This window comes from Oryx dammah, unplaced genomic scaffold, assembly GCF_014754425.2.
Source record: "Oryx dammah isolate SB20612 unplaced genomic scaffold, SCBI_Odam_1.1 HiC_scaffold_3, whole genome shotgun sequence".
Taxonomy (NCBI): Eukaryota; Metazoa; Chordata; class Mammalia; order Artiodactyla; family Bovidae; genus Oryx; species Oryx dammah.
In genome coordinates, this window is record NW_024070187.1 from 80,104,308 (window position 1) to 80,248,486 (window position 144,179).

The 144,179-nt window shown below is 36.1% G+C and overlaps 1 protein-coding gene across 1 annotated transcript; it reads right to left on the reverse strand.

The window, feature by feature from the left end:
• Positions 1–24,749: 24,749 nt before the first annotated feature.
• Positions 24,750–82,838, reverse strand: LOC120861595 (ephrin type-A receptor 5). The gene is made up of 10 exons (XM_040237319.1): positions 82,815–82,838; positions 81,417–81,576; positions 80,024–80,149; positions 79,125–79,310; positions 62,153–62,214; positions 60,141–60,350; positions 56,424–56,573; positions 42,574–42,767; positions 38,449–38,604; positions 24,750–30,427 (listed from the first exon to the last, which is right to left on the reverse strand). The coding sequence occupies exons 1-10, from the start codon at positions 82,836–82,838 to the stop codon at positions 30,322–30,324; spliced, it is 1,374 nt and encodes a 457-aa protein (XP_040093253.1). The 3' UTR covers positions 24,750–30,321.
• Between the last annotated feature and the right edge of the window lie 61,341 nt (positions 82,839–144,179).

Here is a 144,179-nt window from a genome sequence, read left to right on the forward strand (position 1 = left end):
ACTTTCAAATAATAAAAAATTTCAAGGCAAAAGCAATAACTTTCCTATAAAATATTAACTATGTTTTAATACTGAACACATTCAAACTACTAGCAGTTCTGAACTACTATAAGTACTCAGATAGAAAAACAAGTAAGATATGGTATAGTACACAAAATTTATCAGACAATTGTCTGTGCTCTAAGCATGCTAGTTTCAATATTTAAGAAATTATGATTTGAACAATGCTTTTAGGTTTTTTTTTTCCAATTTTGCAAACACTGTTATTTAACCCAGTGTATTTTTATGGTTACTTATTTGTAACAATAAGAAACCACAAACAACATTTGATGAAATAAATCCTTTTCTAGTCAATACTACCTGTTACTAATTACATGGTATGGGATAGTATTGTACAAGAGAACAAGGAGACCAGAGAGTGGAAAAGGGAAAGTGAAAGAGACAAGATGCAGGGCACAGAGGTGAAGGGAAAGAAATGAAAGAGCAGATACAAAAAACTAATGCTGAGAGAAAAAGAAAATGAAGAAGTGATGTCAGTGTTAAGTATTCTGGTACAAAGCCAGAGATCTACAGAATAAATTATGAAATGGTGTTGCTTCATTTGACTATTCACTGACTGCCAAAATAACAGATGTTGCTGAACTTCAGTCCAGTCTTGAGCATTAGAGAGTTGGGGAAATGATTATTCAGGTAGACGGAGGACAGAAAAATAAAGCTGTTTCAGATTTTTGTATTCTGTAAATATTTTGTCTCTCTCCTCCCCCTGCCACATTCTCTTTCTTCTTATGGTGAACATGTACACTCTTAATTTCAAACTTCTGACTGCATTGCTGGAAACACTTATTTCTAATAGGAAAAGTCTGTTACATTTGCTCAAAGACATAAACATCCAAAACAGCATCAATCAATTTTTATTGCTGTGCTAATCAGGTACTTGCAGTATTGAGTTATGGAGGGAGCATTTATCTCAGTACGTCAGTGGATGTTTATGAAACAGACTTTATCCTTTTGTCCATTATCATTTCTGTTATAATAAAAGCATTTAAAACTATGTTGCTGGCATTTATCAGATTAAGGCAAAGTTCCTTACACCCATCACCTCACTTTTTTTTTTCTTAGTTCTCTGAGAGACTTGCAAATAGGTTCATATTCATTATAGTGATAATGTATGGGAAATGGCATAATTTTCACCAAATAAGTTTAATTCTCCAGAAGCATTCATTTTCCTCAGGCAAAATAAATGTTCTAAAGCAGACTACTGTGTAAATGACATTTTTATTTCCCTAGGTTTATCCTAATGACTGTTCTCACCTCCTAAACTGGTTGAGTCCAAGACCTTTTGTTAAGCCATTCATTCAATAGGTTTTTACAGAGCAGTTGGTTTCTCCTTCAGGCACAGAGTTCTGTAGTTGAGATGAATGCTAAGCATAAATACCATTCAGTGCACTCTAAACATTAAATTTTAGGCAGATACATAGAGATCAAAGTACATGATTACAATAAAATATGACAAATGTGGTAAATACTGTCATTCTTCTTACCTAATTGTTTTCTCATTGATTAATAAAAATTAAATGTTTCTTTTTTGTGTATAATTCAACACTATCTAAATCACCCTTCTCCTTCTTAAATGATGTCTTATCAATCTATCTCTTCTCTCTTTGAAAACTTGTGTATCAGGTATTTGGACTTTCCAGGTGGTTCAGTGGTAAAATATCTGCTTTGCCAACGCAAGAGACAAAGATTTGATCTTTGGGTTGAGAAGATCCCCTGGAGGAAGAAATGGCAACCCACTCCAGTAATCTTGGGTGGAAAATCCTATGGACAGAGGAGCGTGGCAGGTTGCAGTCTATGGAGTCACAAAGAATCAGACACAGTTGAGTGACTGAGCATACACCCATGTGTCAGGTAGATATGGAGATCATAGCAATAAGCAAAGCAGATACAATCTAGCTTTGCATCTAGTAGCTGAAACAGGCAATAGGCACAAAAATACATACATATCTGAATTTAGGTAGTAAAGAATTCTGTTATGGTAAATCAAGTAGAGTAAAAAAGATTCATGTGGAGTGGGGACATGAGAGGGAATGTCTGAGCAGAAACATGAGGAAGAAAGAGAATCCTGGATATAACTGTGGGGAAGAGTAGTCCAGCAGAGAGAACAAAAAGCCATTCAAGAAAATTAAGATGCTTAAAGTATGACAGTAAGAACAGGCCAGTGTGACTAGGATTAAGTGAATGAGATAAAAAGCAAAACACACACAAATGTAAGAGATAGAATCAGAGAATTATTTAAGCTATACTCTTATAAGAGAAAGGGAAAGATATACCCAACCGAATGCAGAGCTCCAGGAAATAGCTAAGAGAGATAACGAAATAGAGTAAAGCAATAGAATGTGTAAAACTAAAGATCTCTTCAAGAAAATTGGAGATATCAAAGTAACTTTCATGCAAGGATGGGCACAATAAAGGAAAGAATTTGTAAGGACCTCAAAGAAGCAGAGGACACTAAGATGTGGCAAGAATACACAGAAGAATGACACAAAAAAGGTCTTAATGACCCAGATAACCATGATGATGTGTTCACTCACCTAGAGCCAGACATCCTGGAGTATGAAGTCAAGTGGGCCTTAGGAAGCATTATTATAAACAAAGCTAGTGGAGATGATGGAACTCCAGCTGAGCTGTTTCAAATTCTAAAAGATTACATTGTTAAAATGTTGCACTCAATATGCCAGCATATTTGGAAAACTCAGCAGTGGCCACAAGACTGGAGAATGTTAGTTTTCATTCCAATCCCAAAGAAGGGCAGTGCCAAGGAATGTTCAAACTGCCACACAATTATACTCATTTCACATACTAGCAAAGTCATGCTCAAAATCCTTCAAACTAGCCTTCAACAGTACATGAACTTACAACTTCCAGATATACAACCTAGGTATCAAAGATGCGGAGGAACCAGATTTCAAATTGCCAACATATATTGGATCATGGAGAAAGCAAGGGAGTTCCAGAAAAGCAACTACTTTGGCTTCATATACTATGCTAAAGCCTTTGTGCGGATCACAACAAACTGTAGAAAATTCTTGAAGAGATGAGAGTACCAGATCATCTTTCCTGTCTCCTGAGAAACCTGTATGCTGGTCAAGAAGCAACAGTTAAAACCAGACATGGAACAACAGACTGGTTCAAAATTGAAGAAAGGAGTATGACAAGGCTGTGTACTGTCACCTGTTTATTTAACTAATATGCAGAGCATATCATGTGAAATGCTGGGCTGAATGAATCACAAGTCAAACAACATTGCTGGGAGAAATATCAGCAGCCATAGATATGCTGATAATACCACTCTAATGGCAGAAAGTGAAGAGGAACTACAGAGCCTCTTGATGAGGGTGAAAGAAGAGAGTAAAAAAGCTAAAATGTTGAAATGTTGAAACACAACATTAAAAGAATGAAGATCATTGCATCTGGTCCCATCACTTCATGGCAAATAGGTTGGTGAAAAGTGGAAACAGTGACAGATTTTATTTTCTTGGACTCCAAAATCACTGCAGACAGTGACTACAACCATGAAATTAAAACACACTCTCTCCTTGGAAGCAACACTATGACAAACCTAGAAAGTGTATTAAAAAGCAGAGATATCACTTTGCCAACAAAGGTCTGTATAGTCAAAGCTATGGTTTTTCCAGTAGTCAGGTGCAGATGTGAGAGTTGGACCATAATGAATGCTGAGCACCAAAGAATTGATGTTTTGAATTGTGGTGCTTGAGAAGATTTTTGAGAGTCCCTTGGACTGCAAGGAGATCCAACCAGTCAATCCGAAAGGAAATCAACCCTGAATATTCACTGAAAGGACTGATGCTGAAGCTCAAAAGTTTGGCCACCAATGTGCAGAGCTTGCTCATTGGAAAAGACCCTGATGCTGGAAAAGATTGAGGGCAAAGGAGAAGGGGGTGACAGAGAGTGAGATGGCTAGATAGATCACTGAATCAATGGACATGAATTTGAGCAAGCTGGGAGATAGTGGAGGACAGAGGAGCCTGGTGTCCTGCAGTCTGTGGGGTTGCATAGAGTTGGACATGACTTAGCAACTGAACAACAATGATAACAACTAATTAGAGTTCTGTCACACATGTTTAAAAGTTGGATTTTGGAACAGAGAACTATTGTAGAGTTTGAGCAGCAGGCTAACATGATACAATTTATTTTTTTAATGGGCAGGTGTTATCATTTTAAGATTTTACTTAGGGGAGAAAGAAGAGAAGCAAGAAGATCAGGTAGGTGGTATTTTTATCTTATATAGTAGAAATAGAAGTGATGAGAGGTGGTCAAATTTGGAATCTATTTTTAATGTGGAGCAAGAAGAAAGAAGAGAAGCAGGCTTTGGAGCACAAGGATGAAAATTTGTTTTCAACATGTCAAAATTACAATACTTTTTAGACATCCAGGAAATATCATGAAGACGGTTGAGTACATATGTATGTAACCAAGACTTTAGGTGTGAAAGAATATACTTTAGAGATAGTGGCATAGGAATATAGAAATCATTTATTGTTATCAACTGGGGTGTGGATTTAGGCTTCCCTGGTAGCTCAGCTGGTAAAGAATCCACCTGCAATGCAGGAGACCCCAGTTCAATTCCTGGGTTGTGAAGATCTGCTCAAGAAGGGAATGGCTATCCACTCCAGTATTCTGGTGTAGATTGGGCATGGATAAAGAACTATCAGAAGACCAATACAGTATACTAACACATATATATGGAATTTAGAAAGATGGTAATGATAACCCTCTATGCGAGACAACAAAAGAGACACAGATGTATAGAACGGACTTTTGGACTCTGAGGGAGAGGGAGAAGGTGGGATGATTTGGGAGAATGGCACTGAAACATGTATACTATCATGTAAGAAACGAATCACCGGTCTATGTTCTATACAGGATACAGAATGTTTGGGGCTGGTGCACAGGGATGATCCAGAGAGATGATATGGGGTGGGAGGTGGGACGGGGGTTCAGGATTGGGAACTCATATACACCCATGGCTGATTCATGTCAATGTATGGCAAAACCAATACAGTATTGTAAAGTAAAATAAAGTAAAAACAAAAATTAAGAAAAAAAAGAACTATGAATCTACTTTAGAAGCTAAGGGAATAGGTGTTTCAGGAAGAAGATTTTGGTATCTCAGAGGCTAAGAGGAAGATTAAAATTGACCATTGCATTTTGTCAATATGGAGCTCAATATTATTAATGAAACTGGCAGAATCAGCATAATTGGAGTGGCTAAAAGAGTGCATGTGTGTTGGGAAAATAGGGCAGTTATTGTGCAAAATCACTTTTAAAATTTTTGCTGCATAAAGATATAGAGAAATGGAGCAGTAAAGAAATGGAAAGTTTAGAAATCAATGGTCATTTATGGAGGACATTACAGCTTGTTTGATCTTTATGAAAATGGCATAATAGAATGACAGAATTGATGATGTTGTAGAGATAGGAGCTTATTTCTGGTGAAAACTAATCTTTAAATAGGTAAAGGAAAGAGAGTGAATTAATTGGACAAATGCAATAAGATTGCTAGGCATCCGCTTGAAATTTGTGATACTAAATGTAAAGTGATTCCATCAACAGTGGCCTAATATTCCCTAGTCTCATATTACAGGCAATTAAAAGACACAGTAAAATTAAGTAGGTTTCAGTTTTGTTGATTGAGGAATACAGAGGGAGTTGGGGCAAACTACAAATGTGATTATATGATTATAATGATAGATTATGGCATCTAAGTTGTAAAAAGAAATCTGGGGATGGTAACTGAAAGTGAAAATGAGACCATTAAAGAATTGAAAGTTGAAAAGTTATGACAATGGGCAAGGAAAGTGATTTGGAAATATTAGAGATGGTAGTCAGAGAAGGGGCTGATTTTGGTAGCCTTCTGAATGCCATGCCATTATGCATAATAGTATTCATGGTATGAGTCTGGGAGTTGGTGGTAGAGGTAGGGTGGAGGTAAAATCAAGGACACTTATGAAAGTATGAAATTTAAAAGAAATTGAAATTGAGAAATCATTTGCTTGGGACAGTCTTGTACTAAACCTTTGGCAGGCTGAACTCTAGTCTGGACTGTACTTCTAGGCCTGGGCTCTGGATGGAGGCTGATCTCAGACTGAAGGAAAAGACTCCTATTTAAATTGATCTGCCTGAAGATTAATTTAAAGAGTAGCCTCTATTAAAATTCATACAGAGATGAGACCTTTTTTAAGTAATTTGAACAAAAATACTCTGTGCTACCAAGCTCTAATTTGAAATCACCAAAGTGTAATAAGGAGTTATAGTGTTAGAATTGTCAAGCAATGAGAACTGATAGGAAGGCTTGCATGGACCACAACCAGGAAGGGGAGTAGATAGTATGATCTGTTGTCATTGGCTTCAAGTGGAGTAAGATTTTAGCTTAAAGAGCAGGGGACCAGAGTGGTCTGGAAGAGCTATGAGAAGAAAGGAAGATGTCTTGATGTTTACAGGTCCTGTACATGTAAAATCACCTACCATTTGATATGGCTGCAAGGTAAGTCATGCCTTGAAGTAACAGCATATCTCAGATTGAGAAGATGAAGAAAAAGTTTCCCAGAATAATTTCATGACTCTACCACTTAATATGTGTTGTTTCCTAGTTAAATTCTTTGTGTTTTGGTTTCCCCAAAGCATTATATCTGAAATGCAAGAATGATATAAATTTTCAAATTACTGAGAAAGAAAATATACACTAAGCACATAAAAGGTTTCCTAACACAGAGAAAACACTTAAATATGACTTATTATTCTTTATTAAGCAGTCCTAAGAATGTTGTTGTTGTCAAAATGTGTACATGAGAGAGAGAAAATGAGTGTGGGTGTGATATGAGGGAGGGCTTAGGTAATGATAGTGTTACCATGAGAGTTCCTAGCTGAGGAGGTTTCTTTGAGAGTGCACTACTGATCTTTATTCTATCCTTTGAGTGTAAAATCCCTTCTGTCTTGTGAATGTATGATTCAAATGTAGTATTCATTATCCAACACAATTTTCAGCCACTACTCTTTAACCTTTGAATGGATTTGTAAGATTTTTTACCCCATATTATTTTCTTTTCACTCGTTTGTTTATCATTTCAACTTGAATGCTGTGGGATGGTGGCTCAGCCAAAACCTGGCCTCTTTATTCCCTGAACTTTCAGCCTGAAATTCTTCACTTTGAAAATCACTAAATCAAATATTTCTACTCCTGATAATATTTATGTCGGGTGGCTTGGGATGCCTATGGGGATTCGAGAGGAGCTAACTTTCCTCAGTTCAGTTCAGTTGCTCAGTCGTGTCCAACTCTTTGCAACCCCATGAACCGCAGCACTCCGGCCTCCCTGTCCATCACCAACTCCCAGAATCTACCCACTCCCATGTCCATTGAGCCGGTGATGCCATCCAACCATCACATCCTCTGTCGTTCCCTTCTCCTCCCACCTTCAATCTTTCCCAGCATCAGGATCTTTTCAAATAAGTCAGTTCTTTGCATCTGGTGGCCAAATTACTGGAGTTTCAGCTTCAACATAACTTTCCTACTCACTACCATTTGGGAATAAAATCTGGAAGGCTGGGGAGAAGAGCAGATTATTTTAACTACCAGTGTGACGTATCCTGGATTGACCTCTTGTTTCAACCCCTTGGGTTAGACAATTCCATCTTACTGTAATAGTTTCCCATCTCATGGATCTAGCAGTTTATCTTCACCCTTCCGCCATGGAGGGTGGACTGGCCCTAGTGGAGGCAGGAGAGAGAGCAGGAATCATGCCCTGATATGTAGCATTTGCTAATTTCCCTGGTATAAATATTCCCACCATGGACAATTTCAAGCTCCAGCATGAGCTACTGAATGCACTTCTGGGAAGAGATATGCAGTAGCACTCCATTATATTAGTATTCTACTATACAGATAATAGATAAATAATCACAAGAGGGTAGGTAATAGACAATAATTAGGACAAGATGGATTTTGAGTATTAATTACTTCATTTTTAATATAACTTAATTATAAATTTATGGATTTTAATGATGACTGTGTTTTACAACACACTCTCAAAATTCCTGGAATATTTCTACATAGGACCATCTCTAAGGCCATGGCCTTCTTCAGAGCCGTCATTGACTGCTCTATCTGCACACCCATGCAGCCTAAGAGGAGGAAGTTATTAACACCCCCAAGGGCAATCCTTGACAAATATCAGCATGACTGAACAGATGTCCCAACAATGGCAATTTTTGACACTTCTCAGTGATTGCATGGAAACCTCAATAATGTACCCACCCTGATGTTTAGTATTCTTTTCCTGTTTCATTTTCCCTGCTAACTGGCTGCTGATTTCTATGAGTCTCATAAATAAATGACCTGCAGCTATGACTTTGACCCAAGCTATACTTTGGAGAAAACCCCACAAACCAAGAAGCTAAAAGCAGAGCATTCCTAGTCAGCAACCATTCAGAATGAGGTTCTGGAACTAGGTCACTCTAAGATAAAGTTATCTTGAAGCTAAACTGCTTATCTGCCTTGTTTTGGGGGATGCCTGGAAATCTGATACTGACTCTAGTCCACAGTAAGGAGGAGATAGGCAGGCTAGTCATTTATAATTACCCATTTAATATGAGGCTCCCCCAGCAGCCTGAGCCACCTTTTTCATGTTATTTAGGGATGTGTAGATTTATGACTTGGTGCAAGCAGTTAGCAACTGACTTGTGCATGTGTGCATGCTAAGTTGTTTCAGTTATGTCCAACTCTATCCATGAGATTCTCCAGGCAAGACTATGGGAGTGCATTGCCATACCCTCCTCCAGAGGATCTTCCCAACCCAGGGATAGTGCCACATGGGAAGGCCAGCAGCTAATTTGTATACATGTCCAGTGGGGCATAAAAGACCCTCTTGGGAACGTTTGCTCTAGCTCTTCTGAATAGAGCTCTCTGTGGTAGCTCTCCCTCATATATGTCTTGGTAGTCTACAGTCCAGAGTGGTGGTCCCCAGTCTTTTTGGCACCAGGCACTGGTTTTGTGGAAGAGTTTTTCCATGGATGGAAATGAGGGAATGGGGAGGGGAATGGATGGTTTGGGCAGTAATGCCAGCTATGGGGAGTGGAAAATGAAGTTTTTCTGAGCTACCCACTGCTCACCTTCAGCTGTGCATCTCAGTTCAGTCCCCAGCCCTGATCCTGAGCTGAAGAGTATCTGTGTGACTGAAAAGGATTTTGGAGAGCTGTGCCTAGAAGTTTCTTGGGCTCCATATGCTTACTTGAATTTTATTTCTACTGCTCTATACAAAATCTTTCAGCTTCATTAAAGCCTTTCATGAATATGGAAGTTTGGTGAGTTCTTCAATGATCAGACACATGTAACCACTGCAGTTTCTCATCATCAGAATGTAACACAGATCCCATTGCTAGTGGGAAATGGCCTGCAGCAACACCACAATTAAGAAGATTCTCTTCTGAGCTGAATTGGGGTAAAATACAGGCAAAGTGAAAACACTGGGTTGTGCAGTCATTCTAATTTGATTGGTGCATTTGTGCCTTTGATTGGTGTGATATACCACTGGGCAGGAGTAGAGACTGATAATAAGTGACTTCATGACTTAATAGAGCATCCTGGTGTTATTAGTTCTATACATTCATTAGGTCCAGTGGGTATTCCATTGTGGCTCAGATGGTAAAGAATCCGCCTGCAATGCGGGAGACCTGGGTTTGATCTCTGGGTTTGACCCCTGGGTTGGGAAGATCTCCTGGAGAAGGAAAAGGCTACACACCCCAGTATTATGGCCTGTAGAATTCCATGGAGTAGTCCATGGGGTAGCAAAGAGTCAGACATGACTGAGCAACTTTCACTTTCAGTGGATATAGTAACAACCAAAAGTACAATAGAAAAGGAATATCTTGGAACAAGTACCAGCATACCCAGAGGACCTAAGCCAGTTTCATGAAGTGATGGCATAGTCCCCCCCCCCAATAGCCCATGTGGGGTACACTAATGTCCCTCTTTCAGCTCACAGTTATGACTCAAGGAGTTGGATCCCCATGACTAGTTGGTAACTGAGGAGAATTGGGAGTCTGTCTTTTCACAATTGCTAAACTTGTTGTGTCAGCATTAGCTAAAATTTGCTACTGCATTAACTATAGCTATATTACACTAATACTGTGAGGAGAAAACTTGCCTGTATATTTTGAAAGATGGAAAAGTGGCTTGGTAACAATATACATAGACACGAGGTAGTGGAACAGAGACCTGGAAGGGCAATTTGGAAAGTTAGAGGCAAGTACATCTAAAGAAGTCTAATGTAGATTTGGGAGTATATGAGGATGAGCACATGGTCAGAGAATCTTTGTGTTTTGTACTAATACCTACAGAGCATCTGATGCAGAAGATAGATTCAAAACCCAGGTTCACATGATGACATACCTGGTAGAGGTCAGCTAGCCTAATCGGTGGCTTTTCCAGTGCTCACTCAATGGGCTCATGAGTGGAGTAGTCATGGTGACAGGGCCCAAGAGCATCATCCTCTCTACAAGGCCAAGTGCGCTGTTGCTTTTATAGCAGTTAATGCTTGATATCAGACCAACTACTTGATAAAAAGTTAATTCTTTCAGACAGCTTTTCCCCTTTCAAAGTTACACCAAATATGGGTTCACTTACCCTGATTATTCCTGATAATTCAGTTGGTAAAGAATCCGCCTGCAATGTGGGAGACCTGGGTTCAATCCCTGGGTTGAGAAGATCCCCTGGAGAAGGGAAAGGCTACCTACTCCAGTATTCTGGCTGGCAGCCCTAGCAAACTATTAATACAGTGACCAACATACAGAATGTACATTTTCTGTTTGTTTCTTAGGCTCCGCTGTGTTGAACGTATTGGTTTGGGTCTGAAAGGAAAATGTTCCTCTACTGAACCTGAGCTTTGGTTACTGAACCAATAGACAAATGAATTATCACATTGATGGGTATAACTGACCCTCATTATCATGAGGAGCTATGATTGCTCTTACATAATGGGGACAAAGAGAAATTGTGTCAGACTTAAGAAGTCACTAGGGATTTTTCTCAGGCTTCTGTCTTTTGAGCAAGCTAGAATGTGAATAGACCAAGGCAATCAAGAATCCAGACCCACTCAGGCTGGCAGTGTATACTCTCATCAGGTGAGCCAGACTTGACTGTTGTCCTGCTGGTGAAGAGTGGAGGAAAACTAGAGTTGGTGGTTGAGGAGGATGAAAATGATTATCCTTTATGGCTTCAGGTGTAGTTGCCACAACTTTTTTCTTATGCATTTTATATATATATATATATATATTTAAGAAATTATTATTTGCTGCTTCCCTGCAACAGAGCTGGTTACATTTGTGGGGCCAAATGAAAATGCAAAACCCCTTCTTCAAAAACCAGAAAGAACATGTTGTTAAAGACACTAAAATATATTAAAATAATTTTTCATGTATGGTGCAGAGAACTCAAAACTCTATATTGAGTGGATAGATATATCAGTTCAATTCAGTCGTTCAGTCATGTCTGACTCTTTGTGACCCTGTGAACCGCAGCACACCAGGCATACCTGTCCATCACCAACCCCTGGAGTCCACCCAAACCCAAGTCCATTGAGTCGGTGATGCCATCCAACCACCTCATCCTCTGTCGTTCCCTTCTCCTCCTGCCCTCAATCTTTCCCAGCATCAGGGTGTTTTCAAATGAGTCAGCTCTTCGCATCAGGTGGGCAAAGTATTGATGTTTCAGCTTCAACATCAGTCCTACCAATGAACACCCAGGACTGATCTCCTTTAGGATGGACTTGTTGGAATTCCCTGCAGTCCAAGGGACTCTCAAGAGTCTTCTCCAACACCACAGTTCAAAAGCATCAATTCTTCAGTGTTCGGCTTTCTTCACAGTCTAACTCTCACGTCCATACATGATCACTGGAAAAACCATATCCTTGATTAGATGGACCTTTGTTGGCAAAGTAACGTCTCTGCTTTTGAATATGCTATCTAGGTTGGTCATAACTTTCCTTCGAAGAAGTGTCTTTTAATTTCATGGCTGCAATCACCATCTGCAGTGATTTTGGAGCCCAGAAAAATAAAGTCAGCCACTGTTTACACATCTATTTGCCATGATACCCACTCTTTTTTTAGCTTCCCTCCTCATGTAGGTCATGTACATATATGGGACTTCCCAGGTCGTGCTTGTGGTAAAAAATTAATCTCCTAATTCAGAAGACCCAAAAGACTTGGACTGGATCCTTGGGTCAGGAAGATTCCTTGGAGAAGGAAATGACACCCCACTCCAGTATTGTTGCCTGGGAAATCCCATAGACAGAGGAACTTATGATTGGGGTCACAAAGAGTTGGACACTACTGAACAACTAAAAAACAAACCCATTGTAAATAAACTGTGTTCCCACAAAGATACTAAAATATTCTTAAAAAAATTTTTTCCTTCCTCTTTCTAGTCTCTTTCTTGACCAGTCAGGGGTTTTAAAATTAGCTACTAAATGTCATGTTCCTTCCAGTAAGGAGGTCCCCCCTCCCCCCAGGGAGACTGTAGATCTTCACAGGTGCCCAGGATGTCCCCTCAACTCAACACAAAAGGTCTTTAGGTTGTCAGACTTGTCCTTCCTCCAGCTACAGGACCAACACACTATGGAGGACAGGTAGAGAATGTGGGTGGGGGAGTCAATTTCTCTTTTCCAAAGACTCACAACCCCAATCCATGATGAATGAGTGAACTTCAAGAGACTGCACCCTCCATGTTGGAAAACACAGAGTATCAAGGTTATACATGGGCTAGAGGCTTATCTCCGTCTAGTCACCTGCCACGCTGCTGCTGGCCAGGACCAGGACTGCAACTGTCATGATCAAGTCTGAGACATGGTGGGGACTGCAGCCCAGTACCAATCCTGCCTGCACCTGTGCCCAGGCTGCTCCCAGGGTCAAACAGGGATGTAGAATATAGGCCTTCCCCCACATTGGTGTGTGACCTAGTTGCTATGGGAAAAGGAGGGCTGGTAGCAGTGGTCTAAGGCCAGAGTGGGTCATGGAAACTGGGCACTTGTGGGGCTAGTGGAAGAGGAGTAGCAGCCTAGGACCCTTCCCAGGGAGGTGTTCAGAGGTAGGACAGTGCAGGAGCCGAGGATCCAAATACTCTCCTTGCCATCAGCCCATCCCAACACCCTCACCCCCATGCTTCATTGTTCTGTCAGCTTTCATTTATAAAACACAAGGACAAAGCTAACATTTTCAAGAATTTTAAGATGACAACTGCAAAGCATTAAACTTCAAGTACCAAGCCTTAGTGAGCATGGGCTTTACAGGACTGCACTGGTCACGAGCCAGGAAAGCTGGCTCTGTCTTGAGGTGTAGGATTACTATGAAGCTTGAGTAGATCTGAGCAGTGAAAGAGCCTGGACTGCATGAAGTAAACGCTCATGGTGTCCTGTCATGTTCCTTAGTCTGACTCTGATTTTTATCTATAGCTGAAGTAAATAGTCTTGATATGTGGAAAAACACCTACCTGGTGTGTGTTGAATAGCTCTCCTTTTCTGCTTCAGGGCCATTGCTGAAGCCAGAGGAACTCACAAAGCCTATGCTCAAGTGTAGCATGAAAGCTCCTGGATGTTGAAGCACCTAAAGGTGACTTTAATCATCGTGAGCAAATCGGCAGCCTTTCCGCTAGAGGCTCATTTTTAAGAGGCATTGTCAAAGCTTCCCAGAGGTCCTGGTGGAAATGGAGTCTTTGGTTTCTACAGCATTATTATTTTGTCTTTTCCTCCTTTCCCTTTCCTCACTCTTGCTTTGCAGTGCCATCTCACAAATGAATCTAGTAAAATGTTACCTCAGGAACTTCTTTCAGGGAATGTATATTAAGATAGGGTCAGAGATGAACAGCTAGAACACCTACTGTACCCTTCAGTCATTCTTCAGTGCTTTAGCAGTAACTCCTAGTAATTTGACGGGCTTCCCACATGGCTCAGTGGTAAGGAAACTGCCTACTATTGCAGGAGAGGTAAGAAACATGGGTTCGATCCCTGGGTTGGGAAGATCCCCTGGAGGAGAAAATGGCAATCCACTCCAGTATTCTTGCCTGGAAAATTCCATGGATGGAGTAGCCTGGAAAGGCTACAGTCCATGGGGTCACAAGAGTTGGACAAGACTGAGCGACTGAGCACACAAGCATCTCTCTCCTAGCAATTTGATTATAGGAGTTGCAAAATCTTGAATGGAATTCCCAAGATATTAATGGGAATTCTAGAAGCTGGGGAAATGAAAGTATGATTTCAAAACTGTGGTTCCAAATAAAGGAGAACATAATCCCTCCAACCACCTACGCTTTATTGAAATTTTTTTTTTTTTTAAGAAAATTGTAAGGGTATTTCAGTTTATTTCTTTTTTTTTTTTCATTTCAATTTTTTTTGAGTTTCTTTTTTTTTAATTTTACTTTACAATACTGTATTGGTTTTGCCATACATCAACATGAATCTGCCACGGGTGTACACGTGTTCCCAATCCTGAACCCCTCTCCCACCTCCCTCCCCATACCATCTCTCTGGGTCATCCCAGTGCACCAGCCCCAAGCATCCTGTATCCTGCATTGAACCTAGACTGGCCATTTGTTTCTTATATGATATTATACATGTTTCAATGCCATTCTCCCAAATCATTCCACCTTCTCCCTCTCCCACAGAGTCCAAAAGTCTGTTCTATACATCTGTGTCTCTTTTGCTGTCTCACATACAGGGTTATCATTACCATCTTTCTAAATTCCATATATATGTGTTAGTATACTGTATTGGTGTTTTTCTTTCTGGCTTACTTCACTCTGTATAATCAGCTCCAGTTTCATCCACTTCATTAGAACTGATTCAAATGTATTCTTTTTAATGGCTGAGTAATACTCCATTGTGTATATGTACCACAGCTTTCAGAGGTACATAGAAAACAAACCAACTGTGAGATGAAATCTTTGAGGTAATCATGGGTTTTGGCACTTCTAAGCCTAGTGTTCTTTTGATAATGTAGATTGACGTCCATGCCTCTCTGAGTCAGCACTTTGTCAATAAAAATTTTGTCGCTATTTTTCAGAGAAATGGTTCTTTTCCAGATATAGACTGTCACTGCCCTGCATGGCAAGGTGATACATAGTTGTGTGGACATGAGTGTTTTCATATTTGAACAGTCACTGAGCTCAGAGCTGAGATCCAGGGGCCTGCAGACAAGAAGTGAAAGTTGGTCTCTGTTTTTGGTCAGAGAAATAACCAAGAATAGAACAAGACTAGATTTGTTGAAGCTCACCCTGATCCATAGGATGAAACATGATATATTCATTTTCATCATGGGAAGTAGCACTTAGCTACGCAAGCCAAAAATTTTGGACTCATTCTTCTCTTTTCCTAAACAAATGACGTCAATCCATCCATGTGTCCTATCAATTCTATCTCTTTAATGTTTTTAAAATTAAGTCTTTCCTGGAACTTCTCTGGTGGTTCATTGATAAGGACTCTTTGCTCCCAATACAGGGAGTCTGGGGTTCAATCCTGGTCAGGGAACTATATCCCACATGCTGCAACTAAGAGCTGGTACAGACAGGTGCTTTCTATTAGCACCCACAACTACCACTATGCCCTTGGTTTAAGCATTTCTCATCTACTTCACTTACTACATCTCTATCCTAACTGGTTTTCTTGACTGTCTACTCTTGCCCTCTCTAAGGCACTCGATTCCCAGAATAACACATGAGACTGTCTGTTATCCAGATTAGTGTTGTTGAATAGAACTTTCTGCAATGATAGGCTTATTCCATATCTGCAATATCTCTTAGGATGACTACTAGCTGCTTGAAATATGGCTAGTGAGATTGAAGAATTAAATTTTTAATTTTAATTAATTCAAATTTAAAGTTAAATAGCCATACTTGGGTGGGGCCACCCTACCAGACAATACATCTCTAGGATATAAACTCCATAAAGAAGCCTTTTCTTCATCATCAGAAATTGATTATTTTTTATTTGTTCCTAAAACCTCACATGCACATTATGCTTTAATGTACTTAATTTCTTTACTGCTATGTCTCACTCGATAGGTTGTAGCTTCTTGATGTCATGAATCTTATCCATGAAATAAAAGCAAAAATAACAATAACCTCAACAGCAACAGTTGAATACAATTACCACTTACCTCCTTTCCCTATGTTCCTGCTTTAGTCTCTGAAAAGATTCCACAATTATTCCATTTTCTTGAAAACACCATTGGAAAAACATCCTTTCCATTACTCTACCATTTAACTTGCACTTCTTTGTTGAGGAAAGATTATTATTACTGTAAAAAGCCTAACATTCATTGGACTACATCATGTGTAGCAATATGAGGGCTTAGTTTGCTTCAAAAGTTGGTAAGAAATAAACACATCTTGACCAGGCTTTGGGGCAGCCTTCTAGAGGAAGGGTTGATGACTCAGGCTGTGTCAATGATGTTCTAAGAACCGTGCTGGATGGTAGGGATACAGCAGTCTCCAAAAGAGACCAGATTTCTACTTTTATTGAGCTTATGTTCCAGGGGGAAAGAAAAATAATAAAGAAACAATGAAATAAGCAACCAAAATAAATACATATTTACAAGGTTTTTTGAAAAAGATGGGGCATGGTGAGATACTTTTAGACAAGCTGAGTAACTCAGCAGACATTTAGTCAGAGCCCTTAAGAATATGAATAATAAGCCATGCAAAGTTTTGGGGAAGGAGTGTTTCTGGTGTAGGAATTAGCATGTATTAATATAAATATCCTGGGGTAGACAGTAACTTGCAGATCTATGTGACAAGAACACAGTGTGAGATGAGTGAAATACTCAAATTAAATTTATTATTGTCTATATGGCTCAGTGATACAGAATCTGCCTGTCAATGCAGGAGACACAAGTTCAATCCCTGGATTGGGAAGATCCCCTGGAAAAGGAAATGGCAACCCACTCTAGTATTCTTGCCTGGGAAATCCCATGTACAGAGGGGCCTGGCAAGCTACAGTCCATATGGTGTCAGAGATGGACACGACTTAGTGTCTACACAACAACAACAGCAAGTATTTACTACAGATGAAGAGGCTGAGGCAAAGATGTACACACCAACTTTCCCAAGGTCATACAGCTAGCAAGTGAGGAAGCCAGATTTTACACTATGTCTATATAACCCCAGAGCCCATGTTCTGGATCATGAGTGCCTAACATAAAATGTGCTTAAATAAATGAGAAGATGAATAAATGAGTTTGGGAAATGGGATTTCTATAGATAATTAAAACTTACCTGATCAGCCAAAATATTAATGCTAGTCTAAAAATAGGAATGACACTTAAGGTAAATGATCATGTGAATGATAGCCATGATAGTAATCCAGGCATATGATGCCAGCAGCTAGGGACAAGCTTGAGTTTAGGTTTAAGATGATAAACTTGTGCTAAAAATCCTGTTGTGAAAGCAAGCTTATTACATTTCACATGCATATAATTTATTAGTTGGATGACTCCTTACTATTTTTTTAAAGCTGTTCTCTATGATAATACCATTGTTTTAGATACATAGTACAATTTTTCTATTGCTTAGTTTTCCATTTAGTTCATAACAAAATAGAAATCAATTGATGTTATCTTTAGATTCCACTACATTATGAAGCTATCACCATCAATATATTTTATCTACTGACCATGAGATACAAGAAGTTAATCTCCTAAAGTAATATCTGCTTTGGAAAAATAATGAAAATAGTAGGAAAGCCCTTCATGAATTGCTTGCTTACCAATACAAGATGTCACTGACTAGAGGATATTCCATGGCTGAGTCATGATTTTAAATATTTTATGGTAGTAGCTCCTTAAGAATTTAGTGATGATTGTGAGTTCTCCTTTCCAAGTTCCAAGTTATGCAATTTTTCCAACTTCCCTGAGGCTATCATTCATAAGTATTAAACAATATTAAAAAGGTCAGTAATATCTCTTTTAAGAACTTTGGTTCTAGGTCTTTTTTTTTTCAGAAATATCTATGCAAAATTACCATATGTTTTTTCTTCATTTCATGTATTCTTTACTTTTCTAAGTCCTGTACATATGCACTTCTATCTTTATAGTTCTCTTTTCCATCTACAAGATAGTATTCTTAGAGGTTAGCAAAATGTGTGTGTGTAGTGGGGAGGGCAGGGCATGCACACGTAGAGTGTTTTCTGGATTTTCAGTCTTATTTTCTGGCCTTGGCCTTTTCCCCTCAGTTCCTCAGGGTTGATGCATTGTGCTGATGGGCTTATTTCTAATAAGATGCTCACTCCATCAATAGCTACTTGTTACATGTTTCTTTTTCTCAGAATATCATTGCCTTCCTTGGCTAAGAATATTTGAAGAACTCTAACTTTAAATACTGGATGACACATTTGCCAGGGTAATAACTTTTGTTTTAACATCTTATTCAGCAACTTCTTATTTTAGGGCCATATCTTAAGTATCAGAAAATAATAACATATGATATGTATTTCAAAGAGAATGGATTTGAGTAATTCATTCTTATCTGTCTTAGGGACCATCTGACTGCATGAAGCTGCATTGTAATTGTACTATTGCATTGGTTCCCAGAAAAAGTAAGCATGCATATAGATGGATCATTATTCAGATACAATGCACTGAGGCAGTGTAAACCCAGAGTGGATATGGTCTTGTCATTGCTTGCCTATAGTAACAATGGTTGAGAAAATATAGCATTCTTATGGTTAACTTGAGACATGTTCTCACAGATGACAATACAGTCTTGCAATTACCATGTAGTAGTAGTAATAATTACTACCAGCTAAAAGGATTCCATGCTCACATATTCAGGAGTGTATTTAATTTTCTAGGCTATATTTCCTACTCATTGTTATCTTTGACTTTTTTCTTATTTTTCTATATTTGCTGGTAATATATATGAGAAACATATTTAATGTGAAACTAATAAAATTTTACAAGTTTTAGACGGAAGTGAGGGTAAAGAAAATTTAAAACAAATTTTAGATATCTACTTTGTTAACTGTATATTAGGAGGTTATCTTCTAGTGTGAGTATGGAATAAGATATAAGGTGTGTTGAAGGTAAGGAAGTCAGTTTGGGATATGCTGATTTTAAAGGCACACATTGCAGTCAACAGGATTTAGTAAAAATTTATCTACATGGAGCTATATTTTTGGAGAAATACTGGTACTGGAGATTTAGAATGGAAAGCTATTCTCATATATATTAAAACTGAAGACTTGTGGGTTGATATAACTTTGAAGGGAAAGCACACTGCATGAGATGGGAAGAGTACTCATAATTTCAGTAATTATTAATAAAAGGAAGGTAGAATAATAAAATGTAGTGGAAAGGATTGAAAATAATTGGCTAGAAATGTAAACAAACAAGAAATACTGAGATCTTAGATGCCAAAAAAGAGAGGGTACTTAAGTTGGACATGAAATCAAAAAGGTCTTAATATTTTTGTGACATTACTCAAGATAAGAATAGAAGGGTTGAGGAAAGAATGTCAATAAAATATCACATCAGGCCCAAGGGCCATAGGGGGGATGTTTGAGCACTTGATCACTTTTAAGTAATGACAGGAAAAAAAACACTAATACACTATTCTGCTTTATCTATGTTAACTCTAGCTCAGAAGAATCAAATATTAATGAAGGAAAATTAATCTGTATAAAGGTAGTGAGCAATTACATGAAGAAAGAATGATGAAAATAATCTGACTCTTTGTAACCCCATGGACTACAGCACATTGGGCTTCCCTGTCCTTCACTATCTGTTGGAGTTTGCTCAAACTCATGTCCATTCAGTTGATAATGCCATCCAACAATGGCATCCCTTGTCACCCCCTTCTCCTCCTGCCCTCCATCTTTCCCAGCATCAGAGTATTTTCTAAGGAGTTGACTCTTCACATCAAGTGGCCAAAATATTGTAGCTTTAGCGACAGTCCTTCCAGTAAATATTCACGGTTGATTTCCTTTAGGATTGATTGCTTTGATCTCCTTGCAATCCAAGGGACTCTTAAGAGTCTTCTCTAGCACCACAATTCAAAAGCATCAATTTTTCAGTGCTGAAACTTTTTTTGGTTCAACTCTCACATCTGTACATGACTACTGGAGAAACTATAACTTTGACTATATGGACCTTTGTTGGCAAAGTGATGTTTTTGTTTTTTAATATGCTGTCTAGGTTTGTCATAGTTTTCCTCCCAAGGAACAAGTGTTTTTTAATTTCATGACTGCAGTCATCATTCACAGGGACAGTGATTTTTAAGCCCAATGGGAAAAAAAAAGTCTGTCACTCTTTCCATTTTTTCCCTCTTCTGTTTGCCAAGAAGTGATCGGGCTGAATGGAGTAGAAAATAGCAACCTAGTCCAGTATTCTGGCCGGGAGAATCCCATGAATAGAGGAGCCTGGTGGGCTACAGTCCATCAGTCACAGAGTAAGAAACAACTGACGTTACTTAGCATGCACATACAATGGGACTGAATGCTATGATCTTAGTTTTTTGAATGTTGTTTCAAGCCAGCTTTTTCATTCTCCTCCTTCACTCTCATGAAGAGGCTCTTTAGTTCCTTTTCACTTTCTGCCATTAGAGTGGTATCATCTGCATATCTGAGGTTTTTTATATTTCTCCCTGAAATCTTGATTCCAGCTTGTGATTCATCCAGGCCTGCTTTCCCCATGATATACTCTGCATGTAAATTAAATAAGCAGGTTGAAAATATATAGCCTTTCCCAATTTTGAACCAGTCCATTATTACATGTTCTGTTTGAACTGTTGCTTCTTGACCTTCATACAGGTTTCTCAGGAGATAGGTAAGGTGGTCTGGTACTCCCATCTCTAAAAATGTTCCACAGTTTGTTGTGATCCACACAGTCAAATGCTTTAATGTTATCAATGAAGCAGAAGTAGTTGTTTTACTGGAACTCCTTTGATTTCTCCATGATTCAACAAATTTTGAAAATTTGACCTCTGGTTCTTCTGCCTCTTCTAAACCTAGCTCACATATCTGGAAGTTGTTCATGTACTGCTGAAGCTTAGGTTGAGTGTTTTGAGCATAACCTTGCTAGCTTGTGAAATGAGCTCAATTGTACAGTAGTTTGCATATTCTTTGGCATTGCTCTTCATTGGGATTGGAATTAAAACTGACCTTTTCCAGTCCTGTGGCCACTGTTGCATTTTCCAAATTTGCTGACATACTGAGTGCAGCACTTTAATTGCATCATCTTTTAGGATTTGAAATAGCTCAGCTGGAACTCCATCACCTCCACTACCTTTGTTCATAGTAAAAGTTCCTAAGGCCAATTAACTTCACACTCCAGGATGTCTGGCTCTAAGTTAGTGACCACACCATCATGGTTCTGCATTATTAAGTCCTTTTTTTGTACAGTTCTTCTGCATATTCTTGCCATCTCTTCTTAATATCTTCTGCTTCTGTTAGATCCTTACCATTTCTGTTCTTTAGTCTGCCCACCCCTGCATGAAATGCTCTCTTGATATCTCCAATTTTCTTGAAGAGACATCTAGTTTTTTCCATTCTACTGTGTAGGGAACAAGGTATAAGGAAGGTTGGGAAGTGCTTGCAAACAAGACTCTCAACCAGGGCTGAACATTCTTGCAAATGAGATATTCTGCCCAGTGTAGGGAACAAGGTATAAGGAAGGTTGGGAAGTGCTTGCAAACAAGACTCTCAACCAGGGCTGAACATTCTTGCAAACAAGATGTTCTGTCCTGAATCCTCTGTTTGTTCCCGTGGGAAAAGAACATTTCTTGCACACAAGGGTGTTTCTCTGATTCCTCAAAAGGAACAGACCCGGGGACAAAACGGATTCTAAGTTGATAAGGAAGTTCCCAAAACAAAGTCTTAGCTGCAGTAAATAAGTTAAGGTAAAGGTTATCTCGCCCTGCGCCTGCACACTGCATAGTCACTGAATTATGGTGTTTGGCAACTTGCCCCGCAGATTGTAGTGCAAAAGATATAAAATAAAGCAGCTGCAAGAAGCGGCAGAAAGATTCAAACCACTCTGCAGTGTTGGTGTTTCATTCCATGGCCAGCACTACTGTTTTCCTCTATCTCTTTGCATTGTTCATTGAAGAAGGCTTTTTTGTCTCTCCTTGCTATTCTCTGGAATTCTGCAGTTAGTTGGGTGTTCTTTTCCCTTTCCTTCTTGTTTTTCACTTCTCTTCTCTCCTCAGCTATTTGTAAAGTCTCCTCAGGCAAGTACTTTCCCTTCTTGCATTTCTTTTTCTTGGGGATGGTTTTGGTCACTGCCTTCTGTACAATGTTGCAAGCCTCCATCCATAGTTCTTCAGGCACTCTGTCTACCAGATCTATTCCCTTGAAGCTATTCCTCGCTTCCACTGTATAATCACAAGGGATTTGATTTAGGTCATACCTCAATGGCCTACTGGTTTCCCTACCTTCTTCAGTTTAAGCCTGATTTGGAATAAGGAGTTGATTATCTGAGCCATAATCAGCTCCAGGTCATGTTTTTGCTGACATGTAGTACTTCCCCAACTTTGGGTGCAAAGAACACAATAATCTGATTTTGATATTGACCGTCTGGTGATGCCCATGTATAGAGAGTCATCTCTTGTGTTGGAAAAGGGTGTTTGCAATAAGAAGCATGTTTTCTTGACAAAACTCTGCTAGCCTTTGACCTGCTTTATATTGTATTCCAAGATCAAATTTGCCTGTTATTCCATGTCTCTCTTGACTTCCTACTTTTGCATTCCAGTCCCTTATGATGAGGAGGACCACTTTTTTAGTGTTAGTTCTAGGAAGTCTGGTAGGTCTTCATAGAATCAGCCAACTTCACCTTCTTCAGCAACATTGGTTGGGGTATAGACTTCGATTACTATGATGTTGAAGTCTGTTATTTTTGAGTTTGTACCCAAGTACTGTGTTTCGGACTCTTATTGACAATGAAGAGTTCTGACAAAATTTGGTCCGCTGGAGGAGGAAATGGCAACCTACTCCATTATTCTTGCCTGAAGACCCTCATGAATGGTATGAAAATGCAAAAAAGTGTAGTAATGCAAGCACATGAAATCTATGATGCATTCTTTAAAAAAAATCAAATCTGAGTTTGATTCTCGTCAATCTGTTAAGTCCAACTGCCAATTTACAGGAAATAAAGGGAACATTTGGATACTGACTTACAGTTAAGGAAACTGTAAGTAAAAGGTATGAAAAAATGGGAATACTGATTGGATAGTTGAAAATGTTATGAAACTTTAGGTATGATTATAGTATTATGATTATATATTTAAAATAATCTCTCTATTGTGGACCTGCACACTGAAATATTTATTTATGAAATGATACAACTTCCATGCTTCCTTTTTTTAATATAGGAGAGAGATAGCGAAGTTACATACAAAACAAGATAGACATTGAGTTTATAATAAGTGAAACTAGTTTACATGGCAAGTGAATTTATTAAACTTTTATCAAATTTTATATGCTGAAAGTTTTGATAATATTAGGTTAAAACAAATATTGAATGAAAGGAACAATTACAGTGAAATTAGAGGAAGAGATAAGAAAGTTAAGGTTATTCTTATATGTCTTGATAGTGAAGGGATGATAGGGTAGGATATATAAAGATGCATAATATTTACTGAAGCATTATTGTGTAACAGATACTACATTCACTATTTCAATATTCTTAGGTTATTTTAAGTTATTTCCTCATTAATAGTTGAGATACCTGAAGGCAGGGAGATGAAATGATTTGCCTGAGTTCACACAATTATTAAGTGACAGATCAGGTTATAACATGCTGGCTCCAGACAGCCACAGTGTTATGTACTCCCTAACAATGATGTAGAAGATGAAGTAAAAGGAGTCAGCGAGACTGGCAGCTAAGGATATTCAAGAGCAGGATCAATGGATGGAACAGATTCAAAAATGGGCAGGACAGCATCATCTGAAATTCAGGGGCAAAGAGGTTAACTTTAAAAGAGAGAAGGGATATATTATGTGATCTGGATTAAAATCACTTAACCTTGCAAAGGCTCCATTTCTGCCTTTGATCAAAAGTGAAACAGAATAAATGTCTCAAAGAAGTGTTGTGAGCATTGAATGAAGAGTTTTACTTTCTGGAAATTTAGGATTACTAAGAAACCTCAAATTGAAATTAATAATCCCAACATATTTGTATTTGTCATAGCTATTAAGAATTGGAGGGATGGCTTAAAAACTATTGCTATGAAAACTGTCATCTATATTTTAGCATTTCTGCCAACTTTATCCAAATTTATTAATTTTAGGTGCTAAGTTCAAGCAAATGCATTTAACATTTTATATAAAACTCTTCTAAATTTGGCTATTGTGGATTTTCAGAAATATCAACTTATTTTACTTTTGGTAGTAACAATTTGGCAGTAAATCACCCGTAGACTTCAACATTTTATAGGGAAGTTCAGATATCATAGATGGAATTTAGTATAATATAGTTATTACAAATTCCTAAGCTTGTAGGTGAAAAAAACATATATTAGAAAAATACACTAAATTAGATTGTTACTACTCAGTGGAAGAATCACAAATAAGGAAAAACAAGATGTTTTTTGACTCCCAAGGTCTAGCTTATTCTAAAAACTGAGTATGTTAGAAATGTAATCCATCAGATTCTGGTTTCCAGCCAAGGTTTACATTTTGCTTTGAAAAGTGTGAACATTATTTTTTATCACTAACCTTTAGTTCTGGCATCAGTTAAATTAGCAGGTTGGTGTAAATTAATCCATTATGTACATGGCACAATGTGGAATCAGAATAGTGTGGTAGAAAGTATCAGTACATGGGTTTGGTCTCAAATAAATGTGGGTTCCATCCTGTCTTTGAAGAGAAGTCATACCTTGGGTTATTTCTTAACTGGTTTGAGTCATTGTTTCCTTATCAGTAAAGCAGAGACAATAACATGTACCTTAAAGGTAAGTGTAAAAAATTTTAATACAAAATAGTGCATTCTTATTATATGCTAATTAGCCTTTCCATCACCTCCCCATCACTTCAACCTGATGAAGAGCGTCTATTTGAGGGAAAATTTCTTTTATCACAAGATCTTTATACCTCTGTAGCACAGCAAGAACAAGACTAGACTACTTGCTGAGAAAGTACTCATAGTCTTCACATGAGAGTAAAGCAAATATCAAATGTTATCCCTTATCATAGTGATTTTTTTTTTTTTTTGGACAGGCAAAAGGGTTAGGGATTATTTCCACAGGCATGGTGATGTTACCTTTTATGAATGTAAATGCAAACGAAATACAAATATGATTCATTCCCTTGAATACAGTAGATTGTTTGCTATGCTCTTTGCAGAGGGAGACCAGTATGATACAATACACAGAGAAGAAGAGAGCATTTGCATTTAATGACAGTCCTGTAAGAATGCAACCCCTCCACCCTATGCCATAAGCACATGCTTGTTGATGAGAAAGGCATCAGAAAGTCTTTTTTCAGATAGTACACAGTTTTCTGCCTTTTTTTTTTTAGTACAGTTGTATAACACTGTCACAAACTTCTAATTAGGTTTCACATAATTATGTTCATGTACAATAATCTCAGTGTCAAACTCTAGTTGCAAAATATATTTGAATGCAAAGATTCATGAATATGTCTTTGAGGGAATGGATGCTGATTGCATTTTAATATTTAGCATAAGAAATCCCAACATGTTTATCAGAAGGAACTGAAATCATTATACAAAGACTGCAAGTTTAAAGTCTTTTGGGGGAGGGTTAAGCATGACAATTGGAATTAACTGTATTCAAAGGGTTTTTTATTTTCTGAAAAAATATAAAATTTTGTATCTTACACTACAAAAAACATGTACACAAACCAAATGCACAGAGAACTTCAAATGGAGAAAAAAAATACAAACGCTAGTTCTTCCTTGAATTAATGCTGAGGCATGGATTCGAGCAATCCCAGTGCCTAACACAGAATAAAATAACTCTATACAGTTGCTTATAACCTGCCTGAAACTAAAACATTAAAATAAACATATTAACAAATGACTGAGTCTAAGTTTTATTTCTCAGACTATTATAAATTAAATTTACACACTTTTTAAAAATAATTAATTGTAAAGCTAATAGCAGTCTAAAGAAGAACAAATATGTTGACCACTGAGATTTCTACTGTTAAGTCAGCCCAGCCTGAATAAACATGATGTATTTTGCCACCATCAACTTTTTTCATTTACATTTAGAAGAAACAAATGACATTTGATTCTGATTATTATAAAAGACTCTTTTTAAAAAAGAATTGGTGTCTTTTCCTAAGCAATAATTATGTGGTCATTCTGAACAAGAACATTCAATCATCTATGTGTAAAAAGACTTTTTCATAAATCAACAAGAAATGAAAAGAAAGTTCTTATCTATTTCTTCTTTGATACATTACTATATAATTAACAGCATAATAGAGAAAATATTCAATGTAACCAGCTGTGCTACAGAGTTGAAAAAATGATGACTTATTCTAGTTATTAATTCCAAATAAAACTAGCACTTTGTTTATTCATTATCATCATCATCTTATTGTACCTACTTTTATTTTGAGGTTACACATCTGGCAGGACATAAGCAAAGACAGTTTGCTATCATACTTAGCCTTTTTTTTTTCTTATTTTTAGAAAGAACAAAATGAGAAGAGAGTCTTATTCTACTATGGAACATCATAATCTAGTAAATTTCTAACATCTGATTCAACTGGCATTTGCCATCCAATGCACGATTACAGTAAAAAAAATGTCTTCCATAGGTAAGTATCTCTACTTGTGCTTCTGAGAGCCCATTTTACATGGGAGTTGTGTTTTTAAAAAAAAAATCTTTTAACTTTCACGTGGAGATTAAATAGCAGACATGCAAACAAATTAAGTGCTCAATGATATTAATTTTCCATTTAAACTTGAGATAGGAAACTATTTCTTCACCATTGTGCACTGGTTAGAACTCTTACAAACTGAGTTAAGGTTGTTCTGTATTGTTTTGGCAACTCTAAAACTAAGAATACTGATCACATGTAAGTTTAGATAGAATGTTAGAATATAATTTTAACAGTAGTTCTACAACTTCAGGATACTGACTTGGTGATTAAAACACAAGAAATAAAACACAGGCACATTAATTTTTTTTTAAATGGGACAATCAAAATTTTTACCTTTTAACATACAATGCATACATTTTCAACGGTCAAGTAGAGAAACTGAGTATGTCATTTTTACATGCAAGCAAATGGCAAGATTAGAAAACAAATTATGACTGATAAAAGTAGTCATTGAGTGACTTCAACAGATATCAGTAAGTTGAAAATTATTTTCTGCTTGTACACCTTTTTCAAAGTTAAAATACTGAGAAAGACTTATGGTCTAAAGGTATTGCTATTGTTAAAATAACATTATGTTTAATTTGACAAATCTATCTCATGTACTAAAATCATTGAATCTGTGTTTTACTTTTGGTTGTCTGCTGGGTGACAATATTAACCAAAAGGATAAGAAATCACACAATCAAGATTTGTCAAACCTTGCCCTGGGTTACTGCCTCACTGTATTTCACAAAAGCTGCTTCTCTCCTTGTTCCACTTCTCACATTTATAGATGAGATTGGCACTTCCCAATTGGTGACATATCCAGTGGTGAACAAATATTTTAGAAATAAATTATTTCCTCTTTTTTAAGGAGGAGTATATCATATAAAATCATATTGACATTCCTTAGAAAATCTCAACCAAAGTGAGATAGGGATGAAAGCTATGTGTTTATTTAACTTTCATCTCAATTTACTTTTGAAAATATACATCAAGGTGGCAAAAGAAGCAAACAAATTTAATTAAAGTTAATTTAAAATATTATCTTATGAAAAAGAGAAAACCTTCATTAAAATGTCAAATTCCAATCACTTAGATACACTCCATCCTGACCTTGCAATCATCTTTGAACACATAAAGCTGTAACAATTTAAATATATTTGTTATGTATAAGTAACTGTGGCCAGTCCATCAAATTTAATTTTATGGTAGTTTACCTTTTAAATAAACAAATCTATTCTTACTTGAAGTCTCTCAATTGTTACTTTATCACTTAGATTAGGTTGGTTTTACAAAATTCAATAAATGCAACATAATCTCTGATTATTTTGTACAAAAGGAATTAGTTTACTATTTTTCCTGAAATGAACAAATGCATCTGTCATAAAAGTGATGCCTGCTTACTTGTGATTTCATCAAGACAAAGTTGTATCCATCTCTAGTTTCTTTAGAAATTTCACTAAACTAAAATAATTAAGCATAGTCTGTGTGGACCCATGGTACAGTATATACCTATAAAGTATTATAGCTCTATTTGACAGGACTCAATAAATCATTTGAAATTGTTTAAAACTCTTTCCCTTTTTCTCCGTATATTTTTTAGCAAAGAGCTACTTAAGTGAAGGTGGGTAGGGTAAAAGGAAGAATTTATTCCTATACATGCTAACGTTTGACTGAATCAGGTGTTTGGGAAACAGAGAGGGAATACTGACAATATAATGCAAGTATGTTCCTTATGGATGTCACAAATCCAGGCTACTCCAATACACTATTGCTTTTGACAATCTGAAGTAGGCTGTATTTTGTTTAAATGCTGTGCTTCTTGAATAATCATGTCATTTCATGATTTATAAAGTATAATAATACAAAAGAACGGTTATTTCACCAAGGAGCTCAGTTTTGTTCAGGTTCTAATAAATGGTTTAATTTGTATTACAGCACAAATATCACTCTTCACCAAGTTTGGTACATAGCATGTACATAGGACATTTTATATTTCTTAATAAGGCCAATTGAATAGCACATTAGATTGGCTCCTCAAGATCAATTCAATGTAACTGAATACAAGATAAAATTACCAAAGGATAAAGCAGCCATCAACAAATAAAACTGGTCAAGTCTTGCCATAGAGAAAATTCTAAAAGGAAAAAAAATATGGATGTATTTGACATCATTCCATTTCTGCTTTAGTATCAAAATTTCTAGAGCCGAGCCACAAAGGAAATGGTTATAAAGGATTAACACTTGGGAGTAATGCTTGGTGCTATGTGCTGGATTTAACAATATTAACAGAAGTCTGCACAGTTAAATCCTTCTACATCCTGCTGAAAATGTGCCCTTTGGTGTCAACTTTGCTTGACAAGATATTTTCTGGGACTCAGAAAGGTGAAATTTCTTACAGGGGTGCAAGATTAATGGCTAGAAGAATTGCATTGTCACAGATATCACAAAATGTTTTTAAAACACCAAAGGGGATTTGGTCTATAGACATTTCCTGTTACTGAATAGAGAGATTTAGTAGCTTTTGGACACATGAGAGGAAAAAAGACACAAGCTTGTGTTAGATTTTGTTTTACTGCTTCCCTATTTCTCCTATTTCTAATATACCCTGGAATGCTTGTTCCTGAATGTTGCTAAAATTAAAATATTATTAACAATGAAAGCTGAATGGTAATACACACATGTGCAAGCCACACACACACAAAGCTCCAACTTAAATTGATTCCTGGGTATACAGCAAATTATACAGTATATACACATTTATTACCTAGTAGTATCTAGAAGAGCAACTAAAAGTAAACTTTATAACACAGAAAAATAAATATACACCCTGTATTGTACTTGTCCTTGATCAAGCAACATGTTTATACACTAGTTTCTATAACTTAACGCTGTGTAACAGCATTTAAAATTACAAAAGAAGAGATCTATTTAGAAATTATCTAACCATATTGCTCTTCAATACATTTATGTAGACAATTAAGACTTGAAGTAAACGTCAGTAAATTGAAGCTATTGTTAGCCTACAGATGGCTATCAAACTTTCCTTTCAAGTAGATTCCTGGAAGTTTTGAAAGGGGCTGCCTTCATTCAGTCTAAAAAGGTGCTATATATAGTTATATATTTCATGTATAAAATTTTGTATTAAGTAGGGAGAAGGATTTTGTTGTTGTAATACAAGATAGTGTTTAAACTTCATGTTCTTATTCCATGCAGGTTATATTTGCTTCATAAAAAATGAAGACACCAAGAGGAAGAGAAAGAGATTTTAGTAAAACACTGATTACAAATTCTGTGGCTGAAACAAATGCTCTCTTAATGTTTAGAAATCATTGAGTTTTCCCTTTTTCCCCTTTGTTTTTTGTTAAAATAAATCTCAGAGCTTTTCTACAAAGTGCAGAGTCATTCACTTGACGAAGTGACAAAACTGAAGTTACAATGGCACCATCCCGTTGACCAGCTGCACCTTCATTTCTTGAAGGCTGTTCATAATCTTCTTCTGGTGACCAACAAGAGTCACTCCAAGCCGTCTCAAATCCCTGCATGAAGAAAGCACACATTGGATGTATGTATTGACTCAGTTTGTAGCACAGCACAATACCTCATGTTGGCAAAGAGACAAACCTTTCGCAGAAGCTAATTAGATACAGTCCCAATTTAAATATATGGGGTCCAATTTTCAAACGCAGGCTCTAAAATTGTACCTTAAAATATATTTGCAGTCAAAAAGTATTTACAACAAGAAGTGATATATATATATATATTTGCCCTCCCATTTTGGATGATTTTTCAGATGGCACAGAGCAGGGAAAAAACAAATTTGCACGTTTCCAATAAATATTTAAATTAAAGGGTACAATTTCATTGCATGGTTTTGAAAACATAGACCTACAACATGAACAAGCACTTTTTATTTTACTAAAAGAAGTAAGAATAAAATATACTTTTAAAAATTTCATAGCTAAGCAGTCGAAGACCAAACTATTCAAATGACTCAAGTCAGCACAATCATTTTATATATCGGGTATCTTCAGGGGATCATCATCACTACATTGCTCTGATAATGCTTAAAATATTTTATTTTTTACTTGGAATCCATAGTAGCACAGGTTTCTTCCTTTATCAAATATATCTTGGTTCTATTGGCGTTTAGAGCATTCTGAAGATTACACGCTATCAAGACATCTTTTCAAAAGACATTTTTATATTATTTCTTTTTAACAAGCTTATTATTCAAAATAAACTTACAAATGTTTAGATTCCCAAACTAATAGCATATTATGGCATTCAAAGCCAGAGCTTATGGTTTTAAAATATTATTTCACAGGATATCCAGGAGTTCTATTTTCCCAAAATATGCATTTGACAAATATAATAATTCAGATATGTTTGACAAATAACAATGTTAATAATTAAAAAACTGAGCATTAGCGATTCAAGATTTTTCAATGACAAGATTTTAAAATGTTTGCCATGTTAGATTTCTTTAGATAATTACTCTGCTTTACACATTATGCTAAAAGGAGAATATTTTTTGCATTTGGTAAAGGTACTAGTTTCAGACTGTCTTAGAATTCTTTATAATTGGATTCAATTGCACTGGAATTATAGGTAAAACTGAATAGTTTTGAACACTCAAAAAATCTCTTAATTATCAGAAGGTAGAAATTGAGTAAATGGGTACTTAAGCTCTATGTGTATTAGTATTGGAAATATTATTTATCTAAGAGATATGGATTTGATCCCTGGGTCAGGAAGATACTCTGGAAGAGGGAAGTCCACTCCAGTAGTCTTGTCTGGAGAATCCCATGGACAGAGGAGCCTGGTGGGCTACAGTTGGTCCATGGGGTCACAAAGAGCTGGACACAACTGGGCAGCAGAGTTGAAGCGACTTAGTAGCACCAGCAAGTAACACATTAGGTGTCTTTTTCTTTTTATGTTTTGTTGATTTCTTACGAGAGTTTAAGCAAATGGCAAATAGCTAAAGAAAAATCAATGAACACTTACGGTGGAAATATTTCTTTCTTTGAATGTAAATGTGAAACATTTAATTTAGAAACTATTATAGCTACAAGACACCAGAGTATAATAAAATTAAGAATAATGAGGCAAGGAAGACAATCATCAACAAAACTTAAAAACTAGTAAAATTTCAGTTTAAACAAAATCACTATTGTTAATTATGAATGGGCTTCTTTGGTGGCTCAGCTGGTAAAGAATCTGCCTGCAATGAGGGAGACCTGGGTTTGATTCCTGGGTTGGGAAGATTCCCTGGAGAAGAGAATGGCTACCCACTCGAGTATTCTGGCTTGGAGAATCCCATGGACTGTACAGACCATGGGGTTGCAAAGAGTCAGACATGACTGAATGACTTTCACTAGTCATGAATAGATTGTAAAGCAGCTAATGGCAGACTAACATAGGAACAAAAGAGATTTGAGTTTAATCTTGTCTTTTTTCAATTAAATCAGGGTTTCTGAGCCTTGCCCCACCCCTATTAACATTGCAGGCTGAATAATTCTTTGTTTGTAGGGGCTACCTTGTGCACTGAAGGACATCTACCAGCATGCCTTACCTGGTCCCACTAAATACCAGAAATACTGGATGGCCACTGGCCCTTTGTCATAACAAGACAAAATGTCCCCAGACATTGCAAAGTGTCCCTTGAGTGGAAAAATCTCCCCTGGTTAAGAAGCATTGCAATAAATATAATAAAATATGTAACAAGATGTCCTCTTCCTATACGCTAGAAAAATATATAAGCAACATGATATAGATTTTTGTTAATTTCCTTTTATGGATGAGAAAAGAATTTCTCATTTCTCTGAGATATAATATTGAGCAAAGAACTTTAAATTACATGCAAATGTTTATTAATCTGTGAAATGAGAAATCTGTATATATAACATCAAATATCCAGAATTCCAAAACAAAGAAGATATCTAATGAAGGAAACAAAACATATGATTATTTGACTGAATCTATGGTAATCCAGTCTATACTTCATGGCAACTACAGTTATGGGCTAATTAACACTGTCATATTTCCACATGTAACATGTATTATGAATTATGAAGACAATTTATGGGTGCTCACTACCAACTTTTGGACTTAAGTCAGGAGAAAAGGGGATAAAATTTCTTAACCTGAAAGCAGTCAATCTCTACTAGAGGATGTAAGTAATTAGAACTTGAAATAAAGTTTAAAACATATGTTTTATCATATGTTTTATAAAGCTACATGTGATTCTGACAAAGGTTTGAAAGTACTGATTCAATATATACATAAACTGCAGAATCCATATGGCAGTCTTAAATCCAGTCTTAATCTGTTAATATATGTAAATATAACTTTATTCTCTGCAAATAACCACAAGAAAGAATCTGGTTCAGTGCTTTGGGAATTTACATTTTTCATAACATCTATATCATGCTAAAGAATGAATATTTTAAGGAGTTGTATTTGATTAATACAGTTACAGAGTTTGTGTTTATAGGCAAATAAAACCTGACCTTTTTCAGAACATTTAATATATCTAGATGTTAAGTTAAATTTGTTTAAATTTTCCCAAGCATAAAATTTTATTTAGGGTCATCTTATGACCTGATAATCCCTTAACATTCATACAGAATTTCAGACCAGTGAAATTCTCTATCCTTCTCTCTCTTCTTACATTTCACCTCCCACCTCTATCTACACCTCTTTCCATGGGATAAATGGAATTATGAAAATACAGCACTCAGTTTTACATACTGCCATAAATTATGTGTCTTTAATAGAATGCTGTTTTTGAGGTCTGACCTGTCATTTCAAAAGCTGTCAAATTAATGTGCAGAGATTTAGAAAGTAGCATGATTATAACGCATGCAATGTACATTTATACAATGTGATTTTAAACATGTGGGGAAAACCAAGATTATTCATGCAGTTAAATCTGTTCTCAGGAGCAAAGTTATTTCTTTAAAAATTCCATTTAATGTTTTCCTACTAAAATTACAAATGAGAATTAAAAAGGTATTAGGAAAATGTTTCCTGTAAACGTTAAGTAACTTTATTCCAATATTGATAAATACATTATGGTATTTTCCTTCATGTAGCTTTGTCTCACATTTTTGTGATTTCCAATAATTTCCATTTTACTTCGTAAAGCACCTGTTAAATGGTCTATTTAACAGTAATAATGTAGAAATTTGATAAAAAATAAAAATATTTTCCATTACATGATAAAGGTGCTACTCTATAACTATTTTTGAAAAAAATACTTGAAAATGTTATTTTACTCATTTTATTTATCTATATAGGAGTTTTTGTAGCAAGGGAAAGTTTTAGGTGTGTCCCCTTTACATATATGATACTAATTTTATCATGACCACGTGTAATCTTAAGTAATACCCAAAACCAACTTAATGATGATAAACTAAATGTTAGCATAGGCTTATGAATCTAAACATGATCAACTAATATTGTTACATAAAAAAGTTTTAATTTTGTCAACAAAACACGATTAGTTTTAGAAAAGCTGTAAATATAATGAATTGCTCTTGTTGTGACAACATTCCAGTCTTTTTTTCAAATGTTATTTCTTAATATAAAATAATGGAAAACACTGGTATTATGGTGTTAAATTGGAGAATGAAAAGTAGAAACTAAACAAGAGGTTTAGTTGATGTTGGAGCCAACTCTTGATTATTCAGGATGTAATTCATCCACTGATAGAGGAAATGTTCCCTTACATTCTTCTCCCTTCTGCTTTACACATCTTTTAGCCATATCACTGGTACTTAGCCCCACCAACACAGGCTGGATAGGAGAAGGGAGAAGAGAGGTTAATGAACATTCACTAAATGTCAGTGTTTATTCTTATTGTCACAGTTTTATGATACAATTGTATATTTGGGATTTTTTGGGTCACTTCAAAGAATCCTGATAATCATTAAATATGTACTGTACAAGGTATATACATATATCTTGGCAAAGGAGGACTTAACGATGACCTGGCTATAACTTTCAGTGGATGAGACCTTGTGAGGGTTCATTTCAGTTCAGTTCAGTTCAGTTCAGTCGCTCAGTCGTGTCCGACTCTTTGCGACCCATGAATTGCAGCAGGCTAGGCCTCCCTGTCCATCACCAACTCCCGGAGTTCACTCAAACTCATGTCCATCGAGTTGTGAGGCTTACACTGGATGTTTTAGCTTAAGCAGAACACGGAGGATAGTAAGTACTCATATGTGTTCTTTAGGCATATAATAAATTATGCATAATGACTTTCAGTTCAGTTCAGTTCAATGACTTTATCATAAGTTAAATTTGAGTTGAAAGTAAAAGTGAAAGTCGCTTAGTCGTGTCCGACTCTTTGCAACCCCATGGACCATACAGTCCATGGAATTCTCCATTTGAGTTAGTGGGCACAAATTTTGGCTCTAGATTTGTGACACTTAATTTTAATATTTTAAGACCTCAATTTAATAAATAAATAAGTAAATAGGAATTGTTTCAGCTTATACACGATTGGTATAATAAAGTTTATTGGATTTTATTCATTTTCTGAATAATCAAAAGTTGACAGTACTGATCTAACAAAAAGTTTAAAAAACAGCTGTGATACTGTCCTTAATTCCAGTATTTGGATTCAATGTGCAACTCACCTCAAGCTCACAGATCCCCCTGAAGACCATAACTCCCTGCACTTAAACACCATAGTACAGATTGTATCATTGCTGCTACAACAATTGTTGTCATATGAGTACCACACACAGAACAGCCAAGTTTAGGCACAGAGAACAGCAGACAGAAACATCTGAAGGTGAAAGCCACTTTTGTTGAATACATTTTAACTCTAAGTTCTTAAAATATTTCATTTCTATTCCACATCAAGCCTTATGTATAAGTGCTGGCCAAAAAAACATAAATAAAATTAAACTTCTATGAAGGAAATTTTCACTAAAGTATGTGGTTCTGAAAAATTATAATTGTTTCCTCTTCCTTATTCAAAATCCATCATGAGAACAAATTTGATGGCACAAATTATATTAATAATATATTTTTCTTATGTATGTATATGGCAGTTTGGTATTTTGTTTTATATTAATTAATTTTAACTTTTTTCTAAGCATTTTTTACAAGTATGAATATATTCTTCCAGTTCTCAGTTTCAAAATTATATGCTGGCAATAATACTGGTATATTTTATTTCATTATAGTTTATAAAGGCTATATAAAATTATTATTTAGACATGGGCCTAGTGACTAAACAACAACAAAGACCACGTAGAAATAAATCTTTAACTATTTAAGAGTTTGTCTTTGTCTTTACTAATATTTTAGTTCCTTTGCCATAGTCTTTAATAATGACTGGCTTTTTTTTTTTTCTTTTGGTCAAGAGCAAGCAAAATGCACATATAATCTTTTTTTATATTCTTGACCAAACAAGTAACTGATTACTCATTCTTCTGTGAGTTATTTAACATAACATTTTGATAAATATGGTCTTATAATAGGGGGAAAATGTGGTCGAAATACAATAAACAAGAAGACATGTGTTGGACTCTCCAATAAATCGGCTTCACTTAAGTTTAAGTTTGGCTGGCTCAGTTCCTCGTAAGGAATGTGGTATTTAAAGTCCCAGGAAACTGAAGCAATTGACACACTGAGGCCAACATTCTCTGAACAGGAAGATGTTGGTAAGTCTCTTAATTTCACCTTATTCTTAGGTCAGAGTAAATAAATTAAAACATAGAATATATGAAAGGAGGCAGTACAGAAGGCAACATGCTATCAAAGCAACAGAGAGGGAAGAAACTGAACCATGTAGAGATTTGACCAGACAAAAATATAGGAAAATAGAAGCGAGTTTCAGACCATCACAAGATGAGAGAAGAAGCTATTAAGTCTTGAAAGAAAACATACAAAATGAGAGAGTTTTGAAACAAAAGGGAAAAGAATTATTAGACATAATAAAACGTGAAACCATAATGTAAAATATTTAACATATTTATAGTATTTGGGGGCCCCAATGAAAGTAAAACAGAGGAATTAATGCAAAAGCCATTATTAGTGATTATAACTATTCTGTTAAGGAGAAACAAAAAAGTAGTGGATGTAAATATATACACATATATGTGCTATTTTAATAAAAAGAGAGACATGGTTTAATGCAAATAGTTTTATTACATATTTACAAGTAATCTGACATTGGGTAGAAGAAATACCTACAGCATCATTTTAATATAAAATGACAAATGACTTTAATAAATTAAAATGACCATTTTTACTGAAAAATTAAATAGCAATCATGTAAAAATAGTTTTAAATTATCAATAAAATTTTTTGTTTACTATTTCAAATATAGTACTAATGAGTTTTTCGAGTGTCTAAAGAAATAATGGGCAAAGTATATGTGCTCTCAAGTAGATATGATCTAGTGGTGATGGTGAGAATGATATTCAATAAATTAAGATAGCTAGCTGAGTGGTGATTTTAGGTCCTTTTAGTTATAGTTACGAAGAAGAGAAATTCTGAGAAAGTGACATTAATTGGTGATCAGTGATGGTACCCTGTTACCTTTTCTGTGGATAGGCAGTGAGTTCAATGAACCAGAGAATGCCAGAGTAGAAATGGTGAGAACCACGTGCTCAGTGTTCACCTTATGTGATGTAACGGAAGAAAGACTGTGGTTTAGTGCTTTAGAAAGTTCTACCATGCTTTAAAACTTACAACAATATTTTAACCTTTGAATGTGTAGGCAATTTGAACTGTTATTATTATTTTCATAGGTTAAAACATCATTTTTGTTAATGTAATCCAGATGTAACCACCATAACAACAGTTAGTTTTCACAAATTACAAATATTAGGCTAAAATAATTACACGTACAGAGTATATAATAAAATACAAACAACTTACAACCTTAAAGAATTCAATTTTTAACTCTAGTGATTTTTACATAATAAGATTTGATAGATTTTATCTTAAACGTGCAAACAGAAGAGGGCACAATTGGTTTCCACTGAGATTGTACCAAATAACAAAAATCGAAGCAGGATCTAATATACCCTTGGATTGTAAGAATATAAGATGCACCACTTATAGAGTAAACGGGATGAGATTCCTGCCCAGGAAGCTTTGTTTAAGCTGTTGTTATCTGGGTATTCATCAAAGCCAAAACTTAAGAGTATGTTTTGTTGTTATTGGGCTAGCAGCACCAATTGTGCTTACAGTTTGTTTTGTATTTACATTCATATAACACAAGTATCAGTAGAAAAACTTTGTCAAGAAAACATCTTTTCTACAACACAAAGTACCAGTATTTTGCCAAGATGTTATTCCAATCAATCAAATACTCAAATGCTATTTGTTTGAAGCAAAGAAGCAAAGATACTGGCTACAAGTAGCATCAATCATGCAGTTGGTAACAATACAGGCTATAAATGAAGACACTTCCTTGAAAGCTGCCACACACGGACAAAGGTTAACTGATTTCCCTTGATCTCATCCAGATTGGTCTCTGAACAATTTTTCTCGCCCCATCAATTATGTAAAAATTATCAGAAAAATTACTCACTCCAAGGTCACCTGAGCCACAGCGTCCATTGAACTGTATCCATTTTCCATGAAAATCTCTGTATATCGGCCCATTTTGATTGCTTCTAGCCAGTCACCTACTGATCTGTAGGCCCCAGATCCCAGTGAGCCATGTTCTGACAATAAATTAGATACTCTAAAACACAAGAAACACAAATATTAAAAATTTTTATTGTAATATTAACTCATTACCAATGGATCTTTGAGTTTATAAGTATATTTATGGGAGAAAAATATACAAATGCTAACAAGGAAGAAAATAATTCAAAAAACAGAATGCAAAAATCAGCCTATTCAGATTTTTTCTATCATAGTTAACAATGACTTATAATGGTTTGATAACTGAATTTTCTTTAATACAAAACATTAGATAAAAATTCCATGTTAGTAATTTAGATGTATTTATTTCCTATTGCGGTTTTGTTTGTAAAATACAGAAAATGCTACCAAATAGAGAGATGTAGGATAATTTGTGTAAAGTCAATTGCTTCTAGCCTTCACTAGAGAAACTTGTACTCATTTAATCTTATTTCCTACAAGACCAGAAATGAGTTATCCTTTATTTTATGCTCTTACATAGGAGTGCTTGTTAATTCACCTAGGAGTAGTAGAACTGGAAAGCAATATGTAACCCTTAATATTAATACATGAGAAAACAAAATAGAATTAATCAAACTATGTGATGCTCTTAACTATATTAAATTTACACTCCTTGACCAATAATATATGAAATGATTATGATGATTTCTGGAAATGTATCCTAAGGAAATAATCAGGAAAATAGTAAAAAATACATGCACACATTATATGTATTCATACATCAAAAAAAAAAAAAAGAAATATCAAAAGCAATTTAAATGTCCATCAGTGGGACTTTACTTCAGTACATTTCAGCCATTAGTACAGGACAAATACCTTTCTTTCCACCCATGTTCTCTGTACTTTCTCACATCCCATTTATACTTCAACCTACTTTGATGTAGTTTCTTCCAAACCAATTATATAAAAATTTCTCTGGTTAAGGTGAATAATGATCTCAATTATGTCAAAATGTGTGAAGATTTTCCAATAGGTCAGATGACTAACCTCTCAGAAACATTCAACAATCACCACTACTACCATCTTCCTCTTGTAATCTTACCTTATCTCAACCTTTTTTGAATCACTATTCTTTCTTTTGTGGCTTTTATAACATGGTATGCTTCTCTTCAGTCTCCTTTGCTTGCTCTTCTGTTTGACTTTAGAATTTGGAGGGAGCCAGGACATGGGCCTACATCTTATCTACTCAGGCTATAACTTAACTTTGGGGAGTTTTACCCACTTGCATGCTTCAAACAGCATCTATTTTTCTCTGATTTTTATCTCCTGCCTAAGTCACTCATATACTCACATGTCTACTTCATGACTCCACAGATCTTGGGATTCTAATCACAACATGTCCAACACCACACTACTCATCTTCTACACATCTAGTTCCTCCTGAAGCCCTCCTTCTTATAGTCTATGATACAACTGCTCCTTCCTTGTCTTCAGTCCTTTCACAATCTATAATTGTGTTTCTTATCTATTCTGCTTTCAATATATTGCAAATTTGACCACTTCTCTCTGCCACCAAATTACTTCAAGACATCATCATGTCTTATCTGCACAAGCACATTAGCTTATAGTTATTCTGCTAAATTTTACTCTCACTCTCCACTCTAAAACTAAAGTGTTTTTTTTTTTTAACTTTTTATTTTATTTCATCTCTCTCTCCCGCAAGAGTTTGTTGCTCATTTCTGCATACTCAGCACCTAGCCCACAGTCTGAGAGAGAATACACACATGAATATTTATTGGATAAATAAATAGATGCATTGTAGTAATTTGTAGTCAATAAACAGTAGAGTCAAAGATTTGTTGAATTTGGAGAAACAAGATCTTGAAATTGAGATAATAGAAGAGATGCAATCTGGGGTAATAGCAAAGTCTAGAATATGACTATGAAAAAGAGTCCAAGGTGGGTTAGAGACCAAAATCATTGAAGGAGAAAATTTTAAGGTATTGAGAAATATTTGAATATCATCTACATGGTTACTCAGTTCACCTAATTTTGTGACATGTGTGGGAACAGAGAGAAAGAGACAGTGAATCAGGAACAAACATCTTTGAGAACCAGGACTTGTAGATGAATGAATAAAAAATCAGTTCTAATGAGGTGGATGAAACTGGAGGCGATTATACAGAGTGAAGTAAGGCAGAAAGAAAAATACCAATACAGTATACTAACACATACATATGGAATTTAGAAAGATGGTAACGATAACCCTGTATGCAAGACAGCAAAAGAGACACAGATGTATAGAACAGTCTTTTGGACTCTGTGGGAGAGGGAGAGGGTGGGATGATTTGGGAGAATGGCATTGAAACATGTATAATATCATATAAGAAACGAATCGCCAGTCTAGGTTTGATGCAGGATACTGGATGCTTGGGGCTGGTGCACTGGGATGACCCAGAGGGATGGTATGGGGAGGGAGGTGGGAGGGGGGTTCAGGATTGGGAACACGTATACACCCGTGGCAGATTCATGTTGATGTATGGCAAAACCAATACAATATTGTAAAGTAATTAGCCTCCAATTAAAATAAATAAATTTAAATTAAAAAAAAAATCAGGTAGAGAATGATACAGCCCTCCCCCTACTATCTGCAGCTGATTGATTGCAGGACCGGCCCTCCACCCAGTTAATACCCAAATCCATGGATGCTCAAGTTTCTTATATAAAATGATGTAGTAGAGTCAGCCCTCTGCATCCCCCCATACAGAAGGTTGGCCATAGAGTCTTAAGCTAAATCTGTTAAAATGAAATCTAGCAAGTTGAATTCTATGTAATACATATATAAGGTAGTATGAAATTTTGTTGGAAATTTTTCAACTGCTCTCAACCTGTAATGATGATATCGAAATTAATACAATTTAGAACTTAAAATTCTCTTTATGATTTCCTTTCCTTACATCAATTTGTGATAACATAATTCAAACAACTAGAGAGAAACACAATATTTTAGATGACAAAAAACAAATTAAAAGCAGTTATTTTGGGAATAACATAAGGAGTGATCTCTAAGATGCATTCTCCATTTGCTACCACAGAAAGCTAATGATGCCTGAACAGAGTTTGAAGATTCATTCCTCATTTGTATTTAAAAATGACTCTTTGTCTAGTAAACAAATGTTTATACCAGAGTCACAGAGCTTATGTAACTTTATCAATAAATTGTTTCTCCTTTGGTTCATACTATGGGCAGTCAATTCAGCTACCAGCAGGATACCTTTTCTTGTAGAGAACGATAACTGCCTTATATATAATGAAAATAATAATCTGGTATATTTCTTAGTATGTAATCAAAATGATATACTTTTTGAGAGGACAATTTGTAATTTTTCAAGTAAACGAGTTAAGAATTCTATATATAAGGTAACACTGTTTAAATGCATTTACATGCATTCAGAAAAGTTTAAAAAATACTCATTTGCTCACACAAGTTTTTTTCACAAGATTACTCATTTATTAGTTTCAAGTCTTGTTCAAACTACACAGTAAATGATTATTCAAATATCTATACTCAACTGTATAAGGGGAAAGAGTCTCTTAAGAAGTTGTTGATGTTTATAGAATATGACAGGTTGAGAAATCTAGCTAAGGAAATCAAGAGTAATTGTTATATATTTCTGATTTAAAATTTTATCAGTGATTAACTGGCTTTTTCCTGCAATCTTATAATCTTATTTCCCCATTCAAACCTATGTGGGGTTCAAAGCACTGGAGAGTACATATATTTGGGGATTTTTAAAAAATATTACCTGAGTTTGACTGCAGTTAACCTTTATCTGAAACTGGTAGGTTACACTATTAGATTAAGTATAGGTGTTTTTAAGTATAATTTAATTGTTTATATTTCATTCATGTAAAGAATATTATGCAAAAACCATATTCAAATAAGTTAGTGTAATATAGGTTCATAGGCTAGTATGTGTACAAAAATAATTTTATTAAATTGATATCTGTGGCATTAATCTGAATTTGCAATATTCAGAAAAATCTCCCCAGTCTGGCCTTGTACCTGCTTGATGCATTAACCAGTGTCTTCAAGCTACTTGGGTTACGGATCAGCTTGTCCAACATGTTGACAATTTCTTCGAACTTGGGCCTGCTATTTCGATCTTTCTGCCAGCAATCCAGCATTAATTGGTAAAGAGCAGCAGGGCAGTCCATGGGGCTTGGCAGACGGTAGCCTTCCTCTACGGCTTTAATCACCTGCATAAAGTGAAAGAGAACGGGTACCCCAACACCACAGATTAAATACAGAAGTTTGAGAAATTTCCCACTGCTCAGCTTGCATCCTTACTCTTACTCTTGCAGTAATAACCAGCATCACTGCCTCTAACACCTTCCATTACTCTTTTTGCTGCAAAATACGATGAAAAGAAATAATAGGCTATCATACAATGTAAGATAGGCTTTCCTCACTTATGATAAAGAAAATAAATGGTAATCATTTTTACCTAAAATCTTGATAAAGAGTGATTTATAAAATTAATTGACATAAAGGTAAATAGTTCATGCTTTATTTATCCTCACATTCTGGAATCAAATAGAGATTAACTTTTTTAGTGATTTCTCTGAAAATTTAATGTCTTTTTAATGAAAAATTATGTGTAGAACCAAATTTTTTAAAATAATAGAAGCACATTTTTACTTCTAAACAGACTTTTGGATGGCAAATGATGGATAAATCAAAGGCTAAATTAGTATAACTGTCTCATGTATCATTTAACAATATTAAGGTCTGGCTGTTTATTATCATCTACTGTTTTCAGTCGGGAATTTGGAAGAACTGTTTAGTAGTGTCAGCATTACAAACATTATTGATTTTAAATGCAACCACACATATGAGTATCAGTCTAATTGTGAGGTTTTTTTTTTTTTTAGCAAAAACATTCTTAATGTTGCTGCTGCCATCAAAATATCTAACTCCAGAAAAGAACTGTTTATGTTATCAAACAATAATATATATGTTATTCAATTATTTAAATTCTAATATTTAAACCAATATTTAAATAAAAAAACAATAATGATGAGCATATTTCTCAAATCCTATTTGAATATTTTCTTAACGATTGTTAAGTGTTTGTTTCAATAAACACTTTAGATTTGACCTGACAATTAGAAAAAATAGGATTAGAATATAGAGTTTATAAAGACAATTTTGAAAGGTTGGAGAGAAATCAGTCTTCTAATTATAAAGGAAACAGCATCTGAGCAAAAGCAGGGGCAGATGGAGGAAGATAAAATGGCAGATTTCAGAGACATTTGTAACACACGGGTAGAGGGGCTAGTAGAGAAAATTTTTGAGAGAAAACAAGTTCAAGCCTTTCATGCTGGTTGATTTTTGCTGTTAATTTTAGGAAAGAACATTTATGGGGGTGGGATATGTTGACAGGTATAATTTGGAGCTTGTTTTATTTGAAGTTTAGGCAACTGTAGATGGCAATTTGCAGGAATCTGGCTAGAGTACAGGAGATATTTGGGCTGATAATATGAATGTGAGGGTCATCAGCACTTGGTCACAGCTTGAAGTCGGGTGTAGTTTAAAGCTCCCTGGGAAGGACACAAAATAAAGGTTCCTGAGAAGCACCAATAGTTAAGTTCAGGCAAAGAAATAAAAAGAACTCAAGGACTCTGAGAGTCATCTACTGCTTTAGTTGACTCAAAAACAATACAAAAAGTTAAAAGGCACATCATAGTAGAAAATATTTAAAAATTTATAACATACAGTTAACATATCTAGTGTTTTTAAATTTCACTCAGTATTGAGAAGTAAAATCATAAAACAACAAATAAGAAATAGGTACTAATCAAAAATTTACAAAAGAAAAAAGTGCTAAATCAATCCTGAGAAATTATCACTAGTGATCAAATAAATGAATAGTAAAAATTAAAAGTGCCATTTGCACTCCTATATTTATGAAAGTTCATTTATTAATTTGCTTATTATAAGATTCCACATTGTTTATAAGGACAATGGTTATTCTCTAATAATGTCTATGTAACAGAATTAAAATTTACAATGCATGGCCAATGAATCATAATTTAATGAACTGACTTGGTTATTATGATTATATTTCTTAATATACATGGTTGAGGTGAACAAATGAAAAGATACAAAATAAATAAAAAGATAGCCAGAATTCTTACAGACAACCTGGCACCATTTCAGACTTCTATCTCCGAAATATCGTCACATGCTATGCATTTTCTTGGCCCTGACATGTAAATCAACAGTCTGAACACAATTTAAAGAATGCTGCCTCTCCTTCCAATACATAAACCCCAACACTGAGCACTATTATGATAAGGCAGTAATTATCTGGTGGTGACTCTGTTGGGTCCTTTCCATCATGCAGTATCAGGGGTTCATCTTTCACGTACATATACCCTTTCTGGGTATGGTTTGTTTTGCTACCCACAGAGCTCTAACTAGTATTCACAGGTTGGAATGCCTGATCCACAAACATGAACTCACACCTAACATATCATGTAACGAGAATATCCACATCATAGTAAAGGATCTGTGAGCTTATCACATACATAAGGACAGGCTGGTAAATATTTAACAACTTTCTCTTCTTGAGGGGAATTTATAACATTGCTTTGTTGTTGTTGTTCAGTTGCTAAGTCGTATCTGACTCTTTGCAATACCATGAACTGCAGCATGCCAGGCTTCCCTGTCCTTCATTATCTCAAATTCATGTCCATTGAGTCAGTAATGCTATCTAACCATCTCATCCTCTGTCACCTTCTCTTTTTGCCTTCAATCTTTCCAGAATCTGGGTCTTTTCCAATGAGTCGGCTCTTCACATCAGGTGGCCAAAGTACTGGAGCTTCAGGTTCAGCATCAGTCCTTCCAATGAATATTCATGGTTGATTTCCTTCAGCAGCGACTGGTTTGATCTTCTTGCTGTCCAAGGCACTCTTCACCAGTACCACAATTTGAAAGCATCAACCCTTCAGTGTTCAATCTTCTTCATGGTCCAACTCTCATATCCACACATGACTACTGGAGAAACCATAGGCTTGACAATAAGCATCTTTGTCGGCAAAATAATGTCTCTGCTTTGTAGTACACTAAGTTTGTCATTGCTTTTCTTGAAAGGAGCAAGCTTTTTAAAAAAATTTCATGGCTGCAGTCAGTTGTAATGATTTTGAAGCCTAAGAAAATAAAATCTGCTACTGTTTCCACTTTTTCCCCTTCTGTTTGTGATGAAGTGATGGTACCAGATGACATGATCTTAGATTTTTGGATGTTGAGTTTTAAGCCAGCTTTTACACTCTCCTCTTTCACCTTCATCCAGAGGCTCTTTAGTTCCTCTTCACTTTTGCCATTAGAGTGGTATCATCTACATATCTGAGATTGTTGGTATTTCTCTCGGTAATCTTCATTCTTCACTTCACTTTGTTCAACCTGGCATTTCACATGATGTCTCTGCATAGAAGTTAAATGCGCAGGGTGACAATATACAACCTTGAAATACTCCTTTCCCAATTTTGAACCAGTCAGTTTTTCCAAGTCCAATTCTAATTGTCATTTCTTGTCCTGAACGCAGGTTTCTCAGGAGACAGGTAAGGTGGTCTGATACTCCAACTCTTTAAGAATTTTCCACAGTTTGTTGTGATCCACATAGTCAATGAAGCAGAAAGTTTTTTTTTTTTTTTAAAGTTTCCTTGCTTTTTCTATGATACAATGGATGTTGGCAATTTGATCTCTGGTTCCTTTGCCCTTTCTAAATCTAGTTTGAACATCTGGTAGTTTTTGGTTCATATACTGTTGAAGTCTGTATTGAAGAATTTTGAGCCTAACCTTACTAGCATGCAAAATGCGTGCAATTGTCCAGTAGTTTGAATATTCTTTGGCAGTGCCCTTCTTTTGGATTGAAATGAAAACTGACTTTTTCCAGTCCTGTAACCACTGCTGAGTTTTCCACATTTTCTAGCATATTGAGTGCAACAATTTAACAGCATCATCTTTTAGGATTTGAAATAGCTCATCTGGAATTCCATCACCCCGACTAGCTTTGTTCATAGTAATGCTTCCTAAGGTCCACTTGACTTCATACTCCAGGATGTCTGGCTCTAGGTGAGTGACCACACAATTGTGGTTAACTGGGTCATTAAGACTATTTTTGTATAGTTCTTCTATGTATTCTTCCCACCTTTTCTTAATCTCTTCTACTTCTGTCAGGTCCATACCATTTCTGTCCTTTATTGAGCCCATCTTTCCATGAAATGTTCCCTTGGTATCTCCCATTTTCTTGAAGAGATCTCTAGTCTTTTTTATTCTATTGTTTTCCTGTTTCTTTGTATTGTTCATTTAAGAAGGCTTTCTTATCTCTCTGTGCTATTCTCTGGAACTTTGTATTCAGTTGGTTATATCTTTCCCTTTCTCCTTTGCCTTTCACTTCTCTTTTCTTGAGCTATTTTAAGCCTCATCAGACAACCACTTTGCCTTTTTGCATTTCTTTTTCTTGGGAATGGTCTGATCACCGCCTCCTGTACAATGTTATGAACTTTCAACCACAGTTCTTCAGGCACTCTCTCTATCAGATCTAATCCTTTGAATCTACTCGTCACTTCCACTGTTTAATTGTAAGGGATTTGATTTAGGTCATACCTGGGTGTTCTTTGGAAGGAATGATGCTAAAGCTGAAACTCTAGTACTCTGGCCACCTCATGCAAAGAGTTGACTCTTTGCAAAAGACTCTGATGCTGGGAGGGATTCGGGGCAGGAGGAGAAGGGGACAACAGAGCATGAGATGGCTGGATGGCATCACTGACTCGATGGACTTGAGTTTGAGTGAACTCCGGGAGATGGTGATGGACAGGAGGCCTGGTGTGCTGCAATTCATAGGGTCACAAAGAGTCAGACACGACTAAGCAACTGAACTGAACTGGGACTGGAACTTCACTGTTGCTCAGATAATAAAGAATCTGCCTGCAATGCAGGAGACCAGGTTCAGTACCTGGGTCGGGAAGATCCTCTGGAGAAGGGAATGGCAACCTACTCTAGTATTCTTGCCTGGGGATTCCAGGCAAGAGCCTGGACAGAAGAGCCTGGCAGGCTACAGTCTGTGGGATCACAAAGAGTCAGACATGATTGAGCGACTAACACTCCAAACTCCCGAATGGCCTAGTGGTTTCCCCTACTTTTTAAAATTTAAGTCTGAATTTTGCATAAAGAGCTCAAGATCTGAGCCACAATAAGCTGCAGGTCTTGTTTTTACTGACTGTATAGAGCTTCTCCATCTTGGCCTGCAAAGAATATAATGAATCAAATATTTTCGTACTTATCTGATATAAACACTCCCTCTATGTCAGCTGCAAGCTACCAACACCATCTCATTCAGGTGGAAATGTTCTGAAAATTCTCTGTTATGTGCCGGTTCCAGTAACCACTATACACAGTTCATTATCCAGAAGCAACAAACCTCACAGAATGCTGGAAGACTTTTAAAGGTACCAGTGAAGCACAAACATGGAGGCAACATTTTGATAGGATTAGGTGTCACTATTCGGGATGCAGTTTTATGTATTGAATCAGAAATTTCTACATTGTTCTTTATTCCCAGTGACTCTTGTCAGGTGACAACAGGTTATAGATGTGACCCAGGGCACTCTGCACTACCTGTGACCAGGTACAAGCACAAGAGAAGAGGTGTCTTTCACCATGATGGCCAAGGTTATTGATTCTGAAGAGCAGGAAGTATCTGAACTGCTTTCACACAGTTGGGGCAAGGAGAAATTTGTGTGGACCCGAGGTAAAACTCTAAGGGGCTCTCTTGTTACTTCTTTATAACAACTGTGAACAGAAAATGCTTGCCTCCAAGAATGAAAGATTGATTCAGTCTACCAGTTAAGCCACCATGATTTTCCAGGTTGTTGGTGATGGGAAGTCAGAATGGATGCTGGAGGAGGGAGAGGTTAAGAACTATATGAGGTCCTGAGATCAGCTGAGGGGCTACAGTTTTGTTCGTAATTGGCCTTTTCTGAATTTTCCTTCAGAAAAAAAAGCCTACAGAATCATGGAACAGACGCTTCTAGAACTTGCGTAGAAAAGTTGCTTTGTGTTGCAAAAAATGTGGAGCATGGCAACCACAAAAATCTGTCTCACATATCTTCATCTGCGGGCATGGTAACTGACCTATAGATCTTAACCCTAACACTTCTAAAATTCATCATCATGTTTATACCAAGGCCATGGTTTGTATAGATTGAAAGTGAAAGTTGCTCAGTCATGTTTAACTCTTTGTGATCCTTTGGATTATATAGTCCATGAAATTCTCTAGGCCAGAATACTGGAGTGGCTTTCCCTTCTCCAGGGGCTCTTCCTAACCCAGGGATTGAACACAGGTCTCCTGGATTACAGGCAGATTCTTTACCAGATGAGCTACAAGGGAAGCCCAAGAATACTGGAATGGGGAGTGTATCCCTTCTCCAACAGATCTTCCTGACCCAAGAATCAAACCAGCATCTCCTGCATTGCAGGCGGGTTTTTTATTTTTATTTTTATTTTTATTTTTTTACCAACTGAGCTATCAGGAAAGCCCTTGTATAGATTACTCCCAGTCAATTACTGAATATGGTACTGATAAGATAGACACATTCCTATGAGACTCCTACAACAGCCGATGTTGGCTTGGGGACTCCTTGGCAGCCTTAGCAACCTCTCTTAGAAGTACACTTTGGTCTCAGATGTTGGCCTGCACCATCCTTTATCTGATCTCTATCTGGGAGCAGATTTGCATCACGTCTGACATCTCTCCCAGCTTCCTCTCATCCCTTCCTCTTTTTCCTCACAAGCATTCCCTTTAATAATACAATGTATATGGAATTCCCTCTTGACATAGGCTTCTTGGAGGATCTAAACTAGTGCAGGCATTATATCATAGATTGTTGTTGTTCAGTTGCCAAGTTGTCTCTGACTCTTTGCAATCCCATGGACTGCAGCACACCAGGCTTCCCTGTCCCTTACAAACTCCTGGAGTTTGCCCAAGTTTATGTCCACTGAACTGGGGATATCATAGGTACTAAGATGCAAAATATATGTATATTATCTGCACTCATTTTTAACACATATCTGCAAAATAAGAATTAATACACATTTTATAAGTGAAACATGTGACATTCCAGAAGGTTAACCACTGCACACATTCATACAAGTAACAAGTTGCTATGGGAAGACTCACATCTAAGTCTCTCTGGCATGCAATTATGTAGATCTTTCTATCTAAGCACTGAGTCACTCTACTGAAACGAGAAATTATTACCTCCCCAGAAAATAATTTGGGACAGGTATGGATATTACTGGGACTTCCCTGGTGGCTCAGACGGTAAAGCATCTGCCTACAATGCGGGAGACCCGGGTTCAATCCCTGGGTCGGGAAAAGTCAGACTTCTTCCACCATAAGAAAAAAATTAATATCTAGAATTAAAATGAGCTATTTTGAAAGATAGTGCATTCTTCATCACAGGAGATGTGAAAGTTTAGGCTGGATAAGTGAGTGGTAGGAAATTGGTAGGGAAATTTCAAGCATCAGCATGAGCTCTGAAGAATTAGGTTCTACATAGACTGTGAATGCTTATGTTGCTTGGTATTTACTCGAACCTTCACAGATGAGTCCTTGATAGATACGAAGCTCCTCCAAAGTGACTGGAGTTTAATAATATATTCCTAGAAATTATCTCAAATGCCATAGAAATAGTTTCATATAGACTAATTTTTTCCCTAGTATTTTTTCCCTGTTTCCAATAGCTATTTAAAAAGTATCAAGTATGTCTTTTTCTTCGTACATCAATTTTAGAGAATTCCAGAGATTAGAAAGATCTTAGAAATCTTCTGCTCAAGTCCATTTCCTTTATAATCACTGAAGCTGACCAAGAGTTATCGAATCAAAGATTATTCTATCCTTTCAATTTTAGATTTTTGTTTTAGTTATTTTTAAGAAGCAAGGTATAGAAATTTTAGACTGATATTTGTTTATGTCTCACTTTTTCCCAAAGGGTAAGAATTTCCATGAAGTTACCTACCAGTCCCTAACTAATTACTTGCATCCAATGGCAGCATTATCCTTAGACCAATAATCATTTGTCCAGTAGACTCATTGAGAACAAGAATAATTTTCTCAAATCATTGGTAATTTGTCAAATCTTGGTAATTTGGAGTATTTGGGTGAGAACTAAACTCCTAATACTTAATACTTCAGTTAATTACAGTGTGCTGTATGTTACCATAAACTGTTCTTTTTTGTTTTGCCATTAAAAACTTCAGCAATGCTATGTACATATACACACATCATTCTATCCCATCAGGAGCTGAAACAAACAAACAAAAAAATTGAAAGAGAAAGGCAGGCACATCTAGTACAAGGTGAGTGCACATCCTTTTGGAGTCAAAGATATTTGCCATCTTAAAGGTATGATTTAGGCTAACAGAAATGGCATTAGAAATCTGAATGAGAGAATAGCATTGGAACATGTATATTACCATATGTAAAATAGATGACCAGTGCAAGTTTGATGCATGAAGCAGGGCACTCAAAGTTGGTGCCCTGGGACAACCCAGAGTTTGGGGTGGGAAGGGAGGTGGGAGAGGGGTTCAGGATGGTGGGACAAACGTGCACCCATGGCTGATTCATGTTGATATATGGCAAAAAACACCACAATATTTTAAGGCAATTAGCCTCCAATTAAAATAATTAATTAAAAATTAAAAAAAAAAACTTGAATGCTTAAAAAATTTTAAAAATGTATTGCTTAAATAAGTTTTTAAAACACTTTATAACTTATGCACTTAGTATACACTAGGTATTCATTTTGTTTTTCAGTCGCTAATTCATGTCCAACTCTTTGCAACCCCATGGATTTCAGCACTCCAGGATTCCCTGTCCTTCATTAACTCCCTGAGTTTGCTCAGACTCATGTCCATTGAGTTGATGTGGCCATCCAACCATCTCATACTCTTTTGCCCCCTTCTCCTCTTGCCTTCTATCTCTCCCAGTATCAGGGTCTTTCCCAATGAGTAAAAGAGATTGTCACTAAATATAAAAATGCAACACATGTCCTCTTATTTTGTTTCTTTTTGGGTTCTGAAAAATGTTGACATTTAAAATGTTTGTTGTAAGTAAGGAAGCTTCTAGTGACAACAGGATATAATCTTGGCTTCCCAAACTTGAATCAGAGTTCATGGTCTGATATTTACCTAAAATCATATTCATCATCTTAGTTGATTTTTATTATATGTTGTTATGGCTTTTCTCTGTGATGATGGAGGCAATCCTAAATCAAAAGAAACCTACTGCAGCATTCTGTCTCCCTGACACAGCAGAAGGGCTCCTCTGAGAGAGTTATATTATTCTGCATGTCTTGGTAATGTAACATTTTCATGGTAGCAAAGCCCTTTTAGGATCAGACAATATCTAGAATGCAGAGATGATAGAAAAGATCATTTAAAACTGACAAATGAGTACTTTTATTTTGCTTTCTGAGAAACATTTTTCAAAAGAAATATTCAGTGATCATGATTTTCAAATACAGTAGATCTGTCATGTTTCTTGGATATAAATTTTGATAAGAAATTGAGGCATACCAAACGTAATATTTAGCTTGCTGATAAAATGCAAAACATGTGTTGGACATTCTATTAAAGGCAGACATTTTAGAAAGATCTTTAATTGTATAGTAATTTTCTGTAGGTTCTTAGAAAACCCAACCAAAGCCAAAATATTAGCTTTTATTTTTATTGTATTCTGGAAATATTACATTAGCACTTCCTTGTATCTTTGAAATAGTTTTAAATTAAGTTATCTGAAAAACTATCAAGACTCTCTAATGGCTGAAAACAGGAAAAATATTCATTCCCAATCCTTCACATCTCTTTGTTTCTATGTCCTTTTCCATGTAAATTTAGATTGTCCATTCACAATAAGCTGATTATGGGAACTGGACTGATCCTCTGGTTACGGGATTGGACAATGGAATGTGCAGGCTGAAGTGCAATTGGGTTTATTTTCACCCTTCAGTCACATGGCAAATGAGCTCATATCTAGGCTAGCCTGCTGATAGAAGATGAGGGCCATGTGGAACAGAGCCAAGGTGTACCAGTATATATCAACCAGTCCACATGAGCATGAGCATGAGCAAGCCCGGTCCAGATTAGCAGAAACACATATGAGCTTTCACTTAACATTATATTCTACTTTGATTTATCATATTTGTGACAGATAAAGCTATGTCAGACAAAATGGTCAATAATGTGAATAATAATGCTACATATATTATACACATATTTCAGTTCAGTTCAGTTCAGTCGCTCAGTCGTGTCCGACTCTTTGTGACCCCATGAACTGCAGCACGCCAGGCCTCCCTGTCCATCACCAACTCATGGAGTCCACCCAAACCTATGTCCATTGAGTCAGTGATGCCATCCAACCACCTCATCCTCTGTCATCCCATTCTCCTCCTGCCCTCAATCTTTCCCAGCATCAGGGTGTTTTCAAATGAATCAGCTCTTTGCATCAGGTGGCCGAAGTATGGGGGTTTCAGCCTCAACATCAGTCCTTTCAATGAACACCCAGGACTGGTCTCCTTTAGGATGGACTGGTTGGATCTCCTTGCAGTCAAGGGACTCACAAGAGTCTTCTCCAACACCACAGTTCAAATGCATCAATTCTTTGCTGCTCAGCTTTCTTTATAGGCCAACTCTCACATCCATACATGACCACTGGAAAAACCATAGCTTTGACTAGATGGACCCTTGTTTGCAAAGTAATGTCTCTGCCTTTTTTTTTTTTTTTTTAGAGATCAATTTATATTTTATTGCAAGTCAGGCAGGCATTTTAGAGATATAATACATAGATAATGTCTTTTGGATGGAAAATGCACAAACAGGTACCCACACAGAGAAGGTCATGCATACATATACATAGTTGTATTGATGTACATATACATAGAAAAATACACATAAATTCAGCAGCAACAGTAATGCACAATAGTTATTAAAAATCATGCACTGAAGTATTAATATGCTGTCTAGGTTTGTCATAACTTTCCTTCCAAGGAGTAAGCGTCTTTTAGTTTCATGGCTGCAGTCACCATCTGCAGTGATTTTGGAGCCCCGAAAAATAAAGTCTGACACTGTTTCCACTGTCTCTCCATCTATTTCCCATGAAATGATGGGGCCGGATGCCATGATCTTAATTTTCTGAATGTTGACATATTTGGGAAGGACTAAAAATAATTTCGAGTGACAAATCAGAATTAAATATATCTCAAGAGTGAGAAGGAGTTATACCACCAAATAGGGATAAATGTTTTCCTCGAGAGAAGGGAGCAGCCTTACTGGCATGACAGAATGAAATACTTTCATAAAGACTAAAGGAAACAGTGGCATTGAAATGAGCCTTGAGAGGTCTGAAGCCAAACCATATGTTTCAAGTTAGCATTAGGCATTTATCTGGAGAGTGTAGCAAATAGCAAAATAGGTCTGGTCTCTGTCTAGACTAGATTAATCCATAGTAATTATTACATACTGAATTGAATATTTTATATTCAATTAGAAGACTGATTCAATTGGAAACAGTGTGGAGGTTAGGTATAAAATTTTGGAGAGCCAAGCTGAAATTTCTGGCATAACTTGTCATATTTTTGTGGCCTAAAGAAAGTCATTTAATCTCTCCAGTGTATTAACTGGGAAATGGATAATATCCCTCTGATGGATAGCTAGACATGCAATGATTTCATCACTTTGGCCACAGTCCTGGCCCTAAAATCATAAAGTTGATGACAGTAGATTATATTTTCTCTTAAATTTAGAGAAACATAAAAGTCAGCATCCCTTCTTTGCTTGACTAAGTCAAGCAAACAAGGCACAAAGAAAACTAGTTGTAGCAGCTGTAGATGATAAAAAGAAAGGGAGAATCATGGCCTTGCAGTATGCTTGTGAGAGGCAGGAATCAATCAGCTTAATTTCCTATTGCTATCCAAGAATAATGCTGTTAAATATTTCTTGGGAAAGCCAAAGGGCAACCTTGGCTTCTCATCTAGGGAATCTGAAGGAGGCAGGGGGGCTAGGGCAGCAATGAAGAGGGATTCTTTACCAGCTGAGCCAATAGGGAAGCCCAAGAATACTAGAATGGGTAGTCTATCCCTTCTCCAGCAGATCTTCCTGACCCAGGAATTGAACCGTGTTCTCCTGCATTCAGGCAGATTCTTTACCAGCTGAACTACCATGGACAGCCCAGGACAGCCTGCAATAGTATCTAAAAGAGGGGACACTGGTAGAACAACCAACAAGAATGTGCTATCCTCTGGTGAAGCAGACATGTGTGAGGCATCATAAGAAGCTGTGAGGTGGGGAGCAGGCAGTAAGTGTGGGAATTCTCGGACATCAGCTGGAATACAAGGATCTCTCAGAGAGGAAGGCAAAAATCTGACAATTCTTCCTTCCCAATCATGCTACCTGGTGTCAGGCTGACCCTGTCGTTATAGAATACACTTTGAAGTGGATGTAGGATTGACTCTGATTTGGACTGGACTTGGATTTTTTATTATCTGAAAGCGAATCTTAATTACTAGCATGGTACTGCTGATTCTCGGCCTTTTGGCTGAGGTGGTAGACGGTAAAGTGTCTGTCTATGATGTGGAAGACTCGGGTTCAATCCCTGGGTCGGGAAGATTCCTTGGAGAAGGAAATGGCAATCCACTCCAGTACTATTGCCTGGAAAATCCCATGAACAGAGGAGCCTGGTAGGCTACAGTCCATGGGGTCACAAAGAGTTGGACACGACTAAGTGACTTCACGTTCACTGCTGATTCACCAAAATGCAGCTGGAGAGCTACAGTACCTGTGCAATAATCCCTAAACGCATAGGAGAGGGAGACTTTAGAGAGCATGGATGAAAGAAATAATTGGGGACAAAAAGAAATGTTTTAAATCATCATGGTGATTTATTGAGTTAAGCTTGTTCATTATACTGTTTTTTTCTACAAAGAAGTAATGAGCTATTTGTTAAATCATTTAAAACAGTATATGGCATACAGTATTGTTTTTGTTTTTGATACAGTAAGGACTTAATACACGTTAGCTTTTATAATTGTTTATTTGAATAAAAATATCAAATTTCAATGTGATTCAAAATAGAAAGGGTTGTACTGAATAATAACAATGGAAAATTACAAAGGCAAAGACCAGAGAGTCATGTGTCAAGCATCATTCTGAACCTGAATAGAAGATTCTTTTCTGGGGTCTTTAATTCCAGGATTCTAAGCTTGAATTATTTCTCCATATGGGAAAAAAAACAGCTCTTTTTTTTCTTTTTCAAAATTAAACAGACAATATAACTCTTTCTATATTTTTAAATGTAAAGAAACATAGATTATTTCTTTTTATTCTCTAAGAGCGTCCACTGTTAAATCAATAACATTCATCCTTTTCACATGGAGTATTAGCTCCTTTTATCAAGCGCATGTTGTAAAAACTAGCCTGTCAGTATTCATTCTTTGATGGCTCTTTCTTCATTTTTGAAAATGATACTGACATGAAATGAGTGAAACATCATGATAGTATAGCTAGAACTGTCCTGGCAAGGGACTAAGCTTTTATATAACAATAACTTGCTTTCCATTGTGTTAACTTATCTTGAGGTTTTGTATAAAGGATTTTAATAACAACAAAACAGACCAGAGGTTAAGCAAAGAGCATTTCACTTTTTTAAGCACCTGTCATTTTCAGAAATACACATATATATACACATATACATTTGTATGTGTGTGTGTGTTTGTGTGTGTGTGTATAAAAATCGCACGACTCAGAGAACTATATCTCATTTCAAATTTTAAGAGGACTAGTTTTGTACTTACATCTTGGTTGGTCATTTCCCAGTAGGGTCTTTCTCCATAAGATACAACCTCCCACATCACGATTCCATAGCTCCAGACATCACTCGCAGAAGTAAACTTTCGGAAAGCTATAGCTTCTGGGGCAGTCCATCTGATTGGAATTTTGCCTCCCTAAAATCGAAAAAGAATAAAAAAAAATTCCCACATATTTCAAATGTATCTAGGGATACTTCTGCCTCACTGAAAAGATGTAGAAAGAGATGTAGCATTTTTAAGTGAATCTGTTTGACAGCATGCAGTCTCCCTTCACATATCTCAAGCCCCTAAGCACTTGTAGACTGACTACTAATTGGCTGTCCAGAAGGCTTCTAGTTTAAATTCTGTCTGACTGCTGGAACACATACAGGACCCACATCTCAATTACAGTATCAGGATGGCAACTTTAAGTGGGGAAAGCAGGCAGTAAAGCAAATCAATAAGGTATACTTTAATGACTTGCTAACAGAAAGTAAAGGACTCAAATTCCCAGGGTATCACTTTTTCCTTCAATATAAGGATTGAAAATAGAAATTCTTGATTGCTGAATGCAATCCTGAGAAGTTTCAAAGTTAGTAAGACAAGCATGAAAAGCAGATATATTAAAAAAAACAAACAAACAAACCTCAGTTATACTTTCTCTTGACACTGTGCAATTTATTTTAGACTTCTCTTATTTTTTGTTGTCATACTTCTGTGTGTATTTGATCTAACTGCTTATTTTTAAAAGTAAAAGGCAAGTATCTAAATTAGAGTCAACTAAATTAAAAATTATTAAAATTAGATTATGGGGGAACACTCACAAGGTTATCAAGTTTGGGTTTTTACATGATAAAAACTATGATTTGGTAAGTTTTCTCTTAGTTTACAAAACAGACAATTTTATATCTCACCCATTTCAGTGTAAACTCTTTGAAGTTTTAAAAGAGGGAAAATCCATGCAACCAAATATTTCATCTATAAGCAAATACACCTTAAAATAGAGACTGAGAGAGAAAAAAATGTGGGTTTTAAATATTTTCTTGAAAGAAACTAAAATATGTTTTCCTATTTTGCAGGAAGAAAAAAAATTTAATTTACCTACTAGAAGAAAATAGGACTTAAATTGCTCTTTATGAATCAAAGTTTCAAGACATATGAAGAAATAACAATTGCATGTAATGACTGAAATTTCTGTGAGTTGACATTAATTTGAATTATTCAAGCTAATTTTGAATTATTTGCTCCTTAGAAACATGATAATACCACTTTAAGAATACTCTCCTGAAACATACTTTTTAAATTAAATATTCATAGGCAAGATCACATCATTAGGCCAACTATGTGGCATTGGGATGGCCTATATTACTATTATATATTTTATTATATGTATTATTATATAATATATGTATACATACACATATGTATGCATAATAATATATGTGTTAATATATATATAATATATGTATACATAAATTCAGTCATGTCTGACTTGTTGGGACTGCATGTAGTATAGCAGCCCACCAGGCACCTCTGTCCATGGAATTCTCCAGGCAAAAATATTAGAGTGGGTTGCCATTCTCCAAGGGATCTTCCTGATCCAGGGATTGAACCCAGGTCTGCATGGCAGCCAGATTATTTACCTTCTGAGCTACTAAGGAAGCCCTTATGATTTCTCTTTAAATTGCAATTTGTTGATTATTTTAAACTTCAGCCTGGAAGTTTTCTTCTAGTCCTCTGACCATCATATTGTATATCAGTATTATCTGAAGTTCCCTCACTGGCTCATCTTTCAGTATACGGACTTTCCACAAAGTGTAACCATACCCCGTTTCAGAGGAGTAAATCTTGAGGGCCTCATCTTTGGCTTCCTTCCCCCTCCTTCTCCACTAGCATGACACATTTACACAGACCTTGACAAATTCACTTTATACATTTATTAATAACTAAGACACCAACATGGAGAAGGAAATGGCAACCCACTCCAGCGTTCTTGCCTGGAGAATCCCAGGGACGGGGGAGCCTGGTGGGCTGCTGTCTATGGGGTTGCCCAGAGTTGGGAACAACTGAAGTGACTTAGCAACAAGACACCAACCAACCATACTGGGAACAGATTTTTCTATAAACTCAATCTTGTTTAGGCCAACTTTATTAAGTGTAACTCTAATCCCAGGAGAATCCCTACTTGAGGTTTCACTTAACAGAAATAATGACAATAATAATTAGGTCTAGAAGATAGGGAAATCCCACCAATTAATTTATTGATTTATTAGGCTGACCAACGGAAAGTTTTGTTTGCTTAGGTAAGTTACTCTTGATCTTCAGCATAGTGTAATCCTTAATGATCCATAAATCACAACACAATGAAAAAAAAACAGCCTTACAATATAAAATAGACTAAAACAAGTAATTTTAAAAACATTGAATTAAATTAGAAAATGTGAACATTTAGCATAAGCGATGTCAAAAGTATTCTGTATTGAAACAAAAGTTAACCACATTGTATAGTGAAAAAGATATAATGATAAATTCCTAACTTCCTAAGATGTTTAAATATTGAGGATGTTTTGATGACCTTCAAAAGATTTAGAACAAGTTTAGTTTATTATAAGGTATTAAAACTCAAGAAATGCAGTACATAGACTGCCCAGGAAATTCTGCTCCATCATTACCCATAGTTTTCTATGGAAAGAACTGTCAATTGTATTACAATGATTCAGGAAGCAATTACTTTGCTGGAAAAGGGTGTTGATTTATGCTCATTTTGACAATATGATTTAGTGACCAATTTTCCATAGAAGTGGGCTTAACAGTTTACATAGTATAAAAGAAAAGCAATTAGGCATTAAAATACCTCCAGTAAATCAAAACTTTCTGAAGAAATAGCTCTTTTATTCCCTATCATGTGAATATTTAGAAGGCAGCTTTAGATATGTCTGTATTTGTTTCATACATGAGAAAACTATGGTATAGGGTTTATGCTAGAAGGACTGATGCTGAAGCTGAAACTCCAATACTTTGGCCACCTCATGCGAAAAGTTGACTCATTAGAAAAGACCCTGATGCTGGGAGGGGTTGGGGGCAGGAGAAGGGGATGACAGAGGATGAGATGGTTGGATGGCATCACTGACTCGATGAACATGAGTTTGGGTGAACTCCGGGAGTTGGTGATGGACAGGGAGGCCTGGCGTGCTGTGATTCATGGGGTCGCAAAGAGTCAGACACGACTGAGCGACTGAACTGACTGACTGACTGACTGACTGAAATGCTATACATGTTTATATATTCACATAAAAAGCATATTAATATATTCAGATGTGTAATATGAGCACATATTACATGCATACATATATTATATGTTAATATATGTATATATTTATTACTTTTAATACAGGACATTCTTTAACTTTTACATTTAATACTCTATATGATTTTTATCAGTTGTATCCACTCTGAACTGAAACTTTTTATTTTAAGCAACTGTAGAGAAAAATAAACAATTAAGACTCATTACGTGAATACTTAGCTTATCTAAGTTTAATATTTGAATTTTCTGACATCTAACAAGGAACTTATTTGGACTTTTTTAGCCACCTTCTCTGTTTCTTCCCTCTTTTTTCCTATATTGGAGGAACTTCTTTTTCTTTGGCCATTTCTTTTAAAATCTTTAAATATTCAATGTCTCCAGTGTAGTATTTCAGAAGGCATTCTGTTAGATCTTACCCTTGTGGTGTAGGCTGCCTCAGGATCATCTTCCAGTACCCTGGAAAGCCCAAAGTCAGACACTTTGCACACAAGGTTACTGTTGATTAAGATGTTTCTGGCAGCAAGGTCTCTATGCACGTAGCCCATGTCGGAAAGGTATTTCATTCCTGCAGCAATGCCTCTCAGCATGCCAACCAGCTGGATCACAGTGAACTGCCCATCATTTTTCTGTAAAGATTATACAGAAATATTAGTCCTGCAACACCTATCACTGGGGAAAGATATATAAGGATCTTCCTTCAATCCTTAAATTAATACATACTACTACCAAATTCACATTGCAATTTCTATCTGAAGGAGAATAGAAAAAAATTAAGCAATAGACAGTAAACTTGAAAACTGTATCAGTTACCAAGTGTATACAAAGTGTCCTCTACTTGGTGAAAGCAGATGAAGGCTTTGAAAACCCTCTATCAAAATCTTATGTATTGCTACTCTTTTCTTCATTGTGATTCCTTTCTTAGTCATTAGAAGAGTGTTTTCATCACTCCAATTTAGTGCCTGCCTTGGGTTAACACTGCACATTTTAGAAGTGATTTAAAAGAAGCTGTTTGGATAGGCATATTGCAGTAAAGAAATGGCTAAAGGAAATAAGTGAGATTCTGCAGTAGCAGATGAGGGAGGGAGGGACTGAGCAATAACCAGGAGAATGTTAGTATTTCTGGGAGGCTTACGTGCACTGGATTTGGTGCAGACACACCGAATAAGGCTCAACTGATGCTTATTTTGAAATAAAGGAATGATGTGATCTTAAGGGGCTGATAAACTTAAATATATGTACAAGAAATTTGGCAGCAGAGTCTGGTACAGGCTGAAGACTGGAAGAGAAGTTTGCCATACCATTGGACCCCTGTCATATTCTTATGATGGTAACTAATGCCACTGTTGCTTCACTTTTCTAATCAATGACAGCTGTTGCCATTTGAAGATGAAAGGTTGCTAGTCTACAGGTTTAATCAGGCCTGCAAACCTGTTACATTGTTCAGTACATACTATTTACTAATAAAATGAGAAGCCAACCTTTAATATTTAGAAACTTGCACAGTAAATTCTTTTCCTAAAACCCAGAAGATCTAACAACATTGACTACCATCTATTATCACACAATGATTCTTCAAATACAGAAGTACAAGTAGTGGCTGGCCCGCAGGGGAGTTATGAGTCTGTTTGACTCTTTCATTAGTATATGACTTTCACGGATTTTATAGACATTTTCCCTGTTCTGCCTGATGTTACGTATTTTGAGAGAGTTAAATATTTACATTTTATTTAAAAATTTTTTCATTGTAATTGATTTACAATCTTGTGTTAGTTTCAGGTGTAAAGTGAACCAGTTATACATATACATATATCTACCCTTTTTTAGATTCTTTTCCCAATAGGACATTACAGAGTATTGAGTAGAGTTTTCTGTTCCATACAGTAGATATTCATTAGTTATCTATTTTATATATAATAGCATCTATATCATCAATTTCAATCTCCAAATTTATCCCCCTTCCCCCCCATTGGTGACCATAAGTTTGTTTTCTACATCTGTGACACTATTTCTGTTTTGTAAACAAGCTCATTTGTACCGTTTTTTACATTCCACATATAAGCAATACCATATAATATTTGTATTGCTCTGTTTAACTTACTTTAGAGAAAATTAACTACTTCTAAAAGATTCTCTTTTTTTCCTTTCCTTCATTCCTATCCTCCTTCCTTCCTTCCTTCCCTCCTTTATACTTTTTGAGGGAGGCACATTAACACACATTAAATAAAACCCTAGAGACATGTAATTTGGATTTGTATAAGTTTTAAGCCAATTTTCAAGCCAAAGTTAATTTTTGGAGTATAATTATCCTGACTCCAGATATTTCTATTTAAAATTTAGCTTTAAAGTGACTGGATTTCTCCTTCAACATCACAGTCAGTATATAAATAACACTATATATATAAATAACACCATTTATATAAAATCTTACCTTTAAAAATGTATCTAAAGAACCATTTTCCATATACTCTGTAACGATCATCACCGGTTTACCTGAAAAGAGCACAGTGGTATAAACTGCTGCTTTTTTATTTTGTAGTCTTATCTAGGAAAAGTTTGCATGCTAAGTCGCTTTTGTCATGTCCAGCTCTTTTGCATCCCTGTAGCCCACCAGGCTCCTCTCTCCATGAGATTCTCCAGGCAAGAATACTAGACTGGATTGCCATGCCCTCCTCCAAGGGATCTTCCCTACCCAGGGATCAAACTTATGTCTTGTGTCCACCAGAGTTGGCAGGCAAGTTCTTTACCAGTAGTACCACCTTTACCTGGAAGTTTTTATTATTGTGTGCAATATATATATATATATATACACACACACACACATTATATATATATATATATATATATATATATATATAAAACAGTCCTCTTTGAGTAGCGAGTATATTCCTGGCATGATGATATCAGTATATACTAAATGGGGTCAGTGAGAAGATAGTATCACAAGAATGATAAAGATTGACATTTAAGATATAAAAAAATTTTCAATATCAAAGTCCATTTATGTATAAAATGAGTTTAAGGATGAATTTCATTTTAATAGAGGTAATGATATGAAGTGCCAAATAATAATATCCAGCAAACACATTCATCTTTCTCACAAGTTAGTTCAGTCCCTCAGTCGTGTCCGACTCTTTGCGACCCCATGAACCGCAGCATGCCAATCCTCCCTGTCCATCACCAACTCCCGGAGTTTACCCAAACTCATGTCCAGTGAGTCGGTGATGCCATGTAACCATCTCATCCTTTGTCGTTTCTTTCTCTTCCTGCCTTCAATATTTCCCAACATCAGGGTCTTTTCAAATGAGGCAGCTCTTTGCATGAGGTGGCCAAAGTATGGGGGTTTCAGCCTCAACATCAGTCCTTCCAATGAATGCCCAGGTCTGATCTCATTTAGGATGGACTGGTGGATCTCCTTTCAGTCCAAGGGACTCTCAAGAGTCTTCTCCAACACGGCAGTTCAAAAGCAGCAATTCTTCGGCGCTAAACTTTCTTTATAGACCAACTCTGACTACTGGAAAAACCATAGACTTGACTAGATAGACCTTTGTGACAAAGTTATATCTCTGCTTTTCAATATGCTGTCTAGATTGGTCATAACTTTCTTCCAAGGAGTAAGCGTCTTTTAATTTCATGGCTGCAATCACCATCTGCAGTGATTTTGGAGCCCCCAAAGATAAAGTCTGACACTATTTCCCCATCTGTTTCCCATGAAGTGATGGGACCAGATGCCATGATCTTAGTTTTCTGAATGTTGAGCTTTAAGCCAACTTTTTCACTCTCCTCTTTCACCTTCATCAAGAGGTGCTTTAGTTCTTCTTCACTTTCTGCCAGAAGGGTGGTGTCATCTGCATATCTGAGGTTATTGATATTTCTCCTGGCAATCTTGATTCCAGCCTGTGCTTCTTCCAGCCCAGCGTTTCTCATGATGTACTCTGCATAGAAGTTAAATAAACAGGGTGATAATATACAGCCTTGACATACTCCTTTTCCTATTTGGAACCAGTCTGTTGTTCCATGTCCAGTTCTAACTGTTGCTTCTTGACCTGCATATAGGTTTCTCAAGAGGCAGGTCATGTGGTCTGGTATTCCCATTTCTTTCAGAATTTTCCACAGTTTGTTGTGATCCACATGGTCAAAGACTTTGGCATGGTCAATAAAGCAGAAATAGATGTTTTTCTGGAACACTCTTGCTTTTTCGATGATCCATCAGATGTTGGCAATTTGGAACCAGTCTGCTGTTCTATGTCCAGTTCTAACTGTTGCTGCCTGCCCTGCATACAGGTTTCTCAAGAGTTCTAAATAAAAACTTTCATCCAGTCTAACTGCCCTACTGCTGATCCCTGGAATATATATTGCATTTTCCCAACTTTATTTCCGTGTTCTTGTAATACGTTTACTTATGGCTACCTCTCTTTTCCCTCTGTGCCACATACCTACAATCTCTATCAATCCAAATTTTTCCATCCCTCAAAACCCTGTTCTAGTTCCTCTTGCTATCTGGAAACATCTCTTATAATCATTGTTCTGATGGATGAGGTCCTCCTCTTTTTATGTCTGATATAAAACTGTAGCTGGACAGACTCTGAAGCCACACGGCTTGGCTTTGTATCCCAGATAAATCAATTACTATCATATGATCTTAGGCAAATCAATTCTCATCTGTGTACCTCAGTTTTCTCACCTCCAAAATGGGGACACTAATGGCACCTGCCTCACAGAGTTATTGTGAGTATCCTCTAAGTCATATTGCTATCCAATATGTGCCCATCACTTAGAATTTAAATTTACTATATATCATTATTTTATAAACTTTATCAACTTTGTGCATAAATGTCATTGCTAGATGTAATTTGACCAAGAGAATAGATCACATTTTACCCTCATAAAATTATGGCATTTTGTGTGTAATATGTCTGTGATATAAGATGAAAAATATAAGATCAAAAATATTTGCTATATGAAAAAATACCTAAAACAAGGTTGCTAGTTTTATCACTCCACATTAACCTCACTATATTTTAAAACATGCCCCTTTATTCTTTAATAAATGTATACTATATACAATTTTAGTGCTAAATTATACTGAGGTTAAGTGGAAAAAGATCTTATGGTAGAAAAATTCTATCTTATATGTCTATTAGTTAACTTTTTATATAATAAGAGAAATGGGGCCTATCAATTATGAAAATGCACTATAATTAACTTAATGGCATTCTCCAGAAAGGTACCTGTATTTTACTTGAGAAGTGATTCATTCAGGTCACAGAATTAGAACTTTCAAATTTATTCAATCAACATTACCTTGAAGTGCAAACAGATATAAAAAGATAATTACATACAAAAAAGAAACAACTAGGAAGAAAAAGGAGTTTTCATTCCAAAATCACTTAACACTCACTATTTAGTGTAATACGGTGTATGTGCATGTACTAAGTCACTTCAGTTGTATCTCACTTTTTGTGACACTATGGACTGTGGCCTGTCAGTCTCCTCGGTCCATGGGATTCTCCAGGCAATGATACTGGAGTGGGTTGCTGTGCCCTCCTCCAGGGTATCTTCCCGACCTTGGAATCGAACATGTTTCTCCTGCATTGCAGGTGGTTTCTTTACCACTGAGCCACCAGTAGTAGTTCAGTCTAATTTCTTACTCAGATAATTATTTTCTGTTAAAACACTTCAGAATACTATTCTTTGAATGGAATGTGACAAGTAATACTATAAAGGCAGATTGATTTCTCTCCTTCTCTTTAAAGTTTGTAAAAGTTATAAAAAAGAGTTTGCCTAAAATAATTTATCATATATTTGTAGTATACCTATGTTAGGTAAAACATCCCATATGTAGAAAATATGTATTAGAGATGTCATTTGACTTGAACTTTGAAAGTGTCACCGTTGTAACAAAAGGTGACCGGGACTTCAGGAAGAAGAAGAGGTAGCTTGTATCTTGTCATGAAAGAGCTTGTCAACTTCAAACACGGCTAGAGGCCTGGATTTTCCTTTATAATTCAGGAAGTGACAGGAGATGAGTTGGGGAACACCGATTTTTTAAATGACTGGAAATACAATACCAGAAAAACAAAAAAACAAGTGACTCATGTTGTATTTATTTGTAAATGGCCAAGACAATAAACAAACGAAAAAGATCATAAATGCTTTTTCTCCTTAGGATTACTGTAATCTAAGCTCATTGAGATATGCTCCCAGATTCAGTTCAGTTCAGTTTAAGTTGCTCATTCGTGTCTGACTCTTCATGACCCTGTGGACCACAGCCTGCCAGGCCTCCCTGTCCATTACCAACTCCTGGAGTCTACTCAAACTCATCTCCATTGAGTTGGTGATGCCATCCAACCATCTCATCCTCTGTCATCCCATTCTCCTCCTGCCTTCAATCTTTCCCAGCATCAGGGTCTTTTCAAATGAGTCTGTTTTTCGCTCCCAGATTAACTTCATTTTAATGGCATTGTCACACGCATTCAATCGACCTCAGACAAACTACTAAATAGACAAAATTCTGCTTTGGGTCCTTTGGTCTCATTCTTATATCCTAGGGCTTATTTCTGACTTTCATTAATGTTGAAACCCCTTTTCTTTCAAAAGTCCAGAATTAAATAATAACTGTTTTGGCACAGGGCCCCACACATCCAAAGTTGCACCAGCCACAATGTTGGAATATTGAAACGTCCTGCTATATCAGAAATCACTCCTTCATCTGTCTGATTTCAGGAATTCAGAAGTACTCGGAGGTGAAGCTGAGTAGGCATACAAAAGGGACATGCAGGTAACCCTGTCTTCAGTTTTTTATCAAACAGTATTGAAGTATTTAAAAAATTTATAGGTATTAGCACCAAAGACTGTGTACTTACTGAACACCAGCTCTGATCAAACTAGAAAAAGGTCTACGTTTTCAGAAATCAGCCTGTGTTTCCAGGAATCTGCCCTGCGAAGCTCTTTGACTTTCATTTACAGAAATCTGCTGAGGGAGTTGTCAGAGTTTAATTGGAATTGGAAGAACTGAATTTCAGCAGATATCCAAGGGATATAGTCAAAGCTTTCCTTCATCAGCAACTCTCAGTCCCTACCATGTGAGCAGATGCCTTGTCCATCAGAGTGAAGACTTTGTCAATATCTACCTTTACCTCCTCTACCCCAAATCTTTTATGATTACAGTACCTCCTCTATATTACTACTACAAAAACTTCAGTTTCCTTCTGTTTTCTTTTTCTAGAATTTCTTCTTTGCATCTATCCTCTCATTTTTTAGACCCTCTTTTTACAGTTATGGGTTAGTATAAATATTTATTACTGCTCTCCCAAGGTCTCCTGAGCAGGAGTTGGATAAATCCCTATGTAAAAAATCTCTTCCTTAGGCAAATCTGTTCCTTAAATTCAACCCAAGTTCCCTGAGCTTAGATGAAAGAATTCACAATCTAAAGAGAATGAACTGATCTTAAAACTTACTGTTATTAAATAGCATATATTTGGAAACAAAAAAACGGTTACTTTTTTAGGGAGATAGGCACCTGGTGTCTCTCCTATAAGGTTTTTCTGGGGTTCATCACCTAATTTTAAAAGTCAGATACATTATTTATGACAGTGTAGGTTGTATTTTCAATAGCAAAAATGTTATTTGAAAAATATGATAGGGACCTAAAATGCCTTTCATATTTCAGAAAATGCTGCTGCTGCTGCTAAATCACTTCAGATGTGTCCGACTCTGTGCGACCCCATAGACGGCAGCCCACCAGGCTCCCCCAACCCTGGGATTCTCTAGGCAAGAATACTGGAGTGGGTTGCCATTTCCTTCTCCAATGCATGAAAGTGAAAAGTCAAAGTGAAATCGCTTAGTCATGTCCGACTCTTCGCGACCCCATGGACTGCAGCCTACCAGGCTGCATCGTCCATGGGATTTTCCAGGCAAGAGTACTGGAGTGGCTTGCCATTGCCTTCTCTGTCAGAAAATGGGGGGAAAGCAATAAAAATGGATATTTGCAAATAAACATGACCTTCTTTTGTTGACAAGAATAAGAAAATTCACAAACCATCTGATTATTTTTTATGTTTGAGCCATTTTAATGATAATTATATTTAGTTTGGCTTATGTTTTGTCTCAGTTCCTGCTAGCCTGCAAAAATGACATAGCAATGATTAATGTGGCTTACTCTAACCATTGTAAACTCAATAAAATGGTATAAATTATTTTCCATTATCCAGTTGAAGTATAGACAAAGAGTAGATTTACCAATAATTTTGAAAGCATATTATAAAATATCAATATAAAAAGAGCTCATAAAGCATGTTAAAACATGATTTTAATCTGAGAGTGGAGTTTTTATATTACTTTATGTTATTTACTAAGGACCCAGTTCAGGCAGAGTCTAAGCAGTAATAGAAACAGTTATTCGAGGAATTTGCCTAGGTCATATTTTATCATTCTGTATTGATAATCATAAAACAGCTACAGTTTATTGATTTATTGAGTACTCACTTCTTACAAGTCATGATATTAATTTTAACTGTCATCAAGATCCTGTAACCCTGATATTACAAATGACTGTTTTCAGAGAGAAGAGTGTGGCTCAAAAAGATTCAATATATTACCTGAGTTGATTAGTGCAAGTTATAAAAAACAAAGCTGTGAATCAAATTCAGGTCTACCTGACTATGAAAACTGTTTTCCTTCCCTCCACACTATGATGCCTATAATTTACAAATTTATTTTAAATTTTAAATTTCATTTTAAAAGATAGTCTTCTGTGTTACATTAAGTTTGATAATAATGACTGTGCCACATCATCCGGCTCATACATTAATGGTAGATCCAGTGGGAATTCAGTTGCTGTCAATAAATAACATATTCTTACATACGATCATTACTTATGGATGCTCTAAGCATTCAGAAGTGTTCAATAGTGAAGTGGATAGGTCTTGGGTTCTATAATACTTATGTGAAGAATCTAAAGTGTTCAAACCCATAGAAAAATAAAGCAGAATGGTGGCTGCCAGTGCCTTGGCAAGGGAAAGGAGGGATTTCTGTTTCATGGGTATGTAGTTTCAGTTACGCAAGACAAGAAGTTTCTAGAAATTAGCCATACCACATTGTGCTTACAATGAACAAAACTGCACTGTGTAATCTGCACCTAAAATTTTAATAGGGTAGATATCATGATATGTGGGTTTCTCTTGCCACAATAAAACAAAACTTCATCTGCTGCCTTACTGATGTTTTTGTGTTGCTCATGTCCAACAAAATTCAAGAAAGGAGAGAACACATCATTTCTGGTAAAGCAGTCTCTTTTCATAAGCTATCTCAAAATTAGGTTAAGCAAACTTTGGGGAATGTTGACTTAGCCCTTGTTTTTCAGAGCATGGCCCTTGACAAGTGGCATAGCTATCACCCAAGAGAGAGCTTGTTATAAATGCAAAATCTCAGATCCCAAACCAATCTATGTAAACAGATTCTGCATTGTAGCAATATCTTCAGAGGCACATTATATTTTGAGAAACACTGAAACAGGCCACATAACAAGAGTTGTAGCTAAATCTGGGCTTATTCTTTTATTTGCATTGATACTAACCTGCTTTTCTGAAACCACGAAACACGTGGTACCACTTAAGGACATAAGGGAGCATTTAATTTAGAAACATCATAATTCACTGGAAAACAGCTGTCACTTGGCTTTTCTTAGAAACATTTTACAAGATTTGTAAATAATTAAAAGTAAGCCTATTTTTATAGTGGTGCAGTTGGTAAAGAATCTGCCTGCAATGCAAAAGACAGAGGTTCAATCCTTGGGTAGGGAAAATCCTCTGAAGAAGGAAATGGCAACCCATTCCAGTATTCTTGCATGGAAAATCCCATAGACAGGGGATTCAGGGCTACAATCCATGGGGTGGCAAAGAGTTGGACACGACTGTCTGAGCATATTATTATATTTCTATATTTGTAGTTTTATTTTGCTATATCATTCTATATATTTGGCTGGTATTCCATTTAGTGCATTAATATTTGTAGCTTCTTGAAATTACTTTTATTTTTTATTCCAAGGGAAGCTTGGAATAACAAATATCATGATTCAATTATTAATGGTCAACCAGAAAATGGGATCTTGTGCTTGTAGTAGGAATAGATAATGCTTATTAAGCAGTGGAGTGGGAAGGGAGGAGATCATATGGGGTAATCAAAACTTAGCAGGGCACTGAGATTATTTTAATTCCATTTATAAAATTATGTAATTTTAATTTTGGGAAAGATTATAAAATCATAAACCTCTATACCTTACCTAAGACAGGAGCATGGAAAAGCTAAATGTTTCTATTAAGTAGAAATTTCAAGCTTTCCACAATATCCTCTTTTATTTCAGATTGTTTACATTGATATAAACTTTTTCACTAGATGCTCATTTATCAAGTTAAAAATGAATTAGAACTTCTCTGACATTAGTGAAAGTGGATAATTACTTGTGAACTCAGAGATTATCAACTTTGCACAGGAGCTGAGAAATCTAAATTAAAATTGTGACAGCTTTCTTTTATTAATAATGAAATTGACTTTAAATCACAAAGTTTGATTTACTAATAGTCAATCCTTGAGCCAGGAAATCTCTCTTTCTACAGGTATTTATCTTTCTGGTGACTAAGATTTAGATTTTATCAGAGACAGCACTTGGAGAAGGAAATGGCAACCCACTCCAGTATTCTTCCCTAGAGAGTCCTGTGGACAGAGGAGCCTGGTAGGCTGCTGTCCATAGGGTTGCACAGAGTCAGACACAACTGAAGCGACTTAGCATGCATGCATGCACTGGAGAAGGAAATGGCAACCTACTGCAGTATTCTTGCCTGGAGAATCCCAGGGACAGACGAGCCTGGTGGGCTGTCGTCTATGGGGTCACACAGAGTCAGACACGACTGAAGCGACTTACGAGCAGCAGCAGCAGAGACAGCACTTGTAAATATCTAATAAATATTTTGTTTATTTATTATACCTCTCTCTATGCCCTCATAATGCAAAACAAGTATCTGGAGGCAGCATGTTGTAGAAAGAAGAACCTGCAAGACTTGCAACTTGCAAAGAACATTCATGAAAGGACAGGGAATGAATGAAAGGAGTCTGATAAGAGCTTAATTTGAAGATGTAATAGAATAATATGTCTGGCATTAAAATTGTGACAGCTTTCTTTAATTAATAATGAAATTGACTTTAAATCACAAAGTTTGATTTACTAATAGTCAATCCTTGAGCCAGGAAATCTCTCTTTCTACAGGTATCCATCTTTCTGGTGACTAAGATTTAGATTTTATCAGAGACAGCACTTGGAGAAGGAAATGGCAACCCACTCCAGTATTCTTCCCTAGAGAATCCTGTGGACAGAGGAGCCTGTTAAATTGGTGTTAAATTTGTTTATTTCCATCATGGTTTATCCTGATAATGGCTCATTGAATTGTTTCCTTTTGTGAAACGGAAGATGTAAAATCGAAGCATAATCATACTGCAAACATCTTCATTTATACTTTTAGAGTCCAATCTTATACAACTGGATGCTTATAAGCCTCTCAAAAGTAACTTGTCCACAATGGAACTACTGATTTACCAACCACAGTCTTGCTCCTCCTGCAGCTTTCCCCATAAGTGGCAATTCTTTTCTTTACGGGACTCAGGACAACAGTAATTTAAAATTATCATCGACTCTTCCCTTTATCTCACATTCCACATCTAATTCATAAGAAGCTTTCCTGTGGTTGCCTTCAAAACATCTATAGAATTCAACTATTGCTCACCATCTTGTTAGATTACTACCCTGATCTAACCCTAAGAGATGTGAATGACAGTAGTCTCACTCTCTTTCCATTTCAACACTGACTTCTACCATCTTTATTCAACACAGCATCCTGATTAATCCTATTAAAGTAGAAATAAGATTCCATCACATCTTGGCTCCAAAGCTCAGATTAAGAGACAGTCTTTGCAGGGACCAAAGTGTTCACATACCATCTAAGCTCCTATTACATTTTCAAACTAAGCTCTTACCAGACTCCTCTCATTCATTCCATTGTAGCAATATTGGCCCTGTGGTCTCTTGAGCATTCTATGCAAGTTCCATTCAAGCCTTGCAGGTCCTTCTTTCTACACTACACTATCCTCAGATATCTGTAAGGCCCACACCTTCAATTTATTCAAGCATTATTAGCCAGATCTTTATTTAAAATAGAAACCAACTCTCAATAGACACAATCCATAATCTCCTAATTTAGCGCTACTTTTTTCATTTAATGTATTGTAAATGTATTTGTTCAATTAGTTTCTGTCTCCCCAACTCAAAAGTAAGCTCCATAAAGGCAGGAAATCAGTTTGTTTAATCTCCACTGTATCCTACTGATATAATAAGGACAGACATTTAGTAGGTGATCAATTAATACCTTTTGAATAAATAAATGTTTCTTGTCACGTGTATAGTGAATAATGATATATGAAGTTAGTAATGTACACTGCTTAAGAGTTTGGAGTCATGTAGAATAATTTTTAAATCTGGTATTGTCCTATGTTATATTTATGATATTAGATAGGGTATTTTCACCTCTTTAAGGTTAAATTTTCCTATCTGTAAGTTGAGAACAAATATTATCTTCAGGATAGCATTGTTGTGCACATTAAAGGAGATAATATGTAAAAAGTATTAACATACCACATTCTTAAAGTAATGTTAATGATCAGTAGTGGTTATATCCTTGGATTGGGAAGATCCCCTGGAGAATGAAATGGAAACCCACTCCAGTATTCTTCCCTGGGAAATTTCATGGACAGAGGAGCCTGGGGGGCTACAGTCCATGAGGTCTCTAAAGAGTCAGACATGACTTAGTAGCTAAACAGCAACAACATCCTATACTTTGAACTTATGTGTGTCTTTAGCTCTGAAATATGTGTGTGTGTAGTGGTTATAACTGCTATATGCAAGGTCTTGTGAAAAGATCCTCATGCAGTTCCTTTGTATGTCTTTTAACTTTTTCCCTAAAATACTCATGGTTTTACAGAACAAAGTTATTTAAATTAAAATATAAACTTTATATCACTTTAACTCATTTAAAATTTTTAGATAACGGCAATTTAGTCATTGAGTCATTTAATATTATTATTCATTTTTAATTTATTTTATTGATTTATTTTTGGTTGTGCTGGGATTTGTTGCTGCGCAGGTTTTTCTCTAGTTGAGTTCTCAGTGAGTGGGGATTACTCTCTAATTGCGATGTATGAGCTTCTCATTTCAATGGCTTCTCTTGCTGTGGAGGACATGCTCTAGGGTGTACAGTTTCAGCCTAGCTCTCAGGCTCTAGAGCACAGATTAGTAGTTGTGCCACATGGACTTAGTTGTCCCGTGGCATGTGGGATCATCTCAGATCAAAGATTGAACTCATGTCTCTTGCGTTGGCAGACAGATTCTTTACCACTGAGCCATCAGGGAAGCTTAATTAATCCTGTCTTTTTCAAAAAAAGGGTTAATATTACCTAATGTGTATGGACTGTGAAGAAGGCTGAGCGCCGAAGAATTGATGCTTTTGAACTGTGGTGTTGGAGAAGACTCTTGAGAGTCCCTTGGACTGCAAGGAGATCCAACCAGTCCATTCCGAAGTAGATCAACCCTGGGATTTCTTTGGAAGGAATGATGCTAAAGCTGAAACTCCAGTACTTTGGCCACCTCATGAGAAGAGTTGACTCATTGGAAAAGACTCTGCTGCTGGGAGGGATTGGGGGCAGGAGGAGAAGGGGACGACAGAGGATGAGATGGCTGGATGGCATCACGGACTTGATGGACGTGAGTCTGAGTGAACTCCAGGAGTTGGTGATGGACAGGGAGGGCTGCGATTCATGGGGTCGCAAAGAGTTGGACATGACTGAGTGACTGAACTGAACTGAACTGATGGTCATATAACAGACACTAGAAGCACTGTAAACACATATCAATTTCAAAAAGTTCATCATGTAATAGAATCATATATGTACAGAGAGATAACTATGATATAATGGGCAGCAGATAAATGCAACTAGAATCTGTAAGATTGTCTCTGGCTGAGAATTCATTCATTCAACAAACACATGGAATCCTATATGCGCTGAGTACCGATCTAGAACCAGGTACATGTGTGCTCAGTTGCTCAGCTGTCTGACTCTTTGCAACCCTATAGACTGTAGCCTGCCATGCTCCTCTGTCCATAGGATTTTTCAGGCAAGAATACTGGAGTGAGTTGCCATTTCCTCCTCCAGGATATCTTTTCAACCCAGGGATTGAAGCTGCATCTCCTTTATTGCAGGTGGATTCTTTATTTACTGAGCCATTGGGGAAGTCCTGATCTAGCAACCTGGAGGTGAGCAAAATAAAACAAATGTAGAGCTCAGATGCTTTCCTTTACTCAGCTATTCAACATTATTGAGTAGCTTACTCTATGCAAGGCAGACAGTGAGGACAGAAGGAAAAATTAAGATAAAGCATGCTGGTCTCATGGAGAATGTCATATTTGAATAGTCTTAAACGTCAAGTAGAGCTGAGAAAAATGGAGAGGACATACTATGGCTGAATGAAGTATCTCCAAGGGGAAAAACAAGAACTAGGTAGAGATTTCTAGAAAAGAAATAGAATATAATGGAGATATGATCAAATTATATCAAGAATCAAAATATATGTATTCTGCTTGATTTGTTTGCTCCTGGTGATGAAGCAGGAGAGAAAAGTGATTTTGTAAAATGTATGGAATGGACTAATGTCCATTGGAAAATACCAAAATGGCAAGACTAGCTTGAAGACTGTTGGAATAGCCCTGGGCAATATATAATAAGGACCTATAAAATAAAAATGACTTTATAGGATAGAAAATACTATATTTGAAAGATAATTACAAATTTATATAATAAGTCAGAATTGTCCTACAATTTAAACAATTAATTGTCATTGAATGTGCTATCTCCTCAGACACAGAAAGAAAAATAGGGAGACATTTCTTTCATTGTTCTCTAGCATTTTGTTTAAATTTATTAATTTTACAGGAGAACTAAAATATAACTGGCTTCCCTGGTGGCTCAGACGGTACAGAATCTGCCTGCAATGTGGGTGACTGGGGTTGACCCCTGGGTCGGGAAGATCCCCTAATGGCAGGCAACCTACTCCAGTATTCTTGCCTGGAGAATTTTATGGACAGCCAGGCGACAGTTCATGGGATCACAAAGAGTCAGACATGACTGAGTGACTAACTCACACACACGCACACACACACACACACACACACACACACATATACAACTATGAATAATTCTAAGACTTAATTGAAATATTTATTCAATTTTGATAATACTTCCATGGGTAAGAAAAATAAATCTTAGAGAACCAAGAATGCTACAGTGGATAAATTATAATTTCCCTCTTAAATTTTGTTTCCTGAATCTATTTAAATAGTAAAAGCTGGCTCCATGTACATTATATTAAAGCATCTTGCATTGTGAATGAGTCAATTAAGCCAAGAACTGTGGGTTTTTACATCATTTGTCATAAAGCCTCTGTAGAATATATATCTGTTTATGATGTAGCCTGTTTAACAACAAATCACAGAAGGAATCTGAATGAAGGCCCATGTTTCTAGCAGGTGGGGTAGTAATACAGGAAGGAAGGTTCATGATGGCACCACCCTGAGCAGTGCTACCTCAGGCTCCCCACCTTTGCTTCAATCAGAAAAATCACAAGATTTAGTTGCACTTATGTCTCATTATCTGTGTGCTGCAGGTTGAGAATAATTGCTGAATAAATTAGCATCAGATCAGAGAGCATGAAATTAAGGACACAAATAAAGTGAGTTGCAACATGGTAAATTAAAAACAAGTTGAAGACTTTCTAGGTTGAACATCAAGAGCTACATTTATTAGGGGGAAACAGTTTCAACTCATATAGAACAAATAAGACAAAGAAATATTTTAAATGTTTACATTTTGCTTTACACATATGTGTAGCTTCATGGCAGCAACATCAAAGAGAATATTCGATTAGAAGACTGGAAATGTTAAGTCTGTATTTTCAACCACAGTCCTGGTTTTTTAAACTAGACTTTACAGAATTTAAAGATGATCATTTGTTGATGATGACATTTGCTTCCAAAAACAAAGGTCTCAAATGCATATAAATTAGTATATGACAAATTCACTTGTCTTACTTTGAGAAGTTTAGTTGTCTTTTATTGTCTCAGCCAGGACCATTCACATAAAACAAGTTCTGTAATAAATTAAGGGTCTATAAAAGTAGGTGAATATTAGCTTTAATAATTTTTGGATCTAGTCTAGTATTATCTGAGGGTTTCCCTGATGGCTCAGATGGTAAAGAATCTGCCTGCAATGCAGGAGACCTGGGTTCAATCCCTGAGTTGGGAAGATCCCCTGGGAAGGGAATAGCAACCCACTCCAGTATTCTTGCCTGGAGAATTCCATGGACAGTGGAGTCTGGTAGACTACAGTTCATGGGATCTCAAAGAGTTGGACACAACTGAGTGACTAACACTATTATTATCTGATGCATTTACTTAAATAGATTAAAATAAATACTTATTCACTAATACAATTATCTTCAGTTTTATTCACACACACAAACATATCTTAATTTCATCTGCATAAAATTTTTATAAGGTAGGTATGATTTTTTCTTTTGTGTGACATTGAGGCTCAAAGTTTTAACTAAAGTGGCATGGATTAGTTCAGGTTTAAGTGTAATGGGTTTACATAAATAATTAGGATGTTTCTGCTTCTTCAAGGAGCAAATATTTTTAGCCAGGGAGCTAAAAATATATATGCAAGAGAAAAAAATAAATGAAAGTTCTGAATAAGAGGTTTGCACAAAATAAGGAACACTGCAGAAATTTACAAAAATCATTACATTAGCACAGTGTTCAAAAGAAGGATGGAGAAGGAAATGGCAACCCACTCCAGTATTCTTACCTGGAGAATCCCAGGGACAGAGGAGCCTAATGGGCTGCCGTCTATGGGGTCGCACAGAGTCAGACACAACTGAAGTGACTTAGCAGCAAAAGAAGGAGAGATTATTTCAGGGTTAAGTGATGAGGAATTATTTTGTGGAAGTGGTGATGGAATTTGAATAAGGTTTTGAAGGAACTGCAAAGGCAGTTAGGTTCAGAGAAAGGCATTGTAGACAGGGCTAACATATCAATAAAATGGATTAGTAGTGACATGGATATGGAGAATTTCCGAGCACAAGAAGAGAGATAAATGGAAAAGTAATAACCATGTATTTATTAATTACCTGCTCTGTGTCATGCCCATTTAAACATTACTTGTATTAATTCAAGTCACCTTCACAACATCACTATGAGGCATTCTTATCCCATGTCATTAGTGAGGAAACTCAGGTTCTGAATGTATTACTAATGTGCAAAGCCACATAGTAGTTCATGGTAGAAGCAAAATTAAAATTAGTGGATAGATCCATAGCCCATGTTCTTGATCATTATGCAGTACTGCCTTCTGTGATCATAATAGTGATCTGACATTCTTCTACACATTACAGCTTAACTCATTACAGGGTAGATTGGCTGCCTACGTATAGCCATTAGTTTTACATATACCCTTGAGGAAGTCATGGTCAGTGTTTATTTGAGGAAGTGAAATTTAACAGTCATATTAAGGATGAAAAGAAGACATAAAATAAATCAAAGATTTTGTATACTATTATACTGTGACTGTCATTAAGAAGTATGTTTTACAATAGATAATACCTTTTTTGCATAGCAAATGATTACTCAGTCACTGTTAACTCCTGTTTCCACAGCATCTTTTCCGGTATATGCTATCACTACTGTCCTTCCTCTCAGATAGAATATAGCTCCGTTCAAGTTCTGATTTCATTTTACTGGCCCTTTGACACTCTCCCTCACATCACATTCTAACTTAAAATATCCCTCCCCATTCGTCACAGGACATGATTTTTGTAAAATTTTTTTATTTTATTACTTCAAAAACAATTATTTTATTTGTTTCTCATTTGCCTCTTGCCCCTACCCCTTACCTTGTTTTAGGCATCAAGTGGAGGAAAGAAACACATCTAAGTTTGAAGAAACCCACATGTTTGCAGGTAATTTTATTTCTGTGTGATATTCCTCTATAGGCATTCTTACTGGAGATGTGTATCTCTCTGATTCATAGAGAAAAACAATCTTCCAGCAAAACAGGCTGATTCAAAAGCTCTGTCAAGCATCAACATGATACTCTTAGCTAAGATCTTTTTTTTCTGTGTTTTCATCTGTGACCTACTGCGAATGAATCATGATTTGAGAATTAACTGGTAGTAAATCAGATACTTTTTTTTTTGTTTCTTTTGTTCCTCTTTATTGTGAAAAAGCCATCTTTATTGCTGTTGTTGTTTTTGTTTTGTTTTCCATATTTAAAAGCAAAATGGTAGAAATGGACATCCAATCAATTACATTACTTTGTAGGATAAGAACACTTATTGAACATACATTGCTGCTATGCATATTTGGCATGTATCATTTAAAACTGGATTAATAGCAAATAGAAGTTGAACCAATGTTTAAGAAAAGTTTAAAGAGTGTTCCTTGCCAAATGTTTCAGATGATTTTACAAGTGGTATGAAGGGTATGAGGAATAAGGAAAGGAAAGAGAATACATAGGAATGGCAAAGAGAAAATGGATTAAAAGAAAATAAAGGCATCAGTCATGTGTCACATAAATACTTTACTGGATGACTGAAATTATTTGAAATCCTTATATTGGAACACTCAACACACAACTATATTTACAAGAAATTAAGAAGAATTTGACAGATGTGAAATTTTAGCTATTTTTGAGTAAAAACAGGATTTGCTTTAACAAAATAATTAGTCTTAAGGAATGTTCCCAGTCTTCTGAGGCTATTGCTTTCTTTAGAACTATTAAAATATCTCAACCAAAAAAAGGAATAAAAGAAATACAGCTGGCTATAAAGAGCCACTTGAAAGGTGACAGGCACCTATGGTTACAGTAATCCTATTAAATGTTAAACTTCAATGCCTCAATTGAAACTTTGAAGTTAATATTTCATTAGGATAAAAAGTGAAAGAGCCAAGAGGAAAAAAAATGATACTTTTACTGTTTCTTTTATCTGGATACATTTTCTCTAGTGCTGAATTCATAGTAAGTGAGTTAATACATATGTTTAAAATAATAAACAGAAATTCAGGTTCATTCAAGATCAGCTTTGACAGGAACCCACTGAAGTATAGGACACATATTATGTATATCAGAGAAACTCTTAATAGAATTATCATGCCCATTGTTCTGTGTATCCTGAAATTAACAATAACCTAGTACAAGAAATTCAGATATTTATGGTCACACACACATGCATAGTTTGCCACTGTACTTACTTTTGGTCACGACACCCTCTAAGTGGATGATGTTAGGATGGTCAAACTGCCCCATGATACTTGCTTCCCCTAGGAAATCTCTGCGCTGTTTCTCAGTATAGCCTACTTTAAGGGTTTTAATCGCCACAGGTAATTCTCTCTTTCCTGGAAGTTTCAAACGTCCACTACAAACTTCACCAAATTCACCTTGTGATAAAGATGTAGAAAACACATAAACTCATTAAATATCTTTACTCTAAAATAGTACTCTGAAGTTCTCTTAGAATAGTAAGGTTTAGACAAAACAAAATTAAATGGGAGTCCAAATTTCCTTGTCATTGCTGAAAGACATTAATGGTCCATAGGGAAAGAAACACCTATGGATGATCATGAAACACTTGGGGGTTATTAGTTTCATCTGTCTTACATATAGAAACCTTAATGGAAACATTAGAAAGAAACCAAAAGCAACTGACTGAAAACCACTTCCTTCTTCCTTTGCTTTCTACTCTAGCAGTGACACTAATGAGAAAATAAGAAAAGATCATAGCAGGACAAAAAGGAAACAATCTTAATGAAGAGATGACCCATACACAAAATAATTGGATACTTGAAATTTGTAAATCTTTCTGGGCATTACAAATTACATATGTATGAAATATAATAAATAGTAGATAGTAAAACACCATGTTTGAATATTTATTTTTGCTGGTTTATTTTTTTCATAAGCTAGACATTTGCAGGTTTAAAAGTATGAGCTATGTAGAGGGTAGTAGTAAAATATGATCAATTATATATCACTTTGAAAGCAAGACAATTACAGAAGATTAAAAACATCTTGAGTTAGATCAGAACATCGATATATTACATTCTATAATATAAACACAAGTTAAAAGTCCGAATTAAACACACTGTCTTACCTGCTCCAATAACTCTTTCAATGGTGATGCATGAAGCTTCTATCTCCTTGGCAAATTCATGGACAGCTTGATTGGGGTCCTCATAGGTATGTGGATCAATATAAGTTCTTACTCCTGGCAGTTTAACTGCAAAAATAAACGGGCATTAAAATAGAAGTACTGGTGATGGATGAGTGAAATTACAAATGTTATTAACGTGCAACTATGGCTTACATCCGTAATTTCTAGAAGTGGCAGAGCTGCAAGGACAGACTCTTCTCCTGAGTTATAGGAGTAATTTGTACAACTATCTCACTTTTATAACTGTAGAAATCTGAATTGCTGGCATGCACATGAAGTGCATATGTGAGGAAATATTTGAATAAATACATCTTTTAGCAGTAATGTTCAGGGAGTCAGTCTCTGAGGCAAACTAAGACACTTTTGCTTACCAAACTGAACAATGAAATGCTATTGGCTTAGTCGCCGGTTTGTTCTATTATGCTTTACTTAAAAGCTCATCACAGATTAGTTTTTATAAAAATAATTTAAAACATTTTCTGGTGCTTTGGTCCTATGACTGTTATAGAAGTCAAAAGAAAAAAAGAAATTTACTCTATTTTTTACTGCAGGGCATTATACAAGTCTCTCATATTCTATGAGCCTCAGTTTCATTACATTTTAAAGACTACCAATATTATCTTCAATGATATTTTTTGAGAATAAATAACATTAAACAAGATAGGACTAAAAATGGACTCAAAACTTCTTTCATGATTTTGATATGGCAGAATGACAAAAACAAACAAACAAACAAACAAAAAACCCCACTCTTTTTGTCATTTACTTGGCAAATCAACTCACACTGTACTCTTTAAAAAGGAACATATTGTAATAATAAAATTAGAACCCATTTAGGCTAATTTTTAAAGCTCATGAAGAAAACTTGATTTTCTGCATTTCTTAAAAGTATAGTCTTTTTCAAGTCATTTGAACCAAGGTTGCTGTTACAGGATCTGCTCAGGGAAATTCCTGCCAAAATGCTAGAAAAAAAAAAGAAAAATTTATTCATTTATTCTGGTGGTTTTATCTAATGATATATTTCTATTGACTATTGCTAGGAATTAGAATTGGCCGGAAATACAGTTTGATATATAATAACTTTTTATAAAGCAAGAAGTTTTTGTTTTCATTATTATAAGGAGAGTTTGCTTTAAAGAACTGAAAAAACCATTAAGCTATTGCCCAGGGTCAGCCAGCAACACTGCAAGCCCAGGAATGTACCAAAACACACTTTTTAACACAATATTTTTGGTCAGTTTTTACAAATCTTTGCCTGAAAAGTAGCCAAAGTAACAATAAAGTCTCCCCTACTTTGCTTCATTTTGATTTTTTTTTTAAACAGTTTGCTTACTGTGCCCATTATGAAAATGCATCTTTTCCTCTTCCGGGTCTTGTTTGGCTTTGCTGTAACCACACCGCCTGGAACAGAGTGAGCCAACATTAGCCACGTCTCCCACGCGGTGAATCACATCAAGCCCAGAAGCACACAACACAATTGAAATGACTGCAATCTTAAGTGATTTTCACACCAGCAGGATGGAACACCAATACTCTTGGATGAATCATATTTCTGCAGCCAATATGGCTTATTTCTGCCCAGATTCCACTGAGAAGTCTGAAGCTCTCCAAATCTATTTTTAAACATCACTTCACCATACACCACACACCAGACACTTCTCTGTTGCCTTCCTCCTTTACTTTTTTTAACCACCTCTGAGGCCCCTGCCTGCCTTTTTCAGATGAGCTGCCCCAATATGCCTCTGATTCAATAGTCTCCTCCTTTCAGCACCTTACATTATCATTTTTTAATTTTTTTTTCCTCTTGTTTTGGAGTTTTTAGTTTCTCTGCTGACTCTTTTCCCCTTGCACCCACTCAGAGATCACTGAAGAGTCCCCAAGGTTTGCAAACCCTCTCAGCTCCACTCCCCAGTTCTTAGTCTCTCCTGTTTTTCTCTTCTTACTAATTTGTAAGTCATTTTAGATCTGCTCTTATTACTTACAAAAAGCTTCCCCTCTAATGTTCACTGATGACATATTTATCTCTAAATCTAATGACTTTTTCTTAATTTTTAATCCATGATTAATTGAAATCCCTAACTATTCCTTTTCTGATATTTCTTACTGCTCTTTTCATTTATATGGACAATTCCCAATGTCCTCTGCCCAGGCTTCTCTGGTTCTCTACTATAGATCTATCCATTTCCATCAATTTAATTAATCTCTATCCCTCTGATTTTATCCTTTCGAGAGTTATATTTTTATTTCTTGTAGATTTACTTTATAAGAATATTCCCCAGGCATTCCACTCAATAGATTTGGGGAAACAAACAACAATGACAGTATCTTTCTCTTTACTTTCAATCTTGATCTGCTGCCTTCTTTTCCTCTTAATAACACTTCCATGGCTTAGTACCTTAAGATCAAAGCCCTATGCTTGTGTACCTCACAATAAACGTGTTGTCAAATTCCAAGCATTATATAACATAAAATCTTATGGTCCATCTCGTCCATCTCATTAGTTCTACCCCTTCTTCAATTAAAGCCTTGTTATTTTTTTCATTTGGATTACTATCAGTGCCTTTGAACTGATGCCCTTGCATTCTATAACTGCTTTCCTGAACTATATTAGACATGGCTATAGCCACATTACCATAAATAAAGTACCCTGCTATTATGTTACCTCTCTCCTGAAAACATTTCAATAAAAATGTAAATATTCCTAAGTGTAGCCCCAATGCACACTTCCTACCTCATCTCCAGGATACTTCTCCATGCTTCCATATGTTCCTATATACTGGTTCCTACACTTAGGATGCTCTTAACAATCTCCAATTAATGTAAGTCCAGTTCAATTGTTGCCTTATGTTTTTTTCCTCCCCCCATTACCACGGCTTATTTCAATCTTTCTCACTATGAACCCAGTAGTTTTCAGTATTCCTCTCATGGTGAGATTCCCAGTCAACAATACAACATAGTCATTTGAGAATAATTTTTGGTTCTCATGTTTTATTGTTAGTTTCTTAAATAGCAGCAACTACTGTTCATCTATAAATTTTTGAAGTCACTTGGCACCTAGATCGGACTTGGCACCAAAAATATGTGTCACGTTGATGAAATGAATAAATGAATGAGTGGATGATATTCTGACTGAGTCTACATAATGACGAGTGTTTGAGAGAGAATAGGCTGATGAATACTAAAGTACATGAACAACAATATAACGTTAAAACTATTGACCAAAATAAAAATATTTTAACTACTTTTAGTGAAACTCCTATGGAGGTGAATTTATTATTCACAAACTCTTAGAAAAAAATTGTGTTTATCAAGAACAAAATTTCATTTATTTCTGCATAAAGAAAATACAGCTGAAATGTCAGAGTGACAAAATATTTTCATTAAAAAGTTGAGTGAAAACTACTACTGGATGTAAGGGAGGCGGCCAACTGACATGCACTGAGGGACTGTTCTTGGTTTCATATTCTAAAATGTTTCTTAAATATGTGTATATTTTGATGTAAAAATAAAACCTATTGTATTCTCTATCTTTCCTAGTGTATAATTACACATTATACAAAATAGATTACAAAACCTGTTTTTGTGCCATTTTTGATGAAAAATATAGTTATCTTAATTTTATCATGTTAAAGAACTAGCAATTTATTAGTAAATTACAGTTAGCAAAATTTGAATAAACGTGAAATGAAATAATGTGCTTAATACATATAGTGTTCTTAGGTGAGGAGCATCACACAACGGCAATCTGTGGCCTTTCAAATAGTATTCAAAACACATAGATGCAAGACATCTTGAATCACTTCACCACAGTGAAATGGAGAGAAAAAACAAATATATGATATCATCCTGAAGTAACAGTTGATCTATTCAAGCTGATATTTAAGTTATTTTAATATTGTTCATAATTTTAGGTATTACATTCTTCTTTCAATTGATGTATGTGCCTTTACACAGAAGGTAGTGATACTGTTTTTTATTTTTAACAATATTCTACATACAATTGTGAGAAATCATCCTGAGATTTACGTTATGTAAATAACACTGACAGAAAACTTCATTAAAGGAATTCTAGAGAGACTTAAAAAGTATACAAGTTCTTGCAGTTTACATTAGAAAACAAACATCCATGCCACCTTCAGCTCTCGTACGTTCAGAAAAAAATTAAACTTTGAAACTTGTATCCTCTAATAGTCTTTATCATCAAATAAGTCTCACGGATATTTAAATTTCATGCAAATTCCTTATATGAAAATGGAAATAAAACTTTGGATCTAATCTTGAAAATGATTTGGGAATATCTTGTTGAGGAGCAGTTAACATTTTAATACCTAGGGTAAGAGTCAGGAGGGCAATAGGAAGGAGTTATTTTTGACTATGGGCTTCTCTGGAGTTCTATAACATATACGGCTGCATGTCACATTAACATATAAAATTAAGTTCTGGAAACCCCCAAAGCACCATTAAAACACACCTCAACAAGATACAGCAAGTAAAAGTGCAGCTGGCAGAGACTGCACTCAAGCAGTGGTTCAGCCTTCACTGACAAAGCACTGCAGGAAGCCTGTTCATTCAGTATCATTTTTTGTACCTTGTCCAGATACATCATTGTAACTCATCAGACACAGTCAATAAGTATGCCCTTCCACATATAAATTACAACTGCCATCTTCTGGAACCTTTTTTCTTTCTGAACAGAAAAGAAACAGTTTCTTCATTTTGCTTCAATCACAAGTTTAATGGATTTTCATATCATTGTGCTAAAAATATCTTAATATAATTAGAGGAATCATCCTCTACCCATTTATACATATCTTCTTCTAGAAAATGATATTATTTTAGTACTAGAGGGGGCATGAGAAATCACATTAAATGTAGGCATAGTTTATACTCATTAATGAAATTTATTAAAAGGCTTTGAGTCATGCTTCCTACATAAGTGATTTCATGGTTAATTTGGAGATCAATGTATTTCCCCATATCTATCCTAAAGATTTAATAATACAAATTGATGATATTAATGTTGCTTTTAAAAACAGACCAAGCCATTAATTTTAAATTTGGATATTTGAAACTTCCATAGACATGGAATAGTAAATAATAATCTTTATGAATGGGTGGAGGTCCTAATGAGTAATTTATTTCTCAGATGTAAATTGAGGATTAGATAATAAATTAAAGGTAGGAATGTAAAGCCCTCAAAGAGTACCAAGTGAAGAACAGAATCAGAACTTTCTAAATGACACTATGATGAACAATGAGGAGAGATGAGTGAACAAAAGAGCAAAAGGAGATTGTAGACCCTTACTCCACAATAACCTCCACAAAATCAGATTTTTTTTAAATTTTAGCCTACTGAAATGAACACTGAATAAACACTCTTTTTCCTTCCTTAATTCTAAATATGGTGGGGAGGAAGCAATGGTGAAAGAAGTAATGGTTCTGCATTTTGATGTTTTTGAGAGAGTGAGCACATGCAGTACCTGGCTCAGAAATGGACATGCCTACAGCTGCTCCTCTATTGTCCAGATGGATTAAGAAATGCTTTACCAGTAAAAATATTCAAAAGGAAATGTTTCAGCAAACATTAGAGTCAATATGTCTTGCTTATAGAAAAGTTCCTTGTATTGTATCCTCTTTTGAAAACACATTTCTTCATATATGTACACAGTCTTGCTCTGACATAGTAATGACCTCAGCCACTGCATAATGTTGCGTTTAAAATTTTATTGCTGGCATCTTAAAAAAAAAAAAGTTACAATTTTGTGGGAAAATAGTTTGACCTTTTCACTTCAAGTTTCTCTCTAACTGAAAAAAGGTAGTTTTAATAAGAGCTCAGGTAACTCATCCCCCATAAAATAAAGAAGCATATGAATATTAACTTATTACTAATAATAGTTAATAAATACTTAAAATAGATTGCTTTATTTTTGAGGACCACAGATCTATAAGAATGTGAGTGCAAATGCAGTAAAATGGGATATTGGATATATAGGCAGTCCTGCTAGCATTTGTATATAAGGTATGGGATTTTGATTTCCTTACAGATAATATAAGTTACACAAAACTGTAACTCATGTATTATCATTTACTGAAAATTACCAGATAACACCTTTAAAAGAAAATATACTCATTTTGGGAAACATGCTTTTCCTGCACAGGAAATGAGAGTGATGATTATACTACAGAAATATAGCAAACATAGCTGTGTTCCCATCTCACATTCTACCAAGGGTACTAAACTCCTTATGACTAATGGCAATGTGAGAAGTGGACTTATGTCTTTTTTTGTGCCTTGTATTATTTTTTTTGTATTTATTTTGTATTATTATTTTTAATTTCTATATCCTAAAAGACAAAGAAAAAACTTATAAACAACAGTTTCAAAATAATGCAGTGTATATGAATTTGTAATTTGTTTCATTAATAAGCTCTTCAAGTCCTTTCAGAATTAGCAATAATGGGAAGACATGAATAATTTGAAATATTTTAAAGAATTAAAAGATGAATAATTGCCTCTTCATTATTGAGTTAAATTTTAATTACCTTAGAATTCTGACATGAAATATACTTTATAAAGTATGACAAGTAAGGATTGTGTCTCCCTGTTTTCAACAAATTGTGTTCTAATGCGAGAGTAGGAAATTTCCTACTAATTTTTAAACTAATTCATGGATAAATGAACTAGCTCATATGACCAATGATTTTCTCAATTAGAGTAGTCTCATTTAATATCTTCTATGGTCTGAGGTGCCACAGGTATTATAAAAATGGGTTTGGGAGCAGTTTATAGTTACATTTCATATAGCAAGCCTTTAACTGGAATTTAATATATTATCTATTGTGTGGAAGAACCTCACACTTGCCTGCCATGAGCACATTAAATGAGAGTCTAGACTTATAAGGGATGATTTTTATTCTCTATGTATTTTTCCTAACTATAAGATAGAATAGTATTTCCACATATCTCCCGGGCAGAAATCTGTTGTAAATGAATGAAATAATCAGTGAAATGTATGTAAAAAGAAAACCTTGTTCACTTCAAATGTCAAGAAACTTTCAGTTAATTAAACTAAAGAAAAGTAGTTCCTTGAAACATTTAAGAAAATAATGTTTCAATGTAATTCACAACCATTTTTGTCAGAAAAATATGTTTTATTTCAGTTTTATTTTCTGAATTATGAAAGAAGAGTTTATCCCTTGTACTTCTGATTTTAAATATTATTAAAAATAAGCAATAATAATTTCTAAAAGAATGAGGTTGATTTCCTAAAAATCAGAGTAGGTAAATCAACAAAATAAGAATTTAACATCTCTATTTTTGGAATAGTGAACTCCATTTTCCTTGTCATGCATACCCCTCAGAAGTAGTAAGTGCTGCAAAAGCATTGGAAAGCTTGAAACCTAATAAATGAAGAAAATAATCTAATGTGTTTGAATTCAAGGAACATAAGAAAAAGCCACCTGGGGACTATGGGATATTTCAGAACTTATAATAAAAATGATGTTTTATATACACACATATATATATGTTTTTGTATTCATAGACAAAAGTGAATATCAAGGAGCGAATAATAACTTTATTTTAAAAATTTCACATATTAATATATCATTTACATTGAAGATTATCAATTTAATATTGGATGCCTGTAAAAATAGATTGGATGTAGGGTGGGAGGACTAGAATCTCAAGCCAGCTGTGATTAAAAAAAAAAAAAAAAACTTCTGTTAAAAATGTAAGCAGTCTTGGAGATAAAGTGCTTAAAATTTAGGCATCTGAGTTTCATTAGAACATATTACAGAAATATCATCCACAACTGGGTAGATTTTAATCAAAGCAAGAAGAATATTGTAAAAATTAACATTATGCCTATGTTTACCGATTTCACAACAAAGTAAGCAACTAGAATGACAAAAAATAATTTGAGATCAAGACAGCAAAATGTAATTAGCATTTGCAAAATAATGGAGCATGTTTTTGTGGTGGGAACTACAATAGTAAAACTCAGAACTCCATAGCCCTGGAGAAAATTAAATAAATCTGAATTGCAAAACCAAGGATCTAGATGAATGATGTTGAAATTATGTCTTTCAGACCCTAAGATTTCCATAAGGTATATTAAAATACTTCTAAAAGCCAGTATATTTACACTGGCAATTTTCATGTATAAGCATTGCATTATATTAAGGTCAAAACCAAGCACACATACCCATGACTAGTCTTTCAGAAATGAAAAAAAAAAAAAACAAGATTCCAAAATCTCAAAATGTCCAACCTCTGTCCCGTAATTGTAAATATGTCCGTTCACAAATGATGACAGAATGATCCTTAGAAATTATTTATGTGGTAATTGACAAATCCTAATACGATACAAACAAAATTAAGAGACAAGATTTTAGGTCAAGGTTTCATAGTATTTTACTGATTCTAGTAGGAAAATTCTTCTCAGTCCTTAATTTCCACTATCTAAGGTTGTTTTTTTCCCAAGGCTTTAATCTAAAGAAACATTATCTTTAACTGAAATCTTATACTGACCAGAAATTATGAAATGAAAGTTGAGAAATCAGAGAATAAAAACATATTTAGCTTCCATTCTCCCCAAACAATAATTTTGAACAAATTTCGGGTTGTCTAATTTATGTAAACTCAATTAAAGTTTGTTTCTATTGCTTTATTTTGTTTTGTTTTACTAAGAATGCATTAAAAATTATGGCTCTTCCATAAATATTTGCACCCAAACTGTTATCATTTTATTGGGTACCTAAGCCAATTTGTGGCTGAATAACTTCTGGTTTTGGTGCTACAGACACACTTAAATGCACATGCATACACAAATATAAATGCGCACACACAAACACACCGATTGAATCAAAATTACTGACATTTTTAGAGAAAAATGTTAGGAAAAAAAGGGAAGATTTAGGAAATAAAACGTATTTTCTTAGGTTTCCTGGTGTGTTCCTTGTGAAGGAAGTGTTCCACCTTTCCACTTTTCCTCTATTATTTGTTCATTTTACAAACTCCCTGTAGTCAACTATACAGTAGAAAAAGATACTATTTTTTAAAACATCAAGCAATTTAAATCCAGCTAAAGTTAGTTTTCACCGATACTTTTCTGAGTCATGGCTTCATTAATGTTCATATACCCATTAAGATATCTTTGAGGTTTAGTTCAAGGTATGTCTGGATGTAATTTTTTTTTCTCCAAGATGTAAATTCTGTTCTGCTTCAGTGATGATTTTATCTCTTATAATATCCATATTTGACAGTCAAGTTAGAATAAGCAACTCAGTGACCATTTTTAAGTTTTTTTATAGAGCAGTAAAAAAAAATAAAATCACAGTTTCAAGCCATTTATATTATACTTCAGCCACTGTCAGCCAGATTTCAGGGTTTCTTTTTGTTTTGTTTTTGGTCTGTCACTGAAATCGTAGGAACAAATCTGTACTTTCATATTAACTTCAAAATTTTTTTCAAATAAAAACATTTCACAAGATTTAAAAAAAGATCAAAGAATCTTATCAGTCTGTGTTTACACTCTCTTGTTCTCAGAAGATCATTGGTACCTCTTCCACTACTTCTCACATCTATACACACTCAATCACACCACAGTTTTTTGAATCAACAAAAATTAATTTATACCTAGAAATAAAAGTAACAATTTTAAAGGCCCAAGACAACCCTCTAATTCTCTAAAATGTATTTCAGTTCTTTCCTTGGCAAATTTTGCCTACAAATAATAGCTCAATATAGTAGTGGATCGATTCAGACTCCTTAATCTAGACAAATTATCTGGTAGTTTTTACAAGGTAGCTCACTATTGTGTAGGAGTCCCTCTAAATCCCCTGGAGCAGGAAATGGCAACCCCCTCCAGCATTCTTGCCTGGAAAATCTCAGGGACAGAGGAGCCTGGCAGGTTACAGTTGATGAGGTCTCAAAGAATCAGACACGACTGAATGACTGAGCACACAGCACTCTCTAAATCTGTAAAGATAGTTCTTTGTTCTTATGTTCTAGCCTACAAGTTTACTGCTATAACCCAGGTATATATTTAAGATTTGTATTTGTAAATAATTAAGACTATCCCATTCGGACACTGACCCCCAAAATATGGATACTTTTTACTTCACTGGTACCAAATTAGCAATATCACTTATAATATCTGAAATAATTCAAGCTTAAACTATTAAGTTAGACGTTTAAAATTAAATGGGGTTCTGTTTTCCAATGCAACATATATCCACAATGATTATTAAAATAGAATATCCCACTTATGTTCATTTCATGGTTCTGGGAGACAGAAAAAGTGACTTCACCTTGACAGAAGTAGCATTCTATTTCCATGTATAATATGGTTTTAATCTTAATGGAACAACATAAACAGTGACATGTTAAATGTAAAACAGATGTTAAAATCTTACAACTCCCTGGTTTAAATCAGGACCACAGCAAAAGCCTTGGAAGAGAAGTATGAATGCTTGACATAGGGGTGATACACTTTACAGATATTTTATTTAAAAGTATACGTAGTGAAATCACTCAAGATTCTTTCTGGAACAGTTTCATTCTACTCTTCTTTTAAACTGTAACCGGTGCACTAACTACGAAAATGTACACAAATGAAAAAAAAAAACTAAAAACAAAAAAGGATGCTGACGATAATACATATAGGTGGGACAGCACATAGGAGTGAAAGCAGGAGGGGAACACTAACCATATTAGGCTTGGATGGGCAACAGCGCACAGGGAAGAAGCCCTTCCACAGCCACAATCGCAGCAACTGAAAAGCAAACAAGAGAGCCCAAGATAAGGAAGAGATCCCACTCCCTCGATACAGTATAAAGACACTACCAATTCAGACAGGTGTCTGTTTTGCTTTTTAAAAGCAAAAATTCCTACATGCATACAATTAATTTTTCCACAATGCCCTTCAAATTAAGAAGCATTTTATGGATTTAAGAAATACCATGCTGTATTAATTGTTCTTTTTATTATGTTTAAAGAGCTTATTTGATAGGAAATATAATGAGTCAATGTATTTGATTATCCAATTAAAACAGACAAACAAATAAAGCTATAAGCCCATTTGAATATATCTTTCCTCAGAAATGCCTGCTAAATTTATATTCAAAAGACATTCTAAACAGCCTTGTAAATAAATTTTTTGAGTAGAACCTACAAATTTAAGATGGAGAATAATGCCTTGCTTATTTGACCCACTGATTTCTTATAGCGGTGGCATCATTTATCATAGACTATTGACAATGCTATGCTTACATGACTTCACCAATCATTTATGGAAAGTGACCATTTAATTTACATTTCAGATTTTAAAAATGCATCTCCATAATATATTCACAGAGCTATTGCTATATATAAAAAATCAACCTATATATATAATACATGCACTTTTCTGGATATTGCAAGATTCAATATTCTTTTAACTTTCCACATATTCATAGTAAAACAAAAACCCAGAAAATACCAAGTAAATTGTTTAATATAATGTATTTTATTGTTAGAAACCACATAAATTACTGGCAGAATAGAACACAAAAGTTATATAGTGTTTCAATGCATTTACTTTCAGTTTTTATAAATTGCCCTTAGAGTGATTTCAAGACAACTGTGGGAGGAGCTCAGTAATGATACCACATAACAGCTGGCCAAGATTTTATCTAAACTCTGTTTATTTTGAACTTTAATTATGAAATATATCTACTCATTTTATATCAAGTAAGGAAAAGAAAATATAATATAAACATCCAATATATTTGGAAATGCTAACAAAATTAGGCAAGTATTTCCAAATCAAATTCCAATGGACTTTTCTCAAAGGAAAATTAAGCAAAGTTCCATATAGTTTCTTTGGAGCACTGATAGTACTTTAATTTTTCCCATTACTAAGTATCTGAGAATTTGGCTGTCACTAAAATGGCAGCGTGACATTTATTTCCAATTTGATTTTTTGTATTTTAAAAAATATGCCAAATAATTATTTTCACTGTAGAGATATTAAAAGTCAAAGTTCAATATATCAAGTTATTCAAATATTTATAAGAGCATATAAAGCATCTGTACAATACTTTGGCAAATCTTGATATACTTCCTTAAAATTACATTTATTTTATTAATGTCTTTGATATCTTAGATATGTCAACTCTCCTATTGCTTCTGTTCATATAAGTACTCATATAAGTACCTAAATAAGAGGTGGCAAACTATATAGCCCATAGGCCAAATCTAGCATACAATTTATATCTGTAAATACAGTGTCATTGGCACATAGCCACACTCAGGAGTCCTGCTTGCTGTCACGGCAGACTTAGGTAGTTGTAACAGAGAATAAGTGGCCTGAAAAGCCTAAAACATTTATCTGGCACTTTAAAGAAAGTCTGCTTTCCTCTTCTTTTAAACTATTAGTTTTGTGAGATGAGGATGATTCCTTCATCTTTTTTTCTTTTCCCCCTCACAGTTTAATCATAATGAACGGCACATAAGTAGTTTCACTGTAATTGGTATTACCTAATGGCACAATTGGGCTTCCCTGGTGGGTCAGATGGTAAAGAATCTGCCTGCAATGCAAGAGACCTGGGTTCAATCCCTGGGTTGGGAAGATCCCCTGGAGAAGGGAATGGCTACCCACTCCAGTATTCTTGCCTGGAGAATCACATGGACAGAGGAGCCTGGCAGGTTACAGTCCATGGAGAATCCCACGGACAGAGACGCTTGGTGGGCTACAGTACATGGGGTTGCAAAGAGCTAGATATGACTGAGCCACTAATGGCACAATTAACTCAACTTATTAATAGTTATTAATATGGAACATTTGCATATATGTGTTAATTTTGAATAGTACATTTCCAAATCAATAAATAATATTAGATTGTTGAAAAATGTACACAATTGTTTTTTTAACAGTTAAAAAAAGCTGATGTCATCTCTAACAAAGTATGAATATCTTTTTAGTTGAGTGTGCAGAGTTTATAAACTCATATAGAATTGTACTTAGGAAAGCAAGAACTGGGCTGTGATTGGTCATTATATAAGGATTTGTTTAATGCTTGATCAGTGTTCTAAGACTCGAAAAATACACTCATGATTTAAAAAATAGTAGCATTTTATTCGGTCCTCTTCATTTGAAAGAAGATAATAACACTTTTTTCTTACAAATTAGTACATATACACGCACATACTCACACACACTTCATTATAACACCGCAAATTTTACTTCTGAGGAATATAAATTATATTACTTATCATTAGACTTCAAGTTTATAGTTTTTAAGAAGTTTAATCAAAAACCTGAAATCATGTAAAATCAAACACTCATACTTCTGTTTTTTTCTGTCATTGTTTTAGATTTGTTACTGATATTTTCTTTGACTTGTTTTAAGATGGCATATTTATTTAAACACCCTAGTTAGCTTATTTGTGTTTCAGATTACAGGCATAAAATAGGGATAATAATGGAGTCTATTTCATAGGTTTTGTGAAAATAAAGTGAGAGAAAATATGTATTCACTTAGATCAGTTTCTGGCACATTGTATGCTTTGGGAGAAAAGTCGTAGCTATTGCTCTTAGTAATATAATCAAAGTGATAGATTCTCATTATTTCAGAGAAATTTATTTTTTTCATGATCCATATACTACTACCATACTAAGTATTTCCATTTATAACATAACTAAACATCTAGTTCCATTCAGACCAACTCACATAAATATAGATGGCCAGTGTAATTTAAAAAATCATTTCCACAGAATAAATTTACTGAGGGTATAGTGATCAGAGCAGACTGTGCTTTAATATATCATTAAGAAAATTAAAACTGAAGCTCCTTTTCTATAAATATCTGAAGTGGAATAGTAATCCTTCAAATTACTCATTTTAAATAAACTCTGAGGATGCTGTCACAGTAACACTTCAGCACCAGATGGTTCTTTCCTTAATCAATAAATACTCAAAGTACAGGTTAAAAACGCTTACAAGTCTCAGAAATAATTTAGAAACAGAAACCAAAATATGCTAGAAATAGCAGCCAATCTAATTTACGTGAGCTATGCTTCAACACAGAGTCCATCTGCATTCCCATCTGATTTTAGCACCTGGAGTCTGTAAGTAACTGCATGCAGCTATAACAAGATCATTATTATCCAAGTTTAAAATAGTTTAGCCTTTCTAGACTTAATATAAAATGGTAGATTCATGTCAATCTATGCCAAAACCAATACAGAATTGTAAAGTAAAAATTAAAAATAAATAAATAAATAAATTTTTAAAAAAAGGTAGATCTTTGTTTTAACAAGATATTTTGATTTGACTTTCTGAAGATTAACATGTGATAAGGGAAGCTTTCCAGACCCAAAGAAGATCCAAATGAAATTACTTTAGCCAGGTCTTACACAGAGTTGATCAATAAATGTACTAAGTGTGTCAATGTAAGATAACCTCCCGTCTACTGAAGAAGGGTGATTATAAGGCTAAGGAGGAAATCCTCAAAGATACTAGATCAGAGAGCAAGACTAAAGGCTGTGGATAAATGATGACTTAAATTCTTAAACAAGAGATCATACAAGTGGATAAGAAAAACACAATGATCCTAAATGATAAATGAGAGAGGCAGAAAGCAATTCCACCAAAGTATTTTAATTAAATAGAAAGTATTTTCAGTTTACTTAAAAAAAAAAGGAAATGAAAAAGTTACTTAATTTACCCATTTTAAATAAAACAATGACAACAACAAAAATGATGGAACTTAGTACTGGAGAAGAGAGTGTAATTTGTGCCCTCAAAGGTCACAATGAAAAAGTACCACCAATACTTTAGAAAACAACCCTCTGAAACTTATTAAGAGCGACAAAAATGTCCTTACCTTTTGATTGTGTAGCAAAATGATTAAGATCATGGAGTTTGTAGTTAAATTAGCAGCAATCGCCAATGTATTCACTAATAAATGTATAGCTTTTGGTAAACTAGTCACTGATGTAAATGAGACAAATAATAGAAACTATACCACACAGGATTGCTTTGAAGAATGAGTTTGATTATATATGCAAAGCTTTCTGCACTGTCCTGGGTTCATAGTCAGCACTTAAAAAATGTTTAAACTGATATTATTTTAATGACATGGTCTTATGGCAAAAAGTCAGGAGCAGAAAATATGCATGAGGCTGGCTATAGACTTTAAAGGAGCCAACGAGCAACACATAAATATCTTGCAGTTAACAAAATCTATTTGTGGAGTTTATGAAGGAATGAAATTAATACAGTATAATATTAAGTTTTTTAAACATTAGGTTAAAAATTAGTGTGCAAAGAAACAAAATGACAAAAAAGCATACAAAATCTTTAAGAGTTACTGTATTCGAGCATTTCATGAACTTGCATTTTTATGAGATAATTTTAGTTCTCTCTGATTTCAATTTTTGTGGTAATTTCACTTAATTTTAAGAAAAGCAAAGAATTCAAATAATTCCAATTATAATGCTTATCACAATATACTGTCATTTGCACCACATCAGTTTTAAAATGCTAAAAATAACTTAAATATGTAACATATTTTCAATACAAGAAATTTAGGATATTGTTCAGTTAACACTAACAATGTTGTTTTATACATTTCTCAAAAAAATCTCATACTGCAGTACTTTTTGCATCTGTGTCTTACTGTCACCCTTCTTAGATTCATTATTGATTTCCTGATGAAACTAAACTGAAAACAGTTTTTTCAAAAACTGGGAAATAGATAAGAAGCATGATGATAAGACATATGGTTCCCAAACCCTGCACCTCAGTCCCCATAGACAGAAAATTATTCCCCCTCCAAGAGAAAGTAATGCAAAATGGCTAGAAAGAGACATGTGCATGTGTGTTTATGAGTAACTCTTAGGGGAAACACACATCTACAACACATTCATCAAATTATATGTGTAAATCAATCACTATTCTCTAGTCATTTTGTAAGCAAATTGGAATAGGACATAGTTTTATGCAGTAATTTTAAAATATTTTCCAGTAGTCTGCTTCCTTCCTACTAAAAATCTTCTAATCCCTCATCAATAGCAATAGCTGTCTCGATATTACACCCTAGGATCCCTCATCAAAAACTGTCCTAGGACTCCCCTGGTGGCTCAGTGGTGAGGAATCTGCCTGAATGCAGGGAATATCAGTTTGATCCCTGATCCAGGAAGATCCCACATGCCACAAAGCAACTAAGCTCATGTGTCTCAGTGATTGAGCTTGTGTTCTGGAGCCGGGGAGCCACAAGGACTGAGCCCACGCGCTGCAACTACTGAAGCCAGTGTGCCCTAGAACCTGTGTTCCACAGAAAGAGAAACCAGGCTCTGCAGTGAAGAGTAGCCCCCAGTCACTGCAACTAGAGAAAGCCCATGCAGCACTGAAGACCCAGCACAGCCAGAAATAAAATAAAAAAGTACAATTATTAAGGAAAAAACACCTGTCCTAGCCAAGTACTACTCCCTGGTAGGTGAGAGGTGAGTTTTGAAACATCAGTGGATGTTAGTCTTACCTAATCAAGTTATAAACCTGGCACACTTCACATCTTGAAATAATAAGAAATATGTGTGTGTGCTGAGTCACTTCAGTCATGTCCAACTCTTTGCAACTCTATGGACTGTAGCCCGTTAGGCTCCTCTGTCTGTGGGATTCTCCAGGCAAGAATACTGGAGTGGGTTGCCATGTCCTCCTCCAGAGGAATCTTCCTCATCCAGGGATCCAACCAGCTTCTCTTATGTTGCCTGCATTGGCAGGTGGGTTCTTTACCACTAGTGCCATTTGGGAAGCTATATATATATATATATATATAGCTACCAGCATATATCAGCTCCTGGTTCCTGACAAGGAACTCCTAGAACCTTTGCTATATAGAGGCACTAGGGGAATCTTTTTTTCTAACTTCCAGTTCCTAACTTGCACGCCTAAAATGCTTGTGATTTCCTAAGTAATAAGTGTTCTAGGAGCATCTCTTCTTCTAATATTTGGTCTTTAATTCTGGATTCTGACACAAAGCTCTTAACCCTCTTCCAATTTTCTGGGTGATAGGAGTGTCTTGGTTCTAATTAGGTGACTTCTTGGTGGGTTGGTTGCCAGAAAGAACAAATCCTGATTAGAAATGTTGAATTTACAGCCTTACCTCTCATTCTTGAGGGAGGGGAGACAGATTGGAAATGGAGTTAATGATTCATTATGTCTACATAGTGAAACTGCCACAAAAATTCCCAAAATACACCCATAAACTGAAAGGCTGGAATACTGCAACTCCACGGGAGAGATGTTCCTGCAGTTGACCTCTTCCTATGTATCTCTTCACCTGTCTATCTGTATCTTTTACCAAATCTTTTATTATATAATCAACTGGTAAATATAAGTAGGTATGTCCCAGAATTCTGTGAGCTGTTTTAGCAAATAATCTAATCTAAGGAGGGGAATCATGGGAACCTTTGATTTGTGGCCTAGACACAGAGAAGCTATGAGTAACCTGGGGACCTAGTATTGATGTATGTGTCAGAAGTAAGGGAGAGCCTGAGACTGAGCCCTTAACCTGTGGGGTCTGTGCTAACTCTGTTTAGTATCAAACTGAGTTGAATTCAGGACACTCAGGGAACTTCACAGGGAATTGCTTGGTGTGGAAAATATAACCCCAGACATCTAGTATTAGAAGTGTTGGGACTGTGGGAGTAGTGTGAAAGTAAAGGAGAAACACACAACAGGACTCTGTCTTTCCAACACACTTGCTTTCTCCTTGTGTTTCCTGTTTCAAACCTGAAAAATCCTATGGTAATATTCATACTAAAGTAAAGAATTCTGGAAGTCAGAGACAGGTGTCGACTAAAAACAGATGTACAACTTGAGAGTTGCAAGTTAAGTTTCATGTGGGGCAAAATGAAAACTGCAGCCTCTTCCCAGGTACTGGGTAGCGGGGCTCGATTGGAAAAAAATTTGAGGAATACTCGGGGCTCAGCTGAAAGATGCTGAGTTCGGTCTTTTGGAGAGGACCAAATGGTCTTCGCTGAGTGGTTAAGTAACAGGCTTATTTGACAGTTTTCCTCATTTTGACTGCCATTATAGAATTTGTCAGGATAAAAGTGAGGAAAATACATGAGCATTTGCTCTGAAGAAAAGGGTCATGACTTCTCCTGGCCAGTTTTAGTTTTCTAGGGTGATTGAGAAATTTACGGGAGTGGTGGAGGTCTAGTCCTCATTCCATACAGTGGTCCCATAGGGAAAAACCACTCATTAATTAAAATACTTGCTCGTCCAGGGGCCGCACATAAGAACTGGCCATTCAGCGACCTGAGCAGCCACGGTGATCTTAGATTGCCGAAGGCAGAATCTGACACGTAAAACGAGCTGAAACGACTCTGGGGTGACTCCTGGAGGAGTTAAGCTCACAAGTAGCACATGGGCCCACTACACAAGCTCACTAGTGATTTTTATCCCTGACAAATTCAGCTTAAAATGAGAAACAGAATCCTCAAAAACAGAAACAAAGGGGTGTCAGAAAGCCAGTCTCTGACTAACACTCCAGCCAGATTCATGTACAATATGTAACAGAGCTCATACATACAAGTACCTAGTTAACTGGAGAAATAATACTAAAAGAGATCTCAACCTAAAATGGCCAAATTGGGTTTCTTTTGATATTTCAAAATTGATATTTTTGTGTGCACAATTAGAAAAGGCTGGCTATGCTTACCTTGACTGGTATCTAGAAGCTCTAAAAGAGTAAATGATAGAGTAATTTATTTGCAGGAAACCAACAAGAAATTGCTTGAAACTATATCAGAACCAAAAACAGCTGCTAGTACTGACTCTGCCAGGTCGCAGGTCTAGTGGAACTGGGAAGTCACGTTTGGCTTTTAATCCTCTTGGCTTTTGATTTCTGAGCATCACTTTACCACCTTTTGGGGGCACTCTTGCCACTTGCCTTTTGATTTCTGGGCATCTCTTTGCCTTTTGTTTCATTTGGAACATGACTCCTGACTGGTGAAGTTCTGGTTTGTTTGGTTTTGTTGGTTCGGTTTGAGCGCACAGATAACTGGTACAAACCCCTAGAGCTAATATGGGAATCACTCACTCTAAGAACACTACACCTAGGAACTCCTTGGGGGAAAAAAAAATTTTTTTTTGACTGGTCAATCTATAGCTATGATCCAATGCAAAGAAAAATGGCCTAAAAGTATTAAATCTTTATTGACGTAAGATAGGAAAATGAACTGAAGTTCCCTTCTGTTCAGGACTTCCTCTGTAATCAACAGCCCTGAGGCTGATATAAGGCCAGTATTTCCCCAGAGGGACAATCCCTGCTGGGACGAATCTTCCTTGTTATCAGGGCCAAGTTGAGCACTATCTGATTTAAATTTTCGTTATAAAACTATGATTACAGAAAAAACGATTTTTGACAATGTGGTCACAATATTCTTTAGACTCCAGAGAAAGCTTCAAGAAAAAAAATTTTCTTTAAGAATTCTTGCCCTGAGGAAATAACTCCTCTGATACCTTTAGACCAGAGCTCTCTGGATCACTTATCTAGACCTTCTCTAATTCCTGAAACCAAAAGGAAAAAAAAAGGTAGGGGGGAAGATTTTTAAAATCTTATTCCATCCATTTGTTTACAACCAGTGACTTTCATATTGTGATATCTGATTCATAACTAAGTTTGGAAAACAAAGCTATAGGGTCTCTTGTTGCATCTATTTGGATATATGTATGTCTCAGTGTGTGTCTTTCTTTTGGATAATATTGCTTATTGCTGAGATCAGTTTATAAATGAGCTCTAATCTATTTGGCCTTAAAAAAATAAAAAAGGTAAGCACTTACAAATCAAATAATTCTAAATACAAGAGAAATTAATCTAAATGAATTTCAGGTTCATGTGAACAGGGAAATATTCAAAATTAAATACCTGATATTAATGTTTGTTTGCTGATCTAACTAATGTAGACATGTCTAAGAGTAATTAACATTAAACAGAATATTATCATTGTGGTGGTGGTTTAGTCACTAAGTCGTGTCCGAATCTTGCGACTCCTCTGACCATGGGATTCTCTAAGGCAAGAATACTGGAGTGGGTTGTATTTCCTTCTCCAGGGGATCTTCCTGACCCAGGAATCAAATCCAGGTCTCCTGCATTACAGGCAGATTCTTTACCAACTGAACTACAAAGGAAGCTACATTTTCATTGTACCTAGGTTTAATATAAGTTAAATATTATTATATCTGTTACAAGTTTGTCAGCAAGGAAATTACCTCGAGTGAAGAAACTTCTAAAAAATGTAAATGAGATATGAGCCTTTAGATCGACTCTATTAAAAATAATTATGCTTCTTAGGAATATGTGTCTAAAATAGTCTCTCTAGATTGGGGTAACTTGAACTTCTAAAGGTTGTGCTAAACTAAGTGTTGGAAGTCTATTGAATAGCTAAGTCATTTTCAATTAAAATAAGATTTTGAAACATTTACTACTAAACACTAATTTCCTCTTACAAAGAAACTAAAGAGATTTGAGATAAAAAATAAATGATGTTTGGTGCCATCCTAAAATGTTCTTTCTGAGAAAACAAAGGTTTTAGAAGTTATCACTGATATTTATGCTCACCAATCTATAAAATGCTAATATAAAAGTCAGTTCTTGGTTGCTTAAGGAAAGTAGGAAGTTTGCTTTCAGTAAAGAAGGTATGAGGAATGGAATTGCATTTTGTGAAGGGAAAAGGAAGTAAGCCTGACTTACAGGTGGTTTTTTAGGATGGAAGAACAAAGTAATGCATACAGAAAGCGATAAGAAGGTTTGTGGAAGTGAAACATGAGGAAAGAGTTTTGTATATGGTTTAAAATAAGTTTAAAATAAAGTTAAGGTTACCTTTTAAATAAAGTAAGCTGGTGCAAAAACTTGAATTCAGCTTTACTTTCATTTAGAGGACATCTTTTTTTCAGATATTGAACAGTCTTTGATAATAGATTTAAGTTTCTGTATCTCTTAAATGATCTGTTTGAAAATCCTTTATTATTACTTTGGCTAAGTAAATAGCTATTGTTTCACAATGACCCATAACCCTATCTGACTGAGTGAAACTTTTTGACATTTGTTGACAAAACTTCCTAAATCATTCTAATGAAGATTTCTAGCTAACTTTGGGATGCTTCAGAGGGCCCCTGAAACATCCCAAAGAGAGATATTACACTAATTAGGTTCATTTTGTAAACAGAATTACAGGGGAAATATTTTCAAGTGAAGAATAAGTCTCAGATTATATTGTATGGTTAATGTTACTAATATAGATATCCTAGAAACTATATGAAGTTCCTAAAATTCTGGTATATTTGGGTACAAAGTTATCAGTCATAATTCTAGTTACTATCTCAAAATATTGTCAAAACACGAACCAAGTTTCACAAATATGCTTCCTCTTAAAGATTTATAGAAAGGACTTTTGGATAAATACCAGTTTCTGAACTAGGTAAGGATTCTAATGGAAAACCTGATGACTTCACAAAAATTAACAAAAGGACTGAATGAACAGGCAAATATGCTTATAAACATTTATGGTTTCTATCTGAAAAATTACAGGGTTGAATCTTTGTTTTCCAGGTGTAAGAAAATAACTTCTCCTTAAACTATGATGGTAATTTTGTAAAATTATATTTTATAAACAAACTGAAACATTTATCTTTTCTATCTGAGCCCTCCTGCCATTGGAAGCTCTTAGTTTCCAGTAGCTTTATCACATAAATTAGGAAGGTTATCTCACTAACAGGTACAGAAATCTCAAGGGATTTTGGAGATCTTAAGAAGTGAGGAATTCACTTATATCTGTTAGGCAAAATCTATGATAAGCCTTTGGCATGACTTTCCTGTCCCTAAAGGTTTTATTTTAAAAGCTCAGAGACTTTATAAGTCTCAGCAAAGAAAAAAGTCTATGATCAATTATAGTTATATAAATCATCAGGCCAAGATTATTGAGACCAGGCCTATATTACAAACAAGTCTTAATTTGGTCATATTAGGTAAAAATGACTGTGATTTTAGGGAGAAAAAGATGTTTCAATGAACGTTAAATCCCAGTTTGTTAATGGAGGTCTGTATCTACTAAGATTCATTTCCTGGATAGTTCTTTGCTGTTAGGATATATTAATATAAAATTTAATTGAATTATTAAAGGACACTCTAGGGATGTTTCTGAAGCTTGTCTCAGTAATTTGGCTTTGGATGAAGATCAGATGCCTCACACATGACCTGTAACCAAGACTGGAAGAAGACTTGATTTAAGGAACTGTCTCCAACCTGGATGGAAGGACCTTTCTATCAAGTACTCTTAACTAGCTTATGCCCAGTGAAACCAAACAGAAATTGATTCTTGGGTTAACTCCTACTTTCAAAGCTGGACTGGTTATAGAGAGGCCTGCTGACCTCAAACTCACCTTAAAACAATGCTCAAACAGAGGAAACTACACTACACTAGGATGAGAAGAAGAAAACATCAGAAGTAGACAGTTTGCCCAAGATGCTGATCTGATTTGTGTGATTATTTATAACATTTTCTTGATTCCTTGGACTTATTCCCTATCAATTAAATGTTTTCTATCATGGACATGATTAGTTTAAAACTCAATAGCTAGTTTAAAACTCAATCCAATTGTTGGGTTGTGGCCAATTACCTGTGTCCAATATTTCTGGGTTACCTTGGTGGGTTTCTGTTTGCTAGGGCTCTGACTGGATACACCCTAGGAAATTTATTTTAGATGAATGTTCAGTCCTGTTCTATCCATTCATATTACTGGATGGGAACCTCTTACCTGGCCAATTAATAATACCTGCTCTGATGCTGGCCATATATTTAAGTTTTCTCTTAGGATAACTCCAACTCAAGTGGAGTGATGAGCTATGTCTCAACAAAAATTAACATCTCATCTATTAAAAAGAAAACTCCCACAGATATGTGGTGGATCTACCTGGTTAACACAGGACTCTACACTAGGACATCACCAGATGGTGAACATGAAAATCAGATTGATTATATTCTTTGCAGCCAAAGTTGGAGAAGCTCTATACAGTCAGCAAAAAAAAAAGACGGGAGCTGACAGTGGCTCGGATCATGAACTCATTGCCAAATTCAGACTTAAATTGAAGGAAGTAGGGAAAACCACTAGACCATTCAGGTATGACCTAAATCAAACCCCTTATGATTATATAGTGGAAGTGAGAAATAGATTTAAGGGGCTAAATCTGATAGACAGAGTGCCTGAGGAACTATGGAGGAAGGTTCATGATTTCTACAGGAGACAAGGATCAAGACCATCCCCATGGAAAAGAAATGTAAAAAAGCAAAATGGCTGTCTGAGGAGAACTTACAAATAGCTGTAAAAGAAGAGAAGTGAAAAGCAGAGGAGAAAAATAAAGATATAAGCATCTGAATGTAGAGTTCCAAAGAATAGCAGAGATAAGAAAGCCTTCCTCAGCAATCAATGTAAAGAAATAGAGGAAACAAAAGAAGGGAAAGACTAGAGATCTCTTCAAGAAAATTACAGATATCAAAGGATATCATTTCATGCAAAGATGGGCTCAGTAAAGGACAGAAATGGTATGGACCTAACAGAAGCAGAAGATATTAAGAAGCAGTGGCAAGAATACACAGGAGAACTGTACACAAAAGAGCTTCATGATCCAGATAATCACGATGGTGTGATCAGTCATCCTGGAATGTGAAATCAAGTGGGCCTTAGAAAGCATCACTATGAATAAAGCTAGTGGAGGTGATGGAATACCAGTTGAGCTATTTCAAATCCTGAAAGATGACGCTGTGAAAGTGCTGCACTCAATATGCCAGCAAATTTGGAAAACTCAGCAATGGCCACAGGACTGGAAAAGGTCAGTTTTCATTCCAATCCCAAAGAAAGGCAATGCCAAAGAATGCTCAAACTACCACACAATTGCACTCATCTCACACGCTAGTAAAGAGATACTCAAAATTCTCCAAGCCAGGTTTCAGCAGTACATGAACTGTGAACTTCCAGATGTCCAAGCTGGTTTTAGAAAAGGCAGAGGAACCAGAGATCAAATTGCCAACATCCGCTGGATCATGGAAAAAGCAAGAGAGTTCCAGAAAAACATCTATTTCTGCTTTATTGACTATGCCAAAGCCTTTGACTGTGTGGATCACAAGAAACTGTGGAAAATTCTGAAAGAGATGGGAATACCAGACCACCTGACCTGCCGCTTGAGAAACCTGTATGCAGGTCAGGAAGCAACAGTTAGAACTGGACATGGAACAACAGACTGGTTCCAAATAGGAAAAGGAGTAGGTCAAGGCTGCATATTGTCACCCTGCTTATTTAACTTCTATGCAGAGTACATCATGAGAAATGCTGGACTGGAAGAAGTACAAGCTGGAATCAAGACTGCCGGGAGAAATATCAATAACATCAGATATGCAGATGACACCACCCTTATGGCAGAAAGTGAAGAGGAACTAAAAAACCTCTTGATGAAAGTGAAAGAGGAGAGTGAAAAAGTTGGCTGAAAGCTCAACATTCAGAAAAATAAGATCATGGCATCTGGTCCCATCACTTCATGGGAAATAGATGGGGAAACAGTGGAAACAGTGTCAGACTTTATTTGGGGGGGCTCCAAAATCACTGCAGATGGTGACTGCAGCAATGAAATTAAAAGACGCTTACTCCTTGGAAGGAAACTTATGACCAACTTTGATAGGATATTCAAAAGCAGAGACATTACTTTGACAACAAAGGTCCATCTACTGAAGGCTATGGTTTTTCCAGTGGTCATGCATGGATGTGAGAGTTAGACTGTGAAGAAAGCTGAGTGCGGAAGAACTGATGCTTTTGAACTGTGGTGTTGGATAAGACTTTTGAGAGTCCCTTGGACTGCAAGGAGGTCCAACCAGTCCATCCTAAAGGAGATCAGTCCTGGGTGTTCATTGGAAGGACTGAGGCTAAAGCTGATACTCCAATACTTTTGCCACCTCATGCAAAGAGTGACTCATTGAAAAAGACCCTGATGCTGGGAGGGATTGGGGATAGGAGGAGAAGGGGACAACAGAGTATGCGATGGCTGGATGGCATCACCGACTTATGGACATGAGTTTGGGTAGGCCCCAGGAGTTGGTGATGGACAGGGAAGCCTGGCATGCTGTGATTCATGGGGTCACAAAGAGTCAGACACGACTAATTGACTGAACTGACTGATGGTCATTTAAGTATAACAGCTCCTCTGTGTTGGAAACAGTTAAATCATAAACAATGATCAAGCTGGTAATTATGAGACAAGGTTGGGTGCTTCATAAACTATACCTATTGTTACCCTTAGTGAGAGTGATTGGTATGTAACTAATTGGACTTGTGGCACTAATATATGGCCTTGACATCTGCATGGTTGGATACGAAGGTGTAGCCTGGGATTCCCATGAATTCGAGGTCATACATGTTAACAAATGAGAGGTAACCCAAATCAATCTACCATTGGTATGATCCCAATGGGTCGAAAAGATCTGTATTCTACTGGTATGATCATTTAGAAGCTGTGTGTGTGTGTGTGTGTGTGTGTGTGTGCGCGCGCGCGCACACGCGAGCCTTCAATGAGGTTAGTGGATGTAAATGTAATTGGCCATATTGAAGCCTTAACAACTTTCATAAACTTTAAATGATAGTAACTGGACTATTAGCCTATTGAATTCTGAGATTTCAATGATGAGAAAGGCAGTGCAACACAACTGCAAGACCCTTGACACCTTACAGCATCTCAGGGAATATCTGTGCTATAATTCAACATAAATGCTATGCTTTCATACCTGATAAATCCTTTAGTGTAACACATTTGATGAACCACATGAAAAATCATTTTTCTGCTTTAAGTGAAACATTCCCTAGTCTTGATGATCTTTAAAAAAAAAAAAAAACTGGTTTAGTGTGGGAGGCTCATAGCTAAAATATTTACTTTTAATTCCACTTGTACAGAAGATAGGAATCAAGACCATCCCCAAGAAAAATAAATGCAAAAAGCAAAATGGCTGTCTGAGGAGGCCTTACAAAAATAGCTATAAAAAGCAGAGAAGCAAAAAGCAAAGGAGAAGAGGAAAGATATACCCATTTGAATGCAGAGTTCCAAAGAATAGGAAGGAGAGATAAGAAATCCTTCCTCAGTGATCAATGCAAAAAACTAGAGGAAACAAAAGAATGGGAAAGACTAGAGATCTCTTCAAGAACATTAGAGATACCAAGGGAACATTTCAAGCAAAGATGGGCTCAATAAAGAAATGGTATTTCTTTACAGAAATACAGAAATGTATACCAATTTTGTACACCAATACTGAAATGGTCTCAACCTAACTGAAGCACAAGATATTAAGAAGAGGTGGCAAAAAATACACAGAACTGTACAAAAAAGATCTTCATGACACAGATAATCACAATGTTTTGATCACTCACATTCAGCTAGAGCCAGATATCCTGGAATGTAAAGCCAAGTGGGCCTCAGGAAGCATCATTATGAACAAAGCTAGTAGAGGTGATGGAATTCCAGTTAAGCTATTTTAAATCCTGAACCATGATGCTGTGAAAGTGCTGCACTCAATATGCCAGCAAATTTGGAAAACTCAGCAGTGGCCACAGGAATGGAAAAGGTCAGTTTTCATTCCAATCCTAAAGAAAGGCAATGCCGAAGAATGCTCAACTACCACACAATTGTACTCATCTCACATGCTAGTAAAGAGATACTCAAAATTCTCCAGGCCAGGCTTTAACCATACATGAACCATGAACTTCAAACTGTTCAAGCTGGTTTTAGAAAAGGCAGAGGAACCAAGATCAAATTGCCAACATCTCCTGGATCACTGAAAAAGCAAGAGAGTTCCAGAAAAATATCTATTTCTGCTTTATTGACTATGCCAAAGCCTTTGACTGTGTGGATCATAATAAACTGTGGAAAATTCTGAAAGAGATGGGAATGCCAGACCACCTGATCTACCTCTTGAGAAACCTATATGCAGGTCGGGAAGCAAAAATTAGAACTGGACATGGAAAAATAGACTGGTTCCAAATAGGAAAAACAGTACGTCAAGGCTGTATATTGTCACCCTGCTTATTTAACTTATATGCAGAGTATATCATGAGAAACACTGGGGTGGAAGAAGCACAAGCTGGAATCAAGATTCCCAGGGGAAATATCAATAACCTTAGATACGCAGATGACACTACCCTTATGGCAGAAAGTGAAGAGAAACTAAAAAGCCTCTTGATGAAAGTAAAAGAAGAGAGTGAAAAAGTTGGCTTAAAGTTTAACATTCAGAAAACTAAGATCATGGCATCTGGTCCCATCACTTCATGGGAAACAGATGGGGAAACAGTGGAGACAATGTCAGACTTTATTTTTCTGGGCTGCAAAATCACTGCAGATGGTGACTGCAGCCATGAAATTAAAAATTCCTTACTCCTTGGAAGGAACGTTATGTCCAAACTAGATAGCATATTAAAAAGCAGAGACATTACTTTCTCAACAAAGGTCCTTCTAGTCAAGGCTATGTTTTTTCCACTGGTCATGTATGGATATGAGAGTTGGACTATAAAGAAAGCTGAGCACTGAAGAATTGATGCTTTTGAACTGTGGTGTTAGAGAAGACTCTTGAGAGTCCCTAAGTCTACAAGGAGATCCAACCAGTCCTTCCTAAAGGAGATCAGACTTGGGTGTTCGTTGGAAGGACTGATGTTGAAGCTGAAACTCCAATACTTTGGCTACTTGATGTGAAGAGCTGACTCATTGGAAAAGACTCTGATGCTGGGAAAGGTTGAAAGCAGGAGGATAAGGGGACGACAGAGGATGAGGTGGTTGGATGGCATCACCGACTCAATGGACTTGGGTTTGGGTGGATTCTGGGAGTTGGTGATGGACAGGGAAGCCTGACGTGCTGCGGTTCATTGGGTTGGAAAGAGTCTGGCACAATTGAGCGACTGAACTGAACTGAACTGAACTGAATTCCCCTAATGTTATTAACTATACCATTTGTATTTTGCTTGTTTCACAAGATTATTATTTCTTGTATTACTTAGTGTATGACTCAGCCTCCAATGAAAATGATGGCTAGACCTGAAACATTTGATCAAATGTATAGCTTGATATATGATCAATGATTGTAACACTGTAACTCGAGATATGGGAAGAGGCAACAAAGGGAATACTTTCCTGGACCATAACTTGAAGTCAGGTGTCCAGAGATCTTTGGCTATTAAGACCTAGTCCAGTAATAGCACATTGAGTGGCCTATCAAAAAAACCTTCAAAGTGGGAAACCAGCAAAGTGGGAAAAAATGGTCATGAAATGCCCCAAAAGTATGGTTGGATTTATGACTACAAGGGAGCCCCGTAAACTACAATTTGGCATTTACCAAGAGCACTGACTTAACAACAAAGGCATTTGCCATTTGCCTCTATGGAGATTGAACCCCATGCCACTATAGCTGTTGACCTTCAACAACCCCTGAGGGAGTTCAAGGTGGAGTGAGATACTCTGCTCCAGGGAAGCTGTTGGGAAAGGTCTTTAGATCAGTTAAGTTCAGTTCAGTCGCTCAGTCGTGTCCAACTCTTTGCGACCCCATGAATCGCAGCACGCCAGGCCTCCCTGTCCATCACCAACTCCCGGAGTTCACTCAGACTCACGTCCATCGAGTCTGTGATGCCATCCAGCCATCTCATCCTCTGTCGTCCCTTTCTACTCCTGCCCTGAATCCCTCCCAGCATCAGAGTCTTTTCCAATGAGTCAACTCTTCGCAGGAGGTGGCCAAAGAGTTTCAGCTTTAGCATCATTCCTTCCAAAGAAATCTCAGGGCTGATCTCCTTCAGAATGGACTGGCTGGATCTCCTTGCAGTCCAAGGGACTCTCAAGAGTCTTCTCCAACACCACAGTTCAAAAGCATCAATTCTTTGGCGCTCAGCCTTCTTCACAGTCCAACTCTCACATCCATACGTGACTACTGGAAAAACCATAGCCTTGACTAGACAGACAAAGTAATATCTCTGCTTTTGAATATGCTATCTAGGTTGGTCATAACTTTTCTTCCAAGGAATAAGCGTCTTTTAATTTCATGGCTGCAGTCACCATCTGCAGTGATTTTGGAGCCCCCCAAAATAAAGTCTGACACTGTTTCCACTGTTTCCCCATCTATTTCCCATGAAGTGATGGGACCGGATGCCATGATCTTTGTTTTCTGAATGTTGAGCTTTAAGCCAACTTTTTCATTCTCCTCTTTCACTTTCATCAAGAGGCTTTTTAGTTCCTCTTCACTTTCTGCCATAAGGGTGGTGTCATCTGCATATCTGAGGTTATTGATATTTCTCCAGGCAATCTTGATTCCAGCTTGTGTTTCTTCCAGCCCAGCGTTTCTCATGATGTACTCTACATATCAGTTAAGTAAGCAGGGTAGCCAGATGTTTTTAGGAAGAGGTTTTATGATCTCAATCCTTTCATCTCCTCATATTTAGAGAAGCACTAAATTCCTTCATGGTAATATCAGATCCTCGTGACTAACAAAAACCTTTTGTAAAATGAGAGCTTCATGGTATTGAACTCTCCTTTCACCAAAACCTTATATATTGACTATCCCCTAGTGCTGCTATGGAGCAGTCTCTCAGAGCTATCTGAGATGCTGCCTCCTGGGCTGCAGTCCTCACTTTGCCCCAAATAAAACTTAACTGGCAACTCTCAAGTTGTACATCTTTTTTAATTTACACAGGGAACCACTTTTCCAAGATGGCACTCATAACAAGTTGTGGAGGTAGGATGTGGGCACCAGTTACTGCATCAGGGTGTACTGGAAGCACAATTTCTTCTTTCATATCTTCCAGCTCTTTTCATTTTTATCCCTCTTCTACTCTCAGCTTCCTCTCCCTCTGTTGAAAATTTAAATACATTTGCATGGGGAATCCAGTTATGAACCTTTCTCTCTTCCTTCACTAATTGCTACCTACCAGGTTAAAAACATTAGATACATTCTGTTCACAATAAGTTACATATAACAACTAAATTGCCTTTTTCTGAGTCTAGCCTTTATTATAGCAAAATATGCCACAGTTTGTTTCAAAGTATTAAACAAAGGGTGCCATAAAAAATACTCAGTGATACAATTCTACTATATTACTCAAATGCATGTATAAAACTGATATTAAATTGTTAAGTAGAAGAGAAAAAAGTAGTCCAGAATGGTGGTGGCTAAAAGACAAGGAAGGGAAAAGCCTGCAAAAATAGAACAAAGGAAGGTCCAAGGAAGAGTGAGGACCTCAGGTAAAACAATCAGCCCTCCTAGCTAGTCCAATTTACATAGGCCAGGCCCAGGGGAAGGAGAAAAAAAAAAAAAAAAAGAAAAGAGGAGCCAAAATTGGGCTGGGGGCTTCTCTTTTCTTCACTTCTTTTGGGTCAGCATGCCCTCATGCCTCAAGGATGTATTTTCCTTTACTTTCTAAATAAAACTGAGCTGTAACATGGAGCTATAACACTGGTCCGTCTGAAGGCTGTAACACTGGTCTGTCCGTGGCTTCAAATTTTTGTTGCAACGAGACACAACCAAGGAAATTGCAAACTCCCCCAACAAAATCATATAAGTGACTCAGGTAAACCTTAAATAAGTCATACATAATCAAGGATTTCTAAAATAAAAACACCCCCCAAATCCTACAAATTTAAGTGTTTCATATGCAGCCATCCTTTGTCAAAAGGACAAAAATAAACAAATTCACTTTAACTTTGGAATCAGGAACTAATCTAATTTCTTACTCTAAAGACAATTATTAGGACCAGGAACATCAAACTACATGAAAGTAATACCCATCAGGACCCTATGGGGCTCCTGGGCATGCTTATACTGTCATTTTTTTGATTATGGGAAATAGGGTTCATTCAGTCTCCCTGACCTTCCCTGAGTTTCAACAGGCAGATTCAATTATGCTAAGGGAAGCATTGTGGAGATAAGACTTCACTGGTCGCTCAGATGGTAAAGTGTCTATCTACAATGTGGGAGAGACCTGGGTTCAATCCCTGGGTCAGGAAGTTTGCTGGAGAAGGAAATGGCAACCCATTCCAGTACTCTTGCCTAGAAAATCCCATGGACAGAGGAGCCTGGTGTCCATGGGGTCGCAAAGAGTTGGACATGACTGAGTGACTTCACTTTCTTTCTTTAAACAAGAAACAACAGGGTAGCCTTGGGGCAAGGTCCTGGTTCCCCCTCAAAGGATATACATAACAATATACTTGAGACATTTGCAGATACTGAAAACACAAAATTTTTTTTTCTGTGTTTTATAGATACTGAAGGTAGTGGCACCCCACTCCAGTACTCTTGCCTGGAAAATCCCATGGATGGAGGAGCCTGGTAGGCTGCAGTCCATGGGGTCATGAAGAGTAGGACACAACTGAGTGACTTCACTTTCACTTTTCACTTTCATGCATTGGAGAAGGAAATGGCAACCCACTCCAGTGTTCTTGCCTGGAGAATCCCAGGGACGGGGGAGCCGAGTGGGCTGCCGTCTATGGGGTCGCACAGAGTCGGACACGACTGAAGCGACTTAGCAGCAGCAGCAGCAGCAGAAGCTTTCCCAGATGGCTCAGTCAGTAAAGAAAGTGTGTCATCCCTCAGTTATGTCCCATTCTTTGTGACCCCACAGGCTGTAGCCTGCCAGGCTCCTCTGTTTATGGTATTCTCCAGGCAAGAATACTGTAGTGGGTTGCCATTTCCTTCTCCAGGGGATCTTCCTGTTATGTACTTAGACTAGGAAAAAGGACTCCAGAATGGCGGTGACTAAAAGACAAAGAAGGGAAAAGCCCATGAAAACATGAAGGTCCGAGGATGGGAGTGAGAACCTCAGGTAAAACAAACAGCCCTCTTGGCTAGCCCAATTTACATAGGGCAGGCTCAGGGGGAGGAGAAAAAAAACATAAAAAGAGGAGCCAAAATTAGGCCAGGGTGGGGGGTGAAGGTTTTCTCTTTTCTTCATGTCTTTTGGGTCAGCTCACCCTCATGCCTCGAGGACGTATTTTCCTTTGCTTTCTAAAGAAAACTGAGCTGTAACACTGGTTCTACCGAGGAAATTACATGGTGTTGTAACACTGGTACATCTGTTGCTTCAAATTTTTGTTGTGATGAGACAGACCCAAGGAAATTACAAACTTCCCCGACATTCCAAATCCATTTTGAACCCAGGTCTCCTGCATTGCAGGCAGATTCTTTACTGTCTGAGCGGGTAAAGAATCTGCCTGTAATACAGGAGATGCAGATTTGATCCCCAGGTCAGGAAGATTCCCTGAAGGCAGCAATGGCAACCTACTCCAGCATTCTTGCCTGAAAAATCCCATGGTTAGAGGAGCCAGGTGGGCTATAGTCCACAGGGTAGCAAAGAGCAGGGCATGATTGAAGTGACTTAGCATGCACTCAGGCAGATACTGAACTCCCAACAGGTGGCAGAAGTTAATGGTTTGCTGCACACCAACACATAGGCCCCAGACCAGCTGGAACCAGAAGGTTTTGATTCTGGCTCCCACTTACTTCACCACCAGCACATCAGAAGAATCTCCATGAGCTGATCACACCCTGTTTGAACCATTGCTATAAAACTCACTAACCCTCCAGGTCAGGACACATAGTTCTGAAGGCATTAGCCCACCGAGGTATCCTTTGCCTTGGAAAGCAATAAAGCAATTCTTTTCTACTTAACCCAAAACTCTATCTCTGAGACTTAATTTGCTGCCAGAGGACAGAGGCTAGATTTGGCTTCAAAAGCAGAAAGAAAACTTGAGGCAAGTTATCTTTAGACTATACTTCAATTGGTTTATTTCCCAAGCTATACTTTAATGATGATTCACTGCATTTCTTTTACTCATTCTATTGGGTCAGAGAGATCATTATAAAATTAGCTTGTCTATGAATGCCACAGGTAAAAGAACTGATGAAAGTAGCAAAGGTTTTTGAACATGTTAGATTCAGTTTACTTATTCCAGTATACATTTGGGGACTTAAAATGAAATTCATCAAATACCTCTTGTAAATTATTTGCTACAGCAAACATTATCATTCTCATTATCTCCAAATATTTACCAAGAATCCATGTGCTATGATTTAAGAATAAGACATTATATAAAAAACATTTTCTGCTCACATTATATAATGATTCTAAACTTGGCTATAGGTTAAAGTCAACAAGGGAGTTTTGGAAAATAGACAAAACAAAACACAATGCCCAGGCCTCACCCCAGAACAATAAAAATTAAGACACTTTGACTGTGGGGTGAAAGCATTATTATTTTTCAAAACCTATTAGTTTCTTTTTCCCAGTTTGACAATCACTGACAGAGTAGGTATGTAACAAATACTTGCTGTATTGAATGACGGGTCTTAAAACAGTCTTAAGGGAATTCACTTAATGAATACAAAAGAAAAGGTTTGTAATTGGCATATTAATAGTCTACATATTAATAAAATCTTCTAAAGTACCTGAAGGTGCTTAAAAACAATTTGTTCTCTGGTAACTCCTTTAAATAATTCTCTTACAAATTGTTTACAGTACTGATTTCTATTATCTACACACAAGGCTAGTTTGTTAAGTAACTGTAAATTTCATCATATCTTTTTTTTTAAAACCACAAGTTTTCCTTTCCTAACATTTAAATTTACAGGCTTTTGTCAAATGTAAGATTAATGAATAATGACAGATATTTTGCACCTCTATATTCCAATACTAGTTACTATCTCAAAGTCATAACATCTCAAAATACAAAACTGTAAAATTATTCAGTGACTTCATTTTGCCCCCTGAGCTATTGACCCACAGATTTATACAAAGTTATGTAAAAGTAAAGCTCAGTTTTCTCCAGACTTTTCAGGAACACCTTCAAGAAAAGATGAATATTTTGTTGTAAAACATTTTCTCTTTGAAGTGTTCCTGAGCTAGAGTAAAATAGAACTATACATATACATTTTTAGTTATATGTATGTACTTCATATATACAAATATACGTATATTAATTTACATATGATAAGTCATGCCATCAAAAAGACAGGAAGGAAGGATCAGGAGGCTAAGGAAAGTCTCAGGCAGAGGTTTTGGGAAGCCTTGCTGACTGCTCTAAAGAGTTACAGTGCCTAGAGCATGCCAAGTGCATTCATGCTCATATTCCCTCTCCATTACATACTCTCCTGGTAAATTCTTAAAAGTTCTCTTCATCTTCTAGTGTCAGGGAATTGTATGTTATTTTTTGTTTCTCAAGGCCCCCTCTGTTTCTTATCAGTTCCTGGAAAACAGGAACGAGCAGAGCTGCATGCAGTTCTCAGGACTGAGGTCATGAGGTGGAACACATACATGGATTCCTTTCCGTAACTTTTTACTTTTCTATAAAACCACTTAGTCATGCTCCTATTTCCAATACATGGATTGTCTTCTGGCCCTGTGATGATTGTTATTCCCCTAGTTACTGTTGTTATGGCCTTATGACTATTGTTATTCCCTTAGTTACTGTTGTTATGTGTCTGGTTTTGGTGTCTTTTACTCAACTTTATTTTTCTGCCTAAAGCTTTCTTGTATAACAATATATAAGCACACACTGCCATGAATAAAGTACCCTTGTTCTACTAGAGACTTGGGTCCCCTGCGTCCTTCTTTTCTTTGCCTTCTTTTCATCAACTCCTGTCCCCAGGTTCCTGTCTGTCAAGAAGACCATAACATTCCAGGTCCAGCTCAAACTCACAATTTCTCTAACAATATTTGTGTAACCCTCACAGTAAAGATAAAGGGCTTACTAGGTGGCATAGTGGTAAAGAATCCCCTTGCCAATGCAGGAGCCCCAGGAGACTCTGATTCAAGCTCTGGGTTGGGAAGATCCCCTGGAGGAGCAAATGGCAACCCACTCTAGTATTCTTCCCTGGAGAATCCCATGGACAGAGGAACCTGGCAGGCTATATCCCATAAGGTCACAAAGAGTCAGACACGACTAAAGTGACTGGGCACACACACACAAGGTCAAAAAAATCAAACAAGCCCTTAACAAAAGAGGTTACATGATCCTTGAAGTACTTTTGCTAAAATTTGCCTAGTGTGATATTTCGAATGGGAAAATCAAACGGTTCACTTTTTCATACATTTCATTATTTAAGTTTTAACAGGGCTTCCCTGGTGGCCAGCAATAAAGAATCTGCCTGCAATGCAGGAGAGGCTGGAAACATGGGTTTGATTCCAAAGATCCCCTGGAGAAGGAACTGGCAACCCACTCCAGTGTTCTTGCCTGAAGAATCCCATTGACAGAGGAGCTGGGCAGCTTACAGCCAATAGGGTTTCAAAGAGTTGGACATGATTGAAGCGACTCAGTTAAACATTACTCAAATTTACATAATCAAATGCCAGTGGTATATTAGTATACACTGTATATTTGTACACAGGTATCCGGTTCCAACATTTCATGTCAAATAGATGGAGAAACAATGGAAACAGTGAGAGACTTTATTTTCTTGGGTTGTAAAATCACTGCAGATGGCGACTGCAGCCATGAAATCAAAAGACACTTTCTGCTTGGAACCCCTGGAGGAGGAAATGGCAGCCCACTCCAGTATTCTTGCCTGGAGAATCCCCATGGACAGAGGAATCTGGCAGGCTACAGTCCATGGGGTCGCAAAGAGTCAGACACGACTGAGTACAAGCTCCTTAGAAGAAAAGCTAAGACAAACCTAGATGGCCTATTAAAAAGAAGAGACATTGCTTTGTCCACAAAGGTCCATATAGTCAAAGCAATGGTTTTGCTAGTTGTCACGTATGGATGTCAGAGCTGGACCATAAAGAAGGCTGAGCATTGAAGAGTTGATGCTTTCAAAATGTGGTGCTGGAAAAGATTCTCAAGAGTCCCTTGGACAGCAAGGAGATCAAACCAGTCAACCCTAAAGGAAATCAACCCTAAATATTCATTGGAAGGACTGATCTGAACCTGAAGCTCCAATACTTGGGCCACTGATGAGAAGAGCCAACTTGTTGGAAAAGACCCTGATTCTGGGAAAGATTGAAGAAAGGAGGGGAAAGAGGTGACAGAGGATGAGATAGTTGGATGGTATCATCAATTCAATGGACACAAGTTTAAGCAAACTCTGAGATATAGCAAAGGACAGAAGCCTGGCATGCTGCAGTCCATGGGGTCACAAAGAGTTGGACGGAACTGAGCCACTGAACATCAACCACATGGGATGATTTACTTCCTGTTAGCCCACCTCAGGCTGTCCCAGGCCCAAATCTCCAATCAGGGCGTACCTGAAGCCTTCCCTTTTTTTCACTGTAAAGCTTTTACACACCACTGTCTGCTTTTGAGTCTCAGTTTCAGGTGTTGGTGACTGATTCCTTTATCATATCTTAGCTTTGTTCTGGCACAAGAACAGTGTTGATATACAAAATACTGAGGGCTTCCCAGGCTGTAGAATCCCATGGACCAAGAAGGCTGGTGGCCTCCAGTCCATGGGGTTGCAAAGAGTCAGACAGAACTGAAGTGACTTAACATGAATGCATGCACACACACATTACTGAATCATGTGTTTCTCTTGTAGGATGACACCTCCATGAGCAAACATCAATCACCTCCATTTCTAGAAACTGAAAGTTTCTACAAGCTCCTTCCCCTAAACTTCCCAATCATTTCACAGCTGAATCAAGTCTATATTCAAGGCTTCTTTGAGAGGAGTGTACCATTGTCATCACTAACTTGATTGTGCTTACCTATTTTAGATTTTATTTTGAGAGAAGTAGAAAGGAAAAAGCAAAGGGAAGCAAAGTTGCAAAGAAAGTGATGCTAATTTTGCCAGCCAGCCAGCCAAAAAAAAAAAAAAAAAAGAATATTTTAAACATAGTTTTGTGATAGTAACATTTACTTTAAACACTCCTTTGTCTTAATGAAAGTGTAATGTTAATTAAAAATATGAGTGGGTCCAAAAAAGGAAAGAGATTAGTCAAAGAAATAAGTCAAATATTTAAGTTCTAATTTATTTAGCTTTCTGCATTGCGCCTGTCAAATAATTTTCCAAAGTGGAATCACACCTATCATTATTAAATTTGTTGGGTAGAAAAACTAGGACTAATCTTTCAGTTTAATTACATCACTCACAAATAATTAAAGTATCTGGGAAAGTACACTGAAATTATAAAAACATAAGGAATGTGTGTATTTTGTCATAAAAATTATGAGAATTGAATTAATTATGAGAATGATTTAGAAAAAAGCTAAGTGCTCATTTTCATATCAAACTATTCAAATGCCATGTAAATATATACTTGGCATATTAGTACTAGTCAGTAGTTTCCAAATCATATATTATGGTAGTTCTGTTTAAAATTAAATACAACAGTGACAAATGTTAACTATTTTAATGCATTATACCCATATATAACAGTAGTTAATAATGATATTTGCTTTATACACATGCAAGGGCATATACACATATATGTGTGTGCATGTAAAATACTATGTCAAATATTTATAATTGTGATCATATGTAATTTCCCAATATGAATTTTCTTGAACAAATATTGATAAATGTTGCTAAATTATAATATTTAAAGTAATATGATCCTGATATAAACTAGAATAGGTTTGATAGTCTAGAGGTAGTATAGATAAAAGAATATCTACATAGATACATTTTTTAGTAAATGTTACATGTAGAGACCTAAAACAGAATAAGGAGAGGGTGATAAATAGTGCTGGTACTTACATAAGTCTATAGAGAATATCAATTTAGATGCTCAAACACATAAAATTTATATTTTTTGTACCTCATGCAAAATTAATACTATTAAAAAGCAAGCAAATTTTGCTACTTCTAATGATATATTTTCACTATATGAAAAGCTAAGATCTCACTAGGCTAAATGGGTAAAGAGCATGTACACATAATTTATAAAATAGCCAGTAAAATAACTAATGAATATACTCATTGCAAATATATAAATGATCCTATTAAATCTCAAAAATAATATAAAAAATGCAATTAAAAACACAGACCTATTTTTCTCCTAGACTAACTAGTTTGTGAACCATCAGGCAATTTCATGCACTGTTGGGGGGAAGGATAATTGGTACAATGTTTTAGAAGGGTCATTTATCAATAAGTATCAACATCTTTAAAATATGCATATTCACTGTCCCTTAATTTGAATTATAAAAATATTTTCTAAGAATATTAGAGATAAAACAGCAACTCCCTTCCCCTAAACCAAAACAACAAAAGAAAACAAACAAACAAAACAAAAAGAAAAATATATGGGAAAAATTAGATACTAGAATGTCAAAGAAGCAATAATTTTTTATTTTTTAAATATTCTCAACCACACAGGAAATTTTCATATTATAATTTTAATCAAAGAAAAAAAGAAAATAAAACTATACATTCTGAATTCAAATATGCATATATTGTTCAGTCATTAAGTTGACTCTTTGCACCCCATGGACTGCAGTATCTCCCAGAGTTTGCTGAAATTCATGTCCATTGAGTTGGTGATGCCATCCAACCACCTCAACCTCTGTTGTTTCCTCCTCCTGGCCTCAATCCTTCCCAGCATCAGGGTTTTTTTCAATGAGTTGGCTCTTTGCATCAGATGGCCAAAGTACTGACACATCAGCATCAGTCCTTTCAAAGAATATTCAGGGTTGATTTCCTTTAGGATTGACTGGTTTGACTGGCTGATCTTCTTGCTGTCCAAAGGACTCTCAGGGGTCATCTCTAGCACCATAATTTGAAATAATCAGTTCTTAGGTGCTCAGCTTTATGGTCCAATTCTCACATCCATACATGACTACTGGAAAAATCATAGCTCTGACTATACGGACCATTATGGGTAAAGTGATGTGTCTGCTTTTTAATAGGCTATCAAGGTTTGTCTTATTTTTCTTCCAAGGAGTAAAAGTCTCTTAATTTTGTGACTGTAGTCACTGTCTGCAGTGATTTTGGAGCCCCCCCAAAAAAAAATAAAATAAAATCTGTCACTGTTTCTACTTTTTCTTCATCTATTTGCTATGAAATGATGGGACCAGGTGCCATGATCTTAGTTTTTTGAACGTTGAGTTTTAAGTCAGCTCGTTCAGTCTCTTTTTTTTACCTTCATCAAGAGGCTGTTTAGTTTCTCTGCACTTTCTGCTTTAGAATGTTATCACGTGTATATCTGAGTTTGTTGATATTTCTCCTGGCAATCTTGATTCCAGCTTGTGATTCATCTAGCCCTGCATTTTGCATGATGTACTCTGCATATAAGTTAAATAAGCAGGGTGACAATATACAGCCTTGATGAACACTTTTCTCAATTTTGAATCAGTCCAATGTACTGAGGTGACCCCTAATAGACTTCCAAGCTGGGCTATTTAAGAATTCTTTGAGAGAGAGAGAGAGAGAGAAGTCACTCAGTCGTGCTGGACTCTTTGAGACACTATGGACTGTAGCCTACCAGGCTCCTCCATCCATGGGATTCTCCAGGCAAGAACACTGGAGTGGGTTGCCATTTCCTTCTCCACTCTTAGAGTAAGGTTAGTTTCAAAGAGTTGGAGACACACAAGCAGGACCCAGTCACCCTGGCAATGGGCCAAACTGCATGGGCTCAGACAGATACTTGAGATATACAGGACTTCCACTTCAATTTCTTGGATGAGGAGTTAGAAGCCTCAGGACTTGAGTAGAAAAATACTGGATGGTAAAACTGACATCAACTTCAATTTCAAGGTAGCTATTTCCCTCTTAGTGAGTGACAGTATACACTATCACAGGTTTGCAATGATTCCTTATAAATCATTAGGACTCAAGGAAAGGTCCAGTTTGTCCTATCCCTTTATATTCTAAATGACTGCTACTGCTGCTACTGCTGAAGCGCTTCAGTCGTGTCCGATTCTGCGACCCCAGAGACGGCAGCTCACCAGGCTCCCCCGTCCCTGGGATTCTCCAGGAAAGAACACTGGAGTGGGTTGCCATTTCCTTCTCCAATGCATGAAAGTGAAAAGTGAAAGTGAAGTCTCTCAGTCGTGTCCGACTCTTAGTGACCCCATGGAGCGAAGCCTACCAGGCTCCTCCGTCCATGGGATTTTCCAGGCAAGAGTACTGGAGTAGGTTGACATTGCCTTCTCCATCTAAATGACTAGAAGAGTCATTTAGGTGAATCTAGCAGACCATTATAAGTATGTTTGAAACAGCTAAACTAGAAGGAGGTCAGAGAAAGTCAGATACCAATGTTAAAATATATCAAGAGGTCCTTATGTATTAGAAAACATACAAAGTCATGGAAATTTAGAATTCTGATTGATCATATACTTGTGTCATCAAACTGTGTATATAAACAATGCTTAACATCACTTATCACGTAAACATTAAACTCATGCTGGTTTGATGACAATAAATTTTATATTATCTTTGGCATGATGAGATACAAGTGAGGCATTTGAGTGGTTAAATTGTGTCTTAAAATTTTCTGAGGAAGGCTGGACCTACAGATTGCCATTTTCCAGATAATTTTACTTGCAGCAAATTAAGAACATCAGAAAAATTCTACAAATTTAATATCTGTTGGAACACTTGGTATCCTTAAAAATATAGCATAGTGTTGCTGGCACATATGGAGATCGCAGAAATAACTTTAGCAATGAGGATTGGTGTAAATTCTATTATATCTAGGCAAAAATTCAATTCATATTAGTATAGAAAATATTTCACTTAATTTATATTCTTACATATTTTAAAGATATTTGTTCAATTCTTTGCTCTGTGATTGTATGTTATGATTATCTTTTACATTCTTGTGTCCTACATCTCTATACTTTGAAAAAGAGATGATCTTTGCATTAAACAGGGGAAGCATTGAGCAAACTTTCAACAAGTTAAAGTATTAAACAATCAAAATTATACGACCAGAATTGAACTCCACAAATAAGATTTTTTAATGTTGGCAAAATGTGTACATCATCAATGAATAGAATCAGTTCAAATCAATGTCTGTTAAATTTGCCTCAGGAAAATCATGTAAAATAGGTGTAAGAATGTGAAAGCAACACTAGGATTTCTCAGTGTCAGTGGAGAGTTCTTGGAGATGGAGAAGTGGTGTTTGTGAGATACGAGGGAATATTTGAATCCAATGGAATATTTGATCTGGAGGAACACTGAAGAGGATTTACGTAGTTGGTCTAAGAATGGCAAAAAAAAAAAAAAAAACCCTAAGAAACAAAGAAGCTTTTTTCCACTAATCAACACATAGATGTCTCAGTTTGCCAATTTGATGATATCTTCCCAATCAAGATGAAAGAGGTGGTGTGTAAAGAAAGTGAAAACAAAAATAAAAACAAAAAACTCAATGATCTGACTTGCCTTTCAATCGACCCTGACTCAAGAGAACTCATGACGGTTATAGAGATGTGCAACTCAGAAGCAGACCACAAGAACAGGAACAAAAGATGAGTCTTTTCACAAATAATCATTGGAGTCTTTTCACAAATAATCATTGGAAGCATATAATTAAACATAAAATAATAATAAAACATAATTCTAACATTGTTATCTGCAATACTGATGACTCCAAGAAAAGTGCAAAATGCTTATAGACTATTGACAGCAAATGTATGCCAAAGATTGGATACAGAAAAGTTTGTCATTTTACTGTGAAATTAGGAAGTCAGTAGAGTAAGAAATAAGAAAGAAGCAGGGGGTGAGGGATCATTGAAAGAATTTGGTAAGAAAGATAATATTGTTGCATTATAACCATCACGGCCATCTGACAGATCTGAATTCAACACTTCCACACAGCATAATATAAGAATTCAGCTGTTTGAATCTGAGTTGCTACCCCATTAGAAACATTTATTACTTTCCAGGTTCACACAAGTTTTAAAAAAGAGCACAGGTCTTGAACAAATGTAGCTTTATCCTGGTGTTTAAAATCATTTGGAACATTTTATTGTTCATTTGCTTCATTTCTCAGCAGTAAGTATATTCCTAGACATGGCTCAGGAAATTAACTAACTAATTAACTAACATGGCTCAGGAATTTTTTGTTGAATAGATGGTCTACCCTTTGGCATAGGGCAGTGCTATTGATTTTGTCTGCAGAGCTGGCTCTCAGGCTGCTATGAAAGCCTGTGCTATCATGGACTCTGAAAGATGTGGTGAGATTCCCAGAAACCTAGAAGGGTTTTTTTCCAGAGCCCAGCATCTTCTGGTATGACAGCATGCTCGCTCTTTCAGATGGGCATCATGTTCTCATAGAAACAGAGCATCAGGCAAACAGAGATTCAAAAAAAAAAAAAAAGTGTATTTGGCTCTTGTGGTTAGGCTTTTGACCTGTCTTGTGTTTCATAGTACTTGAAATATGAACCTCTAGATTCTTGCTAAAATAATTTTCATCTTTGCAAATCAATGAGATTAACTTGCCTCCAGTACCATGAAGAGAGGTTTTCCTTTCAAACGTTTGCCTCAGTATAACTTTCTGAGAGTTGCAGTGATGTTTACATGCTTAATCTGTGAAAAGTCACAGGTGGGATATTCAATAACGTTGAGCAATTGAGCCAGTAACCCTCTTGGGTTCAGTTTCCTAGGATGATTAACTTCCCACAGTGGGCAATTAGTTGTTGCTATGCTCCCAGTCTTTCTGGCACTACTGTGCCCTGATCCCCATTTGCCTGTTATTAATAAATTATGATCTGGTCTCTAATTATCTTTGATTCAGAGCCTTTGAAGAAAAAAGCATGTAATCATGAGAAAATAGAAGGGATAACAACTCCCAGATATTAAATCAATACACATGCTTGGATTTATTAGAGTTTTATAATGTCACATCTATTGCTAATTCATAAAATGTTGAATTTTTTTAATGAGCTCTTTTCTAAAATCAGTGATTGCATGTGATTACAAATATTTGTCTATTTACAATTATTTTAAAATAAAATGATATCTGATTAAAATATTTTGTGTAATACTTACTTTTATCAAAGCTTATCAAGCTCTGAAAGTACATAATCCTAGTTGTTAATGTGCCAAATATATCAACAGATGCATGATGACCATAACTTAAGGAGACTGAGAGAGAAGTACAATCATGTTGATGTTATATTATCATTTATAAAACTGAACACTGCTTGATATCACCAGTTATGTCACCATACTGGCATTAGCATGTCCAGATGTCAAATAAATAATGCAAGCTAGTGAAGATTTCTTAATTCCTATGCAATACTTCTTTGACATCATTGCATTTATTTTCTGGATGACACCAAAAGTTTCATTACTCGGGAAGAAAGCACATTTATGTTTTAGGTATTTTATTGTGCTTATGTCAGTGTTACTAACATTTTTTTTTTCCAAACTATGAACCTTAATAAGGGAAAATGAAACAAAGCACTTCAAATAGAGATTGATGCCCAGTTTATCTTTAATTCCATAATTTATGAGTCATTCATTCAATTAGGTTACATGGGAAAGCCACACAGGTCTTTATCCTCTAAATACTTACTGGTGGGCAGAAGAGAGAACATATTTACTATAATTTGTGGTTGAAAGCATTACATTCCATGAAAAATACTGGTGCATTGTTGAGACTTAAGCAGAGGAGAGAATACTTTGGCTAAAGGAATTGAGGAAGGTTTTATGGTAGAACAAACAGTTGATGTGAGTCTTGACATATGAGTGAGGTTCACATATTGAAAGATGAAGTGGGGGATATGAAAAAAGACACTGGGTGAGAGCCTTTCTCTTCATTCTTTGGTCATGTGCTTTGTCTGAGATTGACTCTACTTCAGATTCAGGCATGAGCTGTAAATGCACTGCCATGCAGTATGCCTTCCCATACTGTTCTTAGTTAAGGTCTCAGTGTTACTGATTGATTTACTCTGTGGGGCTGTGTATCATGTTCCTGTCAGAGCCTGTGCCACCTGTGAAGATGCAGGTCAAGAGCTCTAACATGGGGGCTGGATTCAAGTTGGTGACTAGTCCCACTTTAGGAATCCAACATTCATCTGGTCTCCTGCCTCCTCATGGACCACTCCTCTGTCTTCTCTGGACAGATATTCCTCCTTCAATCTATCTCTCAGTATATATCAGAGCCCTTGGGCTCTACCTAAATAAGCTCATTTTAATCAGTGCCTTTAAATACCATAATAGTGCCAGAGCATTCCTGAATCATGGATCTTCAATTGCATAGCAGGCAATATTTTAGCATTTGGATCTACAAGTGTTTGTACTTTCAATTAAAAAAAAAAATCTCTGGAACTTTTTATCTATATGATCTATAATTATCTTTTTGATAACCACTCTGAATTTGGCTTCTGTCATATGCAACCAAAGGAACTGAGGTCTAAAACACATATAGTGATAATGCTGAAAAGCTAGTTTAAGTCTAGTTTAAAGCTAGTTTAAAGACTCTTTTCAAGAGTCTCAAACTCTGGCTTCACTTTGCCAGTCGTTCAATCATTGGATATTTACTGACAACTAACACCAGAATCACTTCATGGGAAATAGATGGGGAAATGGTGGAAACAGTGTCAGACTTTATTTTTTTGGGCTCCAAAATCACTGCAGATGGTGACTGCAGCCATGAAATTAAAAGACGCTTACTCCTTGGAAGAAAAGTTATGACCAACCTAGATAGTATATTCAAAAGCAGAGACATTACTTTGCCAACAAAGGTCCGTCTAGTGAAGGCTATGGTTTTTCCAGTGGTCATGTATGGATGTGAGAGTTGGACTGTGAAAAAAGCTGAGCACCGAAGAATTGATGCTTTTGAACTGTAGTGTTGGAGAAGACTCCTGAGAGTCCCTTGGACTGCAAGGAGATCCAACCAGTCCATTCTAAAGGAAATCAGTCCTGGGTGTTCTTTGGAAGGAATGATATTAAAGCTGAAACTCCAGTACTTTGGCCACCTGATGCGAAGAGTTGACTCATTGGAAAAGACTCTGATGCTGGGAGGGATTGGGGGCAGGAGGAGAAGGGGATGACCGAGGATGAGATGGCTGGATGGCATCACCAACTCAATGGACATGAGTTTGAGTGAACTCTGGGAATTGGTGATGGACAAGGAGGCCTGGTGTGCTGTGATTCATGGGGTTGCAAAGAGTTGGACACGACTGAGCAACTGAACTGAACTTAACTGAACACCAGAATCTGTGTTCAACACAAACACATTTCTATCAGGGAAGACACATATAAAATGATGAACTTAAGTTTTGAGTAAAAACAAAAGTGAAATTAACTAGCTTTCACAAAACCAGGAATGGCTATGGGGGTGGTGACATTTGATATGTATGATTCTAGAACAGACAGTTTACCGTGTATAATTTTCAAGTGTATAATGAAGAGAAAATTCACTATAACCCAATATGTTCTTTTCTTATTAGTTAATTATTTATTTTGGCTACATTGTGTCTTCTTTACCTTTGCATGGGTTTTCTTTAGTTGCAGTGAGCACGGGCTTCTCTTTGCTGCGGTGCACAGACTTCTCATTGCAATGGCTTCTCTTATTGCAGAGGTCAGGCTCTGGAACACATGGCTTCAGTAGATGCAGCTCACAGGGTCTAGAGCGTGGGCTCAGTAGCTGTGGTGCATGGGCTTACTTGCTCTGCAGCATGTGGGATCTTCCCAGACCAGGGATCAAACCCATGTCCCCTGCCATTGGTAAGTGGATTTTTATCCACTGCACCACCAGGGAAGTTGCTAACCCAATATGTTCTTTAATTTACTTTAGGGTCAAGATATCACAGAGATTAATTTCTAAGGGTTATTTTATTCATATTATATCAGTTTAAAAAGTTTTTAAATGTTAATACTATTATCTTTAGCAGTAGAAACCCACTGGCTTCACATATAAGAGTTCAGAGTTTCACCAAAATCATATAGTTGAATGATATAAGTCATAGGAAAGTTAAATAGTGAAGAGTAAGGATCTTAGAGTTAGAGCTGTGCTCAAGACCCAGGCCCTTATCAACTATCTATATAATGTATATTCTAGACATTGTTCTAAGGTGAGAGAACCTGCAGATAAAAATCTCTGTCATTCTGAAGCTTATATTCAAGTATGGGAGACAGAAAATAAACCAAACAGATACAAATATACATACTTTCTTCCGCATTGCAGGCAGACTCTTCACTGACTGAGCCACCAGGGAAGACAAAATATACACACAAATATTAATATGTATATTATAATGGCAATGGGTACTGTAACGGGGCAAATCAGGGTAAGGAAGATCTGATGCACAGAGGAAGAAATCATGGGCCGTTATTTTAGAAAATTCAATTGAGAGAATGAGGTTAAACAAAGAAAGAAGGAGAAAGTCCTGTTTCTTTCTGGGGCAGAAGAGTTTTAGACAGTAACAAGAGCCAGTGCAAAAGCCTTACAGCTAGGCTATTTTTACAATATTCAAGAAACATCAAGAAGATAACTTTTATGAAGTATAAATTAGAGATAGAGCTAATAATGAGATACAGAGTTGTGAGATATTACATTTGAAGTCCTTGAAACAGTGCCTACTAGCAGGTCATATGTCATTCATCTAGAAAATATTAAACTTACTGTTATCAATATTATTATTGTATTACTTCCACTAGGCAAAGATGCTTCTCTGAAGGTTTTAGAATACTTCATACCCTATAAAAAGGATTTATTTCAGAAGCTATTGTGCTTTTATATAAAATGTGGGCAGAGCTCTGGCACTTGTCTGAACTAAATAGCTGCATTCAAAATGCCTATACAATTATCTTATTGGCTACAAAGGAGCTTGAAGAAAAGTTTCTAGATCCAGCATATTTTAGCATTAAGCCATTGTATTTCCTAACATAAGAATTATGACAGGCACTTAATAAAATGTCAAATACTTCTTGAAATTATGAAATTATGAATACCACCATTTTTTCCAAAAGAAAAAAAATACCATGAAAAAAATAATTTTGGTTTAAAACTCTTTTATTTAACTCTGAAACTTCAATACTTTGGCCACCTGATGCCAAGAACTAACTTTGGCAAAGACCCTGATGTTGGAAAAGATTGAAAGCAGGAGGAGAAGGGGATGCCAGAGAATGAGATTGTTGGATGGCATCACTGACTCAATGGACATGAGTCTGAGTAAGCTCTGGGAGTTGGTGATGGACAGGGAAGCCTGGTGGGGCTACAGTCTACGGGGTTGCAAAGAGTCAGACACGACTGAACAACTAAACTGAACTGACTGATGTACCTTCAAGACATGCATTTTCCCATGCCCAAATGATGGTATAAACTTCAGTGAATATTACATACAGATAACAGTAATATATTTGCAATATATCAAATTTAAGTCTAAATGACCACTGAGAAGTTAAAATTATTTGTAATTGAAAAGACATTTTAACCAGGAGCAAATATCTGGTTTATAAAATATTCAGGAAATTAAAAGGTGATCAAAGAGAATAAGTTCAAAGCGAGGGTGGAGTCTAAGTGATATTATTGTTTTGTGTGTTTATCAATCATATTTTAGCACCAGGAGAAATATGTATAATTCAATGTCAGTGTCCTCGATCATTCCTAGTACAGAATTTTTTCAGTAATTTGCTAGTACTTTAAAGATAATTCCCCAAATTTTTGTTAGGTTTTGTTCACATCTCTTCATTTAGTTTTCCTTTTATTTGACAAAATTTTATTAATTCTGTATACTCCAGGTTCTGCAAGGTAGATAAGATTTTCTTAGTCCCAACAAAAATTGCCTTGAATGAGATAGGAAAAGTCCCATTAGACTCGTATCATTTAACTTCTAAATAAGTCTGTTTAAGTTCATGAAAAGTAAAATAAAATAGCCAGAGATATTTCTATCATAAGACAAATGCTCCCTGAAATTCAAAAATGCACATCCAACAAAATGAAGTAATTAAAGTTTCATGCCAAAAATTTGCTGGTAAAGAAATATAAATCTCAGATTAATTTTTAGTAAAGTGTGTTTTCCTTTAACCTGCAAATTCCTAGTCTCAACATCACAGTCTGTGTAATTAAAAAGAATTAATATGAATGAACAGTGCCCAAATTATAATTGCTGATATTTTTTAAAAAGTAATGTATTTCTGTAATACACTAGATCAAAAATTATCAAGAGTTGGGTTTAATAATGCTGAAAATTAAGCTTCTCTTCTTAGGGGTAGATATCATTTTAATTCAACTGAGAAATACACTAGATATTTCTAGACACTAAAATTTAGTTTTTCTTGTATGATAGTTTCTGATGCATATGGAATTTGTGTACATGTGTGCATGCACGCTAAAGCTATACTGTTCTTCAGTTACCAAACAGTAGGTATACTGAAACTTCTCTCACTTTGTCTAACACTGCAGATGTAACAAAGTGAATTGCTTTTAATTCAGTTTTATATATATTAATGAAAAAATGGGGGCGGGGGACAGTGTTTGATTCATATATAGGTCAGCAAGGATACCTAACTGAATGTCATCAGTAAATTCACATTAACAATACTTAGGTTACATAGATAAACTGTAAGTCTACAGTAAAATGCTTCTTATATTTTATCTGTTCCCTAAGAAATCTTCAAACACACAAACGTATTGGTCCCTAGACCTTGCCCCTTTCCTCCAGTTTTTTCAGTAGACTAGACAAATAATATCTTCTTATGATCCCCATGTGCCTATACATGAGTAACACTTCTGGATTTACTGGAAAGGAAGAGTCTAACCAGTATCTCAGTCACAAGTAAATAACTGATATCACAAACCAGCTCTGCAAATGTATGATAGTCAACGACGCTTTTGGGTAGAAAACACAGATTATATCATCATAGTTGTTTTGGTAGTTACAATTTACTCAATTCAATTACCTTACTTGATCAAAATCTGAGCAAAGTTTTTATGACAAGACTAGTGGAATTAGCTTCTCTTCCAGAAAGCAAGGACAAAAGTAGAGCATGCTCCCTAAGTGACTTCAGAGAGAATGGATCATTGGGGCACAATCCAGCCAGGCTCTGGCTTGAGCAGGGCTGGCAGTCCTCAATAGAACACAGACTGCTTCCCAGCTAGCAATTCTGAAAGTGAATCACTGCTATTCTAATAGTAAAAGTAAGAAACAATTTCTTAAGAAAACTTTGAACACTTTTAAATGAACAAGAACTAGAAGAAAGAGAATTCTGGGGAAAGAAAAAGGATGTTCAAAGAAAGTAACAATGTTTTATGAAATTTATTTTATGAAAATAAAGTGTCTTGACTATAATTTAAAGATGTAGTCATAAATCTTTTCATAATACAATATGCAGGATACTGAAAATGCCTAATTCTGTACATTTATCAGTTGAATAGGTGCTGAAGAGTCAAAAGTAAATGAGTAAAACAGTACAAAATCTTGAATGATTTCTTGACTTTTTTTGAATCATATTATATTTTCAAATATTTCTTTAGGTTTATACTTTCATGAAGACTTATCAGGTTTTCTGTAATAGTCTAACATCAGAGCATTTTCAAATGAACAGCTCTTATTACTGAATATCCCTTCTAACAGTGGCCTGGATTAAAAATGGAAATACGTTTGTTGCAGGAATAGAACACACTCATGCTTTTATTTATATTTTTAGAAAGATTGATTATGCTTTGATCAATGTCAGGAAACACCTTCCTCATGAGCTCTTGTTGGGGGCTCTGCCTCTTTGTTCAAAGTGAAAAATGTAGATATTTAATGCACATATTAATGTATATATTGATATAACACTCAATAAAATTCACTGTATACACTCTGATTGACATATTCAGGTTGAAATCATTCAGAAGCTGAATTTAAATGCAGTCTTAAAAATGGGGTGGTTATTTCTCAAAATGCCTGTTTGTCAGAGTGTCTACTTTGTATCCATCACCCTGTTAGGATAGAACACTGGCTAAACTGGAATTATTAGTCTTATTCTTCTCAAATAATAAGCACAGACACAGGCCTTCCTAAACACTAAAATTGAAACCTTTGAGAGGATATATTGACAAATACTTTTAAAAGGAAAAAATAAAACTCAGGTTAAAATAAACTATATCAGGAAAAGATATGGTTATATTAACAACATAATAAATAATAACAAGTTAATACTATTTGTGTGAAGAGAATATACCTGGAAAAGAGAAATTGTGTGCTTAAAAGTTAGAACTCACACAGACAAGGTAAAGCTTAAGAAATATATCCTAAATAGAGGCTATTTAATGATATATCACTTGCCTGATTTGTTTTGGGATGTGATTAACAGTCAAACGGTTAGATCAAGGTAAGGCAGAGATCAGCTGCAAAAGTTCAGAAGCACAGCTTCCTGTCTTACCTTCCACTGAGGAGGAAGCCGATAACCACTGCCAACAAAATGACTCCCACTGTCACAGACACAGCAATTAGAGGAATCTGGCTTTGATCGCTGGATGCTGCAACTGCTGATAGGAGACAGAGAAAATGGAGCCTGTGGTTAAAGTGATCATATGCATTCAAATAAGAGCTACTTAATAGTCAGTAATCAATGCACAGTTTAAGCAATTCACCCACACTTGGCTGAGATTTTCCCCTAATATCTCTTCTCAACCATGTGTAATTGAAAAGACATTTTTAGGAGGAAATATTTATTTTCCAAATGGAAATTTGGAAGACCAACCAAGTCACTGATTATTTTTTTGTCATCATAAAAAATGAATGTCATTGTTCACATAGTATTCATTTAGCAATCTTAGGTTTGCAAGAAAAAAAAATTGGAACTTAGTCTTTAATTTTAAACACCTCCTAAATAGGAGATAATAAGTATATGAGATTTGATATTTTTAGAGTTTGCATGTGTCTGTTCTCTAGGAAAAAAATGCCTCATTATCTTAGATAGGACTTTTTCTTAGAGACATCAGTTGAAATGTCCAAAACGATGTGGCTATGACCTCATATGATATCACTATTATCAATATAATTTTAAAAATCATTATTTCAAGGAGAATATAATCACTAAATATACCTCCATTATTGGGACCACATTTTCAAAAATATCAGTATCATTTAGAATTTTAAGTCTACATTAAGATTAGGTTTATTTACATGATGTTTTTTAATACATGTATTTAGATGAAATATTTTATATTTTAATTATATAATTACCATAATAAGAGGAATATGGACATAATCAGATAGTTGCATCTAAAAGAGCAAATAAATTTTTCTTTTGTGCTGATAACTAAGTTGATTAAAATAAGAAACCTATAGGGAAAAATATGTTTTATTAATGTTCTCAAGAAACCCTCAGTGGGATACTTAGCATACTTATTGGGTAATGACATTATATTTTGATAAATTCAGAGTGAACTTAAATAAGTTCACCTCCATGATTACAAATTTTAAGTCACCAAAACTAATAACAACTATACTTCCTGTTTTGTTTTTTTACAGTCTCTCTGATCTTGGCCCTATCAATATTTTTAGACATTCAAATGTTTCCTTTTTGAAGCTTGTCACCTCTCCATTGATTCTTTCAACCAAAATTGACTGATTCTCTGACAACCTTCTTACACGGATCTACATTTTCACCCTTTCAGATCAGTCTTCAAGAGTCCAATATTGACGACAACTGGTTCATGGATGAGAAAAACTATTATTTACAATCTAAATCTGTACTCTTCTTCTCCCTTTTCTTGGATAACAACAGTTGCAATACAAAGTCTCTTTACCCTGCTTTTTCCTGTCCTGTGACACTGAGATGCATGGTAAAGAATTTATTACCAGTGAGCAGTATAAATGCTGTAGGGCAAAGCTACCCCACTATCATAGGTAGTAGCCTCCCCCAAGATTAGCTTTATTTTCAAATTCAAATTACTTTTTTATTCCTCAATTCTTTAAATCTGCTTTAGGCAGGTGGCACTGTTTCTAGAGAAAACCATGAAGACTTGATCTAAATAATCTCAATGTTTGGACTTCAAAGCTTTTGATCCTTTCTTTTAATTTCCTTACAAAGTCATGGCCATAATGAGTCTTCCTCATTTTCTCAGTAGAATAATCCATTCCCACTGCCTACATTTTAGAAATGTTAAATTTTATAGATAGAAAAGACTGATCAAGTCTGAATTCCATGGTTAAATATAACAGCATACCTTTCATTTGCTTTACCTACCTCCACTGTTTGAATTTTTCCTGTCTCTTCCAAGGCACTGATCTTTAAAATCTCCCTCTGGGGGAAAATTTTCATTTCCTTACAGTCTGCTTCTTTGCTATCTACAAGCCTATGAGATAATTTCTCTTGGGGACAACAAATTCTTATACCTAAATTTACTGATATTATTAATTTAAATTGAGTCTGAAAACAGCTCCAGCATTTACTATACATATGGATTAAGGCAAATTATTTAACCTTGTAAAGTCTCATTTCATTAATCCCCAGAGAGGGATAATTTCCAAGGATCACTATTATTATTATTTTTTTTTTTTTTTGCTTAGAGATAACTCTTAGCATAGTGTTTCAACTATTGCCAGCCTTATTTAAACAGGAGATATAATATATACATATTATCTCCTGTTTTATCCGTCATTCTTATTCTCTTCTATTTTTCAACATCCTGATTAACTCATTTAGAACCAGCCTCACTGATTCAACACACAGGAGTCTGAGCAAGTTCTGGGAGATGGTAAAGGACAGGGATGCCTGGCAAACTGCGGTACATGGGGTCGCAAAGAGTCGGACATGAATTAGTGACTGAAAAACAACATCTTCTAAGAACCAACATTATTAATTTTTTCTGAAACTTTTCTTCTTCTGCCTTTGAGTTCTGTGCATGATATAATATCCGATGATATGATATCTGTCAAATGCAATGAGCAACTCTCCATTTACTTCACAAAGTAAAAGTCAAAGTGTTAGTCACTCAGTCATGTCCAAATCTTTGTGACCCCATGGACTATGCAGCCCACCAGACTCCTCTGTCCATGGACTATGCAGCCCACCAGACTCCTCTGTCCATGGAATTCTACGGGCAAGAACACTGGAGGGGGTTGCCATTTCCTTCTCCAGGGGATCTTCTGACCCAGGGATTAAATCCAGGTCTCCTACATTGCAGGCATATTCTTTACCATCTGAGCCATCAGGTAAGCCCCCATTTACCCTACTATACACTATAATGAGGTATTTGATCTTGTTGACCATACACTCCATCTTTAAAACTCTTCTCCTCTTGGTTTCTATACATGAGATGAGCTGATTTCTCTTTCTCCCGCTCTGAAACACTGCTTTGTCAGTTCTACTGATGCTCTTCCCATATTTTACGTGTGAACAATTCTTGACGAATGCTGGTTCTTTATCCTTCTCACTTCTTTCTTTCTGTCTCTTTCCATCTTACTTCTTTTTATTCCTGTCTCTCATAGATATATCTTTGCTCATGGTATCAGTTAACTAAAAGTTGAGTCAGATATGACAGAGTGACTGAACAACATAAGTTGAAGAGTCCCACATTTATATCTCCAACTCATATTTCTCATCAAAGGATCATTCTATTAAAAAAAAAAGTTTCCATTTATTTGGATTTTATTTTCACATAAAAATAAACATGTTTAAAAAATTGATTCTTGGGCTTCCCTTGGGGGCTCAGTGGTAAAGACTCCACCTATCAATGCAGAAGATACAGGTTCAATCCCTGATCTGAAAGGATATCACATGCCATAGAGTGACAGAGCCTGTTGGCTGCAACTATTGAGCCTGTGATCTAAAGCCTGGGAGCTGCAACTACTGAGTCCACATGCTGCAGCTATTAAAGCTCATGTGCCCTCACGCCCATGCTTTGCAACAAAAGAAGCCACCCCAATGAGAAGTGCACTTACTGCAACTACAGGGTAGCCTCCACTTGCTGTAACTAGAGAAAAGTGCACATAGCAACGAAGACAGCATATCCGAAAATAAATAAATAAAAATAAAAATTGACTCTTAAATTACATCCACCCTCAAAGGCATTTAAAAATAGTATCTAAATAAACGGGCTTCCCTAGTGGCTCAAATGGTAAAGAATCCACCTGCAGTGTGGGAGACCTGTGTATAATCCCTGGGTTGAGGAGATCCCCAGGAGGAGGGCATGAAAACTCACTCCAGCGTTCTTGCCTGGAGAATCCCCATGGACAGAGTAGCCTGGTGGGCTACAGACCGTGGGGTCCCAAAGAGTTGGACAGGACTGAGTGATTAAGCACAGCATATGTAAATAAACAAACCTAAATAAATCTAACAAACTAGTTTTGTCTCTTTCTGGTTTAAGTAGAACTGACTTTTTCTTGACTCCTTCTTAGTCTTAATTACCAAATATGTTTTGTTTCTCTTCTATGTTTCTCCCCATGTATTACTTTTTTTTTCATTAACTATTCACCTATTTGATCAAAGTTGCTGTAGTACGGTTCATAGGTGTTTTGATTCAAATTCGCTGGAGTATGGTTCATAGGTCCTTTAAGTGCTCCCTTTGACTTCTAGGTACTGACATGAAACATCTAAAAATATCACTTTGATCATGTTTCTCCAAACAAAATGTTAATAGATACCCACTGCCTGTGGAAAAGTAGTCTCAAATTAGAAGGGCACTCAATAGCCCTCCTAATCTGACTCTAACAAATCCTTCTGGTCTCAATGTGTCTGTGCGGGACACTGAGAGATAAGGTATTGGCAGAAATAGGTGTGATTAATCAGAAGTAAAGATAAAAACAGGACAATTTCAGACTAACGAAAGTATTAATTTTGAGGGAAAAATGGCTGCTGAGATGTATGAATTGTTTCAGTTTTAGTAATTTCCAAGAAGTCTAACTTAATGTGCTAAAATATGGGAGAGTATTTTGCATTAAAACAAGTATTAATGGCATGTCAAAAATTTTTAAAAATATTTAAATTAGTACATTTTATGAAAATACTTTGCAAGTAATGTCAAATCACAAACATTCACATTTACATGTTTATATCTACTGCCCACTGAAATCATATCTTTTTGTATAAGAAAAATTTAGCAAAGGAGCTGTGAGGAAGAATTTTTTAAATATATTTACCTTTATTTTTTAAAAGCTTGCAGTATTTTTTTATGTTTCTTGATGGGCTTTAAGTATTGATTATTTAATTTGCACTGATTAATTAATTTGAGTTATCTCAAATTAACTCAAGATAATTTATCAAAACTTTTATTATTTATTCCTTTGTATGCCCTGACAGCATCAATAATATTCCCAAATACATCAACTAAATTGAAAATAAACAGAATTTATAGGATACTGTCAACGTCTTCATAATTGTTCATTCTCTATCAGTGGTCAAAAAATGGTAAGCACAGTATGATTTATGATTATCCTTTTACATACTGTTAAAATTTTAGTATTTAAATACATGAATGGGTTTTAGTCATTAATATTGCCTATTTTCTTATATATGTTTATTAAGAATTAGTTGGTTAATAACATAGTCCTCAAAAAATAGTGGAGGAATGTTTTGGGAATGCTTAAAAGCAAATTTTGCAGCAATGAAACATATTACTATTAAAAGGATGTTAATTATGAAAATTAATGTTCTTTAGTAAATAATAATGTTTCTTTTTGCTAATTATTATATACTTGCATCATCTCTGGAAACTTTAAGATAGCATCTATTGAGAAATTGTGTTGTGTTCCCTTATTTTGGTTCCTCACTTCTGGTTGCAAATCCATATTACATAAATATTCTCTAGATAAATTGCAACATATATGAATCACTGAGTTTAATCACTGAGGCTAAAGAGATTTGTTAGAGACAGATTACAAGGGTTTTCTAAGGCCAGGCTGAGAATTTAGGATTTTCTCACACATAAATATATATCTATTAACTTTCTTGATCAGGATAAGCTGATCAAAGTTATAACTTTGTAATGAGTACTTTGTAATGAGTACTTTTGATTTGTAATGAGTACACAGGAATTAGTAGGGAAATTTAAACCATCATGGCAAACAAATAAGCACATGAAAATATTTGGACCATCATTGGCTGTCACAGATTTCAATTAAATCAACAATGAGATCTTGCTACCCACCTGTCCAAAAATGACAAAATAAAATAGTGACAATATAAAATGTTGATAATAATGTGGAGAAATTGATGACTCATACATTGGTGGCAGGCATATAAAATGGTACATCCACTATGGAAAAAAGTTTGGCAGTTTCTTATGAAAATAAATGTGCAATTACCATACAACTCCAGTAACTGTACTCTTAGATAGTTATCCCAAGGAAATAAAGGTTTAGGTTGAGACAAAAATATATACATGAATGTTCATAGCATTTTTATGTTAATAGAAAAACTTAATGTTAATAGCAAAAACTGGTATCAGCCCAGATATCTTTCAATAGGTGAATGTTTAAAGAAACTGTGGTACAGATTTATCATGGAATCAGTTCAGTTCAGTCACTCAGTTGTTCTGACTATTTTCGAGCCCATGGACTGCAGCATGCCAGGCTTCCCTGCCCATCATCAACTCCTGGAACTTGCTAAAATTCATGTCCATCGAAGTCGGTGATATCATCCAATCATCTCATCCTCTGTAATCCCCTTCTCTTCCTGTCTTCAATCTTTCCTAGGATCAGAGTCTTTTCCAAGGAGTCAAGTTATTCCCATCAGATGACCAAATTACTGGAGTTTCAGATTCACCATCAGTCCTCCCAATGAATATCATGGAATACTGCTCAACAATGAAAAGGAACAGACTTTATATGCACAACCTGGGTGAATCTAAGGGGAATTAGACTGAATGAGAAAAAATTCCAAACTCAAAGGGAATGTACTGTATGATTCCATTTTGAAAACATTTTTAAAATGTCAAAATTTTAGAAATGTATATTTAGAAATTTATGGTTCTGGGACATCTCTGATGGTCCAGTGGTTAAGAATTTGCCTGGCAATGCAGGGGAAGTGGGTTTGATCTCTGGCTGGGGAACTAAGACCCCACATGCTGGGATGGGCAATGAAGCTTGTGGTGCCACAACTAAAGCAGCCATGCACTACAATGAAAGATTTCTCATGATGCAATGAAAATCCTATGCCACAGCTAAGACCTGGCACAGCAAAGTAAATAAATACATTTTTTAGAGAAATTAGTGGTTGCCAGAGATTACTTACTGGACAAGAGTTGTTCCTGAAGGTGGTGGTTGTGGTTATAATAGGGCAACAAGAGAGATCCTTGTGAGGTTAATACTATTAACCTCACTGTGATATCTTGACTGTGATGGTAGCTACACAAACCCTCACAAGTGACCAGATTGTACATAACTTAATACACACATGTCTGCACACTCACATACAAAGGAGTACAAGGAAATGAAAGACTTCATCAATTCCAATATCCTAGTTATATTATACTTTTGCAAAGTGTTAAAGAGCTCTCTTTAACTTCCTTACAAAGTCATGCTCATAATGAGTCTTCCTCATTATTTTCTGTAGACTAATCCGTTCCCACCTCCCACATTTTAGAAATGTTAAACTTTATACATAAAAGAGCCTAATCAATTCTGAATTCCATGGTTAAATATAACTCCATATCCTTCTGTTGCTTTACATAACTCCACTGTTATAATTCTTCCTGTCCCTTCTAAGACACTGACCTCTAAAGATCTCCCTTCAGAGGGAAAATTTCATTTACTTACAGGCTGTTTCTCCACTACCTACAAGCCTAAACAGATAGTTTCTCTTGGGGGCAACAAATTCTTATACTTAAAATTACTGATATTATTAATTTAAACTGAGTCTGTAAACAGGTCCAACATTTACTATACATATGTGTGGAAGTTAGGATTTGAAATAGCTCAACTGGAATTCCATCACCTCCACTAGCTTTGTTCATAGTGATGCTTTCTAAGGCCCACTTGATTTCACATTCCAATATGTCTGGCTCTAGGTGAGTGATCATCCCATCACGATTATCTTGGTCATGAAGCTCGTTTTTGTACATTTCTGTGTATTCTTGCCATCTCTTTTTAATATCTTCTGCTTCCGTTAGGTCCATACCATTTCTGTCCTCTATTGAGCCCATCTTTGCATGAAATGTTCCCTTGGTGTCTCTAATATTCTTGAAGAGATCTCTGGTCTTTCCCATTCTGTTGTTTTCTTTATTTCTTTGCATTGATCGCTGAGGAAGGCTTTCTTATCTCTCCTTGCTATTCTTTGGAACTCTGCGTTCAGATGCTTATATCTTTCTTTTTCTCCTTTGCAATATGCCAGCAAATTTGGAAAACAGCAGTGGCCACAGGGATGGAAAAGGTCAGTTTTCATTCCAATCCCAAAGAAAGGCAATGACAACGAATGCTCAAACTACTGCACAATTGTACTCATCTCACACGCTAGTAAAGTAATGCTCAAAATTCTCCAAGCCAGGATTCAGCAATATGCGAACCACGAACTTCAAGATGTTCAAGCTGGTTTTAGAAAAGGCAGAGGAACCAGAGATCAAATTGCCAACATCTGCTGGATCATGGAAAAAGCAAGAGAGTTCCAGAAAAACATCTATTTCTGCTTCATTGAGTATGCCAAAGCCTTTGACTGTGTGGATCACAATCAACTGTGGAAAATTCTGAAAGAGATGGGAATACCAGACCACCTGACCTGCCTCTTGAGAAACCTATATGCAGGTCAGGAAGCAGCAGTTAGAACTCGACATGGAACAATAGCCTGGTTCCAAATAGGAAAAGGAGTCCGTCAAGGCTGTATATTGTCACCCTGCTTATTTAACTTATATGCAGAGTACATCATGAGAAAACCTGGGCTGGAAGAAACACAAGCTGGAATCAAGATTGCCAGGAGAAATATCAATAACCTCAGATATGCAGATGACACCACCCTTATGGCAGAAAGTGTGAGGACCTAAAAAGCCTCTTGATGAAAGTGAAAGAGGAGAGTGAAAAAGTTGGCTGAAAGCTCACCATTCAGAAAATGAAGATCATGGCATCTGGTCCCATCACTTCATGGCAAATAGATGGGGAAACAGTGGAAACAGTGTCAGACTTTATTTTTGGGGGCAGGAGTGCCCAAAATCACAGCAGATGGTGACTGCAGCCATGAAATTAAAAGACGCTTAGTCCTTGGAAGGAAAGTTATGGCCAACCTAGATAGCATATTGAAAAGCAGTGATATTACTGCCAACTAAGGTCCATCTAGTCAAGGCTATGGTTTTTCCAGTGGTCATGTATGGATGTGAGAGTTGGACTGTGAAGAAGGCTGAGTGCTGAAGAATTGATGCTTTTGAACTGTGGTTTTGGAGAAGACTCTTGAGAGTCCCTTGAACTGCAAGGAGATCCAAGCAGTCCATCCTAAAGGAGATCAGTCCTGGTTGTTCATTGAAAGGACTGATGCTGAAGCTGAAACTCCAATACTTTGGCCACCTCGTGTGAAGAATTAACTTATTGGAAAAGACTCTGATGCAGGCAGGGATTGGGGGCAGGAGGAGAAGGGGAGAACAGAGGATGAGATGGCTGGATGGCATCACTGACTTGATGGACTTGATTTTGAGTGAACTCTGTGAGTTGGTGATGGACAGGGAGGCCTGGCATGCTGTGATTCATGGGGTCACAAGGAGTCGGACATGACTGAGTGACTGAACTGAACTGATGTGTGGAAGTCACTCAGTCATGTCTGACACTTTGCTACCCCTGGACTGTAGCCTACCAGCCTCCTCTGTCTATGAAATTCTCCAGGCAAGAATACTGGAATGAGTTGCCATTCCCTTCTCCAGGGGATCTTTCTGATTCAGAAATGGAATCCATGTGTCCTATACTGCAGGCAGATTCTTAACTGTTTGAGACACCAGGGAAGATACCATAAATCCTGCAATGTTGTATTTGAAGACTGTTTTTGAAATAATACATTAATATGTGAAGAATTAAATTATAATATCAAGTAAATAATTCCTGAGTAAAACAACTGAAGTGTTTTCACAAAATAGTATACAAATAGTTGTCGAATGAATGGCATATAACACAAATGCTATAGAAGTCGAAATGAAGTTTTATTTTAACTATATCCTTTGATGTGTAGGGAGTTAATAACAATTTTAAAAATAATGAACAAAACTATTATATGACAGGCTTCCCAGGTGGCACTAGTCATAAAGAATGGCCTGCCAATGAGCAAAGAGATGCAGGTTTGATTCCTGGGTTGGGAAGATCCCCCGGAGTAGTAAATGGCAGCCTGCTCCAGTATTCTTGCCTGGAAAATTCCACAGACAGAGAAGCCTAGTGGGCTACAGTCCATGGTGTTGCAAAGAGTCAGACATGAATGAGTGACTGAACACACTCACATGATTCTAAAATGGTTCTTGACACAAACATTCTAGTTTTCAGAATTAGAGTGTACTTTTATCCCCTGGGGAGAAGTTTCATGTATTACTCATGTTAATTTCTCTAGAGTCTAGCAAAGCCAACATATAATAGAGGCTCAACAAATTCTTGCTGAATTGTATACAGCTTTCTACATGAAGGCCAAAGGGGATTGGTATGTAACAAACACTTGATACAAAGAAAAATTCATTCTTAAAATGCTTGCATATACACGTAACACATACTCAAGTAAAAATAAAATTCCACACTAAAGTTAAGAGGGAGTACAGAATACATCCCTATAAGAGTTTCATTATCTAGTAATAAAAACACTAAAATTTGATTTTGTAGTAAAAACATTCATGTGACATTTCTTTCCCTCTAGAAATTATGTAGGAAAAATTTAAAAGAAGACAATTTCAGGTGAGACTCTGTAAAACTATATGGAAAATGACCTCATATTGTTTGTCTCAATGATCAGATTGATGGGTATTGACATCCTGGAAACTACTATACAAAAAAAAAGGAGGAGGAGTTTAACAAATAGTCTAAAGAAAAACTAATTGCTGAACATGCCAATCTCTTAAAACTAAATATAATTTTGTAATTTTTTAAAGTGACAGTTTTCATTTCTAGAGTTGTCTGAGCACTAGAGCATACTGTGAAACACAATGTACCCTACGGCTTTGTTCCCAGAGTTGGTAAACCACACAAGCATAAATAGAAACAAGGCTTTGAGGGTGGCCAGAGTCACTGACTCAATGGACATGAGTTTGGGTAAACTCCAGGAGTTGGTGATGGACAGGGAGACCTGGCGTGCTGTGATTCAGGGGATCGCAAAGAGTCGGACACGACTGAGTGGCTGAACTGAACTGAACTGAGAGTATGTAACACACGCTTCCTCATAAATCCAGATCAGTGCTCAAGGTACAACAGTAAATCATTAATTCATTGCCAATATTATGGAAATTTTCTAATTACATCTATTCATGTCAAACATATTTAAAAACTTTTCTAAACAGTATCACATGTTTAAATTTCAATAGGTCAATTAAACTTCAGACAAGGGACTGTCCTTGAATGGAAATAAAATAATTTATCTTTTTTCCATCATGGCACCCTAATCAATATAAAATAAAGTGAAGCAATACTTAGAAAGTTACTGTTAAAGTACTAAAAGTTATCTTCTAGATAATTCAGTTAAACATGCTTTAAACAGATGTATATCTTCATTTTCTTAAGATTTGTATTATATAGATTTATAAAAATTTAAACTTAATAATTCTTCTAATCATCATTTCCTTTTCTGACAACAGGTCTTTCATTTCATGCTTTGAGACCATATTATTTCCCTCTGTAGCTTCATGTGTTGGGTTGCTTCCTTCTAGTTTTTCCACTGCTGAATTGTACTAGGCTGCAACTTACACTCTGTGTATGGTGCTACTTTACATGGCATCTTCAATACCCTTAACATTTGAAAGAGTCTACTTTCAGTTTCTTATAAAATCTTTTTTTTTTCCTACTCCTTATTTTCTTGTGGTTGGAGAAAAAGCTTCTCTCTAGATGTGATAGAAAGAATTATGGGTACTCCCTCCTCTCCAAGGTGTCTGAGTCTTAATACCAAGAACCTGTAAATATGCTACATGGCAATAGGGAATTAAATTACAGATGAAATGAAAAAAACAATCATTTCAAAGTAAATCTGATAACTATGCTCTCATTACGTTGGTATTCAGAAGAAGGAAATATGCATCTTATATTCTTGATTTTACAATCACTAATTCTTACATAATGGCTTTAAATATATATATATATGTATCATATATGTTCAAACATATACATTTACACATATTTGACATTTCGCACTACTTCTGTTATTTTCTTCCTAACAAGACTTTAGTAGTGTCTTTTCTTTCATCTATAAATATAATAAATTATTGCCTTCTGCTAAGTCTGCTTTTAATGTGTGCTCTAGTACAAGTAAATCTAAATATTTTACTTGACTTTAAAGAAAAAGCTTTCTATTTTTACTATTTTATGGGGGGAAAAAAGCACAAGAAAGGTTTCTACAGAAATATTTTCAGACCATCCACTGAAGCACAAGAAAGGTTTCTACAGAAATATTTTCAGACCATCCACTCAAGAGTTGCTGCCAGAGATTTTGATTTTGATTTTTTTAAACAATCAGATTGGTTCCCGAAAGCACCACTTTCTTGCCAAACTCAATACTAATGAAAATTCCCTGTGGAATTTTCATAGAAAGACTAAGCTTAGTAAGGTAGTTCAATAAAACAAGTAAAAAGTAAATGGCAATAATTCAATAAAGTATGGCAGCAGTGGAAAGAGTCTTTAAAAGCAAGGTTTAAACAGTTCTTAAGCATCCCCTGATGTTTCATCTCCCTGTAGACCAAATGCAATGAGGAGTGGGGACCAACGTGTGTTAACCCGCTCACCTACCATAATAGCATGTCAGATGCTTCCTACCTGAAGGGGTCATGCCTGGGAGACAGAGGAGAAGCAGGAGACTGACAGAATGCCCAGGGAGAGTATTGATCCACTGACTCTTTTCTGGTAACCATTAGAGAGACATGAGTTGACAGTAATTAAAATGACTTACACACTGGGATGGTTTCAAACTCAAATCTTCGACTGAAGACACCATAGCCTGCTGCCGTGCGTGCTCGAATTTGGAAGACATACACTGAAGCTGGTTTCAAGCCCTCTGCAGTTATAGATGTCTCTTTAGATTTGATAATTGTATAGCTGGTCTCTTGGTCCTTGGATCACACATGTAGATAAAATAAAAGAGAAGACAACATATGAATTATTAATGATGACAAAACAATCAGAAATGAGAAAAAGATTCAGAAACTAACAGATTTGATATTAATGCAAATATGATGATTTTAGAGAAAAAAAAATCCCACATATCCTAGGAGCACTAGTTATACAGAATGCTATTTTCTAGAACTCAAAGATGGTGGATGTGTTTTCCACCCATCTACCACTTGCCCTGAGCAGAAATAGATATGTAAACTTTAAAAAAAATATTTTTTTAAAGATACACTATTTTTCAGACTCTATTTTAGTATTGCTAATTGTGTGCTTGTTTTTCTCATAAATGACTTATTAGAGTGCGTCTAACATGATGCTTGTTTACAGAGAAAGGAGACAATGTGCGATGTACTGCCAGATAAGACGTATATCTTTTATCCTTAGTGAATTTGATTTCTAATTATATTCAGGTGTTGGGAGAAGGAATAAGTATTTCACTGGAGAACTTTAATTTCAGTTCACTATGTTGAAATTGAATTTTAAAGAAAAAAATGCAAATAAGCCAAGTTTTTTTTTTTTCCTTTTACAAAACTTTCTAGTTTTTAATGCGTTTGGGCTAGGTTACTAGTGAACAGAGATGGAAGAGGAAAGGAAAAAATCACTGGAAAGATAGTTCTAGAAAGTGAAACAAAGAGGAAGTATTCCTAATTTGACTAGTAACAAAACTCTAGACAAACCATCTATCAGTTCAGTTCAGTTCAGTCGCTCAGTCGTGTCCAACTCTTTGCTACCCCATGAATCACAGCATGCCAGGCCTCCCTGTCCATCACCAGTTCCCGGAATTCACTTAAACTCACGTCCGTCGAGTTGGTGATGCCATCCAGCCATCTCATCTCTGTTGTTCCCTTCTCCTCCTGCCCCCAATCCCTGCCAGCATCAGAGTCTTTTCCAATGAGTCAACTCTTCGCATGAGGTGGCCAAAGTATTGGAGTTTCAGCTTTAGCATCATTCCTTCCAAAGAAC

Bases quoted from the DNA above. Each gene is read 5' to 3' on its own strand.
- LOC120861595 (XM_040237319.1), bottom strand. From the start codon at position 82,838: ATGGAGAAGTATCCTGGAGATGAG. The intron at 79,311-80,023 runs GTAAGACAGTGT...CTTTATCACAAG, and splicing joins TGAAAGAGTTATTGGAGCAG to GTGAATTTGGTGAAGTTTGT. The intron at 62,215-79,124 runs GTAAGTACAGTG...TGCTCTTTTCAG, and splicing joins AGAGGGTGTCGTGACCAAAA to GTAAACCGGTGATGATCGTT.